This window comes from Aphis gossypii, chromosome X, assembly GCF_020184175.1.
Source record: "Aphis gossypii isolate Hap1 chromosome X, ASM2018417v2, whole genome shotgun sequence".
Taxonomy (NCBI): domain Eukaryota; kingdom Metazoa; phylum Arthropoda; class Insecta; order Hemiptera; family Aphididae; genus Aphis; species Aphis gossypii.
In genome coordinates this window covers 11665525-11809703 of record NC_065533.1, presented here as the reverse complement: position 1 = coordinate 11809703, position 144179 = coordinate 11665525, and the positions used below count along the sequence as shown (strand labels likewise).

The 144179-nt window shown below is 27.7% G+C and overlaps 7 protein-coding genes across 13 annotated transcripts; 4 read left to right on the top strand and 3 right to left on the bottom strand.

The window, feature by feature from the left end:
- The first annotated feature begins 4807 nt into the window (after positions 1-4807).
- LOC114120259 (uncharacterized) lies at positions 4808-6363 on the top strand. Its single transcript, XM_050206472.1, has 2 exons — positions 4808-5813; positions 5876-6363. The coding sequence occupies exons 1-2, from the start codon at positions 5546-5548 to the stop codon at positions 6145-6147; spliced, it is 540 nt and encodes a 179-aa protein (XP_050062429.1). The 5' UTR covers positions 4808-5545; the 3' UTR covers positions 6148-6363.
- Positions 6364-8070: 1707 nt separating this feature from the next.
- Positions 8071-10314, bottom strand: LOC126552052 (zinc finger protein 131-like). The gene is made up of 2 exons (XM_050206521.1): positions 8720-10314; positions 8071-8514 (listed from the first exon to the last, which is right to left on the bottom strand). The coding sequence occupies exons 1-2, from the start codon at positions 8781-8783 to the stop codon at positions 8192-8194; spliced, it is 387 nt and encodes a 128-aa protein (XP_050062478.1). The 5' UTR covers positions 8784-10314; the 3' UTR covers positions 8071-8191.
- Positions 10315-13291: 2977 nt separating this feature from the next.
- LOC126552333 (uncharacterized) lies at positions 13292-13879 on the top strand. The gene has a single exon (XM_050207024.1). It carries the CDS (start codon positions 13292-13294, stop codon positions 13877-13879), a length of 588 nt encoding a protein of 195 aa, XP_050062981.1.
- Positions 13880-36161: 22282 nt separating this feature from the next.
- On the bottom strand, positions 36162-45159 carry LOC114131226 (uncharacterized). Its single transcript, XM_050206592.1, has 2 exons — positions 44718-45159; positions 36162-38136 (listed from the first exon to the last, which is right to left on the bottom strand). The coding sequence occupies exon 2, from the start codon at positions 38114-38116 to the stop codon at positions 36605-36607; it is 1512 nt and encodes a 503-aa protein (XP_050062549.1). The 5' UTR covers positions 38117-38136; positions 44718-45159; the 3' UTR covers positions 36162-36604.
- A 6169-nt stretch (positions 45160-51328) lies between these two features.
- LOC114130003 (cytosolic 5'-nucleotidase 3) lies at positions 51329-56818 on the top strand. Of its 6 annotated transcripts, none has more exons than XM_050205786.1 (9): positions 51330-51424; positions 52987-53168; positions 53230-53348; positions 53453-53551; positions 53632-53701; positions 54711-54933; positions 55984-56242; positions 56302-56424; positions 56510-56818. In XM_050205786.1, exons 3-9 carry the CDS (start codon positions 53331-53333, stop codon positions 56648-56650), a joined length of 933 nt encoding a protein of 310 aa, XP_050061743.1. In that variant the 5' UTR covers positions 51330-51424; positions 52987-53168; positions 53230-53330; the 3' UTR covers positions 56651-56818. The 6 variants fall into 6 exon arrangements, with proteins under 6 accessions (XP_050061745.1, XP_050061743.1, XP_050061742.1 ...); XM_050205785.1 differs by lacking the exon at positions 51330-51424 and adding an exon at positions 52470-52717; XM_050205788.1 differs by lacking the exon at positions 52987-53168 and having other exon boundaries at positions 51329-51424.
- LOC114130002 (galactosylgalactosylxylosylprotein 3-beta-glucuronosyltransferase S-like) lies at positions 56418-98812 on the bottom strand. 2 transcript variants are annotated; one of them, XM_027994878.2, is made up of 7 exons: positions 98544-98812; positions 67137-67929; positions 59602-59896; positions 58436-58710; positions 58073-58279; positions 57275-57416; positions 56418-57197 (listed from the first exon to the last, which is right to left on the bottom strand). In XM_027994878.2, the coding sequence occupies exons 2-7, from the start codon at positions 67653-67655 to the stop codon at positions 57151-57153; spliced, it is 1485 nt and encodes a 494-aa protein (XP_027850679.2). In that variant the 5' UTR covers positions 67656-67929; positions 98544-98812; the 3' UTR covers positions 56418-57150. The 2 variants fall into 2 exon arrangements, with proteins under 2 accessions (XP_027850679.2, XP_027850680.2); XM_027994879.2 differs by lacking the exon at positions 98544-98812 and adding an exon at positions 77537-77967.
- A 28774-nt stretch (positions 98813-127586) lies between these two features.
- On the top strand, positions 127587-137434 carry LOC114130238 (uncharacterized). The gene is made up of 3 exons (XM_027995169.2): positions 127587-128127; positions 132339-133377; positions 135678-137434. The coding sequence occupies exon 2, from the start codon at positions 132352-132354 to the stop codon at positions 133360-133362; it is 1011 nt and encodes a 336-aa protein (XP_027850970.2). The 5' UTR covers positions 127587-128127; positions 132339-132351; the 3' UTR covers positions 133363-133377; positions 135678-137434.
- The last annotated feature ends 6745 nt before the right edge of the window (positions 137435-144179 follow it).

Below are 144179 nucleotides of genomic sequence, written 5' to 3'. Positions count from 1 at the left end.
GTTTACAGGCAAGTCCATTTTTTATTATTTCCATAAAATGGAAATAGTTTTTTTTTTTTATTTCTTACAATTGTTTTATTTTTTTTTAATTATGGCGAAAGAATTCTTTTTTGAACTTTCAACCGTTGGTACATAACGTATTTGTGTTTGCTTTTTCAAATAATTTCTCTTTTCATGTAATTTCTGTTAACACATTTTAGAAAAATGGAAACAAATTGTGTAAATTATCTATTTAATATCTGTAGATATTACGGAACAATATTAAATATTAATATTCTAAACACTCGAGTACTCGACGATCCACACAGGCCAACTACACAACTACGCAAGAATAGTGTTAATAATTACAACAAATATCACACGGCGTATAAATTTTTATGTTACGGAGCGGCGGTAAAAATTTACGTCAACACTGAATGACGCTAAAACGAATACAAAAAGCGAATGCGCACCAGGACCAGGCGCAGTGCCCAAGACCAAATGTACGACGTCTACAACATAGAGCGGGTAATACGGTCTCTAGCGCTGCGACGAGAAACGTTATAACTAAAACGGTCGAGCACAATATCGTTTCGCCTAAAATTTACTCAACTCTTTTGCTAATACGTTAACTTTTTCAAAAATTACAAAGGTATAATCTGCGTATCGTGTTCGAGCTATTAATACCACAGACGGACCAATCTCTTCATTCATTAGGTCTGTAGGCCTGGCTAAAGAAAATGGGGTCAACCTCTGAGTCTTGTAATATATATATATATATATATATTATTTTAATTATTTATACACTACGGTCGAGACCGTTTTGCTTTTTTTTTTTTGTTTACTTAGCTTCTCGCCACTACCGTCGCACTGGATATTATAAATACCTGTACTTATTCACTACCTATTCAGTAATTTTCTTTTGTGTCTCTTAAAGCAAATAAGTTTTATTTTATTTTTTATCAATTTTTTATGTCATCTGATGTATAAAATTTGTTTTACAGAGTAAATTTCCTACGCAGACACATATTATTATTATTAATATTCTACTAGGTAATAAAATTCGGTTACAATATTGTTCGTTATTATTGATGTTGAAAGCTATAGAAACGCTACCATATAATAAAAGGAATACATTTATTAATAAAATGTGTAGTACGAATAATATTTGAATACTACTTGTTTGGTAGTATCAACAGTAATAAATTCCTGCAATAATACTGAAAAACGCATAAATCATGTACAAAACCTCGGATTATGAGACACCTATATGCAGCCCATTCATCAGAATGAATTTCTGATCCTGCTTAGCATTCACGTTTTAATATAAATAGAAGTGTTAGCGTCAATGAACATAAAAATAACAGCAGGGATCCCACAAACAATTTTGGGCACCTGTAATAAATGTTTGTCCGGGTCTTTGTCCTTTATTAAACTTCATAAATACAATTTACCATCTATATATAACAATTTTTGAAATAATATTTGTTTTTTAATTATAACAATTCAAATGCAATATTCATTATTAAGACAAGACAACATATGTTGGGTCAGCTAGTAAATTATAAAAAAAAAACAAGATTCATGAGCATTTCAACATTAATAATGTCTTTTATATTTTTTCATTACAATATTATCTCAAATAAAAAAAGAAAAAACAAGTATATTTTAATTAATATTAAATTTTATTTTTAAGTTAAAATTATATTTTGCAGACTTTAGCTCAGCGTAATCATTGAACCATTAATATCAAATTAACTATCATTAATCAATGACTATAAATATATACATTTCATAAAATGTTATTTTACAATATTATTTATCATAAAATAAGTATTTCTACAAAAATTTCAAAAATTACAAATAAATTTCAATGAGCCCACGAGGTAGGCCCCAAGGCAGCCGGTCCCCTGTACTCAAGGTCCACCAGACCCCCCCCAAGTCGGGGCCCTGTCAGTCGGTAACACATTCCTTGTTTCTTTCTGTCTGATCCATTATCACCATCATCATATTCCCGTACCAAACGTAGATTGTGGGAATCGCAAAGGATCCATAATTAATGTGTCTAAGCAATTTAAAAATGAACGGGACACAGCATTTGACATTAATTTAAACCACAATTCAAATACATATACACAAAGGAAATTGCTACTCATTTTAGTCCAGAAGTTATTATTTCATTAAGGGAATCTTGTGTCGGTATAAGAAAAATATATTCTGCGAGTACAATATTATTAAAACAGACAATGATCAGTTTGCTCTTAAATCACAATTTTCTTATATTTAAAATTTTTAATATAAGGTAAATATTACTTTCAGATTTTTTTAAAAGGCCAAAATTGAAACCTGGTACAATACTAGTTAAAAGGTTTGATAACACATTGATGGACTTTCTGAATTTTTGTGGTATTTTTTTTTTTTTAAGTAACTTTAGAAACGCTATTACATACTACTGCTATATAGCACTGGTGATTTAACCACTATTATAGCAGTAATGTTTACTTACATTGTAACTATCAAGTATGTATATCACTATACTGATACAATAGTAATACCGTAAAATAAATTATTCAATATTTATATTTATAAAATAAAATTATATGATTTAAACAAAGACTTCATTATATATATATATTTTTTTTTGTCTAAAAACCTAAAAAAGTATATTATTAAAGTAGATATGATATTGATAAATAGTATATAAATACTTTAGTTTTTAATGGAGTTAGTAATGTACAATTTGAAGTATGTTAATTTATGTTTATGAATACATTGAATATAAGCTTGAAAAAAATTAGATTAACTATAACAAAAAAAAAAGATAACAGATGCAGGTACATGTTTGACAAATGGTAGAGGACATCATTTAAATAATCCAAAAATATCTGACTACGATTGAAATAACATAAGAGACCATATTAAAATGTTTCCATTCAAAGAAAGTCATTTCTCTAGAAACAAAACTAATAAAAATTATTTTTTGAATCCAGATCTTTCTATTAGTAGAATGTATGATTTTTATAGAATCCAATGCACCGAAAACCCCTTTAATATTATTAGTGAATTTATGTACAGGTTAAATTATGATGAAGAATTTAATTTAGCTCTCAAAAAACCAAACATCGATACTTGTCAGTTTTGCAACAAGTAAATACAATTAATACCAACATTCTAGACGAAGTCCCAGGCCACACAACATAACATTCCATCGATACCGTAATGAATTAAGACGAAGTTGTCAAATATCCAACTGAATTCTTAAATTAACTTGATTTGCAAGACATGCCACTGTTAGTTCTAACATTGAAATTTGGCATGCCTATTATTCTCCTACGAAACATCAATCCACCACGACTTTGCAACGGTACTAGGCTTTCAGTGAAAAAGTTGATGAACAACTTCATCGAAGCTAAAACTTTAAACGGAAAGTTTAAAGGCTTTCACTTTAACTACTGTTGCCACGCATGCAATTAATTCCAACAGATGAGCTTTTTAAATTCAAATGTTTGCAGTTTTTGGTGAGAGTCGCCTTTGCAATGACTATCGACAAAGCACAAGTACAATCGTTAAAAGTGTGTGGACTGAATTTAGAAAACCAAGAAAACAAGAAAATGAAAGTATACAAATTTGAAGAAGACTTGGATGAATTATTCGACATTGCTCATTCTTATTCATTAGATTTAATGACAATTGAGTTGGATAAGCATTTTTAATTTCGTAACGAAAACCCAGTCGCCCGGACTGCATGTCAGGAGTAGACACGATTCAAAAGAATAAAGAAAAAATAAACTGTTAGAATAGAAACGGAAATTGCAAAAAAAAAAATGAAGTACAACTATAAACTTTCAAAATCTACTTCGGATAATTATTAATTAAAAACACTCAACAATCGCTTATAAACTTATTGAATTATTAATATTTTAGTTGAAATATTTGCATTTTTAAGTTCAAATGAGTCTGAAAATATGAGCACCAAAAGTAAATATAACTCATAGAACTATTGTCGTAGACCGTAGTCCATCAGGATACAAAAGGATCAACAAATCAATAATGGCAACACGGCTTTGTGCAGCATTATATAAGTGCAAGGTTAGTAATTATTAATATAAATGTATCTTATATAGGACATAGGTAATTAATATCTATGTGTAGTATATGACGTTAAAAATACATAATGTTACAAAATAACAACTATTAAGTATATAATATATTTTACTATTTTTTTTTAAATATTTATTTACTAAACAAATTATTCATCTTGACTCAATATTATTAAGATTAGGTTACTTTATGTTATAAAACATATTTAATATGTGTTACAAATATAAATTTAGTATTATTTTAAAACTATTATTATAGTATATTGAAATAGGTTTGTATTTTAATTTATATTTTAAGGTTAATGATCGGGATGCTGTACATTTATTGTCAGAATTCATTGAAGTTTTTCTTTGGGCCCAGCTCATTATTATTTCTGACTTCGGAGGAAAAGAAAAATTCAGTTGTCTGTCTATTATTGTAACATTACTTAATTTTGAGCAACTTCTTGATTCTCCCCGAATTCCATCTAATACAGGATTAGAAATGTCATCTGCTATATTCGATAATCTTGAAAAATGGTCTTTAATTGATAAAGTTCAAGGGTTTGTATTTGACACAACATCTTCAAATACAGGCCGATTAAATTGAGCTTGCGCTTGCCTAGAACAACGACTGGAAAGTCATGTCCTTCACTTGGCATGTCGTCATCATATTTTTGAGTTATTTCTTCAAGCGGCAATAGATGAAACAAAATTACACGTATTATCTGGACCACATACTGCACTTTTTAAGCGTTTTAAAAATTCATAGAATAAGAATTAATACCATAAATATTTTGAAATGGAGCTCAAATGAAAAACTAAAAAATATTCAGTCACCAGTGCGTCAAGAAATCTTGTGTTTTTGTTTCAAAGTGCTAAAAGAAAAACAACCAAGAGATGACTATGAAGGATTTTTGAAACTTGTTATTATTAATCTTGGTGATATACCACCAGGTGGAGTAATTAATATTAATATATTCATAAACCTGGTGTGTATCATCAAGCAAGATGGATGACTAAAGCTATTTATTGTTTGAAGATGTTATTGTTAAGATTAGAATTTATGTTTGCAAAAATCAAAGAAAATGCAATCTGTAGAATCTGTGCGTTCATTATAAAAATATATATAAAATCATGGTTTACGGCAACGAATGTTAGTGAGGCCCCTTAAAACGATATTGAATTAATTCGTAGGTTATATGCATATTCGATTGATGATGAGCAAATAGCTACATCACGTTTAACAAAGTTTTTAAAGCATTTATGGTACTTACCTCAGTAATGAGTGTATAGCGTTTTCAATTTTTGATGAACAAATTTCATTTGCAAGCAGAAAAAAATCGCAATCAAACTTATTGGGTATGAAAATATAAGCCAACAGCATGTAAAAGTAACAGAAGAAGAAAATATTCTTAATATTTATCTTACTACATTTAAGTTTTTAGCTAATTATAACTAACTGTTATATTTATTTATTGTCTATAATGGTTGAAAGTAACGGCCTTAGTGAAATAGTTGGATTTTGTCTTCTAACAAGTGAAGACAAAGAAAATGTGTCAAACATGGCCTTAACTTTTAAAAATTATAATCCTGAGTGGAAAAAAATTAAACGTATAATGGCGGATAAAGATTTCACTGAGAGAAATGTGTTTAAGGAACAGTTTCCAGATTCTCAAATTTTAATTTATATCTTTTATTGTCTAAGATCAATTTCTCGTAAACTCACTTGCGAAAAAATGAAAATAAACTCTGGTAAGAACAAGAAAAGTATTTTAAGACCTAAATGCATTAGTTTTGATAAATTCTATAAGTAGGAGATAGAATCATGGTCTTAGAAATCATTCAAAGTATGGTTTTTGCAAAAAATGATACTGATTATGATGAAATTCACAAAAAACTTGAAGATACAAATATGGAAACAGTGATAAATTATTTCAACAAAAATTGGCATGGTATTAAAACAGAATGGGTTGTATATTTCCAATCAAAGTTTATGAATCTAAGTGTAATTGAATTATTAAATGTCAATAATGTCAGGTTTAGTTTCAGTTTACTTTTTTATTGTTATAGGAAATCGAACAAATAACAGACTCGAGAGCATCAATCAAAAAATAACTCAAGTAGTTACAAAATTTTCTAGATTAGATCAATTATTTCAAGGTATCTATAATCATGCATGTTAACTATATACTCAAACATTTTTATTTGTTTACATGATAATCTATATATATATTAGGGTGGCTTAAAAATTTGAACTTTAGATTTTCGTAACTTCAAAATTCAAAATTTCACTAAAATCAAAGAATCCAGGACCTACATTTTCACCTACATTGGACGAACATTTCAATTTTTTTTCTCCGGAACCTATAATAATCAAAAAATATTCATTCAATTTACAAGAAATTATAATTTATATAAGAGATATAAAAAATTTAGATTACTTGGTATCACATGTTATAACATATGGACTGTATGATTCTATTGACACGTGAGTACAAATATTTAATAATTAATTTAAAGTTATAAATAAACAAACATAATTCTTAAAACATATTTATTTTAGTCTCAAAACATCTGAACATAAACTCTTCTTTATTGATCTGGCTGAAAAAAAAAATTCAAAATTATTCATAATATACGATTATTTGCAACAATTTAATGATCAGAAAAAAAATTTTATAAATGATAATTTTAAAAAAATTATGAATAATTCAGTCCTTCTTCATACAAACTGTATAATTTCTATGGATATATATTTTAAGAACTTTATTAATCAATTGGAAAATTGGTGGAGTTTTACGGTCGTTAATATATCTGATAAATTGTATAAAGTGTAAGTAATAAAAACAACATTAAACTATATCAATAAAATAATTAGAACTCAAAATGTAAAATATAAAATTAAAAAAATAGATGCAGTAATCAGCAACTTGGATGCTCTATTGAACTTAATTCAAATTGTATAGTTGAATTCTTTTTACCACAGATGACAGAGTCAATAACATTTTCTCAACAATTACATTTAGCATGTCTGTACTCGTATTATAATGCGTCAGAGGACATGAAAGATTATGGGCATACTGTAAGTTTTACATTAATTATAATATGTATGAATGATATTATTTTTTTTTTTTTTATTATTCTAGCAAAACAATCTTTTTGGACATATTTTAATTATAATGAATATCATAAAACATAACTTTACTAACAAAAAACAAACTAAAAGTACGTTAAAAGAATTAAATAATTTAAATTTCAAATTCATTAAAAAATTTAAAAGAAAAGCGTTCTATACACCTAATATGACTTATATCCAAGATGAAATTTGCAAATCTAAAAACCTAAACATCATTAAAAATATTTTAAATATCTCACCAGATATATATTTGAGAACTGTCGTACTATATAAAGTAAGTTTTGATTTTTTTGTTTAGACACCATCATATCTATTCACAAATTCTGATCATTTTATTTCATTTTATACTATGTTTCAGCTGCCTACAAAAATATATATTCAAAACAAAGGAAAAAACAAGATTTATCAGTACAATATTTATTTCAAAAATTACAAGCCAAGGTCATCTTTATTTCACAATGTTTAAACTCCATCACTTCATCACAAAACACATCAATCAACTCAATTCACTGCACAATAGAAAATGAAATTCAATCCTACAAAACAAATTTAAATAATTTTCTAATAACATTACCGAAATCGCGATTTCCATCCTTAACCAACGAAGAACCATATAAAGAAGTCAATAAAAAAATCATATGGTACCACATCAACAAGAAAAAGTGGGTATACAAAAAGTTAAATGAAGCTAACCCTTTCCGAACTTTAAATACACAAACTCCACAACAATTTTATCCCATAACAAAACCATTTAAAAAATACATTATTGCAAATTATCCTAAGTAAATAAATAAAAAAATAATTTTGAAAAATAAAAACAAACGGGCTTGTTTGATATGAATTATTGTTGTTTAATACCATACTAACATTCTAACAAGTAGCTGCCAACACTTTATTGGTGCAGATATCACAACTTCGGAGCATAAGTATGTAGTGGTCCCAACAGACAGATGATTCTTGAGAAAAAAAAACAATATCAATGTTAATAAATTTATTAAAATAATAATAATAATAATAATTGGTGCTCCCTTAGTATGTCTTTTCTCTTATATAATTTAGGACAATATTGGCACGCAAACGTCCCAGGTTTGTGGATTAACATATGTCTTTGATACCAACAATTGAATTTAAACGAGAGGTTACATTTTGCACAGTGGTATTTAAATGAAACATCATCTTCATTGCTCTCTGTAGATTTCATGGAGGTTGAATCTTCATCAGAGTTTTCAAGAGGATCAGGACCATTATAATCATCATCATCAGTATTATCCTCTGAGCTGTTAGACGTTTCTGTTTCATAATCTACCACACTCTCTACTATAATACAAAATTTAAAAAATATTGTCATAACTGTATTTAAAAAAAAAAAAAAAAATGCTTATAATTAAATTATTGAAACTCATATGTGGTATGTACAATTGGATATTGTGTGAACAATATAGGAATATAAGTATATAGTTGACGATAGTGCAGAAATTCACACGATAAGGAGTAAAATGTATAAAAAGAACAGCAATATTACCTTCTGTTTTTTTAGATGATTCAGGAACCTCCACTGATGTTTTGTCTTGCTGTTCAACTCCCATACGATTAAACAATGTGTGTGCAACTGACTGAGGATATTCTATTCCATGGTATGTACCGAGGATTTTTAAAAAAAAAAAAAATCGAAATTCGTGAGAGGCGTGGTAAAGTGCATTTGTTTCGAAATTGCATACTAACACAAATAATAACGATTTTAATCATTTTATTGAAACTTAAAAATATTATAGATTGGGAAAGTCGGATCTAGGGGGAGGAAAGTCGGGGATTTATCTCCGGGCGTATTTTAAAGGTTTTAAATTTAAAATGGTCTTTGAAACTGTTGGTGCTCACACTACTATGTGAGTGTGCTTGATTCTTCAAAACAAAAAAATAATATTAGTCCTGGTCATTTCCGGATTTGCTTATTGAACTTCGATTTTTGATTACAATGCTAAAAACAAAAAAAAATCAGCTCCAGGTATAGAGCAACTTCTTGGAGTTCCTGCACTTTCTAGTAGTACAGGGTTAGAAATTTCGTCTGCTGTTTATGATAATTTACAAGACTGGGCATTATTAGATAAAATACAGGCCTTTGTAGTCGATACCACCGCTTCAAATACTGGGAGGTTAAACGGTGCTTGTGTTCTGCTAGAACAAAAACTAAATAGAAATATTTTATTACTTGCTTGCCGACACCATATGTATGAAGTTGTTTTACAAAGTTATGCGTTATGTCAGGTCCAGATATACCCATTTTTAAAAAATTTCAAAAAAATTGGTATAATATTAATAAAAAAAAAATGAATGACAAACAGTTACGTTCGTGATAAACTGGGATACATTGCTTTCAATATTTTGAATTTTGCTGAAAATAAAATCAAAGAAGATTTCCCACGCAATGATTACAGAGAACTTTTGGAGCTTATCATTATTTTCTTGGGCGGTACTCCTTTAAATGGTATACAATTTCGTCAGCCTGGTGCTTATCATCTTGCCAGATGGATGGCAAAAGAAATTTATTGTTTCAAAATTTACATCTTCAGACATCAAGTAAAATTAAATCACTGGGAAGAAATTGCACTTAGAGATATTTGTTGTTTTGTTATCACATGTTATGCAGAGAATTGGTTTACCTGTATGGACCCTTAAAAGCTTGTAAGCTCCTTTACACAACATATTATTTTTGAGAAAATTAGTTTCCTATAAAGATATAAACCCACCAATTGCAAATGTTGCCATAAAGAAATTTTGTAACCATTTACGGTACCTAAATGAAGAATCTGTTATGTTTTCAATATTTGATGAGAGCATTTTGATTGAAGACAAACGAAGAATAGTACAAATTATTTTACAATAAAATTATGAAGAAGATTTAGAAGTTCCGAAAAGAATCACTTTAAAGCCAGAAGAAATACCCGAGTTCATTAAGCGAGATATTCCCTTTGAGTTATTTACAACAAATTCACTAAAATTCTTTTCCCGTTTCAAAATTTCTTCTGAATTCTTAAACATATAGATCCTGTTGAATGGAAAAATAATTTAGAATAAATAATGCTCGAGAAATAATTTCGTCAATCAAAGTTGTAAATGACACTGCTGAGCGCAACGTTAAATCAATGAAGGACTTCAATCAAAAAATAACGGAAAATGAAGAACAAAAACAGTTCTTACTACAAGTAAGAACATTTTCTACACACTTATAAAAAATATCTTCAGTTTATCACACTAAATTGTTGAATTTTATTTTTTAGGTTGTAAAAGATTACCGAAAAAATTATTCTGGACATAGCAGAGAAGTATTAACTAAAAGTCTCGAATAGTATAATGTAAATTGTTTTGTTTAACGTCAAAAATAATGAAAAATTTAATATCACCGAATTACCAAAATATTTTTAGTTTTTGATATTTTCTATAGTAAATAATAATTTTACAGAAAAAATATAAGAATGCTTTTTAAGTAAAATAACTAAGTACAAATTTGTTTCTATACATTTTTTTGTAATTTTAATAATTGAGCTAAAGAAAAAATAAAAAGTGTAAATTAATCCCTATAGGTGATTTTTCAACCCTTATGCGGCACGTGAAGGGGTTGAATTTTCGAGTCCAAATTTTTACAGAATCATTATTTAGTATCTCTTAACAAAATAAGAAAGTGCTGTGTGTAAATTTCTAAAATTAATTTTTTGCTCCTATAAGGTTGGACCACCCTAATATATATAAAAATTAGTGTACATTTTGAAGTAATTTTATAACTCAAGATCCACCGACCGGTTTGGATAAAAATATCAGGGCATATTAAGATTGATATGTAGATGGTTTCTGTTTGAAAGCTGTGCGATAAGTGGTTCCGAAGTTATGGCCTCTTAAGTGCAACCCAGGTGACACGGCCAAAATTTACTTTGGAAATGTCTGGTTGCTATGGATTATTTTATGTCGACAGAAATTGAAAGCGCTGATGGATTTGATTATCAAATTGCGAGTATTTTGAGAGGTACGTTGCTGGATGTACTCGATCGAATGGAAAAAGAGAGGACTGCCGCATGCACATATATTGATATGGCTGGTACGTAAAATAACACCGGATTAAATTGATAGCATTATATCAGCTTAAATTCCAGATAAAATTGCTGATCCTGAATTATTTGAAGTTGTCAAGAAAAATATAATTCACGGTCCTTGCGGGGCACTCAATTTGAATTCTCCATGCATGATCGATGGAAAATTGACTTCTGACACAATAACAGGTGATGATGAATATCCGTTGTACCGACGTCAGTCTACGAAAGATAATGGCCATACGGTAACGATTAGAATGCAAAATCAAGACATCGAAGTTGATAATCATTAGGTAGTTCCATACACAAAACTACTGTTGAAAATATTTAAGGCACACATTAACAATAAGTAGGTATTGCAATTCGGTCAAATTGATAAAATGCATTTGAAAATATATCAACAAAGGCAGTGATATGGCTATTTTTTGAGTAGCTGCTGACAATAATCATGATGAAATTGCTCAATATCAAATAGGACGCTACATCAACACTAATGAGGCTCTTTAGAGAATTTATTCATATTCGATGCATGAACGGTTTCCTGCTGTAGTTCATTTGGCAGTTACTTTATAAATGGCCAACGTGTATATTTTACCAATGAAAATGTTCAAGAGAGAGTGGCACGTCCACCAGCAACAACATTAACCACATTTTTTCAATTGTGCGCAAGTGATGAATTTGCCAGAATTTTGCTGTTTTCAAATGTAACGCATAATTACGCTTGGACTGCACAAAAAACATGGCAACGGCGTAAACAGGGAACAGCAGTTGATGGTCATCCAGGTATATTCTGTGCAGAAACTATGGGAAACTATACACAGTTCATCCAAGTATAGTAGAATGTTATTATTTGCGGCTGTTGTTAGTGAATGTTATGGAGCCGCGTTCATTTGAAGATTTGCGAACAGTTAATGGTCTTATGTGCTATCGTGCCCGTATCGTGAAGCGTGTGAGCATTTGGGTTTACTGGAAAATAATGCACATTGGAATTCATCACTTCAAGATACATCGATCGCTTCATTTCCACATCAAATACGTATGCTGTATGCCATCAACATGTTATATAATGTTGAATCTGATTGAATGATGGAATAAATATCGAGATTTTATGACAGAAGACTTTTTGATTCGAATGCGCCATCGCACGGGAAACTCTGATTTGATCATAACATTGGAAATGTATAATGAGGCATTAATAGCGATTGAAGATATGTGTCTTACGATCGCCAATAAAACATTGAGACAATTAGGTATGATTTCACCCAATCGTCCAATGCATGATTTCGATCGAGAATTGCGACGAGAACAACAGTATGATATTAATGAATTGCAAACATTAGTGAATTTAAATGTTCGCAAATTAAATGACCATCAAAAAAATGTATACGATACCATCATGCAAGCAGTACAAAATGAAGCCGGTGGACTGTACTTTTTAGATGCGCCCGGGTGGTACGGGCAAAACATTTGTAATTTCACTCATTTTGGCAAATATTCGAGCGCAAGGGAAAATTGCATTGGCACTTGCTTCGTCTAGAATAGCTGCTAATCTGTTGGATGAAGGACGAACAGCACACTCTGCATTAAAATTACCCTTAAATGTGCAGGTTTGTTTATATTCATTGATCGATTGCCTTGAAATGCATTTGCATTAATTGAGATGTAATTATTTTTAATGTATTACAGGTGATTGAGTCTTCCATCGTGCAATGTATCAAGAAATTCTGCGATAGCGAAAGTTTTGCAGCAAACAACAATTATTTTATTGGATGAATGTACGATAACGCACAAAAAATCACTTGAAGCAATACACCGCACAATACAAGATTTGCATGGCAATCAAAACATTTTTGGTGGTGCATTGATATTATTGTCAGGTGATTTTAGGCAAACACTGCCCAAAATTCTACGCTCAACACCGGCAGATGAGATCAATGCGTGCCTAAAGTCTTCTTTCATGAGGAGATATGTGCGAAAATTGACGCTAAACATAAACATGCGTGTTCAATTGCAGAATGATCAATCTGCATATCGGTTTTCGAAGCCAATTGTTGGAAATCGGAAATGGCAAAATTCAAAGCGATAACACAAACGGTTTAATTAGTTCGCCAAACAATTTTTGTAAAATTTTCCAATCAAAAGTAGAATTGATTGAACGAGTGTTTCCAAATATTATCCAGAATCACAGGAATCACAATTGGTTGAGTGAACGCGCAATTCTGGCACCAAAGAATATGCATGTCAATGCTATCAATTACCTCATCCAAGAAAAATTGCCTAGTGCAGTAATATCATGCAAATTTATTGATAGCGCATTGAATGAAGATAATGCAGTCAACTATCCAGTTAAATTTTTGAATTCGTTGAAACCACCCGGTATACCACCGCATTTCTTGAATTTGAAGGTCGGCTCATCAATTATTTTACTAAGGAATTTGAATGCACCAACACTGTGCAACGGCACAAGATTAGCTATAAAAAGATTGATGCCGAATTTAATCGAAGCCACAATATTGACTGGCAAAGCGAAGGGGGAATTTATACTCATCTCACGTATTCCTCTGATACCAACAGATATGCCATTTGAATTCAAACAATTGTAATTCCCCGTGCGCCTACCCTTCGCCATGTCCATCAATAAGGCACAAGGACAAACGCTCCAAGTATGCGGTTTGAATTTGGAGGAGCCGTGTTTTTCGCACGAGCCAGCATACGTGGCCTGTTCAATAGTTGGCACTCCAAATTATTTATTTATGTATGCCCTAAATGGTCAAACAAAGAATATTGTTAACTCAAATGTGTTGGATTAATAATAAAGAATTTTGAAAAAATAAATGATTTTTATTGCATATTTGTGTTGGTGCTGCGAAGCGCACAGGGGTCGGCTATTAATCTATATGCATATAGGAGACCGCCCCGATTCACTCATCAACGCCCAGACCAAACCACTGGGTATAGGGACTTCAAATTTGGTACAGAGGTTCCATGCTGATGGTTGGACTGCAGTCCAACAAATTATAAAAATGAAATATCATATATATTTAGAGCTCTGCAAGTAGTATGAGTGCATTCATGAGTGCATTTACCATCGGCCCATAGTGGTTATGAAATCTGTAATCTGTAGGGAGGACGGTTTTTTTTACAAATTTTAATGGCCGTTATAAATGAAATAATAGGTCAATACTTAACGAAAAAAAATTTTATTTTTTTGTTTTTATTTTTTACAGTTGGATTCGATGAAAAAATTGCATATAATTATAACGCTAAGTCAAATGCAAAATTTTTACTTGTTATTTGTCCGCTATGCACAAAAAAATTTTCTACTGAGGACACATTTTTGCTACATTTGAGAATCAACCATTGGCAAAAAGCACCAATGAAAAGGAAATATTTTGCAAATAATGTAAAACTGCTTTTTTATTCATACTTAACTATTTTTACAATATTGGTATGAACCAAATTTTGGATATACAGTTTCAAATAACCAATAATTCTAAGTATGTAACAATTCTGAAAAAAGTAACAATAATAATATACAAATAATATTTACAGAGCTTATCAAGATACACAAATATTAACAATTTAATTACTTATATAAAGTCGACAGATGAGGTTGATACCATCTGGAGAAGAATCATAAAAACATTTTAATGTTTTGTAAAAATTTCGTTAATTATTCTTACAGCAAAAAATTAGGCAAAAAAAAAATTAATCAGTTCATAAAAGAAACATCAAAATTATGCTATTCGAACTCAATTTTTTATTATTGTAAATTTTTAAAATCATCAAATATTCTTCAAAATTCTAACAATTCTTTTTTTCTGGCTCCCTTTTTAAATTTTTTTTGAACCCCCCACATAATATTTTTTCACAAAATTTTAATTTCTCCACACTAGGATCAACCTCAATTACTGATTTAGATTTCAAAATTACCAAATTATTTCATTGTAACTCCGTTCCATCTACTGATGAGTAATTATAAAAATATTAATTATATTAATATAATTATATTTAAAATATATATTTTTATTATTATACAGTGATCTTTTCAAACAAATTATTGAGAGCAAAGCTAAATTAATACAATTATCTATCCTTAAAAATGATGTATATATATTTATCATTCAAACACAAATATTCATAAGGGATGATAAATTTTTAATTTATATGAATGAGTTTTTAAATTACAATGTTTTAAAATCTCTTGATTTTGAATTTATGAGGTTCATTGATGTAATGGATAATTGGTGGCATCATTATGCAACTATTAATGATTACCATACACCTGTGTTGTAAGTATGACGTATATTTTAAAACAATAATTCATTAAAATCTTAAATTTAAAATAGTAAAAAATAAAAAAAATTAATAATCAACGTAAAATGTATAATTTAACAGATATCCAGATATTAAAGATTACGAATCATTTGATGTGTTAATTGACAATGATTCCGTAATTGAATTCAGTATATTTCAAGAAGATAAAATTGAATTGTATGTAGTTGGTGCATTATATACGTATAATGCACATTCTACTGTCTCACAACAGTACAATACGGTACTTGTTAATACTTTTACGCTATGTCCTAACTGAACCGTCTTGACAGCACTTTTATAACACTTTTTTTTTTTCATTTTAGCTTGGTAACATTTTTAATCATGTAAAAATAATAATGGTGTTGTTGAATATACGTTTCATAGCATCAAAAACATCACTTAAAATTATATTACATCAATTAAACCAAAAACAGCTGATCAAAATAAATCAAATATATAACAAAACAATATATTACATAGATGATCTTTACAAAATAACTATTTATATAAATACAAATAAAAATTCAACGGCAAGAAAAATTCTTAATATAACCGATGTAACATATATTGGGACTGCTTTGTTTCATGGAGTAAGTGGCAATAATCACGATTCACAAATTCAAATAATTTATTTAATTGTGTTTTGTCATCTGTTTCAGCTTCCAACAATAGTCTTTTGTAAATTAGATAAAATAAAGACATCATGCAATAAAAATTACATTATTAAACAATTTATAAAAAAATATCTGTTTATAAAAAAATTAATTAACAACATAGCAATAACACTTACGACGACTCCAGAACAAATACACTTTATAAGTGGTCGAAAAGACTGTTGAAAAACAGTCTATGAAGCCTAAAAAGGTGGCGAAACCGGTGCTGCAGGAAAAAGGGCGAAAACGGGTGGAATTCCCGGTAAGACCTCCCCCCCCTTGAGCAGCCAAAACCTAAGGCAGCGGAATGGACGACAATGAAGAAAAATGAGAGAAAGAAAAAAAGTCAGAAGAGGGTCGTCCCGAACGAAGTTAGAATACTTCTCGAGGAGATACAAAAGGCCCGTGACAATAAGCATGGGGGATATGTTCTGAACTGGGCTCCGAAAAGAGACGAAGGATCGGAAAAGCCAAAGGTCACTTCAGAAGTGACTGAGGCTCAGATGATCAATAATCTCTGGGACGAGCTGGCGAAGAAGAAGTGTGCCCCAAGGTTTAAGAGGTTGAAGAAGGTGGGGAAAGACAGGTTATATGAGGAACCGGAGAATGAGGAGACGAGGACACTTCTCCAAAAAGCTTCGCTCGATATCCGTCGGGCGGGCGACAGAAATCCTCATATTATAGTACATGGGGTCGGGATTGAGGTAAAGGACGACGAAGTCACCGTGTTGTTGGAAGAGCAGAATGAAAGTTCTGTGACTCTGGCGGCAACGGGGTGATTTAAGAATCTGGAACTCGTCTCGCACAAAAGTAGGGTGACGAGAAAGGGACGTGATATAGAGTTCATGGTAACTCCCAAGGTTGCTGGCCAGATCGTGGGTCAAACGCTGTGTGTCGGGCTATCGCGGTGTCGAGTGGGTCATAGTGTGAACGTGCGGAGATGGGATCGGTGTCATCGTTACGGGCATACTGGGGTGGCCTGCAAGGCGCCGTCGGTGGTTAGGTTTATTTTAACCGTGATACTAAATTGTCTTCTTCTTTAAATAAAAAAATCGGAAAGTTATCATCATTATTTTAGATATTTTATACATAAAGTTCAAGAAAATAGTGTATAAAAATGTAGGTACGGTATGATAAATTTGTAATTAACGATCACGCTGTTTTTTACTACAATTATTTTCTATTTCGACGCGAATAATTTTGTATTCCAGTAGCAAATGTTTGTTATGTAATTCATCATATTTGTCATATAATCTATTATTTTTGTCATTTCAATAATATAGGATCTTCATAAGATTATTTGCTTTTTCATTAAATTTTATAATTTGATGCGGTTCACTGTTTTTATTTTGTACAGACGGCGTGCAATCGTTTTATTTTTCCAAAAAATGTTTAAAAACAAGTTTATGATAATTTATTATGACTTCTGCTAACCTGATTTTGTTTGTAATGCGTTGGACTTCAGAGGAATCTAATACATTTTTCAATTCTTGCTCTAAACTTCTAAGCGTTTTACAGACTTGTTTCAACAGTCGTGTATTTAGAATTCTGTCCAGGGAGGGGGGATATACGTTGGAAAATATAATATCCTCGACGGTTGGGGGGGGGGGGGGACCTACCATCATTAAAACAGTAAATTTTTACCTACTAAATAATGTACTTGAGAGTTTGTCCTGCTCAAAATTATTTTATTGTTCTCAATAATTGTAAAACGTCATTATTATTCCATAATCATTGTTGGTATAGTCGGCACCATTTTTAAATTCTTAGAATAAGTATTAAACATTTTAATTATTTTCAAAATTGTATTAAATATTGAAATTAAATCGTATTATTCCTTAATAGTGGGTGATATCTTAATTTTATCCTAAATTATTTTAAGTTAATTACTAATCGAATCAAACACTATTATTTTTAATAATGTAGGTATAATGGTATGGTATATATATATTTATAATAATCTTATTTTCAAAAAAATCATCAAACATGTTTGCAAAGATAAGCGAGCCCGTATTAATTTGAAAATTAATTATTATATTATAGTATTGTTATATAAATTGAAAAAATTGCGTATAATTATAACGCTAAGTCAAATGCAAAATTTTTACTTGTTATTTGTCCGCTATGCACAAAAAAATTTTCTACTGAGGACACATTTTTGCTACATTTGAGAATCAACCATTGGCAAAAAGCACCAATGAAAAGGAAATATTTTGCAAATAATGTAAAACTGCTTTTTTATTCATACTTAACTATTTTTACAATATTGGTTTTTGTTATTAATTTTTCTTAATAATTTATAGGACATGATTACAAAAATTTCGAATGCTATAAATGATTTAAAACATTGTAATATTGAACAGTTATTTTACTATTTAAACAGCTTTGGTTGCAAATTTGTTGACCCAAATTATCTTGAAGAAATTATTATGAACCAAATTTTGGATATACAGTTTCAAATAACCAATAATTCTAAAGTATGTAACAATTCTGAAAAAAGTAACAATAATAATATACAAATAATATTTACAGAGCTTATCAAGATACACAAATATTAACAATTTAATTACTTATATAAAGTCGACAGATGAGGTTGATACCATCTGGAGAAGAATCATAAAAACATTTTAATGTTTTGTAAAAATTTCGTTAATTATTCTTACAGCAAAAAATTAGGCAAAAAAAAAATTAATCAGTTCATAAAAGAAACATCAAAATTATGCTATTCGAACTCAATTTTTTATTATTGTAAATTTTTAAAATCATCAAATATTCTTCAAAATTCTAACAATTCTTTTTTTCTGGCTCCCTTTTTAAATTTTTTTCGAACCCCCCCCACATAATATTTTTTCACAAAATTTTAATTTCTCCACACTAGGATCAACCTCAATTAATGATTTAGATTTCAAAATTACCAAATTATTTCATTGTAACTCCGTTCCATCTACTGATGAGTAAGTATAAAAATATTAATTATATTAATATAATTATATATTAAAATATATATTTTTATTATTATACAGTGATCTTTTCAAACAAATTATTGAGAGCAAAGCTAAATTAATACAATTATCTATCCTTAAAAATTATGTATATATATTTATCATTCAAACACAAATATTCATAAGGGATGATAAATTTTTAATTTATATGAATGAGTTTTTAAATTACAATGTTTTAAAATCTCTTGATTTTGAATTTATGAGGTTCATTGATGTAATGGATAATTGGTGGCATCATTATGCAACTATTAATGATTACCATACACCTGTGTTGTAAGTATGACGTATATTTTAAAACAATAATTAATTAAAATCTTAAATTTAAAATAGTAAAAAATAAAAAAAATTAATAATCAACGTAAAATGTATAATTTAACAGATATCCAGATATTAAAGATTACGAATCATTTGATGTGTTAATTGACAATGATTCCGTAATTGAATTCAGTATATTTCAAGAAGATAAAATTGAATTGTATGTAGTTGGTGCATTATATACGTATACCTAATGCACATTCTACTGTCTCACAACAGTACAATACGGTACTTGTTAATACTTTTACGCTATGTCCTAACTGAACCGTCTTGACAGCACTTTTATAACACTTTTTTTTTTCATTTTAGCTTGGTAACATTTTTAATCATGTAAAAATAATAATGGTGTTGTTGAATATACGTTTCATAGCATCAAAAACATCACTTAAAATTATATTACATCAATTAAACCAAAAACAGCTGATCAAAATAAATCAAATATATAACAAAACAATATATTACATAGATGATCTTTACAAAATAACTATTTATATAAATACAAATAAAAATTCAACGGCAAGAAAAATTCTTAATATAACCGATGTAACATATATTGGGACTGCTTTGTTTCATGGAGTAAGTGGCAATAATCACGATTCACAAATTCAAATAATTTATTTAATTGTGTTTTGTCATCTGTTTCAGCTTCCAACAATAGTCTTTTGTAAATTAGATAAAATAAAGACATCATGCAATAAAAATTACATTATTAAACAATTTATAAAAAAATATCTGTTTATAAAAAAAATAATTAACAACATAGCAATAACACTTACGACGACTCCAGAACAAATACACTTTATAAGTGGTCGAAAAGACTGTTGAAAAACACTCTATGAAGCCTAAAAAGGTGGCGAAACCGGTGCTGCAGGAAAAAGGGCGAAAACGGGTGGAATTCCCGGGAAGACCCCCCCCCCTTGAGCAGCCAAAACCTAAGGCAGCGGAATGGACGACAGTGAAGAAAAAGGAGAGAAAGAAAAAAAGTCAGAAGAGGGTCGTCCCGAACGAAGTTAGAATACTTCTCGAGGAGATACAAAAGGCCCGTGACAATAAGCATGGGGGATATGTTCTGAACTGGGCTCCGAAAAGAGACGAGGGATCGGAAAAGCCAAAGGTCACTTCAGAAGTGACTGAGGCTCAGATGATCAAAAATCTCTGGGACGAGCTGGCGAAGAAGAAATGTGCCCCAAGGCTTAAGAGGTTGAAGAAGGTGGGGAAAGACAGGTTACATGAGGATCCGGAGAATGAGGAGACGAGGACACTTCTCCAAAAAGCTTCGCTCGATATCCGTCTGGCGGGCGAGAGAAATCCTCATATTATAGTACATGGGGTCGGGATTGAGGTAAAGGACGACGAAGTCACCGTGTTGTTGGAAGAGCAGAATGAAAGTTCTGTGACTCTGGCAACGGGGTGATTTAAGAATCTGGAACTCGTCTCGCACAAAAGTAGGGTGACGAGAAAGGGACGTGATATAGAGTTCATGGTAACTCCCAAGGTTGCTGGCCAGATCGTGGGTCAAACGCTGTGTGTCGGGCTATCGCGGTGTCGAGTGGGTCATAGTGTGAACGTGCGGAGATGGGATCGGTGTCATCGTTACGGGCATACTGGGGTGGCCTGCAAGGCGCCGTCGGTGGTTAGGTTTATTTTAACCGTGATACTAAATTGTCTTCTTCTTTAAATAAAAAAATCGGAAAGTTATCATCATTATTTTAGATATTTTATACATAAAGTTCAAGAAAATAGTGTATAAAAATGTAGGTACGGTATGATAAATTTGTAATTAACGATCACGCTGTTTTTTACTACAATTATTTTCTATTTCGACGCGAATAATTTTGTATTCCAGTAGCAAATGTTTGTTATGTAATTCATCATATTTGTCATGTAATCTATTATTTTTGTCATTTCAATAATATAGGATCTTCATAAGATTATTTGCTTTTTCATTAAATTTTATAATTTGATGCGGTTCACTGTTTTTATTTTGTACAGACGGCGTGCAATCGTTTTATTTTTCCTAAAAATGTTTAAAAACAAGTTTATGATAATTTATTATGACTTCTGCTAACCTGATTTTGTTTGTAATGCGTTGGACTTCAGAGGAATCTAATACATTTTTCAATTCTTGCTCTAAACTTCTAAGCGTTTTACAGACTTGTTTCAACAGTCGTGTATTTAGAATTCTGTCCAGGGAGGGGGGATATACGTTGGAAAATATAATATCCTCGACGGTTGGGGGGGGGGCCTACCATCATTAAAACAGTAAATTTTTACCTACTAAATAATGTACTTGAGAGTTTGTCCTGCTCAAAATTATTTTATTGTTCTCAATAATTGTAAAACGTCATTATTATTCCATAATCATTGTTGGTATAGTCGGCACCATTTTTAAATTCTTAGAATAAGTATTAAACATTTTAATTATTTTCAAAATTGTATTAAATATTGAAATTAAATCGTATTATTCCTTAATAGTGGGTGATATCTTAATTTTATCCTAAATTATTTTAAGTTAATTACTAATCGAATCAAACACTATTATTTTTAATAATGTAGGTATAATGGTATATATATATTTATAATAATCTTATTTTCAAAAAAATCATCAAACATGTTTGCAAAGATAAGCGAGCCCGTATTAATTTGAAAATTAATTATTATATTATAGTATTGTTATATAAATTGAAAAAATTGCGTATAATTATAACGCTAAGTCAAATGCAAAATTTTTACTTGTTATTTGTCCGCTATGCACAAAAAAATTTTCTACTGAGGACACATTTTTGCTACATTTGAGAATCAACCATTGGCAAAAAGCACCAATGAAAAGGAAATATTTTGCAAATAATGTAAAACTGCTTTTTTATTCATACTTAACTATTTTTACAATATTGGTTTTTGTTATTAATTTTTCTTAATAATTTATAGGACATGATTACAAAAATTTCGAATGCTATAAATGATTTAAAACATTGTAATATTGAACAGTTATTTTACTATTTAAACAGCTTTGGTTGCAAATTTGTTGACCCAATTATCTTAAGAAATTATTATGAACCAAATTTTGGATATACAGTTTCAAATAACCAATAATTCTAAAGTATGTAACAATTCTGAAAAAAGTAACAATAATAATATACAAATAATATTTACAGAGCTTATCAAGATACACAAATATTAACAATTTAATTACTTATATAAAGTCGACAGATGAGGTTGATACCATCTGGAGAAGAATCATAAAAACATTTTAATGTTTTGTAAAAATTTCGTTAATTATTCTTACAGCAAAAAATTAGGCAAAAAAAAAATTAATCAGTTCATAAAAGAAACATCAAAATTATGCTATTCGAACTCAATTTTTTATTATTGTAAATTTTTAAAATCATCAAATATTCTTCAAAATTCTAACAATTCTTTTTTTCTGGCTCCCTTTTTAAATTTTTTCGAACCCCCCCCCACATAATATTTTTTCACAAAATTTTAATTTCTCCACACTAGGATCAACCTCAATTACTGATTTAGATTTCAAAATTACCAAATTATTTCATTGTAAAGCTTATATATACATTTTAATATACATATATATGTAATATATAAATGTAATATATAAAATGTAATATATATAATACATATATGTAACAAAATAATAAATAACACATATGTAATATATATAATACATATATATGTAACATATATGGAAAACCTATGTTGTTCAATGTTATGAAGACTGTTTTAACAAAATAAGAAGTTATTGCGAAAACCAAAAGCTATGGATTTCTATAGACGAAACCACGGATTCAGTAGGACGGTATGTGGCTAACGTGATTGTCGGTACATTGGAAGTCGGAGGCCCGGGAAAATATTTTTGCTCAATTCAGAAATTTTAGAAAAAGCTAACCATACCTCCATCGCCAAATTATTAGATACATCTCTACATATTTTATGGCCCCGAGGAATAAAGCATGACAATATTTTTTTGTTCTTAAGTGATGCCGTTCCCTATATGATGAAAGCTGGCAGAGGTCTAAAAATCCTATACTCTAAAATGGAACACGTAAGTTGTTTGGCCCATGGATTACATAGGGTTGCGAAAGATTCGAAAACACTTCCCAAAAGTAGATCAGTTAATATCGAACATCAAAAAAATATTTTTGAAATATCCATCACGTGTTCAATATTTCAAGGAAATGGCACCTAATATTCCTCTACCACCACAACCGGTATTGACAAGATGGGGTACATGGTTAAAAGCTGCTACTTATTTTTGTGAACATTTTGAAATTTTGAAAACTATTATTATGGGACTAAACAAAGATGATTCTACGTCAATTGAAAAAGAACAGGATCTTAAAAGCGATGATAATGTAAAACATAATTTAATTTACATTAACGCAAACTTTGGAACTCTGGCTGATTCTATTACCAAGTTAGAAACTTCAGGACCCAGGCTTTATGATTCAATACAAATTGTACAAGATATTTTAATTAAAATTGAATCAGCAGCAGTTAATAGAATTGGAAATGAAATAAAAAACAAATTTAAAGCTGCACAAGTACTAAGTGACAGCGTATGTGATGGCGTGATGCATTACTATATTTAAATGACACAGATCCCAAATTTCAAGGATGTTTAGCTACTGCAGAGTTTTGTAAAAACTTTAACTATGCTTTTGATATTTTAAATTCAAGAAAACATTTATCAAATAAACCATAATATAATAGTTCCATAAGTCAAATCACATACCAAAAATATAAAGACTTTTTAAAAGATTTTTCTGAGTACGTTCAAGCACTTACTTTTAAAGATGGTACAAAAGTAATTTGTTTTCAACGCAAAACAGATTTTATTGGAATGATTTTTGGAATATAAAATTCTTTAGTTTATTATACAAATTTAAATAAAAAGGGTGATGTGTCTTACTTACTAACTTACAAGCTAAGCCAAGACCACCTTGAAACTTTTTTTAGTGCCATTCGGAGTAGATGTGGATATAATGACAATCCGACTTGTTATCAGTTCCAAACAGCATACAAAAGATTATTAGTTCACAACCAAATACGTAGTTCCATGTACGCCAATTGTCAAGCCCTGGACAAAACTTTGAAAACCCCTTCAGCTGTAGAAATTATAAACGAAGATAATCAATTAAATCACAATATTACAAACATTGACAATGCAAAGTTAACCAATTCAAATGATTTTACTGTAGATGAAATCAACTTGAACACATTATCTTTATACGTTGATGATGTTTGTTGTTCATACATTGCTGGTTTTGTGGTATAAACACTAGAAAAAAGAATAAATTGTAAATCATGTAAAATGCAGCTTCAATATGATTACCATCAAAGTCATTTGAGTATAATCAAAGATAGAGAGGGTCTTAAAAAGGCAAGTAAAGATATTGTATCAATATGCAAGATATTGGAGAATATATTCGACAACACCACACATCATCTATATTAAAAACAAAAAATAATTTTACTCTTATAATAAATAAAGTTAAAAATGTTTTACACACACAATTTAATGTATTTGAAAAAATGGATTGTGTAACTATTGATCCAAGTACCCTACTTGATGGCATTCAATAATTTGATACACATAGAAATATATTAATAGAAAATGTGATACAAAAATACATCAATATTGGACTATTTCACGAGACTAGAAAAACCAATGATGTTCTCAAAATTAGGAAAAGACTAAAAAAAATTCCACATTTTAGAAATGAGTAATGAATCGGATTAGGTAGATATTTTTTAATGATTTAATTATTTTATATTTTATACATTAAATTTAAGATATATTATATACTTGAAGTGATTGATATAATATTTTATATTGTTATTAACTATAATAAAATTCATTTTATTCACGTTATTGTAATTTGTTTATTGTATAATCAATTGTTCAAATATTAAAAAAAAAAATTTTGTTATCATTCCTTTTTTTTTTTTTGATACCACTATAATTGTTTTAACCTGAGTATGGTATATTTGGGGTTCTTCTGGCACTCCGCCCCATATGCGATTCACATAGACATGGCCTATGTATTAACAATGGGGGTTAGTCACCCCTTGCAGTGTTAGACTATTATAACAATGAATAAAATTGGATGTTATTAAAGTTTAACGAAGAACATTAATTAGATATTATCCGTAAGTATAAAAAATTATTTTTAAATTAAAATGTATTAATATTTTTACACAATCTTCTTTTTTTTTTTTTGTATTTGTTAATTATAGATCGATTGAACTCTTTTCAAAATATTTAAATAATATATAAAAGTATGTGTTATGAAATTTTTATCAAATAATCAATATGGATTCATCACTGGTAAATCAACCAAAGATACTCATTTAATATATTGATAGCTTAAATACTTTTTTCTCTAAGTTAAATTATATAAATAGTAAATATAGTAGGTAGTCAGATATCTGACAATTACTATACTACTACTTTGTTTGATGTCTGCACCAATCATTTTGTCTTCACATTCATTTATTTAATTTTTTTAATATGTACTATCACTCTCTTTACCAAAAATAAATGAAGAAACTTACTCATTGTGATTTCCAAACAAAAATTTGTTGATCATATTAAGTTATTGAAAGGTTATTGTTGCATATGTGAAATACATTTTTTTATTATCTCTATTACTTTTTGTATTTACGTGTAACCTTCACAATATTTAAGCATATTTTAATTTCTAAATTTACAAACACTGCCTGATGTTTGATTGGATGTACACCTTTCCGTGGAATCAAAGTGATTATTAAACAATGAATAATAACCAGTGTTTTCAAAGTAAGTTTATTAAATTTCATCCATAAGTATAAAAGTCTAAATCTAAATTAAAATATATTTCTATTTCTACACAATGTTCCTTCTGATCTCATTTTAATCACATCAGTTTATTGGAATCATTAATAGCCAACTATTATATTGAATTTTTTACCCTTAGGTGGGTTATGTAACATATTAAAATTGACTTTATAGATTCATACTCATCATATTACTATTAATGATTATAGAATATACATTAGATAAATAAATTTATCTTCCATCATTCATTTTTATCATACTATTGTTTTTGTAGTTTAAAGAACAATCAAATAAATTGTTGGTTTCTAAAATTTTGAAACAACTAATTCTTCTATTATTCTCAATAAAATAAAATAAACAATATATTTAACACATAAATAGTCATAATTGTTAAATCCTTTGTTCAATTTGTTAATTTTCAATTTGTTGAAACAAAAATTTGGTGTAATGTACATATGAATCATATTTTATCTAGTTTAATACGTTATTCTGCACTATTTTATTATTACAACTTTAATAGAATGTTTTATAAAATACATTTTACATTTAATTCTGTTGTTTTACATTTGACTAATTCAATGTAGGTATTAATCTTTTGTAATACCTTATTAACTTCATTACACTTTGTAAATATTATATCATGAATTAATGTACCTAGTAGGTACCTACTGTCATATTTAAATCATTGTTTTTCAATTGAATGTTAATTGGAAGTTTTAATGTTAAAGATTTAATACTTTAATATTGTTTAAATTAAAATCAAATTAGTTCTTTATATAATTGATCTCTAACAGTGACACTTTTTCAACCATCTCTTTCATAATTTAACTTTTTATTGTTTTTCGTCAGCTAGCAGCACAGTGAGTGTCACAGATTATGCCCAACAGTGAATTTGTCTTTAAAATACTTTTAACTTTTTATAATCCTTCACCTAGACCAATATAGCACCAACACTGGGTGTACATGTTATATTTTATCTACAGGCGATTTATTGGTGCCGTTTGATATCTTCATTACCTACCTAGTTTTCACATTTATTTTTTAACATTAACAACTATTACCATGGTAAGAACTTCATAAGCCCACATACAGGTGCTCGAACACAAGCAATTGAGTGTAGAAGTAAAACGTAATACAAGATTACGTGGTGCAATAAACCTACTCGGAGGGCAATCACAGAAAAAATGGTGACGTCGTTCAGTCCATTCGACCAATGTGATTAATAGTTGTTTGTGAGACATTAAAGACACATTTTCATAATTTCAATTACAACTGTAAGACTACAAGTTCCAACAAAAAGTAGTAGGTAGGCAAGTTAGGAATACATTTCTCGCGAATTAGCATAATACGACACAAGTAGTCTCCGTTTTGTAGATGGCCGTGTGCGGCACGTGTACACGACAACGAATAATTTTAGTGTTTTAATACATCATACACTCCATGAACATATTGTCCAGTTCTTAAATTATAAGTTTTATTAAATTGATTATATTAATATAGGTATTCCGTATGTTAAGTCAAAATGACTTGGGACCCGGCTACGGCCGGGTGCCGGCCCTAATTATTGTCGTTGTCCGCAGTATGCCGGTCACTATAATTTGATTTGGACGTAGGTGATCCGTAGGTCACGTATAAATGTCTAATGAATAAACGAAAAAAAGACACTCGTGTGTTACATAACGTGGTAGTGTGGTTTTTATTCCGACGACAGGAAAACTAATAACCGAACTGTGAAAAACTGTACATGTGCGTTTTAGAAAAACAAAGACGACAAAAAACCATGACGCGTCGCGAACGTCGTCGGTAAGACGGTCGTTGCGAAAGTGAGCGATCACCGGCGGCCGGCGCGGCGGCGCAACTTGTCTTCCCGTCCCGCCTAGGCTTTGTAGCGTTGGTGGGAGAGTCGACTGTGTCGCGTTCTGCCCGTTTTGGCGGCGATTTTGACGGTGTATAGACCGAGTAATAGCAGTGTCCGTGTTAACAACTCGTCGATGTATGGCTTCCGATAGCAAATTGAATATCCATTGTGGAGGCAAGAAGTTTCCAGTAGTTTTTGAAAAAATCGGTAAATACAACAAAAAAGTGACGGAAAACGCAAAACCAGTTTTCAACAAAATCGATTTATTTTTTTATAATATATAGTTGTAACAAGAACAAATCACTATTCACTGTAAACGATTAGTGATATTTTCAAAGTTTTCAAAATTTTCACCATTCAATTTTCATTGAAATGACGATAAAAAAATTTTAGCAGCCCAAAAATACTTGAAAATTAAATACAAGGTTTCTTATAAGTTATTCTTATTGTACCTAATTAAAAGTAAAACAAAAATCGTGTATCAAAATTTTTTATAAGTATTTCAAGTTCAAATTTTTACGAAATCGCGTGACGATAAATTTACCTACCTTCAACGATTTTAAATATTTGTTGTAATTACAAAAAGTGTATGTCGGAGATACTTGAAAATTTCACCGTTATTTAAATTTGGCATTTTGTTACATGATTTAATTTTTAAAATATTTCGCTTATTTCAATGATATTTATAGACAACTGAAATTTTTGATTTTTCTAAATATCGATAAAAAATTTTTGACCTAATCAAAATACTCGAAAATGTAGTACAAAGTTTCTCATAAGTTGGTCTTATAGTGACTCAAAAGTTATATGAATACATTGGCACAATTTTTTTTTTATTAGCATTTGAAGTTCAGTTCAGTACCTAATGTGTACGGTTACGACGTGCGTTCTTCTAGCACCGCTCTCATATCTTTCTGTTAATATTATTATTGACTCGCATGTGCTATACCCTAAATTATCGCTTATTGTTTCTTTATTTTTATATTTATATCTATTATTCACCTCTACATTGTCATTATGGCCAGTTCATATAAACCAAAAGCTGATACGCCGGTAAAGAAGACTTTGACAAAAGACGTCAATAAACCTATTACTTTGGAAACTATTTGGTCTGTATTATCGGATATCAACGATAAGATAATTACTAATGACTCTAACTTTAATAACATCAATACTAAATTATCAAACCTCGAGTCTAGTTTTAACGATTTTAAAAATTCATTGGGTTTGTTGTCTTCCAAACTATCTTAAGTTAAAAAAGATAATGAAAGTCTCTCCTCAGAGATCCAGTTATTACGTAGTAAAATAACTCAGCTTGAATATTCTCAGTTATCCAATGTCGATTTAGTCAAAGAATCTCACGACACATTATTAAAAGAAAAAAATTTGATTATTTTCAATGCGTCTGATTTTGATACTGAAGTTTCTGTAGTAACTACTAGTTTAGTTAATGAAATCTTTAAGGACTTACCTAACCCTATTGTAGCCGCACTCGGCTTTAATACTAATAATATTACATCGCCTTTACAGCAGGAAGGCAGGCCACCCAAGGTGCTGCACTACCAACCAAATAAATAAAATAATATGTAAATAAATAAATAATAATTCAGTTTATAGCCACAAATAACAACAGTAATCAATATAAATATGTAAATAATAATAATATAATAATAATGGTTCAGATAATAATACACAGTGCCATTCTATAATAATAAATAGCCCGTCGGCTATACAAAAAAAACTTAAACTTATAACACAAATGGTCGACCAATACTCACAATGTAGCTATGTCAGGTAATGCTCGCACCGGTAACGTAATAATAATTTAATACAATAAAAATGACAGCCGCGTGCGCGATTAGCTGGCCACAGCCACCAAATTTATTGGTTAATTTATTAATTTCAAATTAATTAGATATTTACCTATATTTTATATTATGATATTATGTTACTTGGTGTTGTATTTTGTTCACTTTAAAAAACCACTGCTACGTATTGTTCCGTACTTCTCCTTGTTCTATGTTGTTGGATTGTTTTCGCTTTAAACTTAGTCATAACAATAAAAAAAAAAAAGCGAGCAAGTGAGTACCGCTCTGCTGTACATTAGGTGCCGTATGGATCATTATTATATATTATAGGAGTGTTAAATTTGAATCCAATGATAGTTATCATTGTATACGAAAAACGATTCTGAACGAAGATGATTTGTCAGCCTAGGATATAATTTCTAGTGGTTGGTGAAAAAGGTGGTTTATGTTTAAATGGCCTGAATACAACAAAATTTAAGTTCTTTTATAATAATTGTAAGTTAAACTTATGAAAAACCTTGTATTAAATTTTCAACTCTTAGCTACTTATACAAAATTTTTTATGAAATATACCTACAAAATAATTTGCAAATATTCATGGTTTTGACGAATTTTTGTCAATATTAATTGAACTTCAAATGCTAATAAAAAAAAATTGTGCCTATGTATTCTTATAATTTTTCAATCACTATAATAATAACTTATGAGGAACTTTGCATTAAATTTTCAAGTATTTTGATAGGGAAAAAAAGATTTTATCGACACATAAAAAAACAATTTTCAGAAAAATTGAAAATTTCAGTTGTCTATAAATAGCTCAAAAAAAGTCAAAATATTTTGAAAATTAAATCACGTAAAGAAAACGCTAATCTTAATAACTGGTAAAATTTTCAAGTATCTACGACTTATACTTTTTGAATAATAACAAATATTTAAAATCGTCCGAGGATAAATCGTTATCGTTACGCGATTTCGTTAAAATTTAAAATTCAAACGCACTTAAAATTTTTCCTATAATGATGCTTCGAGTTTTCTCTATAGATACTTGAAGGTAAACTTATGAAAAACTTAGTGTTGTATTTTTAATCCTTAGTTAAAAACACAAAAAATTTTATGAATTTTCAACTTCAAATAATTTGCAAATATTCATGCTTTTGACGAATTTTCGTCAAAATTTGAACTTCAAATGCTAATAAAAAAAAATTGTGCCTATGTATTCTTTAAATTTTTTAATCACTATAAGAATAACATATGAGGAACTTTGTATAAAATTTTCAAGTATTTTGATAGGGTCAAAACAATTTTATCGACCCTTCAAAAAAAAATTTTCAGAAAAATTGAAAATTTCAGTTGTCTATAAATAGCTCAAAAAAACTCAAAATATTTTGAAAATTAAATCAAGTAAATAAAATGCCAATCTAAATAACTGGTAAAATTTTCAAGTATCTACGACTTATACTTTTTGAATTATAACAAATATCAAAAATCGTTTGAGGCTAAACCGTTATTTAGCGCGGTTTTGTAAAAATTTAAATTTCAAACACTCATAAAAATTTTTTGTCTGAATCCGGTAGAGTTTTTTTTACAGATATTTGAAGAAAAATGTATGGAGAACCTTGTACCAAATTTTCAAAACTTAGTTATAAAAGAAAAAAAATTTATGATTTTTCAACTTCAAAATTACTCGCAAATTTTCGCGTTTTCGACAGATTTCGTAAAAATTTGAACTATAAACTCTTATAAAAAAAAATTGTGACTAACGATTTTTAATTTTTTTTAGCTACAATAAAAACAACTCATAAGGAACCTTGTATTAAATTTTCAAAACTTTTTGGTCATCCAACAATTTTTTATCGACACTTTAAAAAAAATTTCTCAAAAAAATCGAAAATTTCAGTGGTCTATAAATAACTCAAAAAAAGTCAAAATTTTTTGAAAATTTAACTATATACGGATACTACTGACATTAACATTTGGTGAAAATTTCAAGTATTTTCAGTGATTAGTTTTTGAATTACAACCATAAAAAAAAATCGATTTGGTCGAAAACTGGTTTTGCGTAAAAATTGCTGTTTTTCCGTCATTTTTTTTTTGTTTTTTTCGATTTTTTTGAAAACTGTTGGAAAATGTTAACTTTTTACCTTTATAATGCACCAAGGATATTCACTTTTACATCGGAAACCACCCCCATAGTTTGAAATTGGAGCATTATTTCGACTAGTTATGCTGTACGCAGACACAAAAAAAAAAAAACACACACCATTGTAAAATCAATACATTCATCACTTCGTTCAGAATCTAAAACCTCCTATTGATATTACTAATATTAACATGTTTATATATGTTCATTTTAATCTTAATTTCCTCAAAGCTACATATATTATTATTCAGGGATTATAACTGTGTGTGTTTGAGACTTCATTTAAATCGTCCATTCTGTTATTTAAAATGTATTAGGTTTCCATTACTGAAAAATTGGTGATGTATTCATCTAGACACGCGGTAGCGTGTCAAGCCAAGTTCTAGCTACAGAACTAGCGAGCAGCACCGTGTGTAATTTACACGAACCATTTGGAGCCACTTTTGACCCCCTCATAACTCAAAAACTATTCCACATAAACATGTCAAATTTGGCTCATATATTGAGACTTACGAGATACATATGTTTTCCAAATTTCATAAACATACCTCAAACCGTTATTTAGATATTAACGTCCCAAAATCGTCATTTTTATCACTGACTGACTTACCTATAGATCAAAATTCTAACCCAGTTCCAGATGACCTAGAAAATTCAAATTTGGCATACAGATAGGTAGTTAGGTTAATACAAAGGAAAAAATCAGAAACTTGAAGATTTTTAATTTAAAATTTTTTAATTTTTAATTTTTTATCAATTGATTTTATTATAATTTTGCAATTAATTATCTATTATGTTTTATTTTTCAATTAATTAATTAATTGCCTCTAATTTAATGTAGTGTTGACTTAAATTGAAAAATTAAATTAAAAAATTTAAAAAATATTTATGTATAATTATTCAAATTAAGTTTTAAATCTATTATTTTATAGTTATACTCAATAATCTACTTAATATTATCATAACTAAATAACTAATAAATAATCATGGGTATGAATTTAAAAAATATGATAACATTATTTGCTTTATTTTGATTTGTTTTTTCATGTGCCCTATTGCTATCAACATTGCAATATTGCATATTATGGTTTGGTCTTAACGATGCTGGTGGTTACTAGTTAAAGTGGTCTTAATATATTTTTCAACAATATTATCAATCAAAAAAATTTTTTTTTTCAATATACAATTATTTTTAAAATTACCGAGTAACAGAATTTGGTTTAAAAGTTAATTTTCAGATGAGGTTGGGGGAGCAAACGCCCTCTTTGCCACCCGTAGCTATGCCACCGAGTAGGTGGATATTAAACAATGTTGAATTTTTAAGAATAAAAATGTATTCAGTTTAAAAAAAAAGTTTACTTTTTAAACATAAAGCATATCAAAAAAATTTAAGAACGTCTCCTGTTTAATACATCAAAAAGCAGTTCAGTAGGATTATTTGAATCACCAGAATCATCAGAATCACTATCTGGTAGTGTTCAATGTTTATTATCTTCATTGTTAATAAATAATAATACTATATCGATTTTCAATTGATCCTGAAGACTTTGGCCATACGTGTCCACTAACATCCATCAAGCACATTGCTAAACCGAAGTTCTTCATAGTAGTAAATTTGTCACCATTCCATTCCACGCCCAATGTCATAATACAAATTTTCTATTAATAAAATACTTAATTAAAATAATATATTAAATTTAACAGTATAAATTATACTGACCTTAATAATACCAACTACACTTAATGAAATGTTAGATATTTTATAAACAGCAAAATATTTTGATACTTCAAGTCCAAAAGCAAGTCATGACCCAATTAACATATGTATAAGCATTTGATAACATATGATGTTTTCATTATTATTTAAAAGACAATTATTATTAATATTGCTAAGTATTTCCAATTTTTAATTATATATAACTATATATTTTTACAATGTAAAACTAAGCTAAAAGTTAAACTTTTAAAAGATTACTTTTTATAATTTTAAGTGATAGATATATTTACCTTCTAAAACCAACGAAATAGGAAATATTGCAATAAAAATCCAGGGCTGACTAAAATATATCATATTAACAGGACTTTTCATACCCATACCTGCTTTCTGCATAACAAATTGTGATATCCAACAAAAACCACTGCAATATACAAATGCACATCATATAACATAATAGTATTAACATATATTGAGCATTACACATATCCTTAAAGCTAAGGATAAGTATATTTTGATTATAGAGTATCATTATTAATTTACTATATTAATAGTCCAGTAGAAATGTAATTTTTTTTTCTTTGTCGTTGATATTCATTTTTATCACAATAAATTATGATTGTATATTTTCAAAAAACTCTCCTCCGTTTTTTAGTTCGTCCCCTTCTTGAGTATGGAACCATACTCTAGGACCCATCCACCGCCTCTGCATGGAGAATGATTGAAAGGGTTCAAAGAAAATTCCTCCATCACGCTGCCTTCAAATTAAATATACTTAGTCCGCCTCACAATTACACACCCATCCAACACCTCTTTTCCCTAGTAAGTCTCGCTAACTGTCATCACTCAGCAAACATATCATTTCTATCTAATCTTCTTTCCTCTAAAATTGACAGTCATGAATCTTTATCTCGTGTTTCGTTTAATGTCCCCTGTCACCGCACACAATCATCTTTCTGTTCTACATACCCTTCTTTCCTCTAATTACTATCTTAACTCACCAATCATCTGTCTTATGCGCATTGCCAATACTGACTCTTCTTTCCTCTCTAATATTGAACCTTGTTTTCCTCAGAGCTTAAATTATTATTATTTATTATTGTAAATGTCATTCTTATATCATAGGATTCATCCCATATTTTAAATAAATAAAAATACATTTTTTGTATATAATATTTGTGTAGTATGTAGTTCTTTAAATATGTATGATTTAAAATTTTAAACAATGAAGGAATTATTTGTTAAAACCAGTCTTTTGTTCTTTAACTTATTATATAATGTATTATATTACTTATACAATAAACCTATTATTTATTTACACCTTTTTCATAGATAATTATAGTTGTTGAGTTTAATTACTATACATAATATGTTAACTCCTGTACAGACCTATGTATACTTGTTGTAAATGTTATACTAGGCAAACAAGATATTTACTTTAATCTTTCTACATAATATGAAAGTTTTAAATATAATTTATTTATATGGTTAATAGCATTTGATATCATATTAGATATATATTTATTTATAAAGTATAAATTATTAAATTTAGTTCTATCATAATATATGATATGAAATACATTTATAACTATAAAGCTATAAAAAAATTTTAAATAATTTATTTAAATAACTTTTAACTGATTTTATGTTAATTGTTTTATTGAATACAACTCGATTGGTATGTGTAATGTATATAGATATATTTTATTTATACTTCATGCTAGGTACTTACATACTTGCTCTATCTTTGCTCAAGATGAATCTGAACTGTTTCTTGTCGAAGGATTAAATATCCATTATTTACTACAATAAAATTACGAAAAACAACAAAATGGTCAGGATTAATAATTATCAACTTATTATATAGATTATATATTATGTCTATTCATTGTTTTTTTACACTTATTTATCTCAAATTTATTATCCAAAAATATATTAAATTAGCTTACTTACACAATTGAAAATAATATATAAAAGAATATTTACTTATTAACAGTTTAAATTACTTTCAATTTGTTAAGCTACAAAACCGCATTTCGTCTTAGGAAATTTTTATTTATTGAACAAAATTGCACATATTGATTACGATGAGTTCATGTCGTACTCTTAAAATATTCATTTGAGAAAAATTGTATTAAATTATTTTATCATAGAGATATCTGAAATTGTATAGTTACTCAGATACCTTTTTTTAACCTGTATGTTATCGGAAGTATATTGTATAATTTAAATAAAATAATAAATACTTGAATTGTTAACTTTTATTATTCCAAAATTTGATAATACTTGTTAAATATTTTTTTCTTCTGTTCACAAATTAATTAAAAATGATATTGGTTAAACAGTAATAAATACTTATAACTAATAGTATCAAATAAATTACATTTGTTAAGTTATAAAGTAAAGTAATTAAAACATACAATGGTTATGTATAACTATACATATTTTCATTCCTTTTACATTTAATTTAAGGTATATGTACAAAATTATAAAATAAATATTTACAAATTCAGTTGTGATGATCATTGAATAACTTTATACTTTAAACTTATTTATATTAAAAAAATGGAAATCATTTAATTTGTTTAATTCTTACTTTGGAATGATTAGAGGTATTCCTACAAACACAATTACCCTTAAACAACTTCATTCTTATCTTTATAACTTAAGATTCGGAAAATGCTAAAAATTATTGTTTTTCTCCAACTCCAATTGGTTCATTTGTATCATTTAAACTTATCTTTTCTTCTACTTCATCGTTGTCATTTTTGTCTTTTGTATTTTCATCTTCTTTTATTTTGTTTGAATCAATTGCATTTTTTAATACTTCAGTTAAATTTTCAGTTTCATTGGTCTTATCATTTAATGTTTCACTTACTGTGTTATCTATAATTTTATTTTCATCATTGATAGAATTTTCTTCTGACTTCTTCTTTTTTTCAGAAGTCTCATTATTATCAATCACACATTCTACAGTGCCAGGTTTTATATCATCAGCCTCATCATCACTTGAAGCGACTTTTTCTGCATCTTTTTCAGAAGTCTCATTATTATCAATTACATGTTCTGCAGTGCCAAGTTCCTCATCATCACTAGTAAGATTTATAACATCAACAAGACGGGGGGGTATAACTACTCCTTCATCTTCATCACTGAAATCATCTAAATCCACTAACATTTCTTCAGAATCACGCTCCATTGATGTGGTGTACCCTAACCGTTTTGCTGCAATAATCATTTCATGGATAGTGGCAATATTTCTAGTTTTAGACTTTGGCCCAGGTTTCATCGTTTTTCTGGTATTTTCAAACTCCAAGTTGTCTGGTATGATCGGACTTCTTTTGCGTTTGAGGCTAGGTTTTAATTCAACTTCAAATGGAAAATCATTATTATCACCCTTACTATTAGTAATAGCATTATCGGGTTTTCCACGATTATTACAGAACTTCACATACCTTGGAACAGATAAAGATCTAAGTTTTGGTTTTTTAACCAAATAATGCTCTGGTGGACAGTTGTATACTTCATTTCCACTATCAGGGTGTCGTGGGGCACACAAATGTGATATTGCATAACTTTCGAAGGGCCCATATGTAGATAATATTATAGGTACAGATGAAGGTACCGGTGTTGTGTCCAATTCTTCATCATCATCGCTTATTAAAACTATAGAAAAGTTGTCATCCAAATCTTTAACTTTAGATTCTTGAGTATCATCTAGTTCTTGTTTAATTTCTGATTCGTTTAAAAGAACTTCCTGTTCAACATCAGAAGGGACTAGTTCTTTTGAAACTCGTTGTTCTTCAGAAGTGGGGATTTCTTTTGTAACCACTTGTTCATCAACAGACGGGGAGGTTTCTTTTGGAACCTCCTGTTCTTCAACAGAAATGGTTTCTTTTAGAATCTCTTGTTCTTCATCTGAAGAAGAGGTTTCTTTTGGAACCTTTTGTTCTTCATTTGAACGGGGATTTTCTTTTGTAACCACTTGTTCATCAACAGACGGGGAGGTTTCTTTTGGTACCTCCTGTTCTTCAACAGAAGGTAAGATTTTATCTGAAATTGCATGTGTTCCACCTGATGGGAGGGTTTCTTTTAAAATCTCCTTTTCTCCTACAGGCAGGGAGGTTTCATGAATAACCTTCGATTCTTCTACAGACGGAGAGGTGTTTTCAATATTTTCTTGTTCCATTTTTCCCGTCATATTATTAATTTAAATGAATCCTATAAAACAAAACAAACAAAAATGTATTGATAATAATAATAATAATATATATATTTAAACATACTGGTTATTTTAATTTATTACTCAATGAAGAAAACACTATTATTATAAGAACTATAGTTGACGTACTAGCATGTTCAATTATTAAGAAACGTGTATTTTACATAAAATAATACATTTTATATTATTTTTATATTTTTGCAATAAATACAAATACAAGCAATTACAAACCTATGGCACCATTCCTAAAGTGACACATTCATTTTACCAATTTCAACGAAAATAAATAATTAACATAGTAAACCAGCAATTTTTATACTGTTCTTCGGGAAACTATTTTAAGACCATTGCTATTTATAATTGATATTAATGGATTGCTGAATTTAAATATTAAAAAACAAATAATCTGTTTAGAGGACAACTTTACAATGTTATTTAAAGAAAAATCATATGAGTTATTATTTTATTCATGATTCAATAACAATGAAATGGATTAAATTTTAAGAAATTAAATTTTCTAAAATTTAATATCCTTAACAATAATAGTATTAAGAATTATAAGTTTATCTTTTCATAATAATTATTATAAACAAACAAATAATTCTAGTTACATAGAAATTAAATCTTTTATAAATCTTTTTGACCTTAGATATAAATACAAAATATTTTTAGAACTACAAAATGACTTGCAAATTTTTGCAAATTTGACATATTTTGTAAATATTTGATATTTGACGCTTATAAAAAAAAAAATTGTGACCAACGATTTTCAATTTTATTTTTAAACTACAATATGAACGACTTATTCTATCTTGTATTAAATTTTCAAATTTTTTTGGGAATCTAAACTTGTTTTATCAACGTTTCAGAAAGAAAAAAATACATAAAAAAAAAAAAATGAAAATTTCAGTTGTGTATAAATAGCTCAAAAAAAGCCATTATATATTGAAAATTTAAAAATACATAAATAACGCTAAAGAAATATTTAGTGAAAATTTTAAGTATTTATAATGATTTGTTTTTGAGAAACAACAATAAAGAAATAACTTTTTTAGATAACTGGTTTTGAAAATTTTCCATTTTTCTTTCACTTTTTTTTTTTTGTTTTTCCCACTTTTTTTAAAAGTACTGGAAACATCTTACTTTTGACCTCTCTAATACACCATGGATAATTTATTTGTTATCAGAAACCATCCCTGAAGTTTTGAATTGAAGCATTACTTCGTTAAGTTATAGTGTACACTATACACAGACAAAAAAATACACAAATTATTGTAAAATTATTAAATTCATCACTTCATTCAGAATCTAATAATAATATAATAATATATAAAATAAGTAAAATCACTACTTAACTAAATGTTTTTATTTTTTTTCTTTCTATATATTTCCAATTTTTATCATAACCTCCCCCCCCAAATATAGGTTGAGGCCCTGGGCCCAAGTGTTTAACACACACAAAACACTCGGTAATTGCGGCACTGCATACTTGACAAAAAATAAACTAAAATGTTGTCAATGACACTTTCATCACTTTTAAATTTAAATCAACATGTAAGAGATAATTTTATTTTTTTATACTTTTTTCAACAGTTTTATATTCTTTTTCAGCTGCTATCTCATATAAAAAAAATCCCACTGAGATAGTTAGTGAGAAACAAATAAACATTAAACTTTGCAATTAATTATACAATGATAATTAAGCAGCTAAAATTAAATCAAATCTAACAAAATTATCTATGATATTTTATTAGGAATAGATATTAGAGATAAATCTAAACAGATTTGAACAAAATATAACATATAAAATTTGTGTTCAGCCATTCTAATTGAACTTAAATTACAGAGTAAGTTCACCAATAATAAAACTTAAAGATGAAAATAATCTATGTTTTTTATACATTTATTTTATAGTATTAAAATTTATAAATAAGATATGAGTAAGTAAAAATTACTATTTATAACTTAAAATTTAAAATATTGTAAAAAATTTATAAGAAAGCAAGCATAATGGTCATACATTTGATAATAAATTTCAAGTGTTACTCAAAAAAAGCCAAAATATTTTGAAAATTTAACATTATATAGAAAACGCCAGTATAACATTTGGTAAAAATTTCAAGTGTTTACAGTGATTAGTTTTTGAGTAACAACCATATAAAAAAATCGATTTTTTTAAAAACTGTTGGAAAATGTTTACTTTTGGCCTGTATGCACCAAGGATATACACTATGCCATCAGAAACCACCCCCAAAGTTTGAAATTGAAGCATTATTTCGACTAGATAAACTGTAAACAGGCACAAAAAAAAAACATACATCATTGTAAAATCAATACATTCATCACTCCGTTCAGAATCTAAAAAATGCTCATTTTTTTAATGATAGAGAAAAATAAAATAATAATTTTCTAAAAAAAATTCCTATTTATTACTTAAAATTTAAAATATTGTAAAAAATCTATAAGAAAGCACGCATAATGGTCATACTTTTGATAGTAAATTTAATTATTCTCAATTATTAAAAAATACTACAAATAAATTTACAATGATGGATGTTTAAACTACAGTTAACAAATATAACCAAATTGATTGCAAATTTGAAGTGTCACTTGGACATTTAAAATATTTTGGTATTGTTGGCAAATAAAAGAATGTTAACTGAGTTAAATAAATTGAATATAAATCATTAATAATGAATGTCACTATAATCATTTGACATACAATATATGACACTTACTATACAAAAACTTAAATAGGATTTTATCCGATTCAATAAATTTTTACGAATATTAAACAAAATTAATTTGTTTAAAATCAAGTTATTTACTTTCTCAAATATTTTTTGAAAGTCAATATTAATAAAATATAATTGGACATGATTATTCAATGATTTAAGAATTTGGAGCTTATAAATTAAAGCATTACTAATGTTACATTGGAAGTAATTGAAATTCAATGCCTAAATCCATATTGGTTATTACTAGAATATGGATTTTGAAGGCATTTAACTTTATTTTCTATTGCTCTAAAACGAAACTATTTCAGCTACTAATTCAATTTATACTACAATGCACGACATTGTATATGGCTTTTTGGTAATTTTTATCAAAATGTGTTCTAAATAAACATATTTTAGGTATTAATTTTAATTTTATATTGCTTAAATTTATAATATGTATTTTTCTGTTTATCTGCTTTATAATTATAAAACTTTTTTATACACTATATTAAAATAATGAATTTAGCATTCAAAATAATTAATTGATCTTTAATATTACTGAATAATCAATAATTTAAAAAATTCATATACAGTAGAAATCGTTTAAAAGGTGGTTTGTAAATATATTTATTAACATACTTTTTTTTTTTTTTAATAATTTAATGAACTAATAAATAGTTTTAATACTTTTTTGTGATAAATAATTTTTAAAAAACCTTTTTGACACATCTTTGGAAGATTTAGACAGCTTTATTACTTTTTTTCAGTACTTTGTGTAAGTTTTTTATTGGTTTAAAATCCATAATCTAATTATTACATATTAAGTAGAACATAGATAACTTTTAATCAAGTAATACATAATTTTTATTTTTACAAATATCAGTAAAATATGGACATAGTACATAAAACTTAACAAAGAAGAATGTATTAAATTTACAAATGTGTTTTTTTTTCATGTATAAAAGTCTTTCATAACCTTCTGAGACAGTAAAAATGCTCTGATTTTTTTTTTTGATGATAATTCCTAATAGTCAATTGGATCTATTTGATACTTAAAAAAATTGTCATTTTCTTAATAATAAAGAAAAATAAAACAATAATTTTTTAATTCAAAAACAAATTACTTGAGACATAAAATATTCACCAAGTGTTTCTAAAATATTTTTAAATCACAAAAATTAGCAAATAATTTAGTAGTGAAAAATTCATCCTCTAAATGTAATACAAGGTTCTTTGTAAGATTTTTAACTTATATTAAAAAAAGAGTGGTCAAGTGCGTAACATACCGCTGTAAAGTAGGTCACTGTAATGTATATACTAAATTTGAATTCAATGATAGATATCATTGTATACGAAAAACAATTCCGAACGGAGATGATTTCTCAACCTAGGACACAATTTTCAGTGGTTGGTGAAAAAAGTGACTAATGTTTTAATGGCCTGAATATACCCAAATTTAAGTTATTTTATAACATTATTGTGAGCCAAACTTGTGGAAAATCTTGTATTAGATAGTACTTTCAAGTAGTATTTTGACTCACCCAAAAAAAACCTTATCGATATTTATAAAAAAAAAACTAATATTTCAAATGCCAATCTAAATAACTGGTCAAAATGTTCAAGTATCTACGACTTATATTTTTTAAATAATAACAAATATTTAAAATCGTTTGAGGATAAGTCGTTATTTTCAAAATTTAAAATTTACACACATAATATTTTTCCTAAAATGATGTTTCGAAATTTCTCTATAGCTATTTGAAGGAAAACTTATAGAAACCTTAGTGTGTAATATTTTAACCTTAACATAAACCTTAATTTTAACTATAAACGGTTATCAAAAAAATTGGGACTAACTAATATGATTTTTTTTTAACTACAATAAGAACAACTCATAAAGAACCTTGTATTAAATGTTCAATTTTTTGTGCAGTCAAAATGTTCTTATTGATTATTTAAAAAACAACACTAAGAAAAATTGAAAATTTCAGTTTTCAATTAATAACTCAAAAAAATCCAAAATATTTTGAAAATTTAACTGTATATAGATAATGCCAGTATAACATTTGGTAAAAATTTCAAATGTTTACAGTGATTAGTTTTTGAGTTACAACCATAAAAAAAAACGATTTTTTTAAAAACTGTTGGAAAATGTTTACTTTTGACCTGTATAATGCACCAAGGATATACACTATGCCATCAGAAACCACCCCCAAAGTTTGAAATTGAAGCATTATTTTAAAAAGTTATACTATACCTAACATGCAAAAAAAAAATAACAAAACACCACACATCACTGTAAAATGAATACATTCATCACTTTGTTCAGAATCTAAAATGATAATAAAAAATTCAAATAAGTTTTTTATGAGTGTTTGAAATTAAAATATTTACAACATTGAATATACACTGTAAAATTTCTTTTTCTCAATCGAATTTTGCTGTTCTGTCATTCAAAACAGATAAACATTGATACTTGACATTTTCACCAAATAATTGAATATCATTTTTAATTTATATTATAATTTTCAAAATATATTACTTTTTTTGAAGCGTTCTTAGACAATTTGTTTTTTTTTCTATTTTTAATGAGAGATGTATAGGGAATAGATGCTTAAAACGTATCTCAGTAAACATTTATGGTTGGACAACGGGCACCTGTCCATAAGAAAGGCACCAGTAGTTCGAGTAACTAATTTGAGTAAACGTAATTTGTTAGTTCTTTCTTTTATAGGTCATTAAGTCTTTAAAGTATAATTGAACTATCACCGCTCATATATAAATAAAAATCATTTAAAATACTTCATAGTGTGTTTTTTTACGCCCCAATTTAACTAAATTTCAAACTGTACAAAGGATAAAGCTTTCTTACAGCAGAAATAACCAGCTGAATATTATTCTAGAACGGAAACAAACTTTTCCATTACATTCACAACAATATCTATAAACTAAAAGCTAAAAATGATTTTTTTTAACATGTTGACTGCCACATGGTCGTCGGTGGTCATCTGTAATTCTCAAATGTTATGCATTTGTGACCGCCGTCGCCATAGTTTACCATTACTACAATGCATAAATGAATTTGCTTTTATATTATTAACATTACTATGGCGCTTCAATAATTCACTAAAATAAGGACCATAAGGATCAATTTTTCTATTCTTTCAAATATTTGGAATAGGTAACTATACAAATTTGGAATACATTGAAAAATATGCTTGGCGTATAACAAATACCAATTGTATGACCGCTGGCGACCATGTGACAGTCAACGTGTTTATATACAGGCAGATAGGTACATTGATGTATTTTTAAATGAGAATAAGTCATTCCTCAACAGACATAATGACCAATAAAACAAAGTAAGTAAAATTATAATAAAATTGTACTGGACTAAGAAAAGCGAAACGGTTAGGTTAAGTTAGGTTAGGTTACAATGCGAGCTGAATTAAAGTAGGCAAAATGCCTCGAGTGACGATTCAAACACAACGATCTACAGTAAATAATAATTATTAGTAGAGTGAAGTGCGTTAATGTCCATAAAGTCGGCTATAATTTAGTCAATTTAAAGATGATATAAACAGTTGTGAAAAAACGATCAATTCACATTACATCACTCGCGACGACTAGAAATTAGATGCCTACTTAGATCTTTATTATAATACTTTTATCTTTATTGAGATAAAAATGCTTTTTTTAATACGCTGGCAAATATTAAGTAGGCATATAGATGTATTCAAAACATTCGTCAACAATAAAAATATCGACGAACATGTGCGCGTTAAAGCAAAGTAAAGATAAGTGAGTTTTAATGGACATAAAGAATGACGTTCGTTTAAACGTCAACAGCATAATTTTACCTGGATTAGTAGACAAAATTTTCGAGTGTAGTTACTCGAACACGAGGTTCTTTGCGATGGACAATGGTTAATAGTGTTATTACTAACAAGGAATAGTGTACACACACGATGATAACTCACGTAAGAATGTTGTATAGAAAAAACAATAAATAAACGTAGCGGCGGAAGGCCTCGAAAGAATGGCGTATCGACAACGTGAAAGCACGGTGTCAAGGAATGAAATGGTAAACAAAATGTCGGCACTCGGCGTCAGTCAAATGACTCGTTAATGCGGTGTAGCTGTGTAGGTGCGGAATGACTATGAACGCTATGCGTGTTCGAGCGGCATACAAACAGCCGGTGAACGTTTGCCGCACCGGTACGGCAACGATACTACCGATACTACAGTAATACTACCTCCAAACCTCCAAGTGCAACAGCCTGTCACCAGTCGCGTCTACCTCCACACCGTAGCCATGGTACCACAGCTACGTCATGTGTAGGTTTGAAACAATACAATTAATATTTTGTAATTAGTATTTAGTATTTACATTATTTTATACTATCGTTATCTATTCTATATAGATTCTATAAATTCGTATACTATATTTGTACTGCGAAAAACATTTTTTTCATGTACCTACACAACTACTACAGTACACTGCTCTAGAGGTTCCCAAACTTTTTATTGTACGATCCATTTTAAGAATTTTTTTAGAATTTGGCGACCCATAATATCAATGAATGACTTTCTTTTTAATGAATCAATTGCTTACAACAATATATATATATATATATATTATATATATTTATTTGTTATATAAAAATATAGCGCGACCCGCAGTTTGGAAACCTCTGCACTAGCTTATTCCAATTATTAGCCGTCGGTGTACGATAACCAATTTATTATAATAAATACAGCCATTTAGTTTTAGGTATTATAAATTGAATACCTACAAACTATATTACTATACTCCTTTAGACAAAAACTTTTCATTACTATTAAAAAATGACTTGTATTTAGTCGTTCAATGTTAAGAGGACGTCGTACCCGAATGTGTTTTCTCCGTCTTACATACATACGACATAGCAAATTTTCGTTCACCAGATTCAAAAGTATATGCTATTAGTTTAGATATTAGAGTGAATTGACCATTTTTATAATTTAAAGGTTACATTATTATCTAGGTTCCCACGTAGCCTTTTATTGATATTATTATTTTTAAGTAAGTTATGATCATTTTAAAATATATAGGTAGTTTCAAAAAGGTCGTAACTTACTTAAAAAAAATAATATCAATAAAAGGCTACGAGGGGCCCTATATAATAACCTTACCTTTATATTATATTATAGGTCAATTCATTCTAATATCAAAACTAACAGCATACTTTTGAAACAAGCGAACGAAAATTTACTATGTCATACGTGTGTAAGATCGAGACAACACATGCGGGTACGTCGTCTGCTTAAATAACAACTAAATTGTGAACTTGGAAAACTTTACGAGATATTTTACACTCTATAGTCTATAGTCTTTAGATACTTATACTTGTATACTATATCTATGTATTATTACGTCTATATACCCATAAAGCCAGGGCATGGCAAAAAGGGCAGCTGCCCTGGGCTCCGCCATGTTAAGGGCTTTTCATGACATTTATCGGTGCTGCACAGTGCCGATAGCCCATAGGTTACAGATATACTATTTTGTCTTCAGTAATGTTCAATGACTTGGGTAATTTATAAATAGGTATGCGTATGCTTAAAGCCGGATTGATAATTTACTAATTTATAACATATTTAAAAATTTAAATCATTGCAAGCAACAATATTAGTGCCTATAGTAGGTATAGTAAGTACATAGTTCAAACTTGAAACTAGATAAGTAGATACTTATTATAAAAATGTTTATGTATTTTATACTTAAACACGAATTTCGAGTAAGTATTAAAATATCTTTAATTTTTTTTATAAATAAATAACTAAAAGCATATATTTTATGTTATGTAAAAATAAAAATAATGCTGTTTTGTAAATCAATAAAATGTAATGACAAATTATTAGAATAAATTTTTTTGTATAAATACGTCACAATTGTATTGAATACCTATAGATTTTTTTAATATTAAAATTAAAAGATTACGTAATGTCGTAATACGCTAAAAATAAAATAAAACGAACTTACCTTTTATAGCTACTATTATTGCCGTAATTACCTACCTATTCATTGTTATACATTTTTGCATATTTTGAAGTACCTAATTACATTCTCTCTCTTAATGTGTTTCGAATAAGTAGACGTTTTGTAAAATATCTTAAATTCGGTATGTATATTAGTATATTTACTTATTTACGAACATACCTATTAACAATAATCATTTATAAAATATGTAATTAATCGTAATAGAGTCAAAAAGAATGTTGTAATAAATACGATTTTTGATATCGCTGTATAAGGTATATGCTATTAGTAAGCACTAGGGCTAGGATAGTATAGGATTTTGCATTTTTTTTTAGGATTTACAGGACATAGCTTTTCAAGCACAAAATATGATTTGGTCATATATGAGTCCAAATATATAGTTTTTATTTTGCTTTTTTTTGCATTTTTTGCACTTTTATGGATTTAGGGTCATTTTGTAGCATTTTTAGGTCATTTTTTCAATTTTACGGGCATTTGTATACTTTTTTGAAATCTAGGTAATATTTTTATACATTTTAATTTATTTTGTTTTTAATAAAAGTTTTGAACTTGTAACAGAAATAATATCGTATTCAATATTTCAATAAAATTATAGAGATAATGTGTTAATACTCGCTATCGATAATAAAATCACGTATATTTTACAACAATAATCTTCGATATCGCGAGTTTTTTATAATATTATAATTTAAATAATTTTGTACTGAAATATTAATTAATAATTATAGGGCATTTTTATAATATTTTGAGATCATTTTTTATCTTTAGAGCATTTTTTAAGGTCATTTTTAGGTTATTTTAATGTCATTTTTTTAGGTTTTTCGGGTCATTAAAATCCTAGCCCTAGACTAAGCACTTATAGCGTATATTACTGTTTACAATTTATATTATTTTAGTGATTAAATGCTATGATTCGTTAATTTTTTTATTCTATTTAATACCTACCTACTTTTGTCTTTTACATATTATTCAAATGTTAAAAATGGATGTTGAACAAAAACTTATTGTTAATAAAATATTACATGATTCTAACATATTTTTATAAATAAAAGACAATAATAAAATATATAAATATTTACATATTTATTATACCTTTATGTTGTATACAAATCCGCTTAGAAATAACTCATTATTAAAGTCCGAAGTTCATGTATTTGCATGTTTTTACTGAATGGACCAATATTTGCTTAATCAGTTAAAAATTTCAATTAAAATTATACAAATCCAAAATTTTGTTCATTCATATATTTTTAAATTTTTCGTTTTTAAATATATTAGAGTCAAATTGTATGTATAAGTCAATGAAATTAAAATAATAATATTTTAGTATTTAAATAGTTTTTGTATTTACGTTTGTTAACTAAAAAAAAATTTAAAGTTATATTTCGGTGTTTTAAAATACTCAACTACACAAGTATAAATGCATATTTCGGTAATTTTTAATGCATAACTTCTAGACCCTACAGACGAGGTATTGTCATTGTGTATACCTACATTATATAGTAATTGTGCCTTAATTAATATATTCAAGTCTCAAGATCATAATTAAATACCTATAGGTACCTACAATGTGTAGGTAGTATAATAGGTTGTATATAAACTGCGAAAAAATAATTAATATAAATTATATAAACTGCGACTAGTATTAGCAAAATTAGTAAAAAAACATTTAAAACATAATATTTAAACTTCGATGGTATGTACCTATATTTGTTATATACCTAACCTGCACCAAGTTAAGTAAGACGGTCTCGCGTACACCAGAGCAATTTAATAAAAGATATAAGATAATTTTTGTATTATTTAAATATCTAAAATGTACGCCCAATTATCCATAATATATAAATATTATACCTATAATTTCATCTAATTTTATATTATATTATATTATGCATTTATATATATTTTTTGAAGTTCACGTAGAACATACTAGATAATTTACATTTTAGAAAAATGTTAATTTTGTTATATAATTTGCCTACCATCTCCCGTTGTATTTTACCTTTACTCTTATTTTATACTATACGGTAATTACATAACAATATATCATAACAACACTGGTACTGGCTAAAATATGAGCTAAATACTTAAATATTTGGAGCCTTGGAGGTAAATGGAAACTATAGGTAAACTTTATTTTATGGAGGTAAATAAACGGTGGAGGTAAATAATGGTGTATAATTTTTTAAGAAAAATGTAATCTTCCATAAAATTATTATAATTGTCGCCATTCTCCTTCAACCTTTTCCTTTTAGAAATGACTAATGAAATAAAACTAATGATTACTAACTTAAATATTTTTAAACGACATTCATGTATTCATTTGTTAACTGGGGACGTCAATTATTAGCCATTTCGACTATAGGCCGTTTCACAACTGACGTCGATATTTAGTATTCAAAAGTATTTTTAGTAGTTTAGTATTCATAAAACACACTCATGCACACATTAATAATGTATAAATGAATAAATGTGCTAGTTATATACATTACTTATGTGATTTACCTATTGTTTTATGCAAATACGGTTAATAGGTTTGTTTAAATTGGTTCTGACTTAATAGGTAGGTGCAATCGAACGTATTCTTTCTTTGTAAGTTTGTAATAGAAATTTTCAATTATATAGACTATCCCACGACTTACGAGTCATGTCTTCTCATAATAATTGGTAGAATAATTAAATACGTACCGGACTAACATTATACATTTATACCTATACCGGTTATAGTGCTATACGCCTATACCTATGTAGTACCTATATGTAGTATATAATATGTACGAATATTATATTATTATATCATACTTATGTGTCAGCCGCAATAATAGTTCGCCTTCGACTTGTTCTGTGTAATGTACGAATATAGAACTTAAAAGTTAATATATACCTGAATGTATGTATTATATAAATGATTATAAATACAAAAAGGAAATAATGAATATACTGTCGTCTACAATCAATATAGATTATTAGTACCATTAATGAGTATAAGTTATTGAAACAGAAGTAGGTAAAACATAATATAATCAATAAATTATAAAACACTAAATATACAGATAGATCGTAATAGTCGTATAATATTATGTACCTACCTAAGTAGTAAGTACCTATATTGATAAATGATAATTTTATGTATAATTGTTAATGTAATATTAATTAATAAGATTAGATATAAGAATGTGAATTACAATAGCTTTTAGTGTTTTTAAATATACCTACTTGAGAAAATTTGTTGGGGAAAAGTGCAGTGTACATTTCGATAGAATCTCACATTCTCTCTATCTCTATAAATTGAATAACATATTTACATATAATATCATTTTAACTACCTAATAAATCATAACTTGATTTAATTTTTAGAATGGCTTAATTACAAGTCTAAAGTCTTGTATTATATTATTATTATTTATTAGAACAAACTATGTATGTATTTACTATAACTGCATGTTTATAACTTTGTGATCGCTATCTTTTTTTATAATATCAAGTCTTGTGTATAGATACTATTGTAGTAGACAGTAGACTATGATATTATTATTTAATGGCAATTATGTAGGAATTGGATGTTATTCAGTAGGTATTCAATATTTATTTCACAATTCGCATGTATTTTGAATTTTGATTAAACCGAGGAGAGAAAATAACGATACAACTAGCCAATATCAGGATATTATACACAGTAGCAGAATATTATGGGTACCTCCACATTTATACGGCGATTATATACAATTTACAACCGTAGGCCTTATACGTATATTATAGGTAGGTATCGCGGTTATTTGGGTAAATCGTTGAGTACCTACCTATGTAACTATATGAATTTAGTAAGATTTTTAACACACAACCGTGTGTTATATTGGTTTTGTTTTTAACAAAATTGGTCCCCGCTAAAAAAATACTGCTTGCGAACAGCAATTGACCTCCATAAAAATTGTGTTATTTAACGGCAGAGTACGATTGCGCGCTCTTTACCTTCTTGTGTAATGTGTATACGATTGTGCTCAATGCCGGAATAACAAAGAACACGATTTTGAGTTTTGTCTATTTCAAAGGCATACGACTGCTCGTAAAATTGCATGCAACGTTGCCTAATCGTTTATTAAAAAATTTAATTATTTCGTAAATATTTTTAATACTAAAATTTTTTCTAATAGATACAAATCCATTTTTACTCAAATGTAAATAATTTAAAAAAGTGAACAAATTACACTTAATTGAACCTACTGGGTGGTTTATGTTCACTATAATTTATTCTAGAATAGTGTTTTCAATTGACACTGTAGACATACAGTGTTTTTTTACGGGACCTCCATCTAACATATTTCTGTCCGATGTCTTTTTCTCTTATATCAAATTATTATGTGTACACGGCTACTAACAAATCACTATGCGCTTTTCGAACTTCTATGGCATATTTCATTTTCCATTTTAAACAATAATTAATCTAAAATGTTAACTCCGTGAAAAACATACGTAGACCGACATGGCTGAAACACGAACACTCGAGTGACAGTAAATAGCCAATAGGTAGGTATAAACCTATAGACACATCATGCGCGATTAATAATTATAGTTGAGTATATTCGTACACGTACCTATAGATGAGAGTTTATAAAGTAAAAATAGTAATTATTCTGATCCAATATAAAAGTATGTTCTAAATTTTAAATTCTAAAATATTGTAACCGATTACATCTTAGTGATGGGAAGTTTGTCTAGTAACATCTATTTTCTATGGCAATAATAAGTCATAATTTAATAATCTAAAATAGTAAACGTACGTAGGATTTACCGGACTCCTATATATTTGACAATGTTACTATGAGGAGTAAAAAAAAATACATATCGCGCGCAATCGTACGGTTTGCTCCTATTTAATACTGACAATTTTTAAAATATATAGATCATGCCATCATGGAATATTTTAAGACGATTTGTCTAGGTTACGGATTCAGGCATAGCTGGTACTCGATATATTGTCTTAATCTGTAGTAGGTACCTAAAAATTATAGGTAACCGATCACAATTATTCATCATATTATTATCTTATCTTATTCTATTAAAAATGCACCTTCATATTGTTGATTCACTGTGTTTATAAGTGACACTAAGTGGTAGTTTATTTCACATTATTATTTTTTTTTTATTTATTGCTGCGAAAAAAGACAAGTTCATTCACCGTAAATTATTTTCGCGGACAATAGCAAGGACGTCATCCGCGACATGCACGTTTCGAATGTTGATAACGCGGCTGTCGATAAAATAGGTAAATTAAATATAAATGCCAAGTTCAAAGCGCATTGTACAAATTTCTGATAATTTATGTCGTGTCGAAGTGATGACTGGCGATTCAGAATATTCCGATGCTGTCGCGGTCGCAACAATGATTCCAATTAATAAAACACCCAACGATTTATTGTTATTATTTGGATAGCGCGGCAGTTGATTGTCACATGTTATTGATACAATTACACAATAATATACACAATATTAATCAAACAATAATTTGAATAATGTCAAATAGGTAGGTAGCCGAAATTCTCCGAGAGAGGGGCTTTTATCGATATTTTTTTTACAATTATCAATTTAAAATACCTGTATCCCGCTCGTATGGGTATTCTTTGACGGGGATTTGTTGAGTTTTGGAAGGGATAGCCGTCGTCCAAGACGTTAGACAATCCCACATACGTATTATTATCTTTGCCACTGTTCTTAACGGATAACCACAACCGTGCTTCAGTACTACGTATTGTGTTTTGTACGAAGCAGCGACGAGGACGACGATTATAATACTACTCAAATTTATTATTTTTCATACAGGTATTACCTATCTTAATATTATTCTAATTAGTTATTAGATTGTTGTAGGATATTATAGCCACGTACACACATTGCCACAATCTCGTCGTCTTATCTGCCGGCCGATGGTGTACCGGTGACCGCTGGCGTTAATCTTATTAGATAATTCTATGGTTTAATTTGCTCCGTCATTTTTCTCCTACGTGACGACCGTGTCTTGCGATTACTTCTGACTACAACGTACCTACTCGCATTAATATTTATTATCGGCCACTCATACATTTTAATAGACATTGACGGTTCCGACATCGACGTCGTGTTACCAAAAGGCCGTAAGTCGTCCTGTCGAACATCCGATCGCCGCGACTCCTGTCATTCGCTGAAGATTTCTCGTCACTGACTACAACTCACTGCCTCCACCTCCGCGGTTTCACACGGCCGAGTTCTGACCAAGTTTTTTTATATTCATTTTGTAGGACGGACATTGTACACTTGTTGCTTATACCCTTCTCATAGTGTTTTAATTGTTGCAGTTGTAATTGATTGTCGTGTAAGTGCTCCCAAGGTTCACTAGACCGATTAAGGTACGTGCCGTGCGAACTCTTTCGTCATTATTTCACTTACCCGTTCAACCATGAAGTTCGTTGATGAGGTATGTTATATGTATTTTTAATCTGGTTATATTGACTGTGTTGTAGGTAAAAAACTTATGTACAATTAATACATTTTTTATAATATTTGTATTTCTCTACCTAGATAAAACAAAGATTTGCCTCCACAGTTCATATCAGATGTGAAAATGATGTCAATGCAAAAATCGAACAACTGGTGGCGGGTGGTCCAGACAAATTACAAGTAATAATGTTTTATGTTATATTATATACCTACTAATACTATGTGTTAAATATTAATTGTGTACTTTTATGTATTTCTAGATAATATCAGATTTCGATCGAACCATATCTACTTCACAATACAACAACAAACAAACTATGAGTAGTTTTAGTAAGTTGAATGTTGAAAACTAATATATTATTAAATATTTCTTCACAATTAATATTATAAGTATTTGGACTTTCTTTTTATCTACTGTTTTTTTTGAATTTTAGTACATTTTTGAGGTTATATAGTTTACAAATGTCAAATAATTTATGTATTTTGCTACAAATTCTAATTTCATTACTTAATTTTAAATTGAATGCTTTTAATTATAAAAGTGAACATTTAAGTAAATGTTATTAAGTATGAAATAAAATTAAAATAAGATAAAATTGATTAACAACTGGAGTAATGTAATTGATATGTACTAAATCATTATTGGTTATTGGTATCAATTATAAGTTATTTTTAAAATGTAATATTTTATAACTACTATATTATTTCTGAGAAACCCAAATTTAAATAATTGTCAAATCGTAGTAATCCTGAAAATGTATAGCTTAAAATATAAAATCATGTATGCATTAATTTAAGGTATTTTATACTTCAGTATATTAATATAATCGTAGAAACAAAATCTTATGTATTTTTATGATGTTAACATATTATCTAATTCTGGAACTCGTTGCTATCTGAAATATTATACAAACCATATTTTGTCCAGCAAGTGAGCGCTCTAAAAATGTTAAATTATTTGTATATTATTTTGGAAATATTTATTTATCAACTTTTTTTCAATAGTAATATGATACATTATTTAATTATTATTACTATTTGATATCATTAAAGTAATGTTTAATTTAATCATAAATTATATTGTAATTTATAATCATTAATAGTTCAAAGGTTTGGAAAATAAAATGCACAAAAAAACAAACACTTAATCAATTATTTACCTGTTTTTAAGTCATAGTTCACAGTAATAAGAATAACTAACCACTAATGAATAATTTTAAGATGTTTTTGGTAGCTAAATGCAATACAATAAATTATTTCATATAGTAAAATTAATACTTAATCAATATTAATTATGTATAAGAACAAATTAAGCTAATGACAATTTTATATTTTATAGGTGTATTTGAAGCATGTGATAGTTTATCAGAAGATTACAAAAAAAAAGCACTAACACTATTACAAAAATATAGACCAATCGAAGACAACACACAAATGACAGTTGCACAAAAGTTACCATTTATTGAAGAATGGTGGCAACAGAGTGAACTTTTGTTAAAAGGCCTGTGTTTCCAATATGAAGATATTAAAAAATCTATTGAGAAAGCTGACCTTCATCTAAGGTATTTTTAAATCATTAGTTGTAATGAAAATAATTCATGATATTCAAGGAAGTTATTTATTTGTTTTTTAACAAATTTGATGGTGACTAGTATTATATTTTATAACATTATTAATAATTAATGATTAAATATTTTTTTACTTTTAAGTTGCATATAGTACCTTGTAAGTTATTTAATTTCACCAAATTTATTAATCATAAATTATAATATAAAGTGTATATTTAATTAAATGTTTTATGGTATTATTATCATTATTTTCTAAGCCATTGTTATATTTAACAATTTATTTAATTGATGCTTAATATTAATCAATTATTTTCTTTTATATGAATAATATTAGATATGTTTGATGCTATACAAACTTTTTTTTCGGACCATCATTGATAGAAACGTTACATAGCTAAAATACTAGGTCTGAGATCAATATTAAATGTATAGATGTTTGATCTAATGTATAAATTAAAATAAAACCTATTTCTTTTTTTAATAGTGAATATTTTTAAATTTTATCTATTTTAAAGTACAAGACATATTATAAAGTATAAGGTATTAACTGTCATAGGACACATAGAACATATAAGAACTTTTTACAAGAAATATTGACTGTTCTGAGTTCTTAAGTCATTTCTCCTTCCATGCCCAAACTCGTAACTCTCGATCAAAAAACACTTATCTTATAACAGAAGTAACTAATTATGCGAGCAATACTCCCCATCATAGAATCATGAAAACTATAAATGAATTAAATATCGATATGATCATATCATCAAACTTAAACTCATTCAAAAATTATTAAAATTTCTTACTTGTTAATTCATAGTTATGAGTATATTATATTATAATTTATATTGTACACCATTGTTTTTTCTCTTTCATTTTTTTTCTTCTGGTATATTACTGTTAAGATCGAATGTTATTATTATGTATGTAATTGGGCCTGGCCCATTTAAAACTTAAATAAATAAAAACAAATAAATAAATAAATATAGATGTTCTATTTCAATTGATAATTGATATCTTTAATAGTATTTGTTTTTTTTTTTTTTTTAGAGATGGTAGTACTGAAGCATTTAACAAATTATTTTGTAAAAAAATACCTATTATTGTTTTATCCGCTGGCATTGGTGATGTTGTTGAACTGATACTAATGCATGAAAATTTGTTAACTGAGAATGTAACAGTTGTATCAAATTTTTTAAAAATGTCTAAAGATAGTAATGGCTTATCCAAGATTGAAGGATTTAAAGGAGAAAAACTCATACATGTATTTAACAAAAATGAACATACATACATTGAAACGCATCAAAATGTAAAAGTGACAAAAAATAATAATTACTTGTGAAATATAAAATTTTTTTTTATTTTCAGGATACAATTTTGAGCGGAAGGTCCAATGTTATCCTTTTAGGTGATTCATTAGGAGATGCAAACATGGATGGTGGTATCCCATACGATACCGTATTACGCATAGGTTTTTTAAATGCTGATTTGGTAATAGCATATATTTTGTATAATATAAATTATTTGAATAAATATTCATTTTTAACATAATATGAATATATTACATTAATTACAGATGGAACACGAGGATGGTTATTTGCAACAATATAAACTTGCTTTTGACATAGTTTTGGTTCAAGATCAAACAATGGGGTTGCTAAATTATGTGTTGGATGAAATTATTGGAGAAATATCAACACCATCAAATAAAAGATAATACAAAGAGACAACAAAGTGGCAATTACTAAAGATATAAGATATAAAAATCAAATTACATGTATATTATTTACATTTTACATATATATATATATATATATATAAAATACTGAAACTAATCTGTTATAACATTTATCTTAGAAAATAAACTAAAATAATAATCATTGAATAGATTCATTATTTAAATTTTAAAGTAATGAAGCTATAATTTGGCAATCAAATAAAATTATTTTGTGTTGAAATTTAAAATTTTTAATTTATAGTATCCAAATTACTCACTCATTAAAAAAAAAAAAAAAAAACATGAACAATATTATAATATAATGACTTCAACAACAACAAAATATATAAATGAAAACAAAAATATTATAAGTAACAATACAAATTAAAAGAAATAAAATAAAATCTTATAATAATAATAATTTATACTAAAAATTATACTACGTTTTATCTAATAAAACACTTTATACAAATATTAAAAGAAAATGAGGTTATATTAGGTCATACTCTAAAAATATTACCATTTTTTGTCATATAACTGCGAACACCTGAAACAAATTAAACACAATTATTAATGGAATTAATACTAAAAAACTAAAAATTGTATACTACTATTTTAACCTACCTGTGGTTTCGCTCACTCCACCAATACCTAACATAGTTACTTGATCGAGTAGAGTAGCAAGTGAACCAGGCAATGATGCTTTGGATTTGACCATGACTATTGGCTTGGGTTTCTTTGCTGTTTGAGTGTGCCAAACCAAAATCTGTGTTATATACGTAGTGATTATTTCATATGTGATAAATGATAATATTAATAATATAACAAAAGTTAAATAATTTTAAATAATCAAACTGTAATGAACTAACAAACTAAAATGGCATATTTCATACTTAATATTTTTATACCGTTAATAAAATACAACAATGTTTCAGTCATTATACACTCCCATGGATTGTAAAAATTACTTTTCAAATGAAGTATATAATATGAGTAGGCAGGTAGCATAAATCATAAACCTTATAAAACTTACTTTGGTTCAAAATTAAAAATAAAAACGAAATTTGATGTTGAAATAAAAATTAATAAATAATATAAACGGATAGAAAAATATAAACAATTAGTAAACATTTGAAAGTTGTTATTAAATAAAAATAAACAAGTATCTAACTATATAATATAATAAATATTCAATAGCTTATATTTTGCAATAAATGTATTTAATGTAATTGTTTTTAAATGTTAGCTTACTGTAAAATGTAAGATAATCATTTTAAATCATTCAATAGGTACATTTAAATTCAAAATAAATTAAAAATATATACAATTTTTGTAAACTATTATTGCAAGCGCTAAATTAATTAAACATCTAAAATAAACTTATATTAAGTAATTAATATGTAATTTATCATTTATACATACCTTTGTACAATTTTCTGCCTTTGGTTCAATTTCGTCTAATCGAATAGCCAGTGCTGAGAGAAAACGATCTTCTTCGAAACCTGCCTTATATGGCATAGTTGCATAAGGATATTTGAATAAAAGTTGAACATTAATAGCAAATCCAGCCATGTCCACAGGAAATTTTCTTTTTGCTGGCCAACTATCGAAAAAGCCAACTACTTTTCCCTAAACACCATAAAGGATTAATAAGTAATTAAGTCTACTACATATACTTATTTTATACAAGATACAATATGTACAATTGTAAATATTTACATATTTGGTTAATTGTGTAGTCTATACTCTATAGCTAATGTGTTTGAGAAATAATGATTAACTAACTTTATCAATAATCGGTGAACTAACACCATACTCCCCGACCAAACCAACCGGGAACATTGATATTTTCTTAGTGGTACGTATTTCCTTAAAAAGATCCAGATGGAACGTGTTGTCATCATCACCAAAATAAATGACAGCGTTCGAGTCATTAATGTTGTGATTCAGTCTTATCCAGTTGAGAGCAGCTCTACGGTTGGAAACACCACGGGGCATGGCGTCGGGGTCGCGTTTATATATTGCTGGCATAGGGCTAGCAATATATGTGTAAGGAATGCCTGTAAAAATGATAAATCATAATAAGTGAAAATTTAGTAATATGCAATATTATTTTTAGTTCTGCAAGTTTTATAAGTATTAATATTGATTACAGAGATTGACTGAGCAGGTAGTAAAAATATCCACTAGGCCACTTCATATTTAGGTTATAGGGCTGGTTCATAAAAAGTATATTAATGTACTAGGTACAATAGGTACATCATACATACATACATACCTACAACTATCAATTATTGTGTTTATTTTCTGGTTTTAAATTAAACAAAAACTATATTCATCACAAATATTTATTATATTAATATTAATTTATTTGTGGATTCTTATTATAGGTACCTAAATAAAAATATGCAAGTACTGGGCACCTATACTCTAGTAGTCTAGTAATTAATTAGGTACTTTAAAATCTAACCAGCACCTAAATTTAATTTAAATTTTTAATAATTGTATACATTTTCAAGATTTGAAAGTTCAGTTCCAGGTTATTAATAAAATAATACTTTGAACTGTCTATAAAATTATATAAATAAAAGTTATAAATTCATGAATTTAAGAATTGAATTTTACTAATATTACTGCGTATAGTGGAATACATGTTATAACTATTTTGAATTTTGGTGGTTGACATTGAAATATTGTTTTGTTTAATTTTTTCTTTAAAGAATACAAGTAACTGAGATATATGATTTGTAAGAGAATTACCTACTTCAGACGCTAAAATTTATATTTTTTCGATCCCCATCTAAATTTGACAACCGGGTTGAAGTCTATTCAGACCATACTGGCCATGACCAGTTGAAAAACAAATGTAAGTGCAATGACAAGAGTAACCCTATTCTAGTGACTAGTAGCTAGGACAGTAGAAACATATTATTATTGAACATTATTCTCACTGAAATCTGGTAGTAGGTTCATTATTTGGAGACTGCAGTCGGGTCGGTCGTCAGCTACTATCCAATAAAGTCGGGAGACATGCATTAGTGTCTGACCTAATCTGGTGAGCTCGGCAATTTGCTCTCGTCGTGGATACGTAGGCGTAATGAAATAAATAAGAGTAGTATCGTTTCCCTTGTCACCGTCACGGGCAGTGTCACTCTCCCCATTGTTATTGTGTTTATTTTCCTGGATTTTATTGACGGTACTGCTCGTGCTGTCAACTGTTTGTCGCCGATAACGGCTAAATCTGTCCTGCAAACATAAAACAAATAAATGATTATTACCATTGTCACAGATCCCAAACAATAATGTACTTAGGACTTTTATTACGTCTAACCTCGACCTTCCAACACAAAGACAAAAACTAAAAAGATTGCCTACGTATACTATAAACAGTAGGTATAAGCACACCATTAGGTACACAAAGGTATACGTACACATTTTAAAATAAAACTGCTTATATATAAAACCCATCTGGACTTATGAGTTCTAGCTCTGAGGTACCTAGATACTGCGAAAAAATGACAACTTTTCAAAATATTTTTTTCAGAATAATAACTAAGTAACGCCAAACGTATAGGCATTACTACTGTCCTAGATTCTTGATATTTTTATGATCGCTGAATACAATACATCAATTGACTGATTTAAGAAATGTTAACATTTAACTATGTTATACAAAAGAGCAATGCCTTAAAAAATAATAATAATTTAAGTTCAACGAGTAATATCTCGTTGTAGATATTTCGTACCTATACACCGTGTTTGTAGGTACTTCAGTTATATATATACTTATGGTTTATAAGACAAAAATAAAAACAAAATAATAAGTACTTTATTCCTGTATCACGTTATTGACATATTGTGCGGTAACGTGAGGGAGATCTTCATTATTTAATTTATACTATAGGTATTGTACGGCGTACACACACTTATGATCTATTACTACGCAAATATTCGCAAGAAACACGTTACGCACGAACAAAACATTTTTTCCATTGAACTCCTTAGAAACGTTTGGTTTTAAATCCTAATAATAATTTTAGTTAGTCATTGTTGAATACCGGAGAATTAAATAATTAAATCTCAATTTGAAGTGAATTTTGTGATGGGTAGATATTTTATGTATAATATTTTAATGAGTGTTTTCGATATACGATCGTTAAAATACAATTTTATTTACTATAATATATTTGTATTTATAATTATTTATTATACGTAATAAATAATAAATGAATAAAATAATTGCCAAAGAAATATACAATAGTTATTAGTAAGGATATTTTTCAAGTTGTTAAAATTCTTTTGTATTTACTTAAAATTTTACCTAGATGGATATTAGAAAATCATTATTATAGACTATTTAAAGACTTAAAATTACTTAAAATCTTATGTGGTAAGTGATAAATCACCCAAGAAACGTCTAGTAACTTTAGTTTCTACTCAGGTTTCTAAATAAATAATTTAAAAAACACGTATATTATTAATTATTTAATGTTTTTTTTCATAATAAAAATTATGATTTTCAAATAAATATTTTATTGATGAAAATAGTTTGAAATTGGTTATTTTTTTTACAAATGTATTTATAAATATTAAACATAGTTTATATTATGTATTAAGTTGTCAGTTAATTGGTGTACATACTTGTTTGTCTATTACTAATAAGTAATAAGTAATAACCAATAGGTGCTTAATTTGTACAGTAAATAGTTATAGTACAACCAAACTTATAAATATTATAATATTGAAATATTACAGAATACCTACTATATTATTTAGTTCCGATCATTATGATTAATTGGTAGTTATAATTAAATATTTCTATTTTATATAATACATATCTATAATTATTATACATATTATATTATTAATGACTTGTTTAAAAAAAACTATAATATTTAACGATACTTTTTGTTTTAAAATTTATTTTCAGTTCTGAGCGGAGCGATAAATGTATTAATTTTAATGATATAAATATATAATATACAACCAAAAATTAAAGGAAACAGGAATTTTCAGAATTTATTTCAGTTTCAATTAAATTTGGGGTTTTAACATAATTTCTGATAGATAACTTTTGACTTGGCTTTTTTTTTTTTTTATAGATTTTTGAGTTATCTACGTTTTTTTGTTATATTTAATAGCTCATCAATTGTAATCATCTAACTATAACTTTTACTTTTTTTTTCTCAGTATAACATTTTCATAAGAACTAGAGCATCATAACGAGTAATGTAAAAAAAGTCATCGAAAGATTCTTTAAATTTTTTTTTTACTATCAGTTTATTTTTGTTAGTTTTTCTTTCATGACCGACAAGTACTATTAATATTTTTTATTTTTTACTGAAATATAACAAATAACAATCTAATATTATTGGTATTCTTTCATTAAAAAAAAATAATAATAATAATAAACAATTAGATACTTCTTTACTATTATGACTATTGTATTGTATTTTTTTTTTTTTTATATTTAAATAATGAAATCTTCCCAACATCAGTCAATTTATGGCTTTATATTAAAATGCTTACTAGATTATCCCAACTAATCATACCATTGTAACTTTTTGTTACCTATTCTATTATTAATATAATTTAAACTGGCCATATTTGATGATTGGAAAAGATTTTTTTGTTTTATCAAGTTAAAAATTAAATATACAAGTTTTATTTATATGTACAATTTTTAATGCTATAATGTTAATAATTAACTAATATTTAATAATTATGTATAATATATTTAATATTACCCATAGTAAATAATTCTATGGTGACCATGAATAAGACTCCAAATCATCGAAGTAATTAAAAATACTCAATAAACAACCTAATAAAAATCTCGATAAAAAATGTATATTTTTATAAAACTATTAAATTCTACGTTCTGGCAAAAAAATACTAATTAAAGTCTTATAAATAAACAAATATTATAGATAATAATAAATGGAAAAAAAAAAATTAAATATACCAATAATTAGTACTTAATTAATATTTATTAATTATTATATAGGTACAGTAGGTATTTAAGGTATTTTTATTTTTAACCTTATTTTACTATCCCATAGTTATGTAAGTTGTTACAAAAATATACATCATAATAACTGCTGGTGATTGAAAATCACAGTAGGACCATTGGTATCCTAAGTTCAATAGAAATAGTGTAGCCATACAGGAAAATCGATGGTACCACACAATATGGATTTTATAAAAAAAAATTTTAATTGAAAAAAAGCGACCTAATTAATTTTTAGACTTTTTGGTTTTTATCGAAAAATATTGAATTCTTCGTTCCTATAAACGAATTTAAAATTTGAATTGGTAAAATTTACTTGAAAATGATTTTTCTATTTTATTAAATTTAAACTTCTTCAAAATCCTTCAAAAATATGTATATTTTGAAAGAAAACACATCCGAGGTCAAATTCCTTTAATATTTATAGTAGTAATAAAGCCAATAGAGGTACTATCTAGTATCTAACTAGGTATTAAATATAAATGAAAATAAATATTAATAAATATTATATAATAAAAAAAAAAAAATAGAATTTCTCTGTTTATATATTAAAGTGAAATTAAGTTATAAATTATATATACTTAAATATATAATTAGAGTGTTTGGTCAATGATGTGATTGTTATGATTAAAGAAGCCACTCATTAGTGACACTTCTAAGGTTTCGTAATATTAAAATATAAAATAAACAGTTGATAAAGTGATAATTGAATATAATAGTCTTTCTGACTCAAAATTTTTCTTAGTAACAACTAACAATTAAAGTAAGTTTCAAGTGGCTTAATTATAATTTTGCGTTTTATTTTTGAAAAATAAATAAAATATTATCTTAATTTAATTTTTTTATTATTTCTTATTTTTAGTGCACTAAAAAGTCATGACTACTAACGTAATCTATAAAATATATTATACAGCTATAATGGGTAAATAAATATTTTTTACTAATAAATATATGCATATAATTTAACGAGATTTATATCAACTATTATATTTATTGAATGTTAATATGTTAATATTAATTTTTAACAGTAGCCAGTAAGTAATTATATAAAGTCATGTATACGCCAATGTGGTCAATAATTGTTAATTAGTATAACGTTAAGACAGGGATAAAGAATATGTCTATAATCTATATTTTTGTGTATTTTCTCTGATTGGAGGAATGACAAAATAAAAATTAAACTGAGACTCTGTCTTCACTAAAAATCGTTTTTTTATCGTTTAAAAATTGAATTAACATTTAACACATCCATTACCTGCTACAGTAATCTATTCAATGACTGACGAGGTAAACTCAATAGCTATACTATATACAGTGTAACTACTTTTTCACTATGAAGATATAATTAAGTATTTGTATCAAAAATCTAATGTATATTTGTATGTATAATATTGTTCATTTACCAAATCATACGCAAAATATTATTTTAGACAACATATAATATGTTGTCTTCGTCTTACAAAATATACAACATAGCAAATTTACGTTCAGACTAATCAGTAAAACCAATTTTATGTTGTTGGTTTTTTGAATTGACCTATATTGTAAAAGTTAAAGGTGAGTTTATGGTTTTTCAATTGTAATATTTACAACACTCAAATCTTACTTAAAAAATAAAATACATCGAAAAAAGCTAGTGATGTGTACCGGCGTGATGTAATCCGTTTGTTAGAAGGTTTAGGAAATTTTTGTTTAAGAGGTTCTGTCAGGTAGACCTTGCGTACTCGACCAACTGGCTTGATATAGTGACAAGGGGTCTCGATGTCCAAAATCCTAGTGGAATTCGCTGGATTTACGAATTCCAATCAAGACGTCCGGTCGCGTAGTCAAATACGACAGTATGTACATGTCATATTACTCAAATATATCAAATATACGAAAAACAACATTAGAGCTTAATTACAGATAATATTCTTACTTTTAAATTTGACACTTAATTTACTCTAATACTAAAGTTAACAATACACAATTGGACCAAAATTGGTTCTTTCGAAGGAAAATTGTTTATGTTGTATGTTTGTGAAACGGAGATAAAATATCATGCGGATGTAGCGTCATCTCAATGTACACATCACTTCATAACATTTATTATTAATATTATTCACCAAACTCTTTAATTGTAACCACTATCTATACACTCAGCGTGGCCTAACATTAGGTAAAGCCACAAAAGCAAATATTAGTTGGTTAGGACTTAGGTTACAGTTATTATACTTGTAAATATTTTTTACAACAATTAGCTGCGTTACGTGAGCGTATTTACGAGTATTATTAAATTTTCTAAATACTTACTAAGGTAGGTCTATATTATACTTATTACACAATGTGCGTATACATATTATATATTTATATGAATAATATAGAGTAATATACGACGAAATACATTAAAAGTTTCTTATCATTATTCAAAAAACAATTGCATACATAAACAAGATTGGTAATTTGATTATGTTAGATACAATAGTTTATAATCATTTATTTAGGTACTAGATAGATGTAGTTAAATGAGTCTTTTTTTAATAGTGTAGCATTTTTTTTTCAATTTATAATAAATAGTAAAAATGTTGTTTTCGGATTATTTACAATTTTATTGTCTAATTACTTTTACATATAACCCTCCCTCTCAATATTTGTAATTACTTAACCAGCAGTAAGAACACTACGCAAATATAGGCGTATTTGTCAAATACGCTTTAGTCGTCGGAATACGTATTATTCGTGAATTATTTGCTTAAAATTCAACTATTGACGTACATTTCTAGTATATAAATGTATACCAGTAGAGAGAAACCGGCTCAGTTGTACTCTGGAATGAATAAATAAGTATAGGTATGGGTATCTATAGACTATAATATAGGTACTGTAGTAGATTTTATGATTCTCGTTCGACAAAACTCCATTAATTTGTAGATAAATATAAAACATTATTTTTTTGTTTGTCACATCCAATGCAAATAATAATGATTGATGATGATGATTATGCCTATACATATTATTGTTTATCATTTGTATAATTTGTGAGTTATATAATTGTATGTATTGTTACCGCAGAAATAACACTATAGCGACACACCGTTTTCGTCGAGAAAGCCCAAAGTCAAGACAATAACTATATACTGTCCGCTATAGATAGAATCTGCTTGACAATTCGCACACCTTATTATATAGTTATATAACTACAATAAGCCACAAATAACTACAATGATAAGTTATTCATTTTTTCCACCTGTCTAGTGTCTACAGTACATATTATTTCGTTTTAAGACGACCGTCACTTCTTTTTCGTTTCTCGACCTTGAAAGTCGACTGAAAGCGACCAGCTTTGTTTACTTTAGATTGATCTAGTCCTCTAAATGTGTATTTTTTTTTAATATAATGGTCTTCCTATCGGTGACTTAAAATCGGTGTCGGTGGTTTTCATTTTTAGAAAGAAAATGATACGATCGTTCATTATCTGTCCGGTTTCTTTCTTCAAATTTTAATCATTATAAAATGATTATTATGTTTAGATATTTTGAAAATTATGTAATGTTTTAACTAGACGTCTACGGGGCCCACTCTTGAGGTTTTTTCGTAGTCTATGTTCTATAAAGAATATCATTATTATGATCAATTACCCCCATTAAAACCACAAGGAGTGGTGAATATAGATATTATTAAAATAGACGATTTTAATATTATTCTGAATCAATTTTATTCCTCTTTGCCTTAGTTTAGTCATTCGAATTCTTAGAACTAAGTATAATTTTAAGAAGCCCATCTATTCAAACAAATCAACTAAAATTATTATTTTTTGCTCTCAAATTCCACAGCTAATTTTCTCATTCCCAACTCCATAAAAATGATTTTACTTGGTTGAAACATACCTAATAATTAATAATATATAAGAAAATTAAATTAAATTACCATATAAACATTTCTAAAAAAAAAATTCTAGAAACTTAAATTTTTTGTATTTTTAATTCAAAAACACGATGTTTGAAAAAATTGAGCATTTTGAAGTTTTTTTTATCATAACTTGTAAAATACCAAAATAAATTTGACCAGCTTTTTTTTGAAAACACCATCAAATTAAAAATAGAAAAAAAACACACATTTAGAAAAAAATATTCCAAAAAATCGCTTGGGAGCTAAAATGCATTCGTTCCTATTTACATAATAGGTACGATAGACAATAATTATGAAATTTGCAAAATACGATAAAAAAAAAAAAAAAAAAACACGACACGAAACACGGACACAAATAAAATACTCGAACTCGACGAATGAACATAATATAGTATAATAAATAACAATATTATAACCGACGATGAAAACACGACGGGTAAAATGACTAACCGCAAAAACAATCAAAGACCAATGTCAACTATACGTTATCGCGTATAAAACCGTATAGGTGTAACCTTACGTAACGTTACGTATTAGGTACGTAATCGAGCTGGGAATTATTATGAATAATCGTGATGCGGTACTTACCCGGTCGGCGGGGCTGCGTAGACGATCGCGGATTTCGCACACGGCGTACAGCTTGGACGTGCTGCGCAGTGCCGAGAAGCCGACCGACTTGGACCGGTTAGGACCGCCGTCCGCGACCGCGGTATTGGACGGTTCTCGGAGCAGCGACGCTGACGACTGCGGGGCCACCGCGCAACACGCGGTCGCCGCGTAATTGAAGTAAAACGCCGCGGTCACCGTGGACACGGTGGCCACAGCCAGCAACATGACCGCGGCGGTCTTCCACCTCTTCTTCACGTGCATGGCGGCCGTCGTCGGTCGGGCGACGCCGGTCTTGCAAATGCTATTGTTGTTGTTGTAGTTGTTGTTGTTGTTGTGGTGGTTGTTGCATCGGCCCGACGACGGCGCGTGCAGTTGCGTTTTGATGCCGCACCTGTAACCGTTGTTACCGCTGTAACCGTGGCCGAAGCCGCTGTAGTTGCTGCTGCTGCTGCTGCTGCTGCTGCTTCCGCAGCTGCCGCTGTACCGGCGGTCGGTCATGACGATGACGACGACGCCGTCATCGGCGCGGCGAACCGGAAGTTATCGGAGCTGCGCCGGAAGAAGACTGTTGACCGGCGAAGACGCGCGAGGTACCGGAAAACGGGCCGGAGTGATCGAAACAACTGCGGCTGCGGTCGTCTGCACCGTCGTCGTCGTTGCGGGAGGCGTACTGCGGTGGTTGTCGGCGATTGAAGAGCGGCGACGGCGGCGGTGACATGACTGTCGGACGATCACCGCGCCGCGTACTGCTGGCGCACAAACGATTCCTCACCTAGAACACGTGGATATCAGAACCTTGGTATACGATGGTGCGCGAGAACATTGGCGGTATACTGCAGACGGTAATCGCCGATAGTGCGTATAGGTACCTATATTATATCACCGTCACTTGTATTCAAACTTAAACTGCACTATGCGATGCTACCTATAATATCGATGCGTCACGTCACGACCATTTCTAGGTCAAGTACGCACTCGGGCTGTAAATTCGGTGGAGGGGAACGTCGTTTCGTGTGTTCCACAATACGCGTATAAACAAGCTCTCGCGTGGTCTAAGCGTACGCACCTCGAAAATTCTATGAACAATTATTATCAAATCGATGTTATACGTTTTATCACGGCCAATTGTGTATACAATACTCGTAGATTACACATATTGAGACCCACGGTGTTTAGGGCAGGTCGGGGTGGGCGATCGCCTTTGCGGTAACTTAGAACTGGGGTGGTAAATCTGTACGAGTTCATTCTTAAGATGTGATACATTGACGTACTTATATTGTCTAGTTGTAGGCGGGAATTTAAAAACGAAGTATAATTGTTATTGTAAGTGGTGTAAAAGTTTGAACAAACCAAACGCATGAATGGTATGCATGTTATTATTAAGAAGACGTCATACCCACATGTGTTGTCTCCGTCTTACCACGTACGACACAGACAAAACGCGTTTACGAAGAATGAGTAAAACTCGCTCGATTTTGGTTCTTGAGTAAATATACCTAAAATAAAATTGAATTGTGACAATTTTTCTGAGGGCAAGAAGCTGCGGGTTTTTTTTTTAAATTTAAAGGTCATTTAAAAATGTTGACATTTTCGCTACTTCTAAACAATATAATGAACGTTATATTGGGAATAATGAAAAAAATACGTAGCGTCTTGCCTTCAGAAATATTGTCACAAATCACAATTCAATTTTATAAGGTATCACGTCAAAACTGCAAATAAAAAAAGCGAGTTCTACTCAGACTGCGTAAACGCGTTTTATTTATGTCGAAGTATAAGCATTTTAGTACAAATGTACATATAAAATAAACAAAATTTGTAAAATATAATTTTATATACAGACATTTTAGGTCATCACGAAACATAATAAAACATTTTGGTAAAAAGTAACTTTTTTTTTTTAATTGCAAAAATACAAGCATTTATACTAATTTAATTTGTACTACTAATTTAATTTGTACTTGTTTAACACTGTTTAATGGACACCAACCTAGAGATGCCATAAGTCCCAGTTTGGCCAAGAAAATATCGGTTTCAAATAACTAAACGTTCAGATAATGTTTCAGCATGGCTAATTATCCAATAAATATATTCAATTATTAAAATAATATAATTATATAGTATAAAATATGTCGTTTTGATAATTGATAAAATAATCAAGTATAGATTAACAGCAAAATCTATTTATCAATTATTTTTCCGGCTCAGTGACCACTATAATTAACGAATGTGTTAATTTTTTTTTTTTTTTTTGTGATAATTTATTGTTAATCGATTATTCTGTCAATAAATCATTAGTCATACCGATTTGTAACATTTAGATATTTTTTACTTTATACGTGTATGTTGTATAGAGATTTATAGACTGTTAACCATTATATTTGTGTATTTTATGTAACGGAAAAATATGATGTTGAAACAGGTGGTTGGTTGTAAAAAAGCGATACGATTTTTCCCATAAAAATAAAAAAGTTGTTTGTCTTCTTTTAAGTATGTGTATAGCAACCCTTCATCCATTCTCAAAAGAGGCATTGAGTTTCATAAGTGCCCTGAAGTAAAACATTTTGTTTTGTGTATATTTACGAGAGTTTTATTTTAAAATATAAAACCCTATAATAACATTATACATGTGAGGGGTTTCAACTTTTGTTTGTCAAACGTTTCTAATTAATTTTTTTATGTTGTTTCATAAAAAAAAAAAACAATAATATGGTATATGCGCAGTAGTAGCTAAAAAAATCTAGAAAATCATGTGAATTGTGTACTGAATACTGTAACATAGTAGAGCGTTTAACCTCCAGATTGAAAAATAATATAATATATAACGCAAGTATAATTATAATATATAATGTAGGTACTAATGTAATATACAGCGACACAGAGCACGTCTAAAACTTTAATTAAATACGTCTTGATGTAATCGTCGTTTCTTGCTCTATAATTCGCTATACACTCACAATTACATATTAACAATTGAAAACACGAGTTTTATTTTTATATATACGAGAGCACTATACATATTATAGTATTATACTATATAAAGTTGCTACCAAGTTACTACACGGCAATGTCCGTGACAAATTAAATGTCCATGGATTTATCCCTTCTTAAACTCTATTAAATGTAAATTGTACAGATTTTTAACACAATTATTTGGTTTCAATTTTTGACCAAATATAAAACATAGGTCTAAAATTATTTATATCCAATTATAATAACTATTTTATTTTCTGTAACCATTAATGAGCAAGGGTAGCAATGAAAGTATAAAAAAAAAATGATAGTTTAAAGTAAATAAACTATATTCAACATTTATGCGATGAAAAGTAAAAATTAAGTAATAATTAATAATTACCTATGACACTACGGGTTTAGTTGAATCTATTGACAAAATTTTATTAGCACGATTGCGAACGAATGACGCTTATCAAAGAATTTGTTTTTTTTAGCCGAAAAACGAACGATTGCGAACGTTTTTTAGACTACGTTGCCAAGTTTATAATTTCTGAATATTTAAAATGTATTTATTTTTAACATTTATTAATTATTATCTATTATAAACATTTTTTTTATTTTAACTATAAACTATTGGTAATAATAATACAATTAAAACAACAACTCTTCGTTACAAACTAAAACAAAATTATACAAAATAATATGTAATATTTAAAATGTTGATAAATCAAAACAATTTTCGTTGTATAAATATCAATGCAAAATGCATTATAGAGGTCGAAACTAAAATTTTCAAAAAAATCAAGAAAAACAAAAAAAAAGTGACGGAAAAACGAGAATTTTTACGCAAAACCAGTTTTCTACCAAATCGATTTTTTATATGGTTGTAACTCAAAAACTAATCTCTGTAAATACTTGAAATTTTCACCAAATGTTTATATTAGTGTTATATATACACAGATAAATTTTTAAAATATTTCAACTTTTTTTGAGTTATTATAGACCACTGAAATTTTTGATTTTTTTTTTGAAGTGACGATAATATAATAATATAAATATAATACATTCAAAATAATAGTTTTTAAAAATTTTTTTCTACATTTTTACTTTTTTTTAAATTTTTTCCTTAGTAGAAATTTCCAGTTTTTCTTAAATATAAAATGCGGCGCAATAGCAAAAAACCCTTATTTTATTAGATACTATTTGATTATTTTTAAAATTATTATTTAAAAATTTGTTATTGATACCAAATCTGACAACACCGCAAAATTAAATTCAGGTAAAAACATTCGCAATCGTGTTACCGGAAAAGGTCCGTTTGTAATCGTATATTACCCATATTTATTAATTATATATCCGTGCGTCAAATAAATTAATGTCAGTGAATTCACTCCGTCTTAAGCTATACCCGTTAAAATGTAAGCTACTCATATTTTTAACAAAGTTATTTGGATGGGTTTTACCAAGTATAAAATATAGGTATAGAATTATGTATTCATAATGACTATTTGATGTAACCAAATTTAGCAGTCTTATACGAACAAAATTAATATATTCGTTTTTCGTAAGCCAATACATCTTTATGTAAGCCTCTATTTGAGATGTAAAATTTAAAAAATTTACTTCATGTGCATTGTGCACATAGGTATAAGATTGCCTATACACAGATATATCACACAAATTTACACTAATATTCTTTTTTATCAATTTAAGTACCCAGTAATGTAATTTTAACATTTTCACCACCTCTTCCATGTGTGATGTGCTATCAATTGGCACAAAATTCCTGATACGTTAAAAATTAAAATCGAATGTTTTTGAGAAAATAAGAAGAAAAAAACACAGTCTCTCAAAATTACGCCTCCGTTGTTATTTTGATGTACATAAGACTATATAAGTAATATTCCGTATTCGTAACTTGAGAGTATGTATAAGATTAGACTTTGATTTCACGAAGCACATTTCTCATTTATACAACTATACAGTAGAATTTCTACAGAGAAGCGTAATTTATATATAGTAATGAAAAACAGTCAAACATTAGAAACCTCGATTTTCAGTTGGGATCACTTGATACACAATGCGATAAAGGCATTTTATATTAAACAGTAAACACCAACTGTAATTTAAATATGTTTTGTTAACAAAAATTATCAAAATATTATTGACAATTTTTGTAATAATTGTTCATCTTTCTTCATATTTCATAATAGTAATAACAATAGTGGTTACTATAAATTATAATATCAAAGCATTCCCATGCAATATAATCAAACATTCATAATTCATGTACAGTCTTAAACACATCAAAAAAACACACGATTTATTTCCTCAAAGGATAACACACAATACATTTATAACTATACAAAAAGCAATAACAATAATATATTGTGCTGTGGCGATTGATCTGGCGAGCTTCCGGTGCTGGTAATAGGTTTTCGATTTTCGTTGTTTCAGTTTATAGTTTTTACGGACATGTGTAATTGATATATGGGTATACGTCATAATCACGTTGTAATAAATAATGAATTCGTGGGTTTGTCTTTGCCTACGGGCTGCGGCCTATACATAATATTGTTATTAGAACTAATCAGTAGCTGCAAGTGGCTTTCAACAACCTAGTTAAGTGTAATGGATCATACAGGAATGCTGGTCAGAAGAATTAGTGGATATAACGCTATTAAAAAAAAAAAAATCATATTTTAAGGTAGGTATAGTTTAGTTTTAGTACAAGCTTAATGTTTTTACCGAAAAAAACTTTGTTTTAATTTTTAAACAAATTTTACTTAAAGAAACATACAACTCCAAATCAGCCATTTTGTCATGTTATTAAAATATTAATTCTTTGATCCTCAATAGAATTGTGATAATTAATTAATTATTTTCAGTATATTTGATTTATTATTTAGAAACTGATTATCCTACCATAACTCCTTCATAGTGTTTTATATTATAATACCTATAATATACAATATTGATAAATATACCTATTTAAGTTTTTATTTATTTACGTAATAAAATAACTAAAATATTATTACGATGTTTGGTAAGTATTAAGTACTATGATACCTACTTTCCAATGTGACTTGTAGGTCATCTACTCAACTCGAAGGAAATTATTATGCGCAATCAAATTTTAATTATAACTTAAATAGTTAACAATCAACAAAAACGGACATTTATAATAATCGTCTTCTCATAGGTTATTTCATTTAAATTCTAGTCGAATGGATTGACGCGGAGTTCAGTTTGTATACAATATGTAATTAAATTGTTTGTTTTGTTTGGTCTGACGTTTCAATCGTAAATCTGTTCGCTAACGCCAGCTGTAGTGCACCTACACAGCAATTCATATGGTATTGCAATGCTAGCCATGCCACCAAATACCAATAAACCGGCAATTCCATAGCTATATAACATTATTGTAACGTTGTAAAGGAAATTGTAAGAATTTATTGTATTTATTATGTGTATGTGTATGTGTGTGTGTGTGTGTATGTGGGTGTGCGTGCGTGCCTGTAATAACTAATAGCACTGTAGACTATAGTAGTAATGTATTAGGTATACGTATCATCGTTTTTAGCACAGCATATACTTGTCTTGACGGTGGATAAATTCTAATAAAGTGGATATTAAAAACAATAAAAACCATCCTGTTAGGGGTTGAACACTCGTAATTTTACTCTAACAATTGCGCAGCGAAGACGATAAATGATGAAAGTTTTGTATCAATAGTATGGGCGCAGTGACGTCCGGAAAGGGGAAAGGAGTGCAAATGTACCACCTGAGAAAATTTATCAAACAAACCTAATAATTTTGACTTTTCATATAAATAACAAAATATAAAATTCCTTCTTTGCTTAATTTATAATTTATATACGTCGATGATTATGGCCAAATTAGATAAATCAAATCTATACTATGAAACACTGTCATATATTAATATTGACGTAAGCGCAGTCACGAACGAATGAAAACATCACAAGTCAATTAATTAATTTAGTTTGATCACTAAATTATTAATTTTGTTATCTTAATGGTAACGAATGCTACAGATAAATATACTAAATTTGTGTAACATAAAGTATAAAATATACAATATACATTAAGAAAAAAATGTCTACATAATTTAAGGCTACTCAACAGAACTGAAAACGTAAAAAACAGTAAGACATGTTATTTCAAGATAAAATATTTAATAGTCATTCGCGTATTGCTACTTGATTTATATTCTAAGCAGTGATAAACTGATAAATGTATCTATTTATTTTATAATTATGATATGTATAATTTTTTTTTACATAGCGATTGGTTCAAGTATTAAGTTGATACCTATTTAATGGGAATTTTTCAGTAATTTTCAATAAAAATAGAAAAAATTAAAAAAATATATAACAAAAAAACGGAATATTTACCAACACAATTTTTTAACAAAATTTATTTTATTGTAGATAATTCAAAAATTAATTAGTAATAACTGTAAATACTTGAAATGCTCACCAAATATTTATGATATACCATTTTCTAGTCATAGTATTTAAAGCAATTTATATTCAAATTCGAGACTATGAAAATGTGTATACTGCTTTTAATAACTCATACAGCTTATAATTTTAAATTTTAATATTACATAATATTTTTTATAAAACTGTCTTATTAAAAAAAAAAAAAAAAAAATTAAAAAGGCACTAATTTTTATGAATATTTAAACGGAAATACTAATAAGTAATAATTGTGCAGAAGATTCAAGTTTATAAAATATATAAAATAAAAAATCCACGTCATGTGGTGCGATAAACAATTTTCTCGGGAAAGATCATCGTCTTTAACGTTTTCATGGTAAAATTAAATATATACATTATAAATTATAATATGTCGTTTAAAACAAAACATAATAATAAACTGTAGAAACGCGGCCAAAAATAATAACACGCCACGCGACAACCCATATAATCTAACATTATATGTGTGCAGAGGTGTTATTATATATACTGCAATCCACTGTGTCGTGCAACATAATATTATAATGTGCTGCAGTGTAAGGATGGTGATGGAAGACCGCCACCGGGTTGCGAATGACAAGACATCATTAAATAAAATATATTTAATACTCACGGTATTGTCTTAATAGTGTTTTATTATAATTGCAAACTTTCGTAATAGCTGAGCTAAAATATATTTTTTTATGAAATAATATTGCGTCAATTCATCGATACGTTAAGATTTAACAATAATTCCGGTAGACAGATGTATAAAGATGATGTATGTACTAGATTTCAAAAAAATAAAATAAAAAATAATAGCCGAATGACTTTATTTATTTATTCTGAAACGATAAAATGAAATTTTAATACTTATTTCATTTATTTTACTGATTAATGTATACGTATTTAATGATTTGATTGTCGAATAGTGTAAGGAGGCAAAGTTTTACAAATTATAATTTTAAATTATCATAATAAAATAAAATAATTTTTTCCCTAAATTGACAAAAATAGGTTGTAGTGTATTCATACACTTAAAAATGTATTAAAAAGAAATACACGTATGAAAAAATAAGTATACTAGTTAGGTATAACTTTGTAAGTTAGCATTGTGCGAAATGCGAATGCATGGCTAATAATTAAAATAGGTACGTCTATAATTCTCTTTTTGATTATCTCCGATAAAATTGTCATTAAACATTCAAGTACAATATTATAATATTAGGTTAAAAATAAATTTTTCGATCGAAGTTAAAAAAGTTAACATCCACGAACTGCAGAGCTTTATGCTGCTGTGAAAGTTATCGTACAATTTACGAGTATAACATCGATTTAAGGAAAATTTCTCTGTAGTGGCACAGCAGTGGGTAGTCGACAAATGTTCTCAATCACCTGATTACGTTACAATCTAATATATTTATATATAAAGTATTATACGAGTATATTACTATTATTAAATTATGATAACATATCCTGTATTATAATATTTAAAGGTACTATATGTACTATCGTTATAGTGCAGCACCACTTTAATGGTAGGTATATCATGAGTAACGAATAAACGCTGTTTCCGCAATATATTATTATATTTAAATCTAAATATTAAGTACATACCCAAATGTTAATAGTGTTTTGGTACTCGTACAAAACATACTATCTACCGTTAATGTTTTATCTACCATAATTTTATGTCAATCTATATGACTATTCATCTATATTTGTACAATTATACGTTGCAGGGTCTCCTATTTTCTCACGTTTTTAAAATTCAGCTAAAATTGTTACTTTTTGATGTAAATTTTGTTAATCGACTTCAGTTAGTCTTTTTTAAACATCTCGATTTGCATTGCCTTTATTTAAAGTACCCAATATCAGATAAGTTCTATAATATCGCTCTAATTCAGATAATTATTAGTATTACACTTTCCATTTGTATATCCTTAAACAAAAAGAAAAAAGAATTTTGTTTTTGTGTATTGAATGAAATGTTTGCCACCTTTTTTTAATAAAGTGCCTAGATCGTAAATATACTTTTTTTGAATATTTTTTCCTTTTGAATCTCATTTTCTACTAAGAACTTTTTTAATTCACAATCACAAACTATTTCGTTTTTAATTTTAGTATATATTTGCTCATTATATACTATCACATGTTTTTAAAAAACGAACATACACATATCTCCACCACGTTTAATCCACATGATTCACACTCACAGACTGACAACTGTAATTATAAAGTAATAAAATATAATACTCAAGAATGATACAATTTGATATAAATAATATAATGAATAATTTAGTAAATACTTCTATTTTTTCAGATAGCATATTGTCGTACGAGTACCTATTAATATATATGACGAGTATATTATATATACACAGTAGAAATCGTGTTATGATGTTGCAGGAAACATAGGTCATAGTAACCAACGTTTAAAAAAGTTATTAGTAAACAATATACAGTATTATATTTTATTTTATTTATAAAATGTTAACTCTAATTATGTAAAATTAGAAAGTAAAATATATTTTTAGTAAATAGTAATTAGTATGTATTAGGTATTGAAAAAATCTGATTTTTTTTTTAGTTTATAACATGTTATTTTTTTAAATAAAAATGACGTATATTGATTTCTATTTTTTCAAAATTTATTTTACACTGATTATTTACATTGGAAATTATCGTTTTCATCAGCCACTGTTGAGAATAACATGATTATAAACGAAATATTTGTCAAAATTCAAGTCATTATACATCCGTATCCTACAGGTTATAAGAACGATATATAACAACCAATAAAAATGAACACAATGTAAAACTGGACTTTTAGTGATAGGTCATTAATCTAGGTATGTCACTTCAACCAGTGTAATTTTAAACGATTTCTACTGTGCACACACATTACATATTATATGTATATTTATGCATATTGCTGTTTACCGTGTGATCGAATTCCGTTATAATATTTTCGACGATAAAACGCTGAAAACGGTGGCTGCAAGTAGCGCGCGGAGTTCGCGTCGGTGTTTTCGAGCTTGCGCGTGGTTCCGTACACACTGTAATACATCACATGCCGTGTAATACAATATGCTGCAGACAGGAGCCGGCGTGGCGATTTTAGAATACTATGTAATTATACGGACTGAAACTTTTACGAAAATTTGATTTCAATACTTCCGTCGTCTTCGCGGGTCGCGGACGTCCTGCGGCGTTGGCGTGCAATGTATATTATTATTATACTGCAGTTGTTGTCGTTCGATATAACTATACTATACGGCAGGTGACTCGAACGCCTCCGCCGGAGATGTCCGGACGGTGTGTGTGACGCGTGTGTGCGCTCGTCTCGCGTGTATATCGCACTAGCAGCTATGATATTATAATAACCGTCTGCTGCGCCGCTGTCTATCCGAGTGCGGCTCCGGTGCGAGCCGGCGATGGCGCGGGTCTAAAAATAAACCATCGCGTCTCATCTATGCGCGTATACAGGGAGAGAGAGAGCAAACGGCGGCGCGGCTGCCGGAGACTGTGCCGCGCGTGTACCGGCGGCGATGACGGCTCGGGAGGATAAAAAAAAAAATAAACGAAGAGAGAGGAGTGAGTGATAAATAAGAGATGGAAAGACAGAGGTGCGAGTAGTGGTTTTTTACCTACTTTATAGATAGAATAAATATGTGCACGGGGGACATTGTAATACGCGGCGAGCGTATTATTACTATTATGTACTATGTTGTCGCGGACGAGAAGCCGCGACGGGCCGAGGTGGGGAGTCGGATCTCTGCTGCAGCGCCGTCAGAAGAGCTGTACGACTAGCCTATACGTATATATATATATCACGCGGTGGTGGTCCAGCCCGATATGCTTTAGCGCTCGTCTATGCCGCGATTCTGGGATACGCGTCTTTAAGCCGTATATTGTGTGTAATATACTATATAATGATACCTGTGCGAGTGCATAACACACGTGATATACCTATTATATCGCGCGTATTATTAAACTTAACAATCGCGACAGAAAAATATTTTAATTCGATACATAATAATATTATGTGTACATGTGTGCATACGCATTATAAGCCGAGTAGGAAATTGGTCGTTCTGAGAAATGCCCGGGCAATGCTCTAGATATGCAGTGTGCCAAGTAAGAACATATTATTATAATCAGTATTTTCTCACTGAGCATATAATATATATATAGAGCTCCATCGTTATATATATTATATACGGATAGATAATAGATACGTCGAAAAATAATTTAAAACAAAATATGCAATAGTGGAATATTAAATTATCGATACATTAATTAATCAAAATTATTTACTTATATAGATACGAGTATTTAAATACTTAAATTACGATATTATTAAAGTTACTGAACAACTTACTGATCTAATTATTATTATTTATATAAATTACTATGTATATAACATTGATTTCCATCATAAGACTGAGTTGTGTGATTATTAATTTTCAATAACACTTAAACAGCGGCACCTATTATGCAAAAACGTAAATATTTTGTCTAAAACGTGTAATTTGAATTTGTGCCCTTATTACCTGTTCTCGTAATACGATTTTGGAACATCGTCCGCGGCATTTGTTTAGAAAGAAATCGCGACACACTGAATACTGTTATTTTATTGTATCAATAATCAATAAACAATTTGATGTACGAATTACATAATATTATATTATCATCAAATTATGGCATACCTACAATTACAACAATAACAAATAATAACAAACCATGTTGTGACGTACTACCCGGTCCGAAGAATCATCGAATAGCGTTGTGTAGAACGTTTAACAATACTCGTATATAAAAGGCTATTGTATTTTTGATAATTGTTTTTAAATGAAACCAGCTAATATCGGTTATCAGATCGATACACTAATATTAATAAATATAAAATAATACATGATTCGTTCAATTTTCGTAAGAAATTAACAATCGATATACACATGCATATGGGTATAGGTATAGTGATTTACATTAAGCAATTTTTAATCGACTTTTTGTTTATGACGTATGGTACAAAAGTTAAAAAATGTACGCAATATAATTGAACATTATACACATTGCCTGTTTTATTAAATCAATCTAATAATAAAACTTGTGAAGGCAAATACTAAAAAATGTCGCTATCACTTATCAGTGTAAATTAAATTAATATATTATATATATTATTATATATTAAAGCACGGTTAGTTGAAAAGGTCGAATCTTGCACTTATACCTATTTATGTTGAACAATTGTACTAATCTGAGTACATAAAAAGGGTATAATGTTCAAATATAGGAATCACTCAAAAACCATCCGTGGCGTACATATTTTCATTTATAAAATGTATAGGTAATTTTAATTTCTTATATACATTATTAAATCACGACCACAAATCACTTATAACGATTTATATATAAATTACTTATCGACGTAATATGATCGAATACTGATGGTCCGAAACGTATTAAACTATTTTACGTGTTAAGTCTAAACTAGAAACATATGGTTTTTTTATTTTTTATCATATAAGAATATAAGACGATAACTATCGTATGAAAAAATCATCGAAAAATATCGTCGTCGATATAGTCGCGCAGGGCTCCCCAATGTTTTACGTTTATTTCTAAATTAGTTAAGTCGTTTATATACTATACCTAGTTGTAGCAGTTAAATAAAATAAAATTGATCGTCCTTTATGTTATATGTTAATTTTATGTTTATAATTTTGCTTTAAAATTAATGTTTAGAAATTCTACGGAATGATTGAACAATCCTTTTTGAATTTGAGAGTAATTTAAAGATTCCATTTTCTGAACTACGGAGTAATTTTAATTCTTTGATTTTAGGCAAGAATTTATGCTTTAAATAATTTGAATAATAAATGAATTTGCTTTAATATCAATGATAACAGTATATAATTGAATCTGATGATCTCAAATTTGTCATGTTACACTTGGATCAGTAAAAAAAAAAAAAAACGGTGCGCAATAGGTTAGGTCAAAGTAAAAATAACAAGTTTCATTTGCATACAATTTAATCAAAAACAAAAACCATTATTATTCGTGAAAATACTCGCTTTCACAAAAATAAAAAGTAAACGTGAAAAATAAAAATATTGACTTTAATATTTTACTTTTGATCTTTATACGTCAAAAAATAAAAATACAAGGATACACGGATACGATGCTATTTCTATATCTCGTCCGGGCTGTGTTCCATCTAAAATGGTATTTCAACCAACCCGTCTAATCGACATGCAAACGAAAAAATTCTAAAAATATTGATTATTCACATGAGTAGTTCATCAGCTATCAAACAAATCGAAAATTAATTGTACACGTTAAATTGGTGTCTTGTTGCAGTAGAGTACTTAAAATTTACTCGTAAAAATTCGTATTAAATAATTTCATTTAATAATAATTATAATTTAATTTGTTTAATCCAAAATTATTATTTTGGAAAAAGGTTACCTATATATACAATATAGAGAAGAGGAAAAATATTATTTTTATTTTTTATTATAATACTATAGTTTTTATTAGTTATAATATTCTAGCATTTCTAGTTATATGCCTATTATATTCTTTATGCATTAAAGTTTATCTATAGACTACAATTACAATCATGAGCCAAAAAGTTTACCAGATTTAAATTATAAAAAACGCAGGTAATATGCCAACAAAAAAAAAAAAATGTTTTTTTTTCAATTTTTATTATTAATAGATTAAAAACAGTTTTTCCGTGTTATACTATAGAAATTCTTTTCCGACCTTAAAGTCATATAAAAAATGAATAGTTACATCGTGTTAATGTTTATTATAATTGAGGTAAAAATTAACTCGTTGATACTTGATAGCTACTGTTAATAAAAATGTCTTGAAAATATGTAATTTTCATTATGATAACATACTTTACGAAAAAAAAAATAGCTTAAAATTTAACACTGTTATTATAATTAGTCCGTTGATGATAACTCTCATGATAGTGTGCAGCCGTACAGGAACTATTCTATACGACTGTACAAAAATTTAAAAATATCTCAGTCTAAAATCGTAATAATAATAAAAGCAAACTACGAATATTAATCCATGCCGGGTGTACCTGGTATGAATTGTACACATATCTCCTATAAGTACAAGTATATTACGAGTAAATAATAATATAGGAACCAAATGAGTAGACCTTAATTATGTTAATCGACTACATTTTAAACGCTAAAATAATTTATATTATGGGCATACACACCGCAGCAATACAAAACAGCGGATTTTCGTAATATATTATTATTATTATTGCGATGACGAGGCGACGATGATAAATGAAAATCGACGACGTTCAACCGATGACGGGCGCACGCTTATAAAATGACTGTCGTATATACAGTAATATTACAATAATGTAGTATTTAATTGTAAATCATTATTATAAATGAAAAGTCAAGGGACATCATGTCCTATCACGGCCGCAGGCTTTGTGTAAACAGGTATATACTATAATGATATAGTACGTATATACACGTATATTATATAAAAAAAAAACTAACTTCTCACCTACAACAACTATGTGGAGATTCTTTTATCACAACACCCAATTTCTCTAAAAACTCTGAAAACAATACTAAATCATATTAAGTATTATGTAAACAAACTTATTTATGTTTAGCTTTTTTTATAACAGCACACATTTTACGTATTATGGCAAAATATTAGAATCACAAAAATAGAATTAATTTAAGAAAACAGTAAAAAGTCCAGCAAAATAACTTTTAATTTCACACTGGTTTATATTACACTTATTAATTTTGAAACATTCAATTTGTTAAATGTATTAACATTTTTTTCACGTATGTATAGTAAAAACATTGCTCTCCTAGCTTATTTTAGTTCAAATTTAAATCGTATGATTTTTTTTAAAAAGTTTCCTATAATTTAATCACTTTTTCCGTCATAAAAGTTGATTGGTTTGAAATTGAGTGAGCAATTATACGAATCAGTATAGGTAGAAATCATATGAAATATTTAGTTTTGATGAAAAAAATAATAAAATAAAACATTATAAACTTCACATTTATGACGAAAAATTTTTGTTGTCTTAAGACCAACGACTTAACGTATAGAAAGTTAGTATATTTAAGACCTAGCTATTATTTTAGCATTTAGCTATTTAGATGTATCGCAAAATAATTGAAAATATTATCTAGATTAATCTTTTAACGTGGTAAATGACTAGGTAATACTTTAGCAATTCATGGCTTAAAATGTTAGTATTACCTAATAATATATTTAAAATTAATAAACGCCCAATCCTTACAATTATCAATAATCGATCAGTACATCTCCAATCGTAAAAGTACTTCAGTACACAAACAAATATCGTTCCGTGTTTTAATATTTATAGTGAAATTTATTTTAAAAGTGTTTATTATTTTATTATAAAATTATGGGTGTATGATATTTATACTGACGTGAATTTCAAATAAAATATTTCATACTCTATAAGCGAAACATAATACGTTTCAGTAAAAGGACTGTAAAAAATTTGATCGATTCCACTACACATGTCTTGGATTTTGAAGGGCGTAAGTTTTTAAACATAGGTATTGTCGCTTGCACCGAATACGATCGTGGCGTCGGTGGATACGATGGAGAAAATTTCGGTATTGTGATACGACTTCCTTCCTCTAAGCGACATGTCGATATAAGATATGAGCTGTTAAATCGAATATTCTCGGTTGTGGATGATATCCTATCCATAGTACCAGAGCTATACCCATCATCCTCATTATTAGCACCTCTGCAGAAACATTGTACAAATTCAGTCAATTGGATTACACATATCGTAGATCATGTATTAAACAAGCACAATAAAATTAACTTATTAAATCGACTTAACGTTTGATTCCCATCGAATTCCCATCATTTATATAAAGTCTGGTTTTCAACGAGCGGTTAGGTAGATCGTTCGACATAACATTTCAGCTCATCCTCATCGCTGACGACTATTGATCGTGGAAGGAACACTTCGATGATTTCATCACGCCCCTCGTCGATGGTACACTTCACAGTCCTCTCGTACTGCGTTGAACTTGGTAACTTTACAGGATATAATATACAACTATGATGTGATCAATAAAATCTTTTATCGAGATGTCTTAAAAACAAAATTACTATACTTACGAAAACAGTTTATTAATTACGGGGTTCAATATATAAATTACATACATCCTTTAACACAATTAAAATTATCAACTGAACATATTAAAGAATTTAAACCTAATCAAAATTATCGATTGTCACATTTATATAATTCCAATATGTTAATCGAAATTCAAAGATTATTACATCTGAATAAAAGTATGGTATTTAAATTTTGCAAAACGTTAGTAACATCATCATTAACTATGTTATGCGATATTAATTTAATTGAAAATTTGATTGATGATAATTTTCAAGAAAAAGGTCGTATATATGAGGTTATTAATCGATGTACATGTTGCTCATTTTATCATGATATCATTTATACTGAAAACTCTGTAAAAGATTTGAAAAAAATGGCCCGGCCATGCCCCAATAATATGTTCACATTGTTGAATAGATAATGGATAACGGAATTTTAAATCTTTTACAGAGTTTTCAGTATAAATGATATCATGATAAAATGAGCAACATGTACATCGATTAATAACCTCATATATACGACCTTTTTCTTGAAAATTATCATCAATCAAATTTTCAATTAAATTAATATCGCATAACATAGTTAATGATGATGTTACTAACGTTTTGCAAAATTTAAATACCATACTTTTATTCAGATGTAATAATCTTTGAATTTCGATTAACATATTGGAATTATATAAATGTGACAATCGATAATTTTGATTAGGTTTAAATTCTTTAATATGTTCAATTGATGATTTTAATTGTGTTAAAGGATGTATGTAATTTATATATTGAACCCCGTAATTAATAAACTGTTTTCGTAAGTATAGTAATTTTGTTTTTAAGACATCTCGATAAAAGATTTTATTGATCACATCATAGTTGTATATTATATTCTGTAAAGTTACCAAGTTCAACGCAGTACGAGAGGACTGTGAAGTGTACCATCGACGAGGGGCGTGATGAAATCATCGAAGTGTTCCTTCCACGATCAATAGTCGTCAGCGATGAGGATGAGCTGAAATGTTATGTCGAACGATCTACCCCGCCGCTCGTTGAAAATCAGACTTTATATAAATGATGGGAATTCGATGGGAATCAAACGTTAAGTCGATTTAATAAGTTAATTTTATTGTGCTTGTTTAATACATGATCTACGATGTGTGTAATCCAATTGACTGAATTTGTACAATGTTTCTGCAGAGGTGCTAATAATGAGGATGATGGGTATACCTCTGGTACTATGGATAGGATATCATCCGCAACCGAGAATATTCGATTTAACAGCTCATATCTTATATCGACATGTCGCTTAGAGGAAGGAAGTCGTATCACAATACCGAAATTTTCTCCATCGTATCCACCGACGCCACGATCGTATTCGGTGCAAGCGGCAATACCTATGTTTAAAAACTTACGCCCTTCAAAATCCAAGACATGTGTAGTGGAATCGATCAAATTTTTTACAGTCCTTTTACTGAAACGTATTATGTTTCGCTTATAGAGTATGAAATATTTTATTTGAAATTCACGTCAGTATAAATATCATACACCCATAATTTTATAATAAAATAATAAACACTTTTAAAATAAATTTCACTATAAATATTAAACACGGAACGATATTTGTTTGTGTACTGAAGTACTTTTACGATTGGAGATGTACTGATCGATTATTGATAATTGTAAGGATTGGGCGTTTATTAATTTTAAATATATTATTAGGTAATACTAACATTTTAAGCCATGAATTGCTAAAGTATTACCTAGTCATTTACCACGTTAAAAGATTAATCTAGATAATATTTTCAATTATTTTGCGATACATCTAAATAGCTAAATGCTAAAATAATAGCTAGGTCTTAAATATACTAACTTTCTATACGTTAAGTCGTTGGTCTTAAGACAACAAAAATTTTTCGTCATAAATGTGAAGTTTATAATGTTTTATTTTATTATTTTTTTCATCAAAACTAAATATTTCATATGATTTCTACCTATACTGATTCGTATAATATTGCTCACTCAATTTCAAACCAATCAACTTTTATGACGGAAAAAGTGATTAAATTATAGGAAATTTTTTAAAAAAAATCATACGATTTAAATTTGAACTAAAATAAGCTAGGAGAGCAATGTTTTTACTATACATACGTGGAAAAAATGTTAATACATTTAACAAATTGAATGTTTCAAAATTAATAAGTGTAATATAAACCAGTGTGAAATTAAAAGTTATTTTGCTGGACTTTTTACTGTTTTCTTAAATTATTATCACTGTATAGTATATATACATTGTTACATTAATATGACTTGCATAATTCGTTGCGTCATCATTACTAACTTTTATTATTATCAATATTCTATGACACGAGAACATTCGATTCTGTAAATGAAAAACAATTTTACAGCGTTTATTTTATTATAGCTAGTAGGTGCATATAATATAATACATGTATAATAAAGAGAGATGTTTGGGTATTATAGATTACGATTTACTTTAAAAAGTAACTTGAGTAAATTAAAACTAACAGTCCTCAATTACCTGAATAATTACATTTCATTTACTTACAAAAGTTATTAATTTTTTAGTATTTTAAATATGAAAATTGAAATGTATAATACTAAAAATCAAGTTTATATACCTAGTCTTAATTATTAAAACTACAGTTTTCTTATTTTTTTTAATTAATAAGATTTAAATTATTTTCAATTTTTAAAAATAAAATAATACTTGTTTTCGTAAATTATGTTTAATTGTGTATGTAGAAATACATTTTGTAATACCTTGTTCACTTTTAATAATCCATTCAATTTTTACCACTTTGATTGTGGTCATTGTGCACAATATATCGTATCGCAGTTAAATGTATATTTAAATGTCCTTTGTACATAATATGTTATTCACCATTGTCTATATGAGATTTACCAATAAAAACACGTCAATTCATTATTTTGTTTATCCTCTATAAACTCAAAAACTACTGTAGACCGTTTTCAATAAACTGTATATCAATAGATTCCTTAATAATCTGAAGATTGTTAGCTTTTTTTGTCAACCTTTATTGGTTGTTAAGGATGACTCACTTATAAATTTAGTTTTGGCTCACGGAAACAGTAAGTTTTTTGTTTGTTTATTTAATGAGTTACCTGCATTGGCTATACAGATTATATTTCTATTATAGGCTATAGTTATATTAGTTTAAAAATGATATACATATACCTACAAATTATTACAAATTTATTTAAAAAACAACAAATTTAATCCCCCTACATTTACAATGATTATACCTATGTTTTCTAATCGTGGTTTTCTTTCTTAATTCTGGACAATACATCAAGATGATTATCATCAATCTAACGACATTGGATGTACGTCGCATTTTAGACATTCATTGAATCTCTCACCAGTTTTTTTGTGTTTACGTCAAAAATACGTCCAGAATGAAGAATTAGAAAATCGTGAAATTAACCACTTTAATTATATTTGTTTTATAAATTTAAACTGAAACAAAACAAAAATCGATAGAAAAGATAAAATAATTTTAACTCGATCGTATTATAGTATAGCTACCTAGTGTTAACTATTATGTACTTATTATATTACTGTTAATTATTTCTATTATTACAATTAATATATTTTATATGTATAGCTTTAGTCAACTCTTGGAAACGATAAACAATATCACAGTGCTGACGACATGCTGTATATCGTTATAATAACATTTTACTAATAGTTAATACTATAATGGATGGTTACTGTGTGCGACCGTTAATTAATATGTATAGTGTATAGTGTATACACACGTGTGCATTATCATCGTCGTTGAATTAAATTATTATTATTATTATATATTGTAGTACCGGTTGATGATGAAATGGAAAACACAACAATTTTTTAAAACAATCGCTCGTCGTTTGATTATGTATATGTATATAAATAAAAAAAAAATCGACACACACACACACACTTAAACCAGCGCAAACACGATTTCGCGCGAGACCGTATATTATAACAATATCCAGAGGACTTTAATATAATATAATAGGACGGCGCATGGCCTGGTGACTGTGGCATAGTGTTTTAGTCATTAATGGCCTCTGGCGTGTTTGCGGATAGTGTGCGACGAGTGTTCCTATAGGCTATACCTATCCAAGATGTACTATAAATTATAATGAAATAATGCAGCAACGACAACAATGTAAAACGAAACAAGTATACAACTACGAAACGCCCGTATATGATGTTTAATGCAGTCCTACAAGTATTATAGGTGTATAGGGTGTAAGTAATGGATAAAAAATTATAAAACGATACAGAATTTGTGAACCTATATAATAGTGTTCTAGTCGCAATGGCGGACTTAAATATGTTTAAAAGAACCGGATGGCAAATGTCACGACAACGGCTCTGTCTTTGCAATTTTACAAATTACACTGTATAATATATATTATTACGGCAATACCCGTTAGAGCGTGTTCCATATATATTTTAACAATCCGATTGAGCACAGAAAAATATACTCATTTCAAGCAACGTTGTCAATATTTTCGCCACTTAATACATATCGACGCGTCTCATGGAAAACTCCGATTAATTTGTACTAGTATTATTTATTATCGGTACACTCACGAGGTAGGTTTTTTGTGGTTTTTGAGTAAAACTAGTAATATACTGTTCGATGTCAAATCGGATTGTTTCATTGTTATCCTAAAGTATAACTTAAACACAACTATCAATCGTTGTATCGTATTTATCGTTTACTTGACGATTCTGTAGACATGCGATACCTATTCCAAAATGTACGAAATTTGATTTATTTCAAAAATATTCTTTAAAATTGTTTAATAATTTATTTCTGCATATGAAAAATAATTAAATACGGCCACGTTACACGTATTTCTGTGATAAATCGTGTCGTATTTTTGTTATTTTTTTGGATTCTTATGCTTTTGTTACATCTGAGTTGATATCGGATTGGTCATAAGGTAAACTTTACTCATTTGAGTTGCACCTACCATTATTGAAATATATATTATACTACCAACGTGTTATTATGTACATTATACTATTGATTATGATTTATTTTTTCACACATTTTTATGAACCCCAAAAGATAAGGACCCCATTGTAAATACTATTCTTATTTAGTCTATTTACGAGATAGATAAAATACTAAACTGAGTTGATGCATAAACCTACAGAAAAAAATATGTGCTACAGGAATCGTCAATTAAAAATCATGGTCATGTTATTTATTTTTCACATTACGCGTAATATATATTCTTAAGGTTATAATTTTAGTAGAAATAAATAGTAGTGTATAGTAAACACGAAATAAAACAAACGCATTTAAATCTCGGGGAATAATGTTAATTAGTATTTAAAATTTAGAACGGATTTTTACGACAAAACGAAAATCGAATAACAAGTGGACACTGAATAGAATCAGAATAAACTGACAAAACGTTTTATAAAATGATCAAAATGCCATAAAACATTTTTCGCTTTTCCCGTTAATTGCAGTCATACTCACTATAGGTACCTATATATCATTATAATATTATAGTTGTTATAATAATGTTGTAGTAATTAGTACACGATAAGTACCTACGACCATTATTATGTTGTATACTATATAATATAGTGTATAACGGTACGAGCAGTTCAACCATAATATACGTGCCTATATTTTGCTTGCGTAACGAAATAATGACCCATCGTACGCTTGAACGCAGGATGCGCCAGCCGCACACTAACACTACACACACACACAACATACCCACGTGCACGCACATACCCACATGCACACACAGGCGCAGGAGTGCACGAGGATAGTCTATATTATAGGTACCGCAACGGGTGCGTATATGACTAGAGTTTTCAGATTTTATTCATTTTATTCGCGTCAGGTCGGCTACGGATAATATTATTATATATACCCGTACAAGCATATTATCGTTATAAATACACTATTAATGTGCAGTGGCCGGGATGGGCGTATACCCGACGACAGAACCGAGTCGCGCCAACCGGATATAATAATATACGATCCATATAATATATGCTATATATATGCACATATGTCATATAAAATATGTATTATGAAAATTTGCGTTGTGTGCAGCAGATATGTGCAGATTGGTAAATAATAAATTGGTTGAAGTACACACCGTGTTACGATGTACAAAGTTCACTAGAAGAAAAAATGTTTGGTTCCGTGCTGTAAAAATTCCAAAAAAAAAAATTTTGGCAAAAGTTTAATTCTTTTTAATCTTCATAATATTTGTACAATTTATATAATTTGTATACGATTTTAACAATTTTTCAAATCGGGTCTGTAATAGTATAATGATTATCAGATTATAATAATAATATGTTGTTATTAATTTAAAATCACGATAATTATAAACATACAATCATAAATTATAAATTCTAGTATTTACAATCAATGGCATAATCTATATCGCTATGCAATAACACGCAATTAATTTATAAATATTTCAAACTAAAGAGGGTATTGGAATAATAAATTAAGAAATAACTTTGAGACTGATAATTAATGATAATCATTTAATTAATTTACTTACCTATTTCATAATAATTACATAATGTATTTAATTTTCTGAGCATAATTATTTTTTTTGTACACGCATAAAATAATACGCACAAATATACGGTATTTACAAAAAATAAGAACTGAGAGAGAATATGCTGTAAGAATATATTAACAACCTAAGTTTTTGTAAGAATATCTTAAATATCTGTTTTAAATTATAGCAGAGAAGACTGCAATGTAAAATATAAGTAGGTACGCCGTAATATATGTTCGTATAAACACTTTCAAGTCCTATTGAGAAATACGCATATATATATATACTTAGTACTTACATGTTACTACATATAATATATTTATACCTTTATATTTAATTTATATTATTGGTACAAATAGGAGAATAAGGTTTTGCCTTGTGTGGGACTTAGACTAGACCCTTCAGATGTTTGATAAATCACCCCAGTTCAAAAGGTAGTAATAAGTTCTATTAAATGTTATATATTAAATATTTTTATAAATTGCAATTACAATTATTATTGAAAAAAATATAACTATTATTATGATGCAATATTAAATTTCTGATGTAAAATATAAACATCATAGATCATACAAGAAAGTATTGTTATATTTTCTTATTGACTTATTACTTAGCAGTGTTCTATTATTTTATCCACCCACCTATCCAATTGTTAGAGCAGTTTAATTGAACTAGGTACATGAAGTGCGTGTTCGTCGCCACTGACAATAGGTGAAAGTTCGTAGACCAGACGACATTATAAAGGTACCTATAGTAGGTTAAGTTAGGTTTACAATATGTAAACCTACATGTTTAAATCTATGACATTTAGCTTTTACCAAATATTACTGCCATAATTTATTTATTTATTTATTTCAGCAAAATCAATATCATTATTTCAATATAATAATCAAATTACAAAAATTAAATTATTACAATAATAGTGATAAAAGCTGATACGTATACAAACTTAGCAAGCTCGTTTATGGTATAATGAAATGCAATCGAATTTCCGATGTTCTCACTTATTATTATTATAAATTATTATAATATGTCAACGATTATAAAAAAAAACTTTTTAGCACAGTATTCATTAAGATGGCAGACTCCAACGATTTCAGAAGTTTCCAGATATACATATTATAGAAATTATAGGAACATTGTATTTATTATATTTACACATAATAATACATATTTCCTAACGTTTTCACGAATTACTAAAAACACAATTTACATCTCGTAATAATAGTGCACAACAACAATAATAATTACTATAATATTAAGAGATATTAATATATATATAGGTATATATAATATATATGATTTTCGATAACACTGCATATCATTATAAAATACTCAAAGAATGTGTCAATGTGTGTTTACTTTAATAACTGTATCAGATAGCGAAAAAATGTTCACGAAATTAACTGTTTAATATAACAACTGTATTCTGTGTCTAAGTAATTGAGTATAATATACAAAAATAATTCATAGCTGCGTCACCAAATCTCGTCTAGTAAATAAATCTCGTATTTTTATCTATAGGTATATAGATTACAGAGTCACTGACTTGGCAAAATGTTATTTATTTATTGAGAAATTATTTAAATTTAGGCTTTTTCTATTATGTTAATGCATCATCAAAACTGAAATTTAAACGAATAGTTTATAAGTTATTATATACTATATTGAGGATAATATAGTTCAGAAATCATGGAAAAATATATCTAAAAAATGTAGGGGTATACTCGTATGGAATCAATGATGATTCATGATAATTATTTTATAATTTTTAAAGATGTTGATTCAAGTTTATGACTATAAACACTATATTTAATTTTTTGTTCATATTGATACATTGTACAACTAATAATATACAGTGTCCCGGGGTGAAGTGACCGGCCGCCATCATATGAAAGTATACCTAAAATGACGAAGAAATAACCTTTAAAGTGGGGGTCTAACTCTTTTTTTTTTGAGTTATGGGCAACTTAAGTTTTTTTAAACCAAACAAAAACTACCACGGATTTTTTTATGTTTCTCCGAAACTTTTCAACATTTTAACATAATTTTTTTTTTGTTTCAAAGCTATTTAATTGTCCTTTCAACCAACATACGCAATTAAACCAAACTCATGTAAATTATTATTATTAAATTGAAAAAATTAAATTTTTTTATTAAAAGTTGGAATTTTTAAAAATAAATCTCGTATTACTCAAAATAATTCAATATTTAGTATGGGTTATTTTGGTTGTGTATTATTCTACAAAATAATACCATGAATACCTTATAAGTTTGGTTTTCATATCTTTCATAATCGCAAAGTTATACGCAGCTAAACATTACAGGTATTTTGTGATTTTAATTATTGGCAATTTATAATTTTTCTAAACATCAAGTCTAACTTAGGCATAAACTCATTAGAGGTGATAGCAGCAGAAGAAATACGACAAAAGCATGCTGAAATGCAAAGGACTACACAAAGTGTTTCATTTAGAGCTCAAGCTTGTTTGCAGTCAGGTGGGGAACACTTTGAAAATCTTATTAATTAATCAAATAAACATAACATTTATTTCCTTGTTATTTAATTATTATTATTATTATTAAACTACTTTATTTTCATTTTATTTTTAAAAAAAATTGACTTCTTACATTATTTATATCACCTCTAATGAGTTTATGCCTAAGTTAGACTTGATGTTTAGAAAAATTATAAATTGCCAATAATTAAAATCACAAAAGACCTGTAGAATAATACACAACCAAAATAACCCTTACTAAATATTGAATTATTTTGAGTAATTCGAGATTTATTTTTAAAAATTCCAACTTTTGATAAAAAAATTTAATTTTTTCAATTTAATAATAATAATTTACATGAGTTTGGTTTAATTGCGTATGTTGGTTGAAAGAATAATTAAATAGCTTTGAAACAAAAAAAAAATTATGTTAAAATGTTAAAAAGTTTCGGAGAAACATAAAAAAATCCGTGGTAGTTTTTTTTGGTTTAAAAAACTTAAATTGCCCATAACTCAAAAAAAAAAAGTTAGACCCCCACTTTAAAGGTTATTTCTTCGTCATTTTAGGTTAGGTATACTTTCATATGACGGCGGCCGGTCACTTTGCCCCGGGACACATTGTATTCTACACTTTATATTATGGACTTTTATCATTAATACATGGGAATGTAGTTTATTATCTCGGAAATTAGGCACTTGTTCAAATGTTGACCTATTCAAATTATAATTTTCAAGTAAATAATTTGCTCGATAGTTCATAGTAAAAAAGATTGTTTATGACTTCTCATTTTAAAATATGAAATTTGTGTTGCCACAGACACTCCTTAAATGACATGACAAATCCAAGCATTTTATAAAAATTAGAATTATAATAATAAAAGAATGAAATAGGAATACCTAAGTGGTAAATTTTTGTTGAATCATTCAATACAGTATATACTATATATCTACTATATTATTATTAAATAATAACAAATTTTGTTGTTATAAAATTGCTTAGAATTTATATACACGTGGGTTTTCATCAACTCGAATTACAACTGATGTCAACTGATCGAACATAATTTACCGGTTATTATTATAATTACTTATGTTATAATTCCTGTTTCTTTTAGGCTGAATGTTAGTAATTGTAACACTGTCTTATAAGTTATAACTATTATTAAACTGTACTTGAGGGCTGAGGAAGAAGCAATTTAGTGGTCCTATACGTGTATGCACAATATATTATGAATGTGTTATATAATATTCTCTAAGGATTTTTTTCTTATTGATTTTTTATTGTTTTTAGATCCTGTTCACAATATTCTTGTATAACTCATGTATGCCTACACATATACATTATGTTTAAATTTATAATCAACTACAACGCTGTACATAATAATACACTATTTACATTTATTGTTGTTGTCTATGCCTCATTTGGTCCTTTTGCTACTATGATACGCCACTGTACATTTGAACTATTTAGTACGTTAACACCTATTTAATCTTTAATTGGAAAACGATAAAAGCAGAAAAAAATGTACAATACTTCTACATTATGGTCATCTAGATTAGAACATTAGATACTAACAACTACGAAATATTTTCTAAACATACATTATCATTAAATTCTATACATTTAAAATTATCACTTATCCATTTAATCAGAGATATCTAATTTAATCCATAGAATAGTTATTAGTTTCTAATATCTTCAACGGAAAATGTTTGAAACTTCGAAACCTAAAAATTTGTATGAAAACAACTCATATGAGATAAAAAATTGAGTTTATAAATAAAATAAAGGGATGTGTGACTTTGTATTGGAAGTAACACAAATTTACTTATTGTAATAATATAATATATTTCACTATGACCATTATTATTATTTATAACTTTAAATGTTACAAAATGTATAAAAAATATAGTAAGTACTAATTACAAAATAATATGTACATAGCATTTTTTTATTTGCAGATTGTCCAGTGTCCTATTATTCATAAACCCTTTACCTTTATGAATAATATAATATTATAATATGAATTATATATATTAAGTAGGTATACGTATATCGTTACGTACTCAAAACATAATTTATACTATTAAACGCTCTCGATTACCTACGTATCTACAATTAATAATTATTATAATTATATTAAGTGTTAGAAACAACTCTTGTTTGGCTTGGATTATGGAATCGTGTGCACCGAACTTGATTGTGTTTTTTGGTCGATAATAATAATTTTCGTACAATTCACTATATAATATATATTTATTTAATAAACTAACAACGGTGGCAGTGGAAGGCGTTTATTATTATTATTTCTCGGTAACGGGCCCTAAGGCAGTTGTAGTGTAGTACGAAATAGACGTATGCGCAACCCCTAAAATATATATCACACGACTAGTGGAAAACTTCAATTTCAGTTATCCGAACACTATATATAATATTATGATGGTTTTATTTGATCTCCTTTTTCTGTTTCGCAGGGGATATTTACTGTTTGTCTGTATAGTACACGCATACTTCAAAGCACCATCGTTTCGAAGACCCTAATATTACTATATTGGTATACAATAATAATTGGAATATTACTAAGCCGACGCTCGCATTGGGAGATTTTCATCGGCGCACGAATGGTAGTTACAGATTGAACAAAACCGTTCGTTATCGTATGTTCGTATAATATATTACGACGTGTGTTTAACGACCCCTCGTACAAGAGTCTCTATGGGATTTTGTATACATAATATACTATAACATTTATTTTTGTTCGATATTACGTAGTGCGAGCAGGCAACTGTGTTTATTAAATTTGACGTTGGCCGTTGGGATGAGAATAACAAAATTTAAATTCCTAATGTGGAAAAGATCTAAACTATATACGTATATTCTACGCCAATACGTGCTATTTAGGCTGTGTGTGACTATGTGTACCTACCTTTATGATTTCATTTTATCTCCTCCAGATGAAAATCGTGTAAAACATGCGATTTATCGAAAAACATTTTATATTCATGGACGTAGATGTTAATAATAAATATATCAATTAAATTTTTTTAAACTACACTATGAAATATTTATATTTATAGTAACCAATACTCACTTCAAAGTGTGGTACAGAGTTTATTAATTTATTATATAATTAATTAATTAATTAAGTTTAAAATAGGATCTAAATAACATTTATATCAAGCTATTACGAAACACTTAAAAATAGTAATAATTAACAATATAGCAATTAAAAATATTATTTTCCAAATAAAGACGATTTTAATTTAACAAGAAAAAATTACTCAAGTATTTTTTTATTTATAAATAAAATTTAGTCGATCTATTTTTGACAATTTTTGTTTGTCGTAAAATCTATGGTTAATTATCAATTATATTAATTAATTTCCAAGGAATTTTTTTTCAATTGATTATATCCCAAGAGAAGTTATAGACTATCTTGAATTTGAGTAACCTTGTGATCACCGTACATTTTTAAATATTTTTAGAGCTGAACTTGTTTTTCTAACAGTCGGCAATGCAGTAGTTAAAAATTTAGAACGATAATAATATTAATATATTGATACGTAGTATTATTATATTATATTATTATGTATTTTAATACATCGACAACAAATAAAATATTTTCGTTAATCTATATCCGATAATAAATTTATGTTTGCGTTTATTCAGTGTAGTCGAGCAAGTTGTGTAGTTATAAGTATAATATAACAATATATTATTTTGAACGGTTTGAGATGTACCTACGATGTACCCAACAAAAAATAACGCATAATTAAATGCGAATGCACATTTCACCTAATAGAATTCGGTACTGCCGTCCAAGCGAAACATCAGCTATACTATCCCTTATAATATTACGGGTCAAGTTTTATCTATATAGCCATATTACCTGTATAATATATATACGCACGCCGTATTATGTATATGTAATAAAATAAAATCGTTCTACGTGGCGCTGGCGTGGATACACTAATAAACAGTATACGCTATAGACAGAACCGTAGGCACTTTTACGCAATAACATAATATTATATTCGAACGGAGTTGTATAACAGCAAGTACCTATAATGACTATCCACAAAATTTTTTTTTACGTATGTTTAATAATATTATATGTAGGATTATTGTATAAGTTCGTGTGTGTGTGTGTATGTTATTGATGTGTAGCCGCCGACGTGGAGCTGCATATCGATGACGACTAACTGGACTGGTTTTTTTGTCTCAAACGACCACGAAATTCGCTTTTACACGATGTTCTGATTTCTAGGACCTACCACACGTTTTTATAACCTTATTACTTTGCATATTATATGGGACGTACTATGTAATATAAACACACTCACGCTAAGGTAAATTTAAACACGTTATAATCATCATAATATGCTCTGCCGAAAACCAGTTGTGAAAATTCACTATAAATATAGTTATAGTTCCGCGATTATACGCATCACATACACACTACTCATATATATATATATACATTATATACAATAAGATAAAAGCATCATGATCACCGCATGGTACATCTGCGGCGGTGATAAATCGTATTTGATATTCCTCATTTTTACGCTTATGTAATAAGTGCGTGTGATATGAACCTTAACAATTAATAAAGTCCTGCAAAAGCATCCGAGGATAACTAAATTTTGAAACCAAATTCTGAATGAGGTGATTATAGAATAACGATAACAATGATAAGCAATGATAATCGTTATATGTTCAAGAAACGTTAGTGAATAGAGCTTAGTTATTTACTCGAAATACTGTAACACGTTAGAATCTAGATAGGTATATTGATTTATAATTATACATTTATTCGGGATATTTTGTTTTAGCTAAGCAGCGTACTACAATCGTTTTGAAAATCACAGATGTAATAAAATTATTCAGAAAAATCACACTCACGAAGTAAACATGAGGTGCTACTTTTTTTCAATTTGTATCTACAAAGCTAAATGTTATTTATCTCAAAAACACTCACCATGCGTCATTTCGACGAATTCTAATAATTTTATTTTATTTGTTTTTAATATATTTTTATCGTACGCTCTTCTAACACCGGTCTACCACTCAAAATATCGTTAGATAATAATATTATGTTCGATGAAAAAATATAACACCTATATTAACTATAATTGTTGGTATCAGTTAATCATTGACCGACTACTCCTCGAGATTCACGACTCAGCGTCTACCTATATTTTAAAATAAATTCGTCGATCTGTCGAATGCGCGACAATGGTAAACAATACTAAGCGAATTTAGCCAATAAAAATATCTAGTACCTAGGTATATTAATAAATTAAGTATTCTACTATTCTAGGATTTTTTTATATTAATTATGATTTACGGATAATAAAACATTAAATAATAAATGAAAGTATACCCAAGGTATATTTTAATTTAGTTCATGAAAAACGATAAAAACTCACTAGGAATAACATAGTTTATACAACTGTTATTATATTCGTCGATTTTACGAATGATAAACAATAAAGCAGATAGACAAACGTTTTATATAGGGTTGAGCTTCGCGTTGTTATACCGTCGAGTTCGCCGGTTTTAACCATACAAGCAACGTCCTAAACGTAGCGTCTATATAGACACTGTAGTTGCACCCACATCGATCGCGCATAATGCATTTTATCATAATAATTATAATATAAATTATTATAAATCAAATCATACTTACCCCTTATATACCGGAGACGACGGTCAGATATCGCGGCCGAAAATCCAACAATGATGTTTATTACTTGGACCGCGGTGTGCGTTTAGACGGAAAACAACACCGACATCACTAACGAACGTACAAACGCGGATGTGAGTATAAAATTAAAATAATGAAAAACAATAACGATTATCGTAATAATATTTATACTACGATCGTCACGAATCTCGCCTAGTGAGCCGTTCCGAACGACGCGAATAAACCTGTACGACTGAACGACTGACGGCCGGCCGGCTCGCGCAAAACGTATATAGGTAATGGTAGGTAGAAGTAGGTACTATAGGTAGGATGGTAGGTACCTATATTGTGTGTGTATAATACATAAGTAGGTGGTACGACGTAATGATATTCGACTGGCTCGACGGCGGTATAGTATTATAAAATCATCTCGGCGGCTAACAATTATTATTATCATCATCATCATCATAACCATCGTAATAATCATCGTCGTCGTGATATCTCGCATTGACGAGACCGTCTATCGCGTTTAGACGATTGCGGTGTCGAAATCGTCGGGTCGGATATTTGGGAAAAACAAAAAAAAAAAAAATATCTAACAATGAAACAACGAATTATTTTCGGCTGAAATTGCGGCGGCTGCCGATCGGGATGCATTTATTATTACATAGTAACTCGACGCATGTTAAGCGTTTCGTGGACGGTTTTATTATCGTTTATTCGTAGCTCGTATAGCAGTATTATTTATAATATTATAGGCGTACAAATAATAGGTGTATGTAGCGACACGATCGTGTAAAATTGTAAATTTTTCGATTTTCTTGCACTCGTGTCGGTATTCGCACATACATAATATTATATACTCGTGGAACTGCAGACGGATGTGGTCTCGCGAATAACCATCGTGTCGTTTTAATATATTATATAATATAAATTATAATCGTTATTATACTATATTGTATGCGTCGTGTGTGTGTAAGCCTACTTGTGTATTTGAACAGATTTTTTTACAGCGACATTCGAGTGAGTTGATAAAAAAAAGAAAAGAAAATGTTTGAATAGTTCTACCTAAGACACGACATAATACTATATTGTTGTTAGCACGTATTCGCATAAACTCGAAAGCCAAAACAGACAAAATAATATAATATTATAGTATATTGCTGTAAATACAATATAGCATACAATGCGTAGGTATATTAATATTATTATTATTATTATTATTATATAGGTACCGTGTCGTGTACTCACGAGGACCGTGCCGTCACCTCTACTGCCATCGCCACATCCACAACGTCATCTTTATTTCGTTGATGATTGAATATTATATTTTACAACTATAGTATAGTACGAGTAATAAATATATAATATGATTTGTCAAGTATACCCATCATTTCTTGTCCATCTGCAATAATGCAGTTATTCAAAATTTGAATCTTCGGAATTTTGAAATACCTTATACTTCACGACCATATTTTTAAATTCTTGAGAATTTTTTGTAGTATTTAAAAAATGTCCTGTGATTATTCAAAATTCTATTTTTCAAATGTACGTTCAATAGAGGGTTAGTTCTAAACATCAGAGTTTAAATCAATTCATTATTAAAGCATAAACGAGGGGTGAGCAATGAGTATGCTTGGTGAATCATTCTTTATACCATAATATTATACTATACGTAGGTACATTCGCCGGGATGGTGCGACGTACGATCTTAAATCTCTTAAGCTTTCAACCATTAGTGTCTCTATGTCCCTATATTCTTTAACCAATCATCTGTGTATGTATGTAACACGAATGCCAGTATGAACTATCATTTTTATAACGTTGAGTTCGAGTAGAGGTGCTACTCGATGAAATAATGTATTATAATTTATAGGCATTACAAGTAATATAGCTACTACACGTAGGTTATTATATATAATACATTATAATATATGAATAAAATGCATTTGGTCACTGCCTTCGTGTAACAAAAACGGATATTGTTTCTTTATTTATTTTTGAAAATGTAATTTTTAAAATATACAAAGCACCTTCTTTGTTTAAAACAATGAACAAAACACATCGTCTAACCACGGCGTATAAAGTCGATTATAATAATATTATGTACCTTATGTACCTATACCTATATGATACAAGGTGTACCGTGTACATATATTTCAACACTATATTATATTTTTATTGCACACAACCAAAGAATAAAGATCGTCTTTATAATAATAAATAATAATGTATAGTAATTATTTACAAGATATAAGTTCGCAGCGCATTCCTGATACTGTATAACTTGTACTTCTCCAAAATAAGAACATATCAGTTTTCTTAGACTTGACATCATAGTGTGAACTGTTATTACGAATCTTCACTGTTTTTGCGAGGGCAGAGCTAAATTAAGACTATTAAGTCATGTGTTCATACTAAAGACCAACAAGCATTTTATGTGCAATATAATATTTAAAAGTGATAAAAAAGAAATTAAGCTAAATTTAAATGATTGTAAAATGTAATAAAAAATAATAATATAAAAAAAATTGTGCCTATATTATATTCTCATAATTTTTGAATCACTGTAAGACTAAATTATGAGGAACATTGTATTAAAAATTCAATTATTTTGATTCAGCCTAAATAATTTTATCGATATTTATAAAAAAAAAAACTAATCAAAAACGAATATTTCAAATGCATATAAATAGTCTTAAAATAAGCGAAATATTTTTAAAATTAAATTATGTAAAGAAAATTACAATCTAAATAACTGGTGAAATCTTCAAGTATCTAATACTACTCTAAGTCTAGTAGACTTATATTTTTTGAATAATAACAAATATTTAAAATCGTTTGAGGATGTATCGTTATATCGTTACGCAATTTTGTAAAAGTTTAAAATTTAGATGCTCATAAAATTGTTTCCTTAATGACGTTTCGAGTTATAGCTATTTGAAATAAAACTTATGAACAACTTACCTAGTGTAGATTTTTTTTAATATTAGATGTAAATACTTAAATTATATATATAAAAAAAAATTAAAACAAATCATTATAGAATCAATACATTCATCATTCCGTTCAGAATCTATAACATATAGAATAATATTGATGCAATGATAATTATATAGTGAGTGACAATAACTGAATTAATGGAGGAAAGAAATATTATTTTAAGATCTTGTAGATTATTTTCATAGTCTTTAATTTTACTTTAGATGAACTACCGCCAAGTAATAGGTTTAGGTTCTCGTCTCTTCTTTGGCAGAGCAGACATTATTATATTTATGCACTCGCCGCGAACAAAATATACGGAGAACCCAATTTCACGGAACTTTAATGGCAGGAATGATAGGACGCTGCTCATCGGGCAGTCGATGGGCCGCTAGATACGTCAGGAAATCTCATTAAATGGGTTTAGGTGCCTATATATAGGTATTGCGATTTATTTCTCGTAGACTGTCGATGGTGGTATATACAGTGGGTAAGTACGATGGCGATGACTGTACACAAACTCGATCGCACGGATGGCATACGACCATTACGATTTACGACACAATATCTGCTTCATTTATTGCAACGGTGCAACGTATATAATAGGTATATAACAAAGCATATAACAATGTATATTGCATTATTGTAACGCAAACGATGACAACAGTATTAATATTGTTATTAGAATTTATTATGTCGCGTAAAATATATCGACGAATTGCTGCGTATAGATCTGTAAGGAGTAGATAATACCTAACTAATAATAATTATGGTTTGGGTCTTATTGAATTTGTATGTTTTTATGGTGGCGATCATAGATTACTCTAAATAGATAAGATATGAATTAATTTTGTAATATGGTAAAATTAAGTATTTAACTAGATATTTCGTTAAATTAAAAAAAAAAACGCATGCTATTTGAAAACTTTTTTTGGTTTTTGGTATAAGAACGGCCTTAAAATTTATATTCTAGTAATAATAAAGAGATGTATAATATTATTAGAGAAGTCGAGCGATCCGATTATCGTGTATTCGTGTAACCGACAATAATAATATAATATAATAGTATTAGTATTAGTGTAATAGTCATTAGCATATTAGAAACAAAATACAAAAACCATCAAAATATTATTATGCACCTACTGTAAATAAGCAATAGGTACCTACATCAATAAGTCGGTATTGTTTAATATTGTAATATATTTTATTTATTTATTAATAATTCATACGGACAATGTCCAATTTAAAACATAGTAATAATGTTAACTGTATAATAACATTACAATATATTTTAATATTTATTTAACTTCCCTATTAATGTCTATGAATTTAAATAAAACAATGGTAAGTATAAATTATTATTTAAATGGTTATAGGTAGAAACCTAAAACTGGGAGTAAAATTAAAAATTATATAATACAAAATAATAATAAAGAATAGCCAGAATAGGTAAATTAACAAGTTGAGTACCTTTGTAATAATACAAAGATTATTTAAATAAGTTATTTAGAATTTCATTGTTTCTAGAAATCAAAATATTAAGTATCATGTAACCTTAAAAGTAATTTGGAGTATAGAATAATTGACTATTACAAAAGTTATGCGTAATTAATTTTAAGAATTATCTGGTTTAGTAGAAATTCATCATCGATCTCGTTATTTATTAATTTAAAATTAACGATGCTAATGTTTCTGCATGTTTTTAGAAATTCTAGGTTTAAATATTTAATATATATAATATATGCGTATTCTGTGTGGAGAGTTCTTGGAATATCAGACACACAACGTAGAATCGAAATACTTTGTTTTGTATTTTTTAAGTTAGCCACAATGGCCAATGCTGTTTTATAAAATGTTTTTAAAATATCTATTGGTTTTTACATTTTATTTTTCAAATATTGGTTTGAAACAAACAAATTGGGTATGATTATTTTTTTTCAAAACATCTAACATGAATGAGGGTTAACAGAAAATCGTTTTTCGAACTACGTAGTAGTTTTAGACGATCTAGACTATATTATATGAGTAACTATTGAACTATTGAACATGGCTATAGCTATACTAGGTTGATACTTATTATAAATAATATAAAATATTGAAATACACAATTTTTAATACTTTCGTGCTTTGATTAGTAGATTATTTTTCAATTATTTTTAGTACGATAATTCGCCTATAGTCATCTTAAGGCCTATAAATAATTGAATTGCTTTTTTGTTATTGAAATTTTATCTTTCTCACGGTGTCTTCATTTCTTCAAACAATTGTATAATTTTTAAAACCATTGTTGGATGTCCGTGTGTTACTTCAGTAGAAAATTAATACAGTTGGACATATTCGTCTGACGTCACTACCTGTGAAATCGCATACGTGTATTTACTTGATATATTGTGTACGACTTAAGAGTAATTTAAATAGTATAATTATTATTGGGTACGCAATACACAGGTATTAATAAGCAAAAGCGTAGTACTATTTTGTGTGTTACTTAAAGTATGATGATGTATAATAATACTAATAAGCAAAATAAGCTCATAAAAGTATTATAGAACTTTAATAACAAATAATAATTCTTAGTCTATCAATAATTTTTATTATAACTTTTGATTAATGAGGTTGAATTATCACTTAAAAGTATATAACCGTATAAACAACAAACTCATAGGTACATGCGAAATTGCAAACGTTCAATTATTTATTAGTAACGCTTGTCAGATCTGGTTTTTGGACTTTACTGCATTTAATAGTGTTTTGAAATTATTTTATTAAAGTTTTCAACACATTAAAACAATTATTAGTTCATTAGTTCAAGCATCTATAAGAAATAATATTGAAATTGATAAAGCCTTAATAATATATTAAATACATACAATTTTATTAGCCACAAGTTTATTATATAATGATTTATAAATAATCATTTACTAGTACTACACCTGAATTACAAAATTGCTTTATATTATTAATATTATTTTTTATCAAAAAAATACAACATATAATTTTAATATATTATAATAGTACTTACATAATTTTTGTATTTTTTTTTTTTTATATTTTATATTCTTATCAAAATGGTTTTTCATTTCTTTCTAAATGTCTAATTCCTGCTATAGATACTTAGATTTATTTTTACTATAATTATAAATATGATTATTACTACCTATATAATTTGTAAAAGTCGTGGTGATGTGTTTTGTGTGTAACAATACCTACATAATATGGATAATTATTTAGCCATAAGCTTATTGGTTGTTAATAATTTGGTTTTCATTTAAATACCCTCGAGCCATACGTTTGTATGGTGAAGAACTATAAATGTATTTCCGCGTGGAGGTACTATTTAAATAAAGCAATTAATTATTTGTTTAACCTAATACTTCTTGTTGTTCAGACATAAAACTACAAAGCACAAGATTAACAATTGGACTAACCAACCCTCCACATATTATTATATAGGTACATCATAAACACAATAAAAACAATCTTACTGCAGCCAATTATATGATTAGCCCTTTGCAATAAAAGTCCTTCATAACCTAGCTATTCGCTTCCGTAAAAAAAACATTCTCAATCATCCGATAGAACGAAAGAAGTACTTACAGAGTAATAAAACACACATTTAATTCACAACTTCTTCAAAACCCTCGGATTTAAGAATAATACTATTAATGAATGTCTGTGCAATTGTAATATTTGGTTAACGACCGAGTTGTTGAAGTTATAATGGCTTTATAAACCACAATAATAAAAAAAAACTAAATTATACTAGATATCCTAATTTTTTCATAGTTTTACATCCATAATATTTTCCATGTATACGGTGTGGTGAAATGCCTATAGGTATATAATAAATTATATTGTTATTTTTAATAGTACTGTTCAACAATGTAACTATTACTTTTATACAACTTTCACAAATAGTTTTTATTTTGTTTAACTAAATCATGATTAAAACCCTTACAATAAATAATTTTTTTTTTTAAACTTTTAATTATTATTATTTTTTTTTTTTAATGGCCAAGAAGTACTCGACTGCACAGTGATTATTATGGTTATTCAGTTATTCATTAATATTTATTTGGCCATCTGCCTATCTCTATATGAAAGTGAAACCAAATAATATGCGAATAGTGAATACATCTCCCGTGGTTAATGCCAACAGTCTGTGTATTGTATCACACAATCAAAATCATTTTTATAATAATTAATAATTAGTATGGTGTTATAACGAGTTATGATATAAGTACGATCTATTTCTCCTTGAACGGGTACCTATTTATAAAGACTGTGAAATTCTGATATCTTCTGTAACACTGAAACTCAGCAAACGGACATATTAACGGAGACATTTTTTATATAAATTAAATGGTCTATCTTTATGTGTTATGGTCAACACAAATTTCATTTCATGTAGAGTGTAGATATTTAGCTAGTTAGGCTCTAATGAGATCGCGTTCACGACACAAACATATTAATATACATATGACTGCATATAACGATTATACATCGTTAATCGATACTAATAACATATTATTATCCTTTGTAATTAAACATCGAACTATCGAGAACAAGGACGAAGTTTAAAAAGGTGGTAAACAACTCAATTTACACAAGAATAAATTGTATTTTAATTTTTAATAGCAAAAAAAAAAAATAATAATAATAATATCTATATACTATAATAGTTATTTAAAACAGCGAAGGTGTAATTGGTCCACGAGCTGACAATTATAGAGAGCGAGAGTACATATAATATATAAATGCGTCTTGTTATTTCAATAAAAAAAAGTAATTTTATTCATATTATAAAACTGTTTATTTCATCCTTGACTTTATAGACTGAGTATACCTAATGTAATGATATTTTCTTTTTTAATGGCATCTATATTGGCACATTGCCAATTTTATGTAGTTTTTTTCTAGATAAACTTTTGACTTTAGTATAGGTTTTTAGAAACCTGTATTATTTATTTTTTTTAAATGACAGACGTTGATTTTTTTATTTTATATACTTGCACTTTGCCGGTTAATATAACCCGTGTAATACATATTATATTGTATTCTTAGGCTGATCACCTCGCACGAATGCACAATTATTTTTGATCTTGAGTAGTTGAGTTTGTATTCATTTTTATAAAAGGCGTTTCTATATATAATAGCCAAATAACAAAACACAACATGTATTGATAAAAAACATCTATAGTAACTAAACATTTTTTTTTAAAATACAAAATATTGTATAGAAAAATTCTAGTTTTGTATCTTAAAATAAATAGTAATTATTTTTCGAAAATTGTTTCCACTCCAAGGATAATTGTTCTGGTATAACGGATCACGGATGTGTAACACTGTTACAACCATAAACATAAATAGTTATAACAAGGAAGTACAGGAATAATACTTACTAAATATAAATTATAGTCATCCATGTGCACATGTTAAGTTCAATCATTTTGAGTCAACTGCAGTAACTCGCACACTAGAAACCCCGAATGATTATACACCGTAAATCTTTCGTAAAATAATATATTATAATATGATTAAGATTGTGTAGTAATGTTTAGTTTAAGTGGTATAACAGTAAAATACATCAGCTAAAACATATTCTTTGAACTATCATTCCTGAAGCTACCTATAGCTGCGGTTAAATTATAATTCAAAGGGTTCTTATAACCCTCAATTAAATTACTCATTTATAACAAGTTCCCCAATACTGGCTTCCCTTTGTCGTTATATTTATTAAATTATAAAAATAATCAAAATGTGGCCTGCAGTAGTAACATGAAACTAGTGATGCCTCTGGTCTGGATTTAGTAGTAAAGACGTTTCTACTCATAAACAATAATATGCTCAAAAAGGCCACCACTTATTAATGAAAATTTTTAGACAAGTTAAGTATAGTAAAATGTGACATGTTTTATAATAAAACAATGTGACAACTGTCAAATAACAGTGTCGTTTATGATTTTTTGTATATAGATACGTATCAGAAAAAAAAATACACATTTGAGACTGTAACAAATAATTTTATATTTGTGTCTTTGTTTAGAAAAAATAAAATTGAAATCAATTACCAAGTTAAAATTAAAAAAAAAAACTTGGTTAAATTAAAAACTAATATTATACGAATTTTTATTTTATTCAAGTACCTATAACTTGGAGAAAATATCAAGTAATGTTGAGCGTAAAGGAATTTTCAAGTTATAAAAAAAAAAATTTGAATTATCGACGTTTTTAACTCTTTAAGTTCTCTAGACTTGATTATAATTATTTGGTACAAATTTACAACCACACAAATGTTTTTTTTTTAGTGTAATTTATTTAGTAATCGGATATGACTGTTAATACATACTATAATATTACATATGCTTAATTACTGCAAGCGTGAATTATATGCTTAGGCTATATTATGTCAGTTTGTGTATAAATGTGTAATATGCCAACTATTGTTGTAAAACACAAAAAAAAGTTTATTGTATACTTATTTATACGGGTATACTGTCGCCTATATTTATACAATTACCTCCCGAGGTTGTATTGAATGATAGATCATATTATATAGCTAAATATATACAAACAAAGTTACCTCCCGCGTACAACTGAATATACGATGATTCGATAGTCTCGTGAAACAATATAACAGGGGTTCGTAAAAATGTATTTCTAAGTATAGGTGTATTTAGGTATTTAATAAATACTTTGAAAATTTAACATTAATTAAAAAACTAACTTTAGTACATTATACAATTGTCAATTATATAGTAGAGTAAAAACAATAACTACAACGAACGCTGTACATAGTTTATGTATTGAAATACGCAAAATAATCGTTATGTCCGAAAATTCCACTCAATTTTCTGAGAAATAAAACGTTTGGAACATTTGGGTGACTTTTGATCATAACATATATTTTTTATTAAGATAGAAAATTAAAAAAAAAAAATTGGAAAAAAATTAATTTTTACTCGATACAGTTGGGCAGCACAGGATCATTGATATTATTTTAATAGTTTAACGTACGTTTTATTTTATAGTTACTTAACTCCCTTAACCATCAGTTTGCAATTATAAAAATAATGCGTGAGCCGTGCAACGAAACGATTGTGCAACTCAAAATGCTAGGTAGTGATAATAGTAGTTTGGATTGTGAGTTGTTAGTTTGTTATTATAAAATGGAATGCGTTTATTTATTTAATAATTATTAATTGATAATAATACATTTGCGTGTACTTTATATATAATATATATAATTGTCATAATCTGTATTACAATTTTTTTTTTTATTTGATTCTTATATGAATTATTTTTGTCCTTGTCAATAATATTAATAATTTATTTTTGACAATAAATTGTCATATTAACATTGTCATTAAAATATATATTTTATATTATCATTTGGTAATGTTATAAAATAAGTACATAATTTAAAAAAAAAAATGACTAGATATTATATTTATTATGTTTGGAGATTTACATAAATACATAATTGGCTACTTAGTAATATTAACACTAATAAGTTATAACTTAGTAGTTTTAAAAATGTTCATTAGTCGCTGCAAAAAAAGACTTTAATACCCGAATTTAGAGTAGGTACTTAACATAAATTAAGTACAAATACACAATATTCCAATTTTATATTACACCGATTGACGATGATTATAACTTATAGGGAATAAATCATTTTTAAAACACGCCTCCCACGTGTACGACTGTGTAAGCATCAGCTCCGCGGTGGTATCAATAAGTTGAATAATATGCACATTGTATTGTACATTGTATTACTCATGTACTTATTATACTATAATATGCTACTGGTGCATTTGCACGAGTTTATAGTATGTAGCAACCACAGGTATAATACAATATTGCCCGAGTACGATGTAAGCTGCTTGCAACCTGGACACAGGACACATTATTATATCATAGATGATGGATCTAGGAGTGCAAATATAGGGAACCCTTAAACTATTAAGTATTGGAGCTTACAACAGTTAATATACTGTTATTAAGAACCAAAGAATTAAACATTTTTTCTATTATTATTAATCAAGTATAATTAAACGAGAACCTGCAAAAGATGTCTTTGAAATAGTATAATAGTATCCAAGAAATAAAGTCTTCAGCAGTACAGCCCTCATTATATCCACTATCGGAGCCGAAAGGACAAAAAAAATCATCGGTCTGCGAAACTGAAACGTGTAATCATATTAAACTTATACAAATATATATATCGACATAATATGCACTATATGCACATTTCCGATTTCGAAAAAATATATATGATTATCGCCATGTCATCCAAGACAATACAATACTATATTATAATATAGGTGCGGTAGGTATTATACTCGTGTCTCGTACAACATTATATTATACTCGTAATGTGCACGCATGTGATGTATAACCCCGTCAACTCAGCCGGGCTGCACCGTTAGAAATATTACCGATATTTTCTCATATATCCGGTGCGTGCAGTTTACTATTATAATATTATGTGGACCCGAGTGGCACGACACAAAATATATAATAGGAATAGATTCGTGTTGACCGTATTTCCTGTAGCTGTCTCGCGTAGCTATATATGAGTAGTATATTATACATAATATTTAGCTGTATAATATTTTAATATTTTATAATAAAACTAGCCCCGCTTATTACTCAGGTTAAAATTAATCCATCTGTATATTTTTTTCTCTTTTTGCTTCAGTTGGATTTTATAATATATTATATAAAAATGATAACAATTAATATAATGATTCAATTTATGATTTTCCACTTTTTAATGCTGGATAATATATTTATGATGTAAACAAAAAAAAAACTGGAAATAGATTCAGCGGATGCTATTTAAACTCAACATAAACCCAATATCTTTAAAAGACTGGTATTTGTTTTTATATGTTAAAGTCAGAAAACAAATTACGAAATTAATCATTATATTCCTGTTAATACCTAAGTATTTGATTTTAATGAGATTTGTTTTTTTTTTAATATATTTGTAATAAAACGTATATGCCATATTTCTACCAATTATAATAGTAGTATAGCCTGTAGCCAATGCTAATTTGTGAGCCGATACTAAATACATGTGTGTGCTACCCTAAAGTAACCTTCAGGGGTTGAAAACATAAGCTATAAACACCCTCCGAATTTCAGTAAATCTATTTATATAGCTCTTATTGAACGGTCCAATGGTTTTTGAACCTTCTATAAAGGATAAACAGATATTTATTCATAAATACATATCATGTATATGTATATAATAACAAACAATATTACCTATGTATAAAGTATAAGTAACGTTAATTATAATGCATGCTGATGACATCCTGTACAAGGCAAAGTGAGCCTGCGGGTGTCTACTGGGAGAGCTCGGGAAAAGCGTAAATAAGATGGGGTTTGGAAAGCGAGAGCGTATAGCTTTGATATCCTTAATTATTTAACTCGGCGAAGTCTTGTGGATATGCCGCATTATTGAAAAATATTTTTTTTTATAAACACGTATTTAATGATATTATCGATTGACTGTATTGAATGCGTGTTTACTGATTTACAAAAATATTAATTAATATATTAATAATTAATTTTTATTTATATTAATATTAGTTTTATATAATTGTATTATTGTCTATTATTATCTGAATTAATATTGATATAGCTGGTAAAAAATTTACCTATATATATATAGGTAGTTCACAACTGCTAAATTTCTCGTTGATTTAATTAAAAATTTAATACCGTTTTGGATTTTTAAATGTATCAGGTATATATTATATATAGTATATAGTATATTATGTATTGTACCTATACTGTATGATGCAGTTTGCATCTATACAGATATACCAAAATAATATAATTGGCTCCCAAATATAACAGGTACGTACTTTAAACCGATAATTTTGACTATCGCTGACTACCACCTCAGTGCATCTGCAATTCGGTACGTCGTATAAACACTACACAGATAATGCATGCGCATAATATTATGTGTGGTTTACAATGGCACTCGGGAGGGTTACAATTTTTCTATTTCCGTCAACGTGAATTCGCGGCCGACAACACAAAACAATTAACAAATTATATCGTACGAATATTATGAGAAATATATTAGAGCTGCACGTGATCAATTATAAAAATATATTAAACTATATAGACATTCAATAACGTAGTATTATATCATCGCATGTGTATTACATAGGTAAATGGGTATCTGCAGTGGATACGTGCTCGTTAAAATATTGTCAGATTTGGTTCGAAAAACATCAAAACACAAACAATAATAATATGGAGGTTACTTTGATAATCACGTTCGTTTTAAGTTTCAACTGTAATATGGTATACAAACATATCCGCATTGAACGCATTGGGTATAGGTATATTATATTGTTATTATATTATATGCGGTAAAAACGTTAAAATTTAATTGTGTGCCGATCGCTATCAAAATTCTATTACTTATTATTACATATTATTATATATCGTTGTATGGCTATATTACAACAGTTAAAACATAATCGCTGCCAATATGTGTATATAGCGCACTACATTGTATTAAAATATTATTTTATCACGCGTATTAACGCGTATACGTAATAAATACTTATGATCCGATCCAAGAAAATTCTCACAACACATAGGTTATCCTATCGACTGAGGTCAAATGCTATTATATGTATGATTTTTATAAAATAAATTGATAATCATAATATAACACATTGTAACGTATATTATAATACTGTAATAGTATGCGTGTTCAAAGTACTTAACGGAAGTAGACATAGGTGTATGTCAGTGGCGTATTTACGGGGGGGGATATGGGGGATAGATCCCCCCCTTGGTCTTTTTTTTACTCGTAAGTTTAATAATGTTGGTGTACCTTCCCCTCTGCCGTCGAGGAAATTATGTTTTACAACGTATATCCCCCCCTGGACAAAATCCTAAATACGCCACTGGTGTATGTATATGAGTGTGATGTTTAAGACATCGATTATTAATAATTATCAATAGTCATTTATCGCATTTATATTTTTAAATAAATAAATATTTCATCTCACGTGAATAAGTTCAACAATATTTTTGTCCAATTTTTAGCAGCTGATAAAATATACCGTTTTGCCGATAGCGTTTTTAGTGAAATTTTATTCAAGATGGTAAATTTGTTCTGGATCCACGCCTTCAAACAGTGTAAATATGTTAACTGAAAAATAATGTATCTTCCGCTTTGGTTTATATGGCTGTTACCTGTAATTTAGAATATATTTTCCACTGGGTGATGAAAAGGATGTTTTATATTTTAATAACCTAAATATCCTAAAATTAAATCATATACAGAAAATGGCAAATTTAAACAATAAAATTAGTGTATGTTTCAACTTTCAAGTTTCTTTGACTGGTAATTTTTTATTTATAACAAAAATCTAAAATTATTTTATTGTAAATAGTCGTTATTTTTAAATTTAAGTATATAATAAATGGGTTATAAAACCTTTAGGAGCAAAATACAAATAACTAATGTACATTTTCTTATTAGTACTCAACTTAAATATCTTGTATATTTATCTTTTATATATGAATTACAAGGTAAATATGGATTAATACCTAAAACACCTAAGTGTGATAATAATAATAGTGTAGTGAAACAACATAATAGTATTAAAATTAATAATTATAACAACAATAAAATGACTAAATAATATACTTATAATATATTGAAACCCAATATTATATTGCTTGTATATATACTTGTACGTATAGTTTTTTTTAAATAACTGGTAACTCAAAAATGTTGAAAATTTTCATACATTAAATTATAAATTATTATCTCATGAATTGCCACCCGACAATATTTTTACCACTAAGATCCATCTTAAAAACGTTATATTCTTACCCATTTTACCTATACCTATAGATAATGTTATTTAACTAAAATTTAATCTGTTATATAAAATGTTCATATTGATATTGGGATATAAGTATATAACCAATGTACCTATTATTTATAAAAATATAATACAAGCAAAAATATAATGCTATAAAAAATAAAATAAAAAACGGATGCTTTCTGAACGAAGTGATGAATGTATTAATTTTACAATGCGTTTTTTTTTTTGTATCTAGGTATGTACCTACACCATAACTTCTCGAAATAAACAATGCTTCAATTAAAAACTTCAGGGGTGGTTTTCAATGGCAAAATCTTTGGTGCAATATAGGAGTGAAAATTAAGAATTTTCCAGTAGTTTTCAAAAAAGTTGGGGAAAAAAAGTGACTAAAAATTAGGAATTTTTACACAAGATTTTTTTTTTATTAGCATTTGAAGTTCAAATATTGAAAAAAATTCGTCAAAATCGTAAATATTTGCAAATTATTTTGTAGTTAAAATGTATAAAAATGTTGTATAAGTAGCTAAGAGTTGAAAATGTAATACTAGATTTTTCATAAGTTTGGCGTACAATAATTATAAAAGAACTTGAGCGTTGGCCAATTAAAAAAATTTTATTCTTCGTTTAAATTTTTATGAAATTCAAAATTCACTTGTACAATAACGATTTACCATCAAACAATTTTAGATTTTTGTTATATAGTTAAAAATTATTAGTCGTAGAAACTTGAAACATACACCAGTTGTTTAAATTGGCATTTTCTATACATGGTTTAATTTTATGGTATTCAAGTACAAAAACCATCTTTTTCACCGCCCTATTTAAAATATAATATCTTTTTTATATTATTATATCCTAGGCTGACAAATCATCTCCGTTCATAATCATTTTTTATGTACAATGATAAATATCATTGGATTCAAATTCAATACATCCATTATAGTGACCTACTATACAGCAGAGCGTAACTCATTTGACCACCCTTTTTACTTTTGACACCATTAAGTATTATGTAATAACTACCTATATATATTTATTTTCCATCAAATTGAAGTTGAAAATCTCTTTGGATATCTCAAGTAGATTTTACAAAAAAAATAGAATTTATTTTCGTAATCCTTATCACATATTCGCATAGTCGCGTAGATCGATAGGTACGTTGAAATCAAAACACTGCGAATATTTTATTCTATACGTGCGAATTCACTTTGTGATTTGGTTATATTTTTATTATTTGTTATATGTTATGTTTTGTAAACCCCACTTTACTCCAAAAAAAAAAAAAAATAATTATTTCAGATATATTATAAATACTTAATACAAACGTGGAAATGAGTCGTTATTAATTTGTCTTTAACCATTTAAAATAGGTTTTCGTTTATCTAAATTAATTTCAATTTTAAAATACATTATTAATCCATTTATTACTCATCTCGTACAATAGCGTTTAACAACTATTATAAGCAATGCATTCGTATAATATACAAATAATATACATATAATATTATACTTCTTCTTAACCTGTTACGCTCATTACGTTCAAAACTGCAATCATCATTATCGATAATGTTAATAACGATGTTTCCAATATTTCTGAATAACTGGAAACATTGTAATATCTATTCAAGTTTTAAGTAAATTTAAATTATGGTAAATTATTTACGGTGCGAAAAGGACAATAAAATGTACGTTATCACTGTATGATGATAAAAGCACAAAAAATATATTTTTGACTGTAGTGTCAAAGAAATTCCGAAGGTCCAAATGGTGTACAGTATAATAGTAACTAAGCTTTTAGTTTATTTTTAACTGAATTATTTCATTTTCATTTTTCACTAAAGTAATTTAATTACTTTAAATAATTCATATATTTGTTTTTTAACTGGTATGTAACCAATTTTTTTTTTATAAAAACTTGTGTAATAAATTACCGCACTTGAAATTACAGTAAAACAAGACTGTGTATTTTATTCGATTTACTAGTTTATTTGTTGTTTAAACAATTTTCAGCGAGGCCCCTTATAATTTAATATAAATACCATACATACACCGATAGTTATTTGTTTGTATAGTCTCACAGTATTTTCATATAATGCACTTATAGATAAATACAAAATATACAATATTTGGTTACTGTTTGGGTTTATATTGTTGAAAATAATTGGTGTTTGAAATTTGGGAAAATAAATAAATATAAATATTTAAATTACACGTAGACGAAAAAACAATAAAGAATAAACTAAAATCTGAATCAATTGTTAACAAAAAAAATATTGAAATTTAGAATTAATTTGACAACTAAACATAAAAAAAAAATATCCTGAAATCAAAATGAGTAATTAAATTTTAAAATGAGAAATAGATAATAGATAATAATGTAAGTACTATATATCTGTAACGTCACAGAAGTACAGAACACTCCAATGCGAGAAGAGTTATATAAATAGATATACATATTTTACCCATATTTTTAAAAAGATTTTGATTTTTTTTAATAATTGATTCATTGGTAGGTAATATATTTTTATCATAGAAGAAGTTAAATCAAAAAAAAAAAATATTTTTTTACCACAGATAATTAGATTTATCATCTAAGAATTCGTTAAAAAATAATAATTATTACGGATAGATTACTTTGTATAAAAATATTGAATACACTTACCAAATAAAATACCTTATAAACCAAATATGATTCTCATTCTTTAACAGCTGTAGCTTATAATAGAGTACATGATTTTAACATGTCACATATTTAAATTATATTATTTTCTTTACATATTCAGAAATGACAAATTTACAACTATACCTACCTATAACCCTGCTTAACTTATATACCTATATGAATGTTTTGTTTTTATAACTAGAAGATGAGACAAAGAAAAAAATAACGTTATGTTAACATTCATTTCCATCAAGTTAATATCGTTAAACTCTATGACTATGGAACAAGAAACATGTTTAATTTATGTTAATCGGGTCAAAAACTAAACTTTTCCAATAATAATTTAGGTACCTATTAGCTATAGGAACATAAACTATACATTTATAGTTGTGCAGTCGGTATACTTACTCGGGCTATTCATAACATACTTGCTTCTCAATAATATAATATATCATATAATTATAGAAAACATGAGTTTTTCCATCAATAAGGTCATTCACAAAATTATATCATTAAAAAATATATTTATAAGAATAAGAATTATAAAATATTACTACGGTATATTATAAATTACAATGTAATATTAGATACTTTTTATCTAGGTATACCTACTTTATTTAAGACTTAAGTGCAATTTCATTAATAATGTATAAAATATATGAATATACATAAAATGGGTAAGTGGTAAATCATTTTTAGAGATTCAGAGTTGAGTATAAGCTGTATAAAAGTATAATATTTATCTGTTTACCTATATATTTTAGGTTTTTGTGATACTACCATTTTCTACTTGTCATAGTGTAGGTACCATATTTGTGACTTTGTACACAAGATATTAAAATATCATCACTTTCCAATGGCCATCCTAAAAATTATTTGTCTGAAAATTTGCTAAACCGAATCACTAACTACTTTATTAATATATTATCAATTATCAACATGGTTATTGATTCGAAAATATTTTTATAATGTACTTTTTAAGTTTTCAAAATTAAACATTTTAAATATTATTTTTTAAATAAATTAATTTTTTTCAAAGTAATTTTAAATAAAAATAATAATAATATGTGCATTATATATATACATATGGTGTAAGTATACGATAACACAATTATCCATTCATAATAATATTATCATCGCGGTATCGCGGCATCTATTCTTCGAACTCATAAACATTTGTCGTGAATCACAATAATTATTAATTTATATCATTCTGAAAAACCATCAGTCAGTTTAAAAAATTGTGGTATTAAAATGTTATTAGCATCGGACGACAGACACAATAGATTATTTTTGCTTGTATTTGATTATTTGAATCATTATTATCGGTAATTATCAATTGGTAACAAAATATATATCTCTTAGTCATACACTCATACCGATAAAATTATAATTTTTGTAAAATTATTATCTATAAGTACTACAGTAAAAAAAAAATTTATTTCATATTATATTGATTGATTTTCTTCAACAGTAAGTTTTGTATTGTGTTTCGTAGGTGTACAAAAATGTACCGTAAAGTAACATAATATACCTACTTATATCTTATTATTGTTATATTTATCATGGTTTATTGTTATATTGAATAAATAAAATAAAATTTACAAAAAACCTAAATTTTTAGATACAATATGTTCAGAAAAATTTCTAAAAGATAAAAGTTAATTTACATGTTTTTTTTTCAAATTGTAATCTTTCTTGGTAAGTAAGAATAATACGACGATATGAGATCTAAATTAAATATTTGTTCACTTCGACAGAAATTTAATATTTTTCACTAGTGTTTGTCTTGGTATTATCAAAAAATATGCATTGGTTATTTATTTAGGTATCTTATTAATTTTATTCTTAATAGTTGCAGTAAAGTATGAATGCTACTGAATATAATATAGTATTATGTTAATAAAAAATTGTATTCTCATTATATACATTTCCTTAGTCATTTCTTCGAGGCAATTATTATGAGTAGGTCGTAGGTGTGTGTGGTTTACGGGTGTAATTTATTCAATTTGAAAGAAATTACCATCGTATTTTATGAAAATTATTTTAATGATGCACAATAACTTTAGTAAAAAGACGTTTACGAAAGTCATATACTTTAAGAATAATGTATATGTCACTTGGTACCTAACCCAATTGTTTTATTAGTAAGATATATTTAAATATAATATTGATAGATGAATATTTAATTAAAATATTGGTATATTAAAAAAGAAAATTACTAATAAGTAATAAACATATCATATTATTATATCAAATTAAATTCTAGAAAGTAATCTTATATACCTAATTTGCTTTTCGTTTTTAAATGAATTATTAGCTAATGACAATTAAAAATCCATTAATGATGTCCATTAATTATGGAGCTTATAATATTGACTTAACTCGTTTGCGATATGAAAATTTAAAATAACATTTTTTCCTTTCAAAAATATTATCATATCTACCTCAAATAAAATACCCACGTAGTTCACAGTTGTGACTTATGTATTATATTCAGCTTGTAAACACAAATATTGAAATATATTTACATACATATAGTTGGATTAATTGTTTGTTTTTGTGTAAAAACGATGAATGTTTAGATTTAAACATATATTTTTAAAAAATAACAATGATAATATCCGATACTTATTTTTATCTAAAATATAAAATTTCACTTTAAGCAAATATGTAATAGTTATTTACATTACATATATTATTTTATAAAGTAATAGGTATATGTACATACGAGTATCAATGCGTATATCTAGGAAATTACACCTTATTATTATGTTTATACAGCAGATGATTTACTATGAACTTTTAAATTTTTACAAACAAAACAAATATACATTTTTTTACATAAATGCAAACTATATTTGTATTTGATAAACTTAATTATAAAGTAAGATGGCGATGTTTTGTTTTTATTACACAGGCAGCACTTTGACTTTACACTTTATATGTAATAAATCGTCTAAACTCTAAATGTTATAGGTAAATCTATAATTATTATTGGTGAATAATAAAAATTAACAATAATCTACATATAAACATTTTTTTGAGGAAATATATTTTTCAGTTGTTTCTATAAACGTTAAAAAAAATAATACAATATAAAGTACAATAGTCAAAAAAATATTAAAGTATAATTTATTAGTAATATCAGTATCAACAGTTCTAAATCTCAAAATTAAGCATAAGCTATTGTTTTCCTAATTTATGTTTTTCGCTTTCAATGAAATTAGAAAGAAAACACTACACAGTTACATTGAAGTTCATAATAACTCTAAAAACTTTTTTCATTAATTTTATCTCAATTTTATTTATTGTCATTTTTCCAATTATTTATATTGATTAATGATTTTACTATTTCTTCAATACTAAAGGACGTATAATAACATGCTGTATATTATGTCAAATTTTCAATACTGTAATTTTTGAATAATCAATTTCAAGTACTTCTACTACAAGAAAAAATAGTAAGTGAGAAAAAAGACAATTCAGAAATGGTCCTAACCTAACCGCTTCGCACAATGTATAATAAATGTCGTTATTATAATATTGGTATTTGGTTATGCTTTTAAAGTATAGAGACCTACTAAAGTTAGAAACACCTAAATTTTATAAACGTTGAACGTTATTATTAAAACTAAATGTATACAATTTTGAATTTTTCTATTGTTAGCGGGGAAGATATGGATCTTAATAAATCATAATTTTACGTTTAATCGTTATAAATTTATAATAAATGGACATTAAACATATTACATAACTTAAATACTATGAGTACCTAAAACCTACTTAGGTATTTACTAATATATTATTATACCTAAAGTAGTTTATTAAATATTATAATGGCTCTATATAGTATATTTACATATAAACATTGAAATCGACCGAACATTTCTGCAGTAGATAAAATCATTGAAATAATTAATCTACATTGAATGATAATAATATATAAGTATCTATATTATTCAGCTATTATTTATATCCGTAAACCAATGCATTAAAAATACATTAAATACATTTGGTATCCCTTATAGCATTATTGTCTTAATATCTATTGTAGATAACCTCTTTTCTAACAACACTTAAAAACATCATCACTATGTACTTATGGATTTTAATTTATGAATACGCATTATATATGTAGTTTTGTGACATGGTACAAACGATTATTATTATATTATTTTAATTAAATCATTCTTTAATGATTAATATTAATATAATACACAAATCGCGTTGTACTATTATACATTAATTAATATAAATGTATGTTTACTAATAATCGCTGCGTCTATATCATAATTATTTATATGTTACTAAATGATGCGAACAAAACCTAGTTATCTAGAATTAATATTAGTATTATTCGATACTTCAGATAATATTTTCAATATTTAGTTTTTTTTTTTTTTAACAATTATACTTAAATGACTTAATATCGAAAAATTCTATTTCATTATATACCTATCAGTTTTCTTTGGTAAATGGATAGCTGTATGTGAGACGTGGACGTGTTTGACCGATTGGTCAGTTTTGTTAGTGCAGATAATATTGCTGTTTCCTGCAGAATTCCAAGTATAATTTTTAAGTAACATAACGTAAGCAATTTACACGTTTAAGAAAATATTATATTGTTTCCGGTTATGTTGGAGTTTTTTAAAATTTAAAGTATTTATTATTTACATTTATAGTACCATCATAAATCCTTTTTAATTACATGTAAATAATATTTACAGTCAAATATCAATATGATTAGTACTAATTTAATAGACCAGCAGTATGTTATTAGCCAAAATAACAAAATAAAAATATAATTTAACACATAGAAACAATATTTTGAAGAAAAAAAAATAGGTTTCTTGCAGTTTGGTGTTAGTCGTTTGTAACATACGACTGCTATATTGGCATCTTAGTCATCGCAATATATTATAGAGTATAGATCATGCGGACAATGGCCCTTCAGTGTTTACATATTGTCTGAATAGAACCATACTATATAATGTACGTATAAATATAACAGGGATTGGAAAAAAAATCTCCCTTTTCGGGTTTTTATAATATTGACCCTTCGATGTTTCATATTGTATCATATTATTATTATAGAGTAGATACTGACATACTGTACGAAATTTAACGCCGTGACGTAGTGCATTGTGTGTGTATACTGTATACCTATAATTATATATTATGAAGCGCACGTGGCTATCTCCCCGCCAAATGTGCCTTTCGTGTCTATTGTATGTTTAATATAGAAGTTGGGAGGTGTATAATATGAATATTGTATTGTGGTTTAACCATATAGTTTTACGTATAAACTTGAGTTAATCGAAAGTTTTTCTGTTTGATTGACACATTTTTCAACACCCAGTAGGTAGTTATAGTTATTAGTGTATTACTTATTCTAATACCTAATGTAATTTATCTAATGCATATTTATTATACAAACATCATACACTGCACAATTTTATTAAAGTAATATTGTTCATTTTTATTTAATATACCAAATAAACTATTATAATTTATCAATCTAGTGTGTTTTTCATACTGAATATGATACTTAATATTCATAAGTCGTTTATTTTTTTTTCTCAATATTTCTTATCATTATATTCACGAAATAAGTAATCATTTTTAATTTCCGATAACATTTTAATCTGTATAAAATAATTTATTATATTAACGGAACGGCTATGTATAGTACCTACTATTATAGTATAGTAGTATATTATACATTAACTACTAATTACTAGGCATGTGATGTGTAAACAGCAGAACATTGCCCCTAAAAAATAAAATCAAAAAAAGTAGGCATCTAAAAATTAAACCTTAGAGTATTTGTTAGGTATCGCGCTTTATGTATGAATTTGTATTTTATTGAGAAATAAAACTGATTCAGTCAATTAGTTTATGAGAAAGGATAGAGTTTAAGTTCTAATGTTACAGAAACAGTTATAAAAGGAATATTAAACTGTATAAATAGCAATACCTATTAGCAATAATATTTTTATGAGGAATGATATTTAAAGTGTAATAAGTTAGAACTTCAAAAATACCTTATTATTCAAATAAAATAATATTTAACAGCCAGGTGTTTTGAAATACATTTATTTAAAAAAGGGAATTATGGTTATTTAACTAAATAACTATAATGTATAAATTATAATATAATTAGTTGTCATTGGCATACGGATGGGAGGAGTGTCCGGTACAATCGAAAAGTATAGGCTTAACCGGACTGATTAGAGGTGTGCTAAAGAGTGCTTAGCTTCCTCAAAATTATTAATAAACCCTATAAAAAAAAAAATTCTTAACTAAATATTGTTAATTATTATAGACTATAGTACAAATAGGTATAAATAGCGTGTTGTGTTAACAACATTTAAATTAACTATAGATTATTATTTATTATAATTGTTATTAGATAGATGTACCTTTATTTATTATATTGTTAAGTTGATCTAATGTATTCATAAATTTGTTTATTCATTGTTTTAATTATTAACTATCTATGAGTTTTTTTAATTTATATTATTTGCAGAAAGTTATTAAATAAAAAGTTTATAAGTTTGTATCAATTTCTTTTTTTTTAATGATTACAGTCGCTTGCTTTTTTTGTTGAAAGATCGGGCTACATAAGCATTTTTAACTTATCATTATCACCACGTATATTTGAAAATGTTAATCATTTGCAGTTTTTTATGTACATAATAATATAACTAATTGAAACCAACATTTGGGTAACCTCGTTCTAAACAAATAAAACAAACGCGTTTATAAAATTAAAATGAGTTTTTAACTTTTAATTTACTAAAATCTTTTAAGTATAATATATATTTTTCATATTATTTTATTTATGTCATCATATCAAACATTACAAAAAATTTATATTTTTAACTATTTTTTATCGTTGTAATTTTTTTAATTGCAGCATTTTCAGCTTTTTTGTAGCAGAATATTAATAATTATCTTAAAATTTAAATTTATAAGAATTGAATTTCAATGGTTAACTATTAGTTATAATACCTAGAGTATTATAAATTTTTTTAAATTATAGAAATTTTTGTACATTGAAATGTTCAGAATTTTTTTTTTTGTTATGGAATAACTAATTAGTAATTACAAATAAATTGTATTGTTTAGAAAAATATTTTTTTTTCAAAAATATTGTTTTGTAATGACTGCAAATTATGTAAAAAATTATCCAAGTTGAAATGTTAATTTTTCATTTTTTTGATAAAATAATAATGTTTATCTGTAAAATAATCACCTTAAATATATATGAAAAAAAAACTGACGATTTATAACAGTTTAAAGGTTTTTTCATATTAGACTTGTACAATTTGGCTATTATTACATCATACCAAAAGAGATGTTACTGAGTTAGCCGTTTATCTAGGTGCACTGCGATGTTCCAAGCTTTACTATAACAGTTTTTAGAATTTTTCTTAGAATTAATATATATATATATATATAACAATATAACATTTATAATAATATAATATACATTATACTATGTATAAAACCATAAGTATTATCAATTTTCTATATTTTATATTATTATAGGTCATGTACGGCTATACAATACATACAACATTTGTGTAATAAATAAGTATGAGTAGGGTTAGTATTTTAATATATATTGGCACGGGATTATAATTACCTATTATTACATATATTTAAGTGCACTTAAGTTGAAGTACGATACTACAATGTACCTATTCAAAACAATATAATATCCAACTAAGTAAGTGTCTATACTCAAAAAATGTTAAATGACCTTTATGGCTTTATATGATTAATTTAATTGAATCTCATTTTCGATATTTTTACAATAATTATATATTACATTATTACGATAGCTAATAAACGATATCGATACATCATAGAAAATTCGTTACTCATGAAAAAACACTAAATTATATTAATTTATATATTTTTCACTCTATTGGTACAGATTCCAAAACTAGACGTCAGACGACTTTAATTGAACATAAAGTCATGTATACAAGTGCAAACCGTCGCATTGGCGTATATAACTATGTGTAAGAGAAAAAAATGTACATCATCATTAATTATCGCGACACTATCGTTATTTATTATAAAATCACTTGTGTGTTGTGTTATATTTAAATACACTTCTAAGACTCGGTAGGAATTTTGATTTATTTAAATAATTAAATAATGTATTGGCGTATTGCATATTACTTTTATTTCCACTTATTTAAGTGTAAACTAAGTTCAAATTATACGGCCAAACCAGAAAATTGATTTCAACAAAATCCTAAACACCATAGTGTAATGTAATTAATAAAGTTTCTAGTACCTACCTTACGACTATATGTATATAATATAGGTATATACTACTATTTATTGATCGCGAACACCAATTTTGTTTCTACAAAAATATCGTAAATCCTAAACACGTAAGCTCTCATACTCGTAAACATAATTAATTTTAATCGAAAATAAAACATTAGTAAGTGGTGACAAAAAAATAGAAGGCCGCAATTTTAAAACGTAAATACACGGAATTTAATAGTTTGTTATTAAGAATATAATAAATTAAGACCAATGAGAATTTTGCAAATTTTATATTATAGCTTATGAAAAAAAAGGTGTGAATGATAAAAAAATATTATAATGCTCGTGATAGTACCTAAACACTCGCACGTAGTAATATTTTTTGTTAAGAATCTAATTAGTTTGTCTTCTTTATTTAATAAAGCGAAGAAACCAAATTTTCTCTTTAAATGTTGAATAATTTTTCTTGTAAAATCGGTATTTTACAGTGAACTGTTCTCTTTGACGAAGGAAATAATTTGATTTTGTATCTATAACTGCAATTTTTTTAATGCTAAGCTGTTTGTCTATACATAATTTCTCAATTATACGTAATGATCAATAATCAATAATAGTAAATTGGTACTCATGAAGTTTAAGGGGATCACTAGTAAAGTCTAGTTAGGTACTTGGAATTTGTATATTATAATAAAATATTTAAATTTTTTTTTTAATTGTATAAAAATTGCCTATGTTAAACTCCTTCAAATCAAACCAAGTATTTAAGAAATTGAGATTTGGGAGTAATTGGTGTGCATATAACAAAATAACAAATTCTTACCGGCCAAATAGGTAATAACAAACTGAGTATATAATATTCCTACACATGTAATGTGTAATAACCATTCTTTATTACTTTTCCCTATTGATTTTTTTTTTATGTAGGTACAAGCGTACAACATTATTGCACACAACAAATATGTAAAACTTAAATATATAAGTGCTTTCAATTGTAATTGTTAAAATATTTATAACTTAAAAGTACACAATTTATTCAAAATTTACCTAAACTCGTTATTTCACTACATACAAGAAAAAAACATAATACATATTATTTTAATTATACGTATTCATAGTTAAATACACGATGATAGAACAAAAGGTCAAAGGTGGTTACACGAGTTACTTACAATATTTATGTCATTATTCAGTCGGACGGTTCACAGGATAAAAAAGAATAAGTGAATTTTGGCTTCCTTTTTTTTCTTTATAATGCAAATTGTAAAAATAATGTTCTACATAGTTTTATTACCAAATTATAAATTATTGATTGTATTAATTTTTTCTGAAATTAGCTATGAACACTAAAATATGGTGGATAATAAAAAATCTATTATGATTAAATCTCAATATCTACAGAAATAAGACGCCTTTTTTATTTCCTTAAATATAGTGACTTTGACATAAATATACTCACACATCGAACAATTATTAAAATAGCTTATACTGTTTAATAGTATAACAAGTAAAAAAAATGAATATATTTTATTACATTTTCTATTAGCATTAAGCCATACCGAACCGAAATACCGATATCGAATTACAAAAACAATAAATCATGAAATTTTTAATTTGCAATAATATAACGCTTATTGTACTTAATTATATACCCATTGTATACTTAAATATAGATGCACTATCGCGGGCAGCTATGGAGCTATGGAGGTATGTCTGAAAAGCTAAAATATTCCTAACACGATATTATTTAATATTTAATAATTATTATCCTCAATGCCCATGGAATTAAATTTGTAGATACTTAAGAGTTGTCTGTATAATACGCAATAATTGACAAGGCGACTGGACATAGGTCGTACATATAAAGCATAATATTTATGAAATACTTAAATTCTAAAAATAAAATAAAAGGCTATATTGTATGTAAAAAAAAATATTTTACAAAAGAACGTTTTTCCCTCAGTCTACCCGTTTCAATTAATATAATTATAAAAATAAAATAATTGTAGTTGGGAGGTGCTCTTTTAATATAATAAAAATAATAAATAAATAATAGCAGTGCTCCGTTTACTATCACCGTACATAGAAGTACAGATGGAAATTTTCGAAACTCAAGACGGTCCGCAGATGAACGTAATAAACAGAATACGCTCTGGACATTTAATTTTACGTCTATCGTTTCGAATAGTCGTAACTCGCGTTAAAACAGATTCGGACAAGCCGTAAATTATAATCATATTCATCGTGGGAACAGGACCTACAGTAGTTGACAAAAGTATACAATAGGTACCTACTTGGCTCATAAGTTACGTTATAATCTTATAAATATATATTATTATAATACAAGTAGGTACCCATATCTATCACCGGCGAGACTCGGTGTGGCGTTTACGAAGAACGGAACAGAGTAAGGTCCTGTATCGACAAATTATTATAAACGCCGTAATATACGAATGACAATCGCGTGCGCGTTATAAATGATAATAATCATCATTAAACGACACGACAACGCGGTACTGCAACAACAGCTGCTGCTGTCGGCTACAACAAATTACGGTGCAAGGTCCAAATCCAAAATATGAAATAAAATACGATGCACGACTATAAAAACGTTAAACACGAGCAACATATTAATACGTATCCGATATAGATTAGAAACTATTAAACACGGTTATCTGCGCGATACAACAACAACAACAATTGTGTAATTCATGACTTATAAAATTACATGTGTTGTGCGGGTTGTAGTATGAACGCGTAATCTTTATTGTTTACGATAGTTTATTGTACGAGTCCAAAGTCGACGCGGCCGTCGGCCGGAGGAGAACAGAAGATAAGGCGGAGGAAAAATTTCCGCGGCAATGTTGGACGCACTGGTCGAGCCGGCCGGCCGGCCTGATCACGGACGCGCAAACGGACGCGCAAACGAACGCGCAAACGGCGGCGCGTTGTCGAAGACCATAGAAAATAAAACCGTCGCCGCCGCCGTCGTCGGAGAACCGTTCGGCGCGTGTACACCGCCGCGCCCCGCTCGCCCACCGCGCGCCAAAAACCGACCGGTGCGTGTGCGTACGTGCTAGATCGCGTTAACGGTTGCGCGCGCGTGTGCCCGCCAGAGTATGGCGCGTACGGAGTGCGCGTGCGCGGACGCGGTCGGGAGAGTGCGCGCGCACACGTCTCGGTGCGTGCGGACGCTTGTGTGTGTGCGTGCGCGCGTGTATGCGTGCGAGTGTGTGTGTGCGTTACTGCGCGAGCCGTGTGCCTTGTGCGTTCCGTTCAGTGTTTCACTATCAATCCCGAGCGGCTCTTCACACCACCAGTACGGTCCTCGTTTCGTTAGCGTTTCTAGTCGCGGTCCGTTTAGTATTAATCGCTAGTCGACCACCAGTCCGGTGTTCTTTTCGTCTCCATCGCGTTGGCGTTTCGTTTTTTCGCGCTCTCCGGTCGTCTCAAACCGCGTCCGCCGTCGACATTTTGCTATTCGCCCGGCTCGCAATATCAACCGTATCGCACGTGTTGTACGCGACCAAATCGTCGTCGTCCTTCCCCCCCTCTACCCATCCACTGCGCGGCAATAGTAGTAGTAGTAGGAAGTAACCGTAGCAGTAGCAGCGTTGTCACAGCTATAGCGGACACGATTACCGCCGAAACGGTCAACCGCGGACGCTGAAGAGTCCCGCCAACGGCAAGTCGCATTTGTACGCGCGCAAGCATCCAGACTTCACCGTCGTCACGTATTATATTCAAATAATATCGTCCGCTGACTTTTTGCGTAAGTATGTTTTTGAATATTATTTCCCATACCTACGTTGTAATTATTATTGTTTGGGTACGGTCTTGCCGCGATCACAAACGGACGGTGCGGGGGGTGACGCCGCGGTAGTCGTTGTCGTACGAACGGCGTCGTCCAGTCGAAAATCGATTTTAGCGGACGCGTCGTCCGACACATTACCGATGTCCCGTTTCTTAACGCTGCCCGGCGTGTGACAACCCCGAACGTGTTGTTTATACGTTACGTTGTTGTTGTTATTATTATTATTGTTGTCGAGCGAGGGGTGGTGTGGCGGTGCGCGCGCGTTGTACTCGTACGACTCGCGTCTGTTTATAGCGAGGTTCATAGGTGAGTGGTTTTCGAAAAATTGTTTGACCCTTAACTGTTGTGATCGTGTATTATAAATGTACACTCATATGAGTCATATCGATACGGGCACCAGTTACCGTTAAAATTCTCAAATGTTGCGACTGTTTTATACGTATACGATTATCACGGGTCCATGATTTTATGCTTTGCCCCTTTTATTGGTAGATTGTAAGTTAGGTTATTATTTCACCGTTTACCTTTGTTTTTACATAAGTAGATATATAGTAGATAGATTGAGATATTTTTTACTCTCGTATCTGTTGTACTGAATGAAAACTGTTTTATTATGAAATTTAAGTTGGTTTTACAGTTACATCGTCGGTTGTGTTGTTTCCAAAAGTTAAGATCTGCTCAACTTGGACATTTTTCTGGTAAATCATGGTTAGTAGTGATTCTTACCAGTTACCATGATTGCATTGGTCAATCAGAATATAATAAAAACACATGATATGACAGACGATGTATCTGTAAACATGACTAACTTCTACACAGTATACTGTTCAGTACCTACCTAGATATACATGATTTTTTTGTTTTAAGAACATTGTTTTGTATTTGTATCGATTATTACCTATTTCAATTTTTTTTTTATTTTATAGTTTTACTGTAACGATTTTAGTTAAGTTATTTATTTCTGAAAATGTCTTCAGTTTGCCAGAAATAATATACAATATAATTATCTTTTAAGTTGAATATTTTTTTATTAATTTAAATCGTTTATTTTGTATTTTAAAGTTTAAACTTTTTAAAGTATTATTATTTACGGTACTGGTTTTTTATAGCCCTGCTGTAGCCAGTGAAAACTTTATAGCCTCGCCACTCGGATTTGTTATCGCCCAACTATCCATGTACCAATAAATACATCGTACAAAAAATCTAATAACTTGACTGAAAAAACATCCCATTATTATTATAAAGTACCTTTCAAAGATATTTAACACATAATATGGCTCGATATATAATAATATATAATATCATTGATTATACATAATATACCGTAGTATACAATATACTATGTATAAATGTATAATCAATGATAATATCGATGAAACATCACAGTACATCTTTGTCCATCGTTTGTTCATGTTCAAAACTAATTTTTATAGGTACGTCTTTTAACATTGTATTTTTTAATTTAAATGTTTTTAAATATTATATCAATATACATTGTCGAATTATTAGATTAATAAATATAGGTAGGTAGGTAGGTAGATGTATTTATTGTTAATATGAATGGCGGGAATATAACAAACCAGTACCTTATTTACCTATAGACAATGTTTTAGCTACTTATTTTAATAGATTTTAGAAAAAATAATGGACTTACTGTTATTGGGTTACTTAAGATTTAATCGAGGATTTAATATTATTCAGTAGATATTTAATATTTGTACAAATATTAATTATAAACTTCTTAGGTACCAAATATATATTTTTCAAAGTTAACAAATTATTATTTCACTCTTACAATACTCAATGTTTATACAAATACATATGCAATGATATTATCTGGTTAATTCCTAGTCTAATGATTAAGTAAGTGAGATCGATAAGTACTAAACAGAAAAGTCAAGCCAGATGTTTTAATATTATATTTAGTTTTGATGTGTCTTGTTTTTATCCTTATGAAAAATGCATTTTAAATGCAATTTAAGTCCGCCATTTATTGGAATAAAATGTATTAGGTACCTTATAAAACTTGAAATTGATTGAAAGGTTTTTATGAAAATGGCAATCTCGTTTATCTACTTTGAAAATACTGTAGAATCTCTCTAATCCGGACAATTTATATTTCGTACTTTAGTAGGTACTCATGAGTCATGACGTATAATGTATAATATATATTCAAAAATACCTAAATACCCATTATAAATATATTATTGTTTCAATTAATAACAATAATAATGTGTAATATAAAATTGTAAATCAATACATTTTGAATTTGTATAAATACATATGGTGTTTTTTGAAAAATATTTATTAGTAAGTTAAAAAAACGTCATCCCGTTTAATCTGGATTTTCGATAAACCAGATAGAGTCCGGTCCTATTTAGTCCGGATTAGTGAGACTCTATTGTATGTCTTAAAAATTTTATCTTTAATTAAAAATTGTATTTAATTTATGGATGGCCAAAAGAATATAAGCTACATTACTTTCAAAATCTATATTTTTTTTGTCATGATGTAAACATCATAATGGTGATATTATTAATCTTACTATTATGTAGATAAATTAACTATTCAGTATCGATTTTAAAAGATTATAACATCAATTATTAACAAGATTGCGTTTGAAATGAGGTTTGAGCGTAATTATTTTTTTATATGACTGGATTGCTGCTTGAATTGTTTTTTATTTATCATATGTTTTTCTTTTGATAGTTACAATAGAATTGTAGCTAATAATATATATTAGCATGAGATATAAAAAAAAATATGTGTTAAATTATTTCAAATTTTTTACATTAAATATTAATTTTCAAGTTCCTAAAGTTGATGATCAATGCACAATCATATTTGTACAAGAAAAGATTCTTTCAAAAACTGGCTAAATGTTTTAATTATAGTCTTCATTGTATTCTTTATACTATTAGTTAAATATAGGTTATCACAACAAAACAATATTATGCCATTTGATATAGGTACTTAATTAATATTAAATTTTATTTCTTGCATTACATTTTCATACTGTATCGTTCAGAGGCATAGCCAGGATTTTTTTATGGAGAGGGCTAAACACTTTTAACTTGAGTTATTGAAAATCAAAAACAACAAAAAAACTAATAAACACTTTTAGTAATACTTTTTTAACTCAAATATTCTATTATACAAGTATACAATTAATAACAAGAAATATATTAGTAAAATTTTTAAGGAAATTTAAATATTTCAAAACAATATAAAAAATACAGTCAATGGGGGAGGCTATAGCCCCTTTAGCCCCCCCCCTTGGCTACGCCACTGGTATCGTTTAAGATTACTATAACAAAATAAATATTTGCTAATTTTGTAGCGGTTACATCATAATATAATTATTAAATTTAAAATAAAAGTAGGTACAAGTTTTATGACATACCTAAGTGATCAATATTTTTTTCTTCACTTTAAGTGTACTCATTATTCTTTTACATTTATTATATTTTAGTAAGCAAAGATCAAATAATATATTATATTTTATTTATTAAAAATGAATTTATGCAATAAAAATTTGATACTAATAATTTGATAAATTTTTTTTTTTGATACATTTATATAATTATTTGAACTAATTTAATATTTATATATCTTATAGTTGGAGCCTAGGTTTATATGCTCTAAATTTTCAGAGGCATTTATGCCCTTATTTTGTTGAAATATAATCTTTAAAATAAAAACTGATTTTCAAATAAAAAGTTTTTAATTCCATTATTTTGAATATGTTAACATAAAATTATATTATATGATTAATTTTGATGTACCTACCTAATGAAATTTTCAATCTGAAAAAGCAATAACGACAATATTTCTTTTTTTTTTATAAATTCGATTTATGGCTAAATAGTGTTCATAAATTCTATTGACTATACCTAAATACATTATTTAATTAATTTAATCAAAATAGTACATAATATTATGTATTTAGAAACCATCTATATTCAAAGAAAACTTGTAAAGTATAGAAATATGCTTTACATGTTGATAAATGATAAAAAATGCAAAATAAACTTTCTATTTACTATAATTTTAACTTCTAAGCACAATATTTAATTTTGTTTGACCAACGATAAAAAATAATATCAATAATTATTTGTTTAATTATTTGTAATTATACTTCTCTTTAATTATTCATATATTTTTTACAGGTAAATATTCAAAATGGATCAAGAAGGTAATAATGGTAGAAGAAGAAGCTCAAGGTTGGCTGCAAGAGGCGTTATAACTACACCAAAAGCAGAAAGTGTTGTGAAAAAGACCTTAAAGAGTTCTGAAAAACCTAAACGATCAAAACGTAAGACAACTGAAGAAATAATTGAATTACCTGAAGCTAAAAAAACTAAAACTGAAGAAAAGACATCTGAAGATAAGGTTGATAATCCAGGAAAAAAAGAAACTAACGATGTTAACAATGTCGAAAATGATGTTTCTGGTATTTCACCAATGGATGTTGAAAATGATATCTCTGGTATTTCACCAATAGATGCTGATAATGATGAAACCAAAGTGTCTCCACCATCTGATGTAGAGAAAAAAGATTTACCTACAATTGAGGAAAAGACTGATGAACCGCTTGAAGATTCTAAAGATCAACAAGTTGTTGAAAAACTTCCAGTGACTGGTGATGAGAAAGAAAAAGATAATATGTCTGTTGACACTAAAGAAGAAAAACCTGAAATTACAGAAGAACCTATTAAAATGAAAGATCCTGAAGTAATTGAAAAGCCAGAAAATGATGTATCTCAAGATGAGCCTAAACAAGAACCTGTAGCTTTGGAAAATAGCAATGGTAAAAACAATGAAAACAAAACAATTGAATCGGTAGAAGAAATTGTTAATAACGACATTGGACTTTGTGTAGCAGCTAAAGATATCATAACACCAAATGGTGATACTGATGAGCAAGTCAAGTCTACAAATGGTGATCAATCAATCACAGAAAAAGAGGCCATAGAACCTATCAAAGTTCTTCATGATGACACTAATCATGTTGAAACAGATTTAAAAGCTGTAACTACTACAACTGCCATTACCACCAACAATGATGAACCAATCATTGAACAAGTTGAAAAGGAACTAGAAAAAGCTGCTGACAATGTAGTTGATAACATTAGTGTATCAGCTGATGACAATGCACCAAAAGTGGACCAGTTATCAACAGTTGTGTCCTAATTTTTGCCATTATTCGTAAGTACTATTTAAAAATAATGATTTCCAACATATTTATTACTGATAGGTGTTTATATTATTAATTATTATTTGTTACTGTATCTATATGAAAAAAGTAAAAGATAATATATACTACCATCTCAAAAAAACTATATTTATATATAATATATATCATTGATTTATATTAATCAGATAAGCAATGCTCTAGTAATTAATGTTTACTAAATAGGTACTGTCAGCTGATTTTTTTACTATCAGTGGTAGATACAAGTTTACACAGATATTATAAGTAGGTAAAACTTCTTTAATTTCAACAATTGTTGTTGTACCTAATATAAAAATTAGTTGAGTAAAAATGTTCATAATTTTGCTTTTAACGTTTTTATACTTGTGTAACATTAAGAAATGATAGAAAAATAAGGGGAATTATCATTGCCGCAAAGTAGATATTGTTTAGATTACTGTAGTGGATGTGTTACATTTGAATTAGTTATTACTTTATTAGTAATTTATTTTGATATTGAAACAACATTAGGTTAATTAAATTAAAAAAAAAAAAATACATTTTTTGTATTATTAATATTTAATAATATTTAGATATTTATATAATAATTTATTAATGTTATTTCTTTTTGAGACAATACCTACTACCTTAATTTAAAACAGTATGAATACGAAATTCACCGTATAAAACTATAAATAACTAATAAGTAATATTTTATCAATCTATTTATGAAAATGTCATTATATGTAGTAAAATTTTTGTTAAATGTGGAAGTTCTTATTTTCCACCAATAATGTTTTTGAATTATGTAACCACATCATTACAATAAGTAGTTATTTTGCCCAAATTCTTCCCTATTTTTATGAAAATTATAGGGACATTTTTATTTTTTAACCATACAGAATATCAACTAGATTTACTTTCTTACCAGAAAAGATATCAAAATTGAACTATAAGAGGATGTCAATGCACTATTTGTTTTCTCCGGGTAGAAACACCCATTACAAAAAAGATAGAGAATAATATTTTTGAGGGAATGGTATATCGATTTGTCAAAATATGGTCTCAAAACAATTGAAACATTGTTTAAATTTACAACATTATTTTGTTTATTTTGAAAATCAAATAACAATAAAATATAAAATCGATATGTCATTCCCTCAAAAATATTATTATCTATCTTTTTTGTAATGGGTGATTTTACTCTAAGATAACTTAAAAATATAGAAAAAAAATGATTCTGCATAAATGCGTTTTGTCTATGTTGCGTGTGAGCCAGAGAGAGAAAACAAATAGTGCACTGACATCCTCTTAAGCATTTTTACTACTCCTTAAGGTTACAACACATACAAAATAATAAATAAATTTATATATATGGAAATTAATGCTCACCTATGTATCCTTTATACATTCTTAAACTGTTCATCCGATTGCGATGAAATTTGGTAAAGAAATAGATTAGACCTGTGGGAAAAAGATAGGCTAATTTAAAAAAGGAAAGGTCCAACCTAAGGAGGTGCTCTAACAGGGATTTTAAGATTTATAATGGAAATTTTTGTTTATAAACGGTTGTTAGTAGTTTAAATTGTATTCTTATAAAAGCGATAATAATTAGTTATTTAATAATTAAATAATAATTTGTCCAATACTTTTTCAATGGATATCATTGGATTTGTCTTTTTTATAATTACGGCATTTATTAACTTCGAAACTTTATATAATTTATCAAGCTGTATAAAATAAAATTGTTATTTTTGTAAAAATAATATATACTTACAAATCACTATATTTCTCAATAATCCGTTAAAATATAATTTTGAAAACCAAATATTTCTTCACCATTGCTTATCTGTTAAATATATAATCAATCATTATACAGAGTACTTGTACTAACCTAAAAATTGTACATCTAATGTTTTAAATCCAACAAATTTTATAATATTTTAAACGTGTATTTAATTCAGCATCACAATATGTTATATATATTTTTAAATATGAATGAATTACTTGATTATTTAATCCACAAAATAATTTGTTAAAAAAAAAAAAGTCCATGTAGTAATAAAACATTTTAACCAGTTTTTCATTGGTTTGAACTAAAATTGTTAAAAAAATCAATAATAAAAGATTTTTACTTATTTCTGTATGTATAACAAAAAATGACTGAAATATATTAATTAGTCTATATTGTTTACTTTTGTATGCCATTATTTTAATAAATTGTACAATAATAATTAAGTTCAATTTTTATTACTTTATGTTTCGTAAAACATTTATTTAATATTTTATTAATTACTTTTTGATTTTCTTACAGGTTTTACAATGAAGAACATTTAGACTTGCAATGACTTTCTACTGATAATATTTTATAACCGTGCTCAGTAGTTAACATATTCTTTTTTTGTTTCTTTCCTTTACTTTATATACAATTTTTATAAATAAGGATTGTAGTAAATATTTGGAAATATATATGTTAATTGTACTTTGCCAAATGGTCATCACGAAAATTCATAATTTTTTATGTAGAATTTATACAAAATTTATGTTGAAAAATTACTTATAATTTATAGTATTAAAAAAAAAAATTAAATTGTATTTATATTACTAAAAATTTGGATAAAATAATTTTGGTACTTATATTTTAAGCATATTTTTGGTTTTTATATTTAATTTTGTCATTGTTTATTTTTTTTATTTAATGAAAAACCTAACTTCATTTATGGCATTTCTAATTGTAAAATGAATACTGTTGTCAGTGTTCATAATTTACTAATTACACCATGGTTATTTTATTGAAAAGTATTGATAATTGCTTAAAAGTTTATCATTAATATTAAAAATAAACAACTTAAAGTGAACTGCTGATAAATTTCTTTTAATTTTATAAGCTATCATTTTATAATCATATACAAGACGTGTAAATAATTAAAATTGTATAAGTAAGTGACATTTTCAATTTTTTTTTAGGAATTATTAGTAAAGTATCTTATATTAGAAGTGTTTTTCTTTTTAAATTATTAAATAAATTATCATAATATTCCGTGTTTTTTTTTCTGTACAAAAAGTTTTAATTTTATTTAATATTGGATGTGTTTGTACTTTTTGTTTGAAATATTATTTATAAAACATTTTTGTTGTGATCTTGAACACACAAGTGTTAATGTTTTATTTTAAAATCAATTATTTTTACCTCTTTCTATATTATTGTTTTACCAATTTAATACTACTGTGGGACCTAAAAAAGGTACCTTACATATTGTATTCCTGTATATTATAATATATTTGATGTAAAGTGGTAGACTTTCACGAATTTTAAGATGTAAAAAGTTCAAGCAAATTTTACAAATCTATTTGAAATTAAATTTTCACTATGCTCATAAGTAATCTGTAATATATATAGTGGTGATTCTATGCAAAAACATTTATACTCATTTACAAAAAATCAACGTATCATCAAGCTTATAATTTTTAAACATTTAATTGGTTTTTATTTAAATGTGTTTATTTTCAGATACCTATTCATAATTTAAATTTAAACATGTATTCAAACAACAATTTACTATCAATAATGATTAATTAACTGGTATTTATTCTTTACTATCTGTAGTAAATAATGTAATTCAAATATATAAGTCACAAATTTATTTAATTCATATTTTAGATATCCTCTGTGGTAACACCTACATGTATGAAGGCTAAAGAATTGGTAGTATTATTTAATATAATTGATTGAATTGATTTTACTTAATAATACTATGTCTATAATCAATGTTAAAATGTACTTTGTTTATATATGTGAATTACATTTTTTAAATTTTTAATCTATAACTTGAGTAGTAAAAATCTTAAAATGTAACTTTGTATACACGGTTATATTTATATTATTGTGTAATTTAATACATTGTACATGACTGTATCCAGTACCTGCCTACTTTAATAGGACTGATAAAATATTATCAAGATAGATAAACAATATTGTTTCTCAATCTCGATGTAAATTATTTTTATGTTCATTATAAATATTGGTTCAATATTTTGTTAATTCGTGAATAAAATTGTCTATCATTTTTATTTTTATTTTCTTCATTCATTTAAATAAAAACAGAATTATTTTTTTCAAATAAAAAAATGCATCTATATAATTTTAATTCATGTATTATATTTAACAAAATAGTAAACTTTATCATTCCAAAAAATAATATTTCTAAAACTTAATGATTTCGCCCATTTCTCCAATAATTATTGAAGTAGACATATAGGTTGGAACTTCTACTTCTAAACTTTTAAATATGTATTAACTATCACTTAGTATAGAAAAGTAATTAGTATCTGCTACCTAGTCAGATTGGGCTAAATTTTTATGAATTGGTACTAGAATACAAGATGTGGTCCTTTAAAACTCAAGTCTCATGATCAAAAAATCCAATGACTATACTTAAAAATTATTACAAAATTAGTAAATAAAAAAATGTGATTCCACAGGTTAGATTGTTTAAATCCTCTGTTATTTTATAAAAGTTAACTTATGCATGCTGCAGTTTGGAGAAAACTAAATTTTTAAATTATAATTAATCTAAATTCAAATGTTTCACACAGACCTTCATAATCCTACACTCACTCAAACAGCCAAGCTACAATACTATAAATTCAAAAATCATAATAATAATTCCCATGTTCAATAGATACTTTTCATCCCCGTCCCTCCCTAGAAATCTCAAGGTTGCTCAAGAGAAAATGAACTCTAGAATTAAAAAAGAAAAGAATAGCAAGACCGTAGTAATAACATACTCGTGCCAAAGAGCCATTATTGAATGGTTTTTTTTTTTTCATGTCTATTGTATATTGGTATGTAATATTGCTCTCCCTTATACTTATTTGTACTATAAATTAACAGATTGTATAAGTACCTTTTTTTTAATTAATCTAGATGAAAAAAAAATCAATAATTTAATCACTTACCTATAATATGAACATGTCAGGTGATATGATAAAAATTAAAAAGCATGTTTGGATCGCCGGATATCTATTTTTGCACCGTTTGAAATTGCAGATTAAAAGCAACTCACAACTGAATCACTATTATTGCATTTGAAAATCGTACTAGATTTAACTATTAAGACGCCTTACAGCTCATCGTGAAACGTGATTTCTTGAAAATTATTCCGGCACAGTTCACCATATAGGTCAATGATAATGGTTAAAATTTCAAATTTGATTACATCTTTATTTATTATTACGTGTAGGTATGTGTGGGTGTGTATACCACCATTAAGAGAACACTTATGCATCGTCTGCATCCCATGTATAAGTATCCTGATTATCGGTTGCGCCAGAACACACTTATTGGTTCCCAAAATAGCGTATCTATAATCAATGTATAAATAAAAATAAATTACATACAATTAATATTATAATATTATAATTTTTTTTCACATCATTACACAAATATTAACTTTAAGTTAAAAAAAAAAATGATTAATACAGTAAAACTCATAAAAGTGTAATTATAAATAAACCTATTTTCTATGTAGTAAACTAATAACATAATATTTAAATATTTTACTATCTTAAGGTTACTTTGAGACGCAATCGGTCGACATCATCACACCAACATAATAGGTAAGTAATGTCTGTGTCTCTGTCCCACAAACGTAACAACCATTAACTATAAATACCTACTTAAAATACTATATTATATATTTCAAGTAATATTTCTAATCAAAGTATATTTGTGTTCGGAAATTTCGATTTTGTGTACAAAGCTAATATTAAAACGATTCCAACTTAATGGCAAAGAATATTATCTAACTATATGTATTAACGTTGGTTTTTTACGATTTTTTAAATTTCAAGTGAGTTATAATTTTTAAATTATAATATTTTATACGGGGTGAATCTCTTATTGAATAACACTCACTTTTTCAAAATCTATTAACGATTTTTAAAATATTGTTTTTACATTATTTCCAGTTCAATAGAAACGATATTTTTTATCTTTATAATTTTTAACTGTTTATACTTTTTTTGGATGACTATATACATTTTTAATTTCATACATAAAATCGAAATTTAGACAAGTACCTTATTTATGACTTTATGAGTTATAACCTTCGGCCTCCGCTTAGGTGAGCGGAGTAATAGGCTAATCCCTACAATACTTTGCGATGTATTCTCGTATCACTCCATTCCGATCACCTAAACATTAATTGCTTATAGATAACTCAAAAACTTTTCATTCAAATTTCGATGTTTATGCATCGAAATATTACAAAAATATTCTGCTTCAGAATATAAAATAAAATATGTATGTTATGATTCAAATAAATAAAAAACTTAAGAAATTATACCTAACTAAAAAATATATTTTCATAAACATTACCTATAATACCTATAATAATGAGTGTTGTTCTATGAAAGAATCGCTCGTTATATTCATAATTTTTTCGAAACTAAAATATCTTAATAAACTCATGACAAAACAAATATATAATATTCTTATCTTTAAGTTTGGTATTTGGTCAATTCACTCTATTATTAGCATTTTTAAGAGTATATAACTCCAAATTATATATTCATATGATATTAAAAACTTAAGATTTTTCATTGCACTTAAAAAAAAACACACACACACTCACTCACTCACTTCACTATTATAACTCTCAATTACGTAAGTATATCTAATATACCTATCAAATATAGACATAGGCAATAGTCAATAATTAACTAATAGACAATTAGGTTTGTACATCGTGGTACTAATAAAATACTCTACAGTAATAGTCACTAGTTGGATACTTGGGTAGAGATAACCGAAAAAAAAAACAAAAATAAAAAGACCAATTAAATAATAATAATAATAAAACTGTATCAAATATAATCCAACGAAAATTTTAATGTAAATAAAACTATTTTTTTCTTTATTCAATGTAAAAATTAAAAATATAGGTACGCGGTATATACGTATTTATTTACAAAAAAAATAAATACGGACTATGGAATAAATACCGCAACTACACACAGTCGATCACACCATACGCTCCACAACGACACGGTAGGTATATAATAATAATATGTTTTATTATATTTGCACGTCGCGCAGAGTAAAGGTACAGACTGTCAAATCACACATCATAATAATAATAATAACATAACGATGACACAATATCGACATTGATTCGATAAACTTTATTGCAGGTTTTTCTTCTGGTAATCTCGATCAGATAAACATTAGCTGTCCGATAGTAAGTCGGAAATTCAAAAATAAAACGAACGAACATAGGTATTACGCGTGTAACATATTTTGGTTTTTCCTGGGATACGACTTTTAATTCGATAGTTTTTTTTTTTGTTCTAATTAGTTTTTATTTCGGTATTATTCGATAATAATATTATTATGATGGTGTTTTCCTGCGACCGTTATCAACGCTAATTGGAACTGTCGTCGAAAGCTGCTGAACACACACACATAGACATATTATTTGATGTTATGTGTTTGCTCGTAAGACGGATAATACACACACATTGTGTGCGTGTCGCGTCCTGCGTGTATTATATTATAAATGTGTATACGGTATACGGTTTTTTTCTTCTTTTTGCAGCTGTACACTAGCTGGTCTGTTGTGGCGGTATATCACTAAAAAAAAGGGAAAAAAACCACACCGGTAACTTTATTATGCATAATATTATAATATATTTTAATACAATATATTTTGTAGCCGACATCCCGCCCGCCGCCGCCCAATCGTAATTCTATATAATATGCACGACGATCATCGATATATTATATTTTATAGGCGAATTAGTATACGGTCGTCTACTGTCTACTGATTTCTAGACGTTTCGAACCTTTCTGCAGTTTTTATTCTAATCTAGAAATTTATGGAATTACGCGAGTATTACAATATGGTCATATTATAATATACACATTATACGCCTATACAGAGTAATATAGTTCTTAATCGTCTGACCGTCCGCTGTACAAGTAGAGTGTCCCACCAGTCCGCCGGCCGAAACTAAAAAATTTACATACGTTTTTTGAATACGAAATCGTTAATTACACGTTTAAAATATTTACATAAATTAAAATCGACCAAATAATAAATAATTACGTTTTTGAATGACGGGAATAGGTAAACTAAAATCTGTATTATGAATTCTAATTTATTGTATTTTATGCGGGTTCCAAGCGATTAGATTTTTCATACACATTTAGACCGCCAATGAGCTGGCGAAAAATAAACATACTTATAATAGTCCAATTTTAATTTTGAAGAATAATTTGAACTTGTTTGACTCTTTTTTATGTCTTGTAGGAAAAACGTTTTAATTGTTTTGTCTTATTAACACTAGTACCTATGGAGTACAAGTTAATAAGTAAAGTCATTTGGAATCGTACTACGCAAATTACCTATCTAAAACGTCCAAAATCTATTTCCTACAAAACACAATATAGAGTAAAGGCGAGTAAGATTGAGCTCAAATAATTTTTCAAAATTGAAATTGGATTATTGTTATTTTTTTTTTATGCTAATTTTTCGCCAGCTTATTAGCATTAGTTGTCGTCGCGTGTTTTTAAAAATATTTTTCGAGCGTGTTACGATGACTGGTGTGTCATAAGGAACATAGTCAGCCCGTCCACCCACAGTGCTCACACTAATAATCATCTACGACTAATACAGTTACAGGCGATGACAAGATAAGTTGCCTATATTTTTCCCCTTAAATAATAGCCACTAATAATAATAATAATAAGAAGAAGAACCTTATTTAATTATTTTTAACAATATGAAATTAATACTTACCCATTGAAATTTTATCAAATAATACCACTAAGTATTATTTTTCATTTATCACTTGATCGAGTTGATCGTACATAAAACATCAATAATGGAAAAATAACAACAATTCATACGAATAGAATTATCTCGCATAGGTATCTATTATTTGATTCGATGTAAATCAATAACACTTATACGTTATACTAACCTATCACATTTTATCAAAGGCATCTATTTTTACACATTTAACAAGTATTTTTTTATTTTTACGAAAAATAAGATTGTTTCAGTTTTGAATGCAAAATATTATTTCGTGCTGACAATTTTAAGTATTTAAAATGGTTTGTTTTTGAATTACAATTATATATAAAAAAAAAAACGATTTTGTCGAAAAGTGGTTTTACGTAATAATTCCCGTTTTTCCGTCACTTATTTGTGGTTTTTTATGATTTTTTTTTTAAACTCCTGGAAACTTCTTACTTTTGACCTCTATAAAGCACCAAGAAAATTCTATTTACTATCGGAAATCACTCCTGAAGTTTTAAATTTCGACAAGTTATGGTAACACAGATACAAAAAAACACGCGCACACACACACATCATTGTAAAATCAATATACATTCCAAAACCAGAATTTAATTTTTTTGTCTATAATCTAATATTTTTTAAGTTAAAGTTTTTTCTTTATTATTTATAAGACTGTTTTTACTTGGTTTTTTTTAGTTTATTGCAACTTTGAATATTGAATAATTTTGACCCATGACGTTGACCTGGGAGAGTTTACACATTTATTTCAGGTAAACATAACATTGACCCGGGAGATCAAAAGGTATTGAAGTTAAAAGAAAATCGAAAATCGTTAGGTCATAATTTTTTTTTATAAGCGTTTATAGTTCAATTTCTTACAAAATATGTCAAAGTCACGAAAATTTGCAAGTATAATTTTGTAGTGGAAAAATCATAAAATTGTTTGTGTTTATATTTAAGCTTAAAACATTTAACACTTTTTCCATAAGTTTTCCTTCAAACAGCTATAGAGAAAATTCGAAACATCATTATAAGAAAAATCGTATGTGTCATGTGTCTTTGGATTTTAAATGTTCACGAAATTGCTTAACAAATAAGATTTTAAAGATTTGTTATTATTCAAAAAACATAAGTCATGGATACTTTAACATATCACCAGTTTTTTAGATTGACATTTTCTTTACATGATTTAATTTTCAAAATATTTTGCTTATTTTAATGCTATTTATATTCATTTAAAATATTCGTTTTTTTTTTTAGTTTTTTTTTATAAATATCAAGTCAAAATACTTGAAAATTCAATAGAAAGTTCCTCATAAGTAAGTTTTATAGTGATTCAAAAATTATAAGACACGTAGGCACAATTTTTTTTTATTAGCATTTGAAGTTCAAATATTGACAAAAATTAGTCAAAATCATGAATATTTGCAAATTATTTTGCATGTACCTATAATTTATAAAAATATTTGTATAAGTAGCTAAAAGTTGAACATTTAACACAAGATTTTCCATATAAATTTGGGTAATACACGACATTGTAGATAATAGCTAGAGCGAAAATATATTAATCAAAACACGACTGCACTATACAGACCAAAAGTCTTTTATATTTATAAATTAATCAAATTTAACCAATTTCATCGATAAATATAATAGGTACATGGTTGAAATTTTTCAGCCAAACTGAACATGGCTCCGGTAAATTTTATGCATTTCTATGCGCTTTTATCTTATAAAAAACCAAATTAACCATTTATATTCTATTAACTCTAACTCTTACGAGTAATAATGTAATAATATAAATCAGACGTGAAACGCCCGATGGCGTTCAATAATTATAAAAGAACTTAAATTTTGGTGTATTCAGGCCGTTAAAACACAAAACCGCCTTTTTCACCAACCACTGGAAATTATACTTATTCTAGGCTGACAAATCATCTCCGTTCAAAATCGTTTTTCGTATACAATGATACCTATCTTTGGATTCAAATTTAACACTCCTATACTAATAT

What these genes read in the sequence shown, in the direction of transcription:
- LOC114120259 (XM_050206472.1), top strand. Translation starts at nt 5,546, where the DNA reads ATGGTTGAAAGTAACGGCCTTAGTGAAATAGTTGGATTTTGTCTTCTA. An exon ending in AAAAATGAAAATAAACTCTG is followed by an intron (nt 5,814 to 5,875) that starts GTAAGAACAAGA and finishes TTCTATAAGTAG; the next exon opens with GAGATAGAATCATGGTCTTA.
- LOC126552052 (XM_050206521.1), bottom strand. Translation starts at nt 8,783, where the DNA reads ATGGGAGTTGAACAGCAAGACAAAACATCAGTGGAGGTTCCTGAATCA. An exon ending in ATCATCTAAAAAAACAGAAG is followed by an intron (nt 8,515 to 8,719) that starts GTAATATTGCTG and finishes TTTGTATTATAG; the next exon opens with TAGAGAGTGTGGTAGATTAT.
- LOC126552333 (XM_050207024.1), top strand. Translation starts at nt 13,292, where the DNA reads ATGATCAATCTGCATATCGGTTTTCGAAGCCAATTGTTGGAAATCGGA.
- LOC114131226 (XM_050206592.1), bottom strand. Translation starts at nt 38,116, where the DNA reads ATGACGGGAAAAATGGAACAAGAAAATATTGAAAACACCTCTCCGTCT.
- LOC114130003 (XM_050205788.1), top strand. An exon ending in ACAAACTATGAGTAGTTTTA is followed by an intron (nt 53,702 to 54,710) that starts GTAAGTTGAATG and finishes TATATTTTATAG; the next exon opens with GTGTATTTGAAGCATGTGAT. An exon ending in GTTTTTTAAATGCTGATTTG is followed by an intron (nt 56,425 to 56,509) that starts GTAATAGCATAT and finishes CATTAATTACAG; the next exon opens with ATGGAACACGAGGATGGTTA.
- LOC114130002 (XM_027994878.2), bottom strand. Translation starts at nt 67,655, where the DNA reads ATGACCGACCGCCGGTACAGCGGCAGCTGCGGAAGCAGCAGCAGCAGC. An exon ending in GTTCACCGATTATTGATAAA is followed by an intron (nt 58,280 to 58,435) that starts GTTAGTTAATCA and finishes TATGGTGTTTAG; the next exon opens with GGAAAAGTAGTTGGCTTTTT. An exon ending in AGGCAGAAAATTGTACAAAG is followed by an intron (nt 57,417 to 58,072) that starts GTATGTATAAAT and finishes TATATAACACAG; the next exon opens with ATTTTGGTTTGGCACACTCA.
- LOC114130238 (XM_027995169.2), top strand. Translation starts at nt 132,352, where the DNA reads ATGGATCAAGAAGGTAATAATGGTAGAAGAAGAAGCTCAAGGTTGGCT.